Source organism: Rhopilema esculentum, chromosome 14, assembly GCF_057945365.1.
Source record: "Rhopilema esculentum isolate cy_ngs chromosome 14, ASM5794536v1, whole genome shotgun sequence".
Classification (NCBI taxonomy): Eukaryota; Metazoa; Cnidaria; class Scyphozoa; order Rhizostomeae; family Rhizostomatidae; genus Rhopilema; species Rhopilema esculentum.
Window position 1 is genome coordinate 1,626,117 of NC_142828.1, and position 112,442 is coordinate 1,738,558.

General features: G+C 36.7%; 10 protein-coding genes and 1 pseudogene across 18 annotated transcripts; 4 read left to right on the forward strand and 7 right to left on the reverse strand.

The window, feature by feature from the left end:
- Positions 1–2,453: 2,453 nt before the first annotated feature.
- On the reverse strand, positions 2,454–17,715 carry LOC135695918 (FHF complex subunit HOOK interacting protein 2A). Its single transcript, XM_065215142.2, has 20 exons — positions 17,516–17,715; positions 16,084–16,162; positions 15,524–15,618; positions 14,492–14,560; positions 13,998–14,102; positions 12,298–12,420; positions 11,871–11,996; positions 11,394–11,504; positions 9,815–9,897; positions 8,833–8,947; positions 7,445–7,521; positions 7,195–7,274; positions 6,589–6,701; positions 5,686–5,978; positions 5,499–5,589; positions 4,759–4,902; positions 4,133–4,273; positions 3,726–3,829; positions 3,369–3,423; positions 2,454–2,681 (listed from the first exon to the last, which is right to left on the reverse strand). The coding sequence occupies exons 1-20, from the start codon at positions 17,582–17,584 to the stop codon at positions 2,643–2,645; spliced, it is 2,112 nt and encodes a 703-aa protein (XP_065071214.2). The 5' UTR covers positions 17,585–17,715; the 3' UTR covers positions 2,454–2,642.
- Positions 17,716–17,771: 56 nt separating this feature from the next.
- Positions 17,772–25,848, forward strand: LOC135695919 (mini-chromosome maintenance complex-binding protein). The gene is made up of 19 exons (XM_065215143.2): positions 17,772–17,920; positions 18,104–18,183; positions 18,527–18,667; positions 18,957–18,998; positions 19,106–19,207; positions 19,810–19,951; positions 20,067–20,123; positions 20,272–20,354; positions 20,738–20,832; positions 21,238–21,407; positions 22,111–22,234; positions 22,459–22,591; positions 23,115–23,223; positions 23,607–23,663; positions 23,754–23,848; positions 23,995–24,033; positions 24,728–24,883; positions 25,127–25,215; positions 25,673–25,848. The coding sequence occupies exons 1-19, from the start codon at positions 17,791–17,793 to the stop codon at positions 25,767–25,769; spliced, it is 1,941 nt and encodes a 646-aa protein (XP_065071215.2). The 5' UTR covers positions 17,772–17,790; the 3' UTR covers positions 25,770–25,848.
- A 140-nt stretch (positions 25,849–25,988) lies between these two features.
- On the forward strand, positions 25,989–30,528 carry LOC135695926 (beta-1,4-N-acetylgalactosaminyltransferase bre-4). Its single transcript, XM_065215152.2, has 3 exons — positions 25,989–27,603; positions 28,304–28,491; positions 28,971–30,528. The coding sequence occupies exons 1-3, from the start codon at positions 27,220–27,222 to the stop codon at positions 29,329–29,331; spliced, it is 933 nt and encodes a 310-aa protein (XP_065071224.2). The 5' UTR covers positions 25,989–27,219; the 3' UTR covers positions 29,332–30,528.
- Positions 29,846–44,240, reverse strand: LOC135695917 (fibroblast growth factor receptor 4). Its single transcript, XM_065215141.2, has 13 exons — positions 43,701–44,240; positions 38,418–38,675; positions 37,817–38,104; positions 36,490–36,891; positions 35,742–36,125; positions 35,046–35,222; positions 34,450–34,560; positions 33,674–33,855; positions 32,934–33,056; positions 32,491–32,602; positions 32,006–32,102; positions 31,097–31,202; positions 29,846–30,948 (listed from the first exon to the last, which is right to left on the reverse strand). Exons 1-13 carry the CDS (start codon positions 43,774–43,776, stop codon positions 30,805–30,807), a joined length of 2,460 nt encoding a protein of 819 aa, XP_065071213.2. The 5' UTR covers positions 43,777–44,240; the 3' UTR covers positions 29,846–30,804.
- An 8,682-nt stretch (positions 44,241–52,922) lies between these two features.
- Positions 52,923–86,849, reverse strand: LOC135695923 (fibroblast growth factor receptor 1). 5 transcript variants are annotated; one of them, XM_065215146.2, is made up of 7 exons: positions 86,731–86,837; positions 73,036–73,220; positions 69,476–69,736; positions 68,701–68,985; positions 67,063–67,455; positions 65,343–65,588; positions 52,923–53,036 (listed from the first exon to the last, which is right to left on the reverse strand). In XM_065215146.2, the coding sequence occupies exons 2-7, from the start codon at positions 73,133–73,135 to the stop codon at positions 53,014–53,016; spliced, it is 1,308 nt and encodes a 435-aa protein (XP_065071218.2). In that variant the 5' UTR covers positions 73,136–73,220; positions 86,731–86,837; the 3' UTR covers positions 52,923–53,013. The 5 variants fall into 5 exon arrangements, with proteins under 5 accessions (XP_065071218.2, XP_088968612.1, XP_065071219.2 ...); XM_065215145.2 differs by lacking the exon at positions 52,923–53,036 and adding an exon at positions 61,239–64,582; XM_089112486.1 differs by lacking the exons at positions 52,923–53,036; positions 73,036–73,220; positions 86,731–86,837 and adding exons at positions 61,233–64,582; positions 71,539–71,701.
- On the reverse strand, positions 55,316–55,941 carry LOC148958509 (uncharacterized). The gene is made up of 2 exons (XM_089112487.1): positions 55,660–55,941; positions 55,316–55,525 (listed from the first exon to the last, which is right to left on the reverse strand). The coding sequence occupies exons 1-2, from the start codon at positions 55,820–55,822 to the stop codon at positions 55,377–55,379; spliced, it is 312 nt and encodes a 103-aa protein (XP_088968613.1). The 5' UTR covers positions 55,823–55,941; the 3' UTR covers positions 55,316–55,376.
- LOC148958510 (uncharacterized) lies at positions 55,947–57,605 on the reverse strand (annotated as a pseudogene).
- On the reverse strand, positions 75,982–77,962 carry LOC135695925 (uncharacterized). The gene has a single exon (XM_065215151.2). It carries the CDS (start codon positions 77,789–77,791, stop codon positions 76,496–76,498), a length of 1,296 nt encoding a protein of 431 aa, XP_065071223.2. The 5' UTR covers positions 77,792–77,962; the 3' UTR covers positions 75,982–76,495.
- On the forward strand, positions 78,736–103,354 carry LOC135695915 (uncharacterized). 4 transcript variants are annotated; one of them, XM_065215139.2, is made up of 19 exons: positions 78,736–81,978; positions 85,841–85,962; positions 86,746–86,849; positions 87,525–87,602; positions 88,145–88,232; positions 89,374–89,571; positions 89,854–89,977; positions 90,642–90,726; positions 91,093–91,151; positions 91,857–91,955; positions 92,200–92,314; positions 92,438–92,542; positions 94,568–94,627; positions 95,333–95,384; positions 95,518–95,663; positions 96,079–100,920; positions 101,205–101,262; positions 101,879–101,912; positions 102,309–103,354. In XM_065215139.2, the coding sequence occupies exons 2-19, from the start codon at positions 85,866–85,868 to the stop codon at positions 102,706–102,708; spliced, it is 6,744 nt and encodes a 2,247-aa protein (XP_065071211.2). In that variant the 5' UTR covers positions 78,736–81,978; positions 85,841–85,865; the 3' UTR covers positions 102,709–103,354. The 4 variants fall into 4 exon arrangements, with proteins under 4 accessions (XP_065071211.2, XP_065071209.2, XP_065071210.2 ...); XM_065215137.2 differs by lacking the exons at positions 78,736–81,978; positions 94,568–94,627 and adding exons at positions 82,004–84,749; positions 92,825–92,866; XM_065215135.2 differs by lacking the exon at positions 78,736–81,978 and adding an exon at positions 82,005–84,749.
- A 995-nt stretch (positions 103,355–104,349) lies between these two features.
- LOC135695920 (neuronal acetylcholine receptor subunit alpha-10) lies at positions 104,350–110,403 on the forward strand. Of its 2 annotated transcripts, none has more exons than XM_089112485.1 (8): positions 104,350–104,491; positions 105,227–105,323; positions 106,353–106,492; positions 107,338–107,382; positions 107,755–107,864; positions 108,498–108,642; positions 108,917–108,982; positions 109,393–110,403. In XM_089112485.1, exons 1-8 carry the CDS (start codon positions 104,429–104,431, stop codon positions 110,401–110,403), a joined length of 1,677 nt encoding a protein of 558 aa, XP_088968611.1. In that variant the 5' UTR covers positions 104,350–104,428. The 2 variants fall into 2 exon arrangements, with proteins under 2 accessions (XP_088968611.1, XP_065071216.2); XM_065215144.2 differs by lacking the exon at positions 104,350–104,491 and adding an exon at positions 104,920–105,041.
- A 348-nt stretch (positions 110,404–110,751) lies between these two features.
- On the reverse strand, positions 110,752–112,056 carry LOC135695924 (acid-sensing ion channel 4-B). The gene has a single exon (XM_065215150.2). It carries the CDS (start codon positions 112,054–112,056, stop codon positions 110,752–110,754), a length of 1,305 nt encoding a protein of 434 aa, XP_065071222.2.
- Positions 112,057–112,442: the final 386 nt, after the last annotated feature.

The window sequence follows — 112,442 nt, forward strand, 5'->3', positions numbered from 1 at the left end:
AATTCTTGGATGAAAGCAATATTTTTCGAGAAACAGTGATATGTCAGAAGGGTCAATTTTCGACAAAAAAGTAAGGCTATAGGCTTACAAAAATGGTCAGATATTTTTGGAAATTTTACCTTCCAAAAACAGCTGAAATGGCGTCTATAACATCGAAAATGACAATAATTTAACCTAATTCTTGGATGAAAGAAATATTTTTCGAAAAACAGTGATATGTCAGAAGGGTCAATTTTCGACAAAAAAGTAAGGCTATAGGCTTACAAAAATAGTCAGATATTTTTGGAAATTTTACCTTCCAAAAACAGCTGAAATGGCGTCTATAACATCGAAAATGACAATAATTTAACCTAATTCTTGGATGAAAGCAATATTTTTCGAAAAACAGTGATATGTCAGAAGGGTCAATTTTCGACAAAAAAGTAAGGCTATAGGCTTACAAAAATGGTCAGATATTTTTGGAAATTTCTTCTTCAAAAAACAGCTGAAATTGCTTCTATAACATCGAAAATGACAATAATTTACCTAATTCTTGGATGAAAGCAATATTTTTCAAACAGTGATATGTCAGAAGGGTCAATTTTCGACAAAAAAGCAAGGCTATAGGCTTACAAAAATGGTCAGATATTTTTGGAAATTTCTTCTTCAAAAAACAGCTGAAATGGCGTCTATAACATCGAAAACGACAATAATTGAATCTAATTCTTGGATGAAAGCAATACTTTTCGAAAAACAGTGAACTGTCAGAAAGGTCAATTTTCGACAAAAAAGTAAGGCTATAGGCTTACAAAAATAGTCAGATATTTTTGGAAATTTTACCTTCCAAAAACAGCTGAAATGGCGTCTATAACATCGAAAATGACAATCATTTAACCTAATTCTTGGATGAAAGCAATATTTTTCGAAAAACAGTGACATATAAGACGGTTCAATTTTCGACAAAAAAAGCAAGGCTATAGGCTTACAAAAATGGCCAAATATTTTTGGAATTTTTTTACCTTCCAAAAACAGCTCAAATTGCATCTATAACATCGAAAACGACAATAATTGAATCTAATTCTTGGATGAAAGCAATACTTTTCGAAAAACAGTGAACTGTCAGAAAGGTCAATTTTCGACAAAAAAGCAAGGCTACAGGCTTACAAAAATGGTCATATATTTTTGGAAATTTCTTCTTCCAAAAACAGCTGAAATTGCGTCTATAACATCGAAAACGACAATAATTTAATCTAATTCTTGGATGAAAGCAATACTTTTCGAAAAACAGTTACATGTCAGAAGGGTCAATTTTCGACAAAAAAGTAAGGCTATAGGCTTACAAAAATGGTTATTTATTTTTGGAAATTTTTTCTTCCAAAAACAGCTCAAATTGCGTCTATAACATCGAAAACGACAATAATTGAATCTAATTCTTGGATGAAAGCAATACTTTTCGAAAAACAGTGACATGTCAGAAGGGTCAATTTTCGACAAAAAAGTAAGGCTATAGGCTTACAAAAATGGTCATTTATTTTTGGAAATTTTTCTTCCAAAAACAGCTGAAATTGCGTCTATAACATCGAAAACGACAATAATTGAATCTAATTCTTGGATGAAAGCAATATTTTTCAAAAAACAGTAACATGTCAGAAGGGTCAATTCTCGATAAAAAAGTAAGGCTATTCTGGGCCTGCAAATATGGGCAATCTTCCAAAAACAGGTCAACTTGCAACTACATCACAAGAATGGACAAGAAATGAAATTAATTCTAGAATGAAAGTTATATTCTTTCAAACCTGCGATATTTAGAAAGGCCTTTTTTTGCTAACAAAAATTGTCAGTTTTTTTTAAAAATATTTCTTCTAAAAAAGATTTCATGAGAATAGTCGAGAAATGAACTTAGTTCTGGGATAAAAGTCATATTTTTGAAACAATGGCGATATTTTAGATGGTTCCATTGTAAACGAATGGAAAATGCGTAAAATTTTAAGTTTTTTAACAAGGCCAGGGTAAATCTGTTCATTCTCTATGTTATTAGGAGCTTGTTGCTGCATTAGTGTTGGTTTTGAAGGGAAATATATTAGTGCTAAACGATTATAAACCACATAAAAGCTAAATGTAGGGACATTTATTACAAAGTTGATTGGCACAGGCCGAGTAGGATACTTTTTCACAAAAAAGGGACAGTTCTACCCAGAAAACGAGACACTTTTCCAAAAGTAGTAAAGAAGACACTTCTTAGAAAGTGTTTTGCAAAACTTGCAAGGCAATTACCCCTTGTGCCCCCCATCTCGACGTCTCTGGTTAAATGTACCGATAAAATTCTTTCACTCCGCCTGTAGCGATGTATTAAATCAAAATGTCACAGAAGTATATATGATTTATAATGTCACCTGTAAAAGCGATTCGTGGTAAACCAAAGAGACCAGGCGCTTGAGCAATGAGGCACAAGAGAATATTTACAGAACACGTGCTTCTTTTAAAACGAAATGAGAACATCCTTTAGAATATATCATTTGCCAAACAATAATACTTTGAATACAATAATTAATCCAACCCAGATTTCTGTTTTACTTTCCTACAAAAGTGTTATTAAAAAACTATCTAAGTTGAGCCCAATGACATTTCGTCAAGAATTGATATTCCAGGTCCTAGTCGCCAGCCTAAGAGGTCTCCTTCACAAAGGCAATAGCAGCAAGTTCCTGAAAAGGAGTTGAATTAATGATTAAAATTATAATGAAGTGACGTAATTTCAAATGCTAGTACCCAGGACTTTTATATAATATGGGTCATTTTATAAAGCGTTATGTTAACAAGGTTCTGTTTATATTTGGTGAATGCTTTTTCCTTGTGTTTCATCACAAGGGCCGCCTGGATATTTTTGAGATCCTGGGGCAATAGCGGAAGATGAGAAAATTTTTGCGACCACACGCATTAGATTAGTTAAATTAATTCATTTGTTTAAAGCTTTTTAGTTGAATAAATTCCATTTGAAAATGGAATTCATTACTTTATGACCTCCAGACCCTGGGGCAATTAGCCCTCCTTGTCCCCTCTCTCAGCGGCCTTGCTCAACACATACATCATTAGGGCACATACTATACCTCAAAATATGAAATTACTGGAAACAAAAAATACACTGATTAACTTTCATGAGTGGTAATTTAATTAAGATAAGGAAAAAACACATTGTTACTTTCTTAGATAACTTATGTTCTGATTACTTTCAAATAAAACAATACTGAGAATGAGAATACAATATTCTGAATTCTGAAATGTACTTTGCCCTAAAATTTGAATCATTGGTTTCTGCTTGTAATATTTATGCGTGCAGTTGTAAAAATGAAAACTGAAAAAGCCTTGAAAAATCTCCCCCCAAGAAATCTTACCTTGCAAAATTCTTCCAGTATTACGGCTGATTGCATTACGTTTTCATTTACAATGCTGCAAAATAATTCACAAGGCAGTTACTCAATCTGGCGAAAAACAATTGACCACGAAAGTAATAATATGCTGTGGAAGTAATCATGCAAAATAAAAAGGAATACATAAGGGTGGAAACAAATCATACTAAAGTACGTTTTAGGGGATGATTTTGAAGAATGGCTTTCAGTGCGATTAAGTAGACTTTGGTATGATATGGTTCCGCTCTTTCGTTCAATTTTCAAATTTTGTGGTGCCGAAATAAAAAGCAACAACAAACTAGGCTACACAATAACAGATTACCGAAAATAAGGAAAACTCACTTTACATCTTGGGTTTTGATGCCCATTAACTTTTTCCTAATATTCAGCAGGTTAGTTTGAAAATAGGGAATCTTCTCTGATCTAGAAACTAAATCAGCAGAAACCTAAAATGGAAAAGGTTAGCCAATTGATAAACAAGTTACAAAGAGCTAATATCACTTTAGTTATTACTGAGTAGCTATCAATGACTGACTAATAATCTACAATAGAAATCAAGGATTCAAAGTTAATAATCAAACTTCTTTCCTTGCACGTTGATTGGTTGAGAACAAACAATACCCTCCTTCCTTGAGGCATGCTATTTGTATGAAAACATCTCATGAGCAAAAAGTAGTGGCATCAAGTTGAAATACGATGAACTGGAAAAAGAACTGCCTAACCATCAAAGGTATCAGTCGAATAAATACCTTTTTTAGTAGTCTATGGGGCGTTAAGTATTCCTCTTTAACTGGGCATGTGTGATCCAAAACAAATTCGCTAAGATTAGGATGCGGAAATTGGCACAGCGTTGACAGAATCGCCGTCATTATTAAATTGATATCATATGGCTGAAAGAAAAAAAAATATGTCAAATGGCGAAGTAGTGGAAATCCTACTATGTACATGAGCAACAATGCTCCTAGAAACTTGAAAAGGGAACAACTAACAATATCATTAGCAATACAGTGTATATCATAAAGGCAATGGATGAAATTGCTCCTGTCCCTCTTAAAGGGGAAGTAAAACCTCTTCCAAATATAATGTCCGGTGCAGAATTGGCTACCTGGATAGTAGCAGTGAAAAACGTACACAAATTGCTGCATTTTTTAACAGAGGGGTAATTTTTTACATGATTTAAATCCTTAAATTTTGAAAGACTTGAATAATCGATCTGGTGTTCAAAATGCAACGATTGTCCCGCAGTCAACCTTCCTGGGTTGCAGGAGTAAGCAACAATGGCTACAGGGACTAAGGAAACTGGCACAATGCTCAAGAAAAGAACAGGATAATGAGGAAAGCAATTACTTTGAACAAGTGTAAGGAAGTTACTTACTTGGTCTAAAAACCCTTGTAGCCTCTTGAATAAAGCACGAAGAAACGAGCCCTCGTAAAAATGTTGCCTTCTTTTTTCGTCAGAATGCGAAACGGGTGACTTAGGCCAGTTGAACTCCAGTGACTGAGTCGCTCTAAATGCACACTGTGCAAAGTAAAAACAAAAATATGAAACGAGTTGAATAACTCTGATGTACAGAGCTCGATGGGGCAATAATTCGGGTAAAGTCACAGACGTGTCGAAGGAAATAGACACTGAGGTTGAATGCGATAGAAACTGTGCCAAAAAAGTACAATGTTTAAACCTCGAGGAAATGAAAATCAGCGAGCACCGACGAAACTTTCAACGTAGTCTTGAAAATATTTAATTGTATACAGGCGCGGATCTAGCCAAAATTTTGACCGGTTTCGGGGTGCTTTACCCCGTTACAGCCCTGTTGAGTGTTATTGGTCCATAAATACTGCTACAATTTGCTAATGCGGTTAGTAAAATATGATTAATTTGCCTACGCTTTATCTAAAATGTCACAATTTTACTACGTTGGCCTTTGATTCTCTTCTTTCAACTTTGAAAGTAAAATTTACCGACGAAGACATATATTTAGGTGATATTACACCTGCCGACAGAAATTTACCGAACAACTAATGAAGTATTGAAGGGTATCACATCCCCCTCCATTCCCCGCTAGCTAGGCACCTGCTGGTATGTTTCAAAAACGACGCATACAAAAGGCAAACTACCTGTTTATGTGCATCCCTCAAGTACGTTTCGTAGCCGGATTCACCAGCCAGTTGAGATGTTTTTAGGTTGTCGGGCAGCAACATCAGAAAACTGCGAAGAAAAAGAAGCAATGTGTTACCGTGTTCATAACAAAATCAAAAATTGTGTCGACCCTTGGAGAAAATGAAATCAAACAACAATCCCTACCCATTGACAATTTTCTCTATCCTTTGTTTATCAAAGACTTTTTCTTTCGTTGATTCGTCGTTGTTTTCGGTTCTACCATTAACCGTCTGACTGTCTTCCACTTTCTTATCTTCTTCTACCAGGATTTTCTCTTCAGTTTCACAATCTTCATTGCACGAGGCTTCCCCATTCGTTTTGACTGGTTCAATAAAATACGATCTGTCTTCCAAGTTTCTGATGACCAGATTTCGTAGCACAGCTTCGTGTGGCAGGTTTAAAAGAGCTTCAAAGAGTCTGAGCGTTTCAAGTGATAACTGGAAAGAAGAGCCATAAACTGAGTTGAAAATACTCGAAACGATTATGTTGTATCTTCAGTGCTATTAACGGGCTTCGTAGCGCGTTGCAAAGTGGATGAAGTAAACACGATTGAAAACGAACACATTCATGTGTTTTTGGCGTGTTTACAAACACGGCCCTCATCTCTTTCAAATCTGATTTTTCACCAGTCTGCTGACTAAGCCATCATATTAAAAAGTACGATTCATTGTACATTAGGTACCGAAAATTTCCGTGGGATTTACTTTCGGTGAAGCAGGGCAACCGAAAGTAAACAAATCTAATAGGCTGACATCAAAATATTCGATTTTTTTAACTTCTATGATAACGTTCCAGATAATTTCATGTTGAAGGTAGAAATGACTTGAAGGTGAAAATTCCTCATTCACCGAAATGTCTTCTTTCCACGGAAATTCTTCAAGTTCTCACCGACCACCGAAATTTAAACGGAAATTTCAAAAAAATGACCGAAACTTTTCCTCATTCAAAATTAACCTACAGAAATTTTTGGAACCAGATTTTTTGTTAATAAATATTCTTAAAAATGGCGAAAATTACACGTTGAAATCTAATATCAAAAGTACTCACGAGATCAGACAAGTGATCGATTCTTTTGATCAACATATTGCGTAACCTATGGCCTCCATCCTGTCCCTCAACCTCGCAATCAGTATCATCGCCGAGTATAAAAGTGCAGAACTCTGGGGAAAATTGTGAACTTATTAAAGGTTCTACAGCAAACATGGTCAGAAGTTTTGTGGCGACAGTGAATGCTAAATAGATTCAAATGTCGTAAAAATCAACAAAGCAACGAGATAGAAAAATACTGAAAAAACAGAAAATTGAAAGAAATAAATTGATAACAGATGTATCTAAAGATTAGACGAAAATCAAATGAAGAAATGGCCGATTCAAGTATAATTGAATCAATGCTGCCTGCTTCCCATCAGGAATTTTACTCCACAGCGGATACAAACTTAATAACGTTTGAGCAAACACCCAAAGTTTTTGGCCTAAGAACGTCCGGGTGACAAGAAAAAGTCTGATTTTACTACAATGCAATCCGTATGAAGATTGGACTTGCATTCAACGAAGTTTGCTACTTGTAAGCAAAGAAAAAGAAAAATAAGGAACTGACGGGTAAACATTAAATAAATGCAATAATCAAATAAAAACCATATACTATAGACCCACCATTTAGCAGAATTGGCGCATCGATTATTTTTAAGCATCTGATGAGAATTGCAGTTGTAGAAATTATTCCTGATTCGGATCTTAAAAAACAAACAGAGATATATTAAAAGTTTAAATACAAAAGATACATTGAAAATATCACATTTCAAAGTGTGATGACTGAAGATGACATCAACATTAAAAACGAAAGAAAGATTTACAGAATTGTATGAAATGTACTGTATTTATTTAGCAGATGGGGAATACTTACGCTTGGAGAAGTTTTGACTGCATCAGGGACATCAGAAATCGATCTCGGATTGCTTCACCTAGACCTCTGGAAACCATCTAAATAAAAAAGGAAAATAATGGGCAATAAATTTATGGCGTCGTAAAGTAGAGAGAAGGGGGAAGGGGCAGGTCGAGTCTAAGATTGTTTTAGATGTGGTACTAGGCAAAGAGGGTTATTAAGAGCCTTTTTAGAGTCCCATGAAAAAGGTGATTCCCATAAGATAAAGTCGTAAAGGCGATTCCCATAAGATAAAGTTCTGACTTTGGCGACGAGGGGAAGAAGTTTCAAAGAAAGATTGTGATCTTTGATATTTGATTTGGTGAAAAATCCCTCCTTTTGAAACGATCACGAGCATTTAAATTTTTACATATTCTTAAAAATTATCGATGGCATCATTGGTCATGTGGATTTAACGGTCAGAAAGATTGGAATTCTAAAGTTTTGGATCGTACTTGACAAGGGAAGAGAGGAATAATAAAAATCTTGAAACTATGCACAAGTGGACAGGGCTCATTAATAAAATTTTGGGCCTGCCAACGCAAAGACGAGCAAAAAGGTGCCTGCATGTAAAATAGGGTGCAACTCATAGTCAGATAAATTCGGAGCCTCCCTGCTACGTTCAGTACTGTTATACCAACTTACGTTTGTCGAAAGCAGATACCATATCAATATTATCATGAACTACAAGTAACTACATGTAACTTCATGTAAGACTGAACAGATGACATAATAAATGCCACTAGCGTTACATTATGTACATAAAAAAGGGAATGTCAAGTAGCCCTATCGCTGTTATCGATTTCATCAAATAAAGACATCTTCAGTAAAAACGCTTTCCGATGTCTTAAAAGCTTTAATTTAAATGGAGCAGTTTTGTTTACAAAATCTTCTTTCAAGGTTTGTGAATTTTAGGATTTTGCTTTCGCTTCCTTGGCAAAGGTTGCAAGAATTTCTACATTACACTGGTTTTTTCTCATTTTAAAGATATTACAAATAGCCATGAAAGATTCTATTCCCATGTAAGATTCAATAATGGGAAATAAAATCGATTTAGAAATGTGCCTGCAGGAATTCCTGAGAATGAACTTTTGTGCCTGCTAGCGCCGCTCGCGCGCAGATTAATGAGGCCTGCAGGTGGATTGTTTAAGATGACAAAATTAAAGGTGTTCTCTGTCCATTCTACCTTTAAGCATTCAATTACAGTTAGCTTAAACCTTGTTGATCCAATTAAACACAGTTTCCTGCGTTTTTAGGCTAAGTCAATACTATTGTATAGGTAATTTGAGGACTGAACTAAAAAAGACTAAACTTCAATATTAGTTCTGGCACAGAATTCTATCACTTTTTCATATGAAGCTAAAACTTACCGGATGAGCCTCTTTGCACAGGGAGTTGATGTAATCCAACCAGGATAGAACTGAAATCAATTGGCGTTTACCAGGAAATGAAACTGAATTGTGATCATCGGAATAAATGTCCAGTCTGCAAAAAAACATTGGTATTAGCATAATAACTATCATTTATTAGAAATTTTAACAGGCAGGGATGGCAGTTGGGGAAGCATACAGCCAGCATTTTCATAAGCTCGGGACAAGGAAGATATTTTAATCCTGAAACTGAAAAGAAAGTCCCTTAATCGGAAATGTTATGGTGCCACCTCTGATTGCAAGATTGCTAATTAAATCTCACTTGCATATACGAGCCTTATCTAGGATAATCCAAGGGCTTAAATTCTGAGTTAGAAGCAACGATTTCAACAGTTAGAAGATGAGGTAAATTGACTTAAACTGAGCTCACATCCCCACTCAAATGAACTGCATTGTATTATGTTGGCTAAATAGCGTAGAAAAAGTCAACCAATGAAAAATGTTTTCAATAGCTAACAAGATAAGATGAACTTGGCAACAAAGAACTTCCACCAAAAAGTAAAATTAAGTATCAAAAACAAAAAAGATGTTAATCAAAGGAATTCTGCATTATTACAAAAACTCTAACAATCTTGCCTCATGAACTGAACAACTAACTGTTACCATAGATTAGTAATCTTCCACAAAATTAATTGTATTGCACTATACTTGCTAAATAACAGAAAGTGATAATGTAGTCTTTGCAAAAATGTTATCAATAGCTTACTTTTAAATTTAAGCTTTAACAAACTTTAAAATCAATACATCGTGAGCATGGTTAAATGAAACTACAAAAAGAATCCTGAAATCCGAATTATTACGAAAAACTTACATGTTTTTGTCTCATGAACGAGAAAAATGGGGTAAAACATTTTATCAGAGATGCAGGATACCTTTAAAAAAACAGGCCTATAATGCAACAAATCTGAAATAAATTACGTGCCCCCATTTTGCTGATATTAATGCAACATCTGCTGGGTCCATCGAGTCGGGCAAACTTTGAAACAATTTGCAAAGCCGGTCAGCCTATCAAGGAAAGAAAGGAATGCATGGTGAGTCGTTATGAAATCAACATGCATTTATGTCGTAATTAAATTACTAAATGTGTGAATATATCAAACTGAAGATAATAAAATTTTGAGCTTTGTAACAAAATTAATAAACTGGTATAGACTTTAAAGCTACACACTGGCGTGTGGTCGAGGAAAAATTTCGGAGTTTAACGCTTAAAGCGATCATAAGACTTGGCTGATGATCGCATAAATCATGAAACTCAGAGAAGCAAAACAGAGTTGCCCTGTTCTAAACATCAAGCATGCACAGCTCGGTCTACTTGGTTATTTAACATTAAACTAGAATATTGAAGTGTTCGAAATATCTTTTGCATGAATTAGATAAGAAATACTGAAAACAATAAATTCAACTTAACTAGAGCATGCATGTTGGCTTCAAATATTTTTTAAATAGACACAACTGGAGCACCCCTTTAACGTGTTGCCATTATGTAGTTCACAAGATAAAAGCCTTTTGGGTCCAATTAAATTTGAAAAACTGAGCTGAGAATCGACACATTAAACTTGGTATTAAATCTAAATTTATTCCAAAGTGTGTGCATTTAGCAATACTTAGTCCATTAAAAAAACATCCGAGATATCGATTCATGATATTTGTAAACAAGCAGAAACGTTCAGAAACCGCAAATATATTCAATTTATGAGGGTAGGGGCATAAGGCTAAACACAGAAGAACGTCATTCGTATTTGGTCGGTGTGAGCTATGCTGGTTATAAAAACATAACACAGTTGAGAAACTATGATTTCCCTATACATGCTACGCTATCTCATCACTTTGGTCTCGTTTGCAGCAGTGTAAATTAAGACTTTGGTTTACTATAGAATCATTCAGAAGACCCCTGTTGACTTACATACACCTGAACGTCAACTGAATTTAGAGAAAGGTTTGCGTAGCCACTACAGAACTTTCACCTACAGTTGTCAGTAGGATAACAGGGGGCTGATAAGTATCGAGAACGGACCTCGTGGAAGGTGAAAATCCTTTCTTGTACCAATCCAGTCAAAAGTCTGTGTTTTATCACATTCGAAATTTCTCTTATCAAATCAATTAATGTATTAAAAGGTTAAATAGCTCTGCTATCCAATGTATCACATAACTGACCAACAACAATCTCACTGTCAATAAAACGACAGTTGCTTATCAGAAAGCACATGTAAATATCCTTCATCAGTGCCATGGCTAGGTGTTGGTGATGGCAGGGAGAGGGGGTAGTTCTAGATTACTTAGACAGTACTAATTGGGGAGGCGGAGAGGGCGGGACATTTCTAGATGACTTAGAAATAGGCACAGTACTAATAATCGACATGTAATACAAAGCTTGGGCATTGTAATCATGTTGAAATACATGTAAACCATACCAAATTATTGGGGACACGAGCCCTCTATTGCCCCAAGTAATTGCACGCCAGCTTAATGCTATGCCTTTGAAACGAAACTCGTTATCTTACCATTCTCTCGCAAAGGGCTGTATACAGAACAATAACTGTGGCAGCATTATCTTCCCTAATCGACGAGCAAAGAAGCAAGCCTTCGCATGCTTTGATTGCCACTCGACTGTCCTGAAAAAGTTATCATTTGTATTATACACTGAAGAGAGAAGTAAAAATGTGGTGAAATTCAGAAGCAGCTAAACAAAACCCAGAAAGGATACAGCGGCAAACTAACAAGGCTTTCAAATCAAAGTAGCATTTTAGTAACGAAAAATACATCAAGCGTGAAACTAGTAGACGCAGCTTATAAACTTCCAGTGTTGCACACCAAAACAAACTGTTTTTAATGTATACATAAAATTGAATCGTAAGTAGGAGATTTGTTTTGTTTCAACAGTGTATGAATACAGTGTATCAACAGAAAAAGCTGCTACAATAACTTTATGCGAGAGTGGGAGACACTTCCACCATGTCTAATGAATAAGCTGTCATTACCTCACTCCTGTTCAATTCAAGAAGTGCATCAACCAGTGCATATTCAGGTCTTAAGCCTTCACCAGTAGCTTCCTCTACGGGCGCGTTGATTTCTTTCAGACCCTGATCAGCGCTCTCTACGGGGGCCTACATAAAAATGAGCAATTAGTGGGGTGATGATGATGAAATGAACAAGAAACAGCTTAATTTACAAAAAAGGGTTGGGGGTAAGGTTCAGGTACTGGGAGCGGCTGTCTATGTATACCAGTGAAGTTAGCTTTCAATATATGTCCATGCACCTTGACAAGGTTAGCAATTTACCACACTACTTGCAGTTATTTAGTGCATGTGCACTGGACGGTGAGATCACATGCTATTCCAGATGTAGCAAATTGCAAAACTTTGCAAGCTTGAATATGGTCGCAGACCTGAAAGGAAAATGACATACCTCTAGGAAAAAGTTAACCAAATATGGGTCTTGCTTCAGCTTTGAACATACTTGACACAAGAACTGCACTTCTTCATTCTCAGTTGGTGCTGCCTTTACTTCACCACAGCATCTTATTAATTTCTAGGACATCAAAAACATTGCTAACTGAGCTTGGAAAAAAAGTTTGGCAAATTTAACAACATCAAACAAACAGTTGATAGAATTCGTTCTAACATGAAGTGGAAGAACACAGAAGGAAGACTTGTAGCAAGTAAAAACAAAGGGATAAATCTGAAAGGACATTAACCATCATGGAAAAGGAAGGTCATACCAGTGGCGGATCCAGACTACCGCCATTACCGCTCGAGCGGTAGTCAGATTATTTAAAAAATTATAGAAACAAGGATCATTTTCATGTTTATCCTACTACTTTAATTGAACCATATTTAATTATTGAAAATATTTGATCGCGCTGCAAACCAAGCCTTTCTTCCTAGGAACATGCCTGAAATTTCCACAGAGACAGAAATATTTTTTAATGCTTATCGCTATGGAAATTGCGTGCCAATTGCCGAGCCACATGTTTGCCAATAGAAGGCTAGCATGGGGGGATGATGAAATCATAGCTTGCTAGCTAGGGGGGGTGAGTCGGTGTAGAGCGGATTCGAGCTGCACTGAGCGGTAGTCAGCCTGCCTAAACCAATCAAATCGTCAGAAATCACTGCCAACCTGGGGGGATGCATACAAATTTTGTTGACAACCAATGAACAACCGAGTTGACTACCGCTCAGATGGGGGGTTGAGTAGTACTGCCGCTCAAAGCGGCTCAAACGTTACAGAAAGATGGGGGGATGCCTAAATATTCTGCAAACTGTAACTTCAAAGCCGATGTGACCCATTATTTTGTACAATACACAACTAATCGTAGGAATATATTTTAAAAGAATATTAAGACTCATATTCTAAGATTTATTCTAAAATTCAGAAATATTCTAAAATTTAAGAAGGCATCAGGATTAAAAGTCAGGCCCACAATATTCGCCAAAAGTATGATTCTTTGTTTAACAAAAGTTGCTCTCAATAATTTCAAATTTTATCTAGCTTTTTAAACTTGTAATTTCCAACAGGTCTGATTTTCATAAGTAATTGTCCGACTAAATGCGAGTTTTAGGCGACACTTCAAAATTTATCTTTTTTTCTAATTCTATGGTGTTCCTCGTCTGAATGCCGTAATTTTTATAGAATATCCATCCTCAGAATATTGAATAAGATTATTTATTTCTTCTCAAGCTTGTTGTAAGGATACATGAAATTTCAGTAAAGCACAGCTTGTCTCTTGACAATGGTCTACATAAGAAATTATAGAAAGCAATAATCATTTTAGAAAACCGGGTGTGACCAAGAAATGGGTGTGGTCTAAAGGGTGTGGTCAACCCTCTATCTCATTTCGGCGGTAGTCAGATTTTTGGCTGGATCCGCCACTGCATACTCCATTTAATAATGAATTATCTGCTGGGAGGAGTCAAGCCTTACTGATGTAGATGTGAGAGGAAGGCCTTCTGTCTTAAACAAGGAAATGTCTTTGGAGCTGAATGGGCAACAGCCCTCTTGTTGCTATTTTAACAAGGCCCTATTCATCTAGCTTTGGGTATCTGTTATTTTCGATAGAACAAATGTCAAACTTTATGAAAATAAGTAAATGAAAAAATAAAACTCACATGAACTGGTTTGTACACATTGACATGAGGTAAGAGGGGTTGGGCCATTTTGCCAAGCAAATTGGTGAAAAATATCAAAACTTGCTGTTTCATTCCTGGTGGACACTGTTTGAAACAAAGTATAATTTAAAAGATAAACAAATTACTTATAAAAGATATGTAAATTGAAGATCAAAATACAGAACAAGTTCAATGACTCCTAAGCTCATAAATTCTTAACCTGGAAGAAAAATCCAGAAAACTATTATTGAGATTAGATTGAGAGCAAAAAACCAAATTTTAAGGGTGACATCATAAAAATACTTTCATCTTATTCTTTTTATCATTTGCTAAATTCATCACCATCATCTTTATTGGTTAATTGACATTTATGCTTTTTTTAAATATCCATACTCGTGACTTAAGTCCCTTGCTTGTAGTGAAATCCTTGTTTAGCATTTCTCATCTTTTATGGATCTGACAAAATACAAAATGAAGATATCAAAATTATTTACATCAGCTCTTCCCAATGTTTGCATGGTATCTAGTAACTTGTGTTGCAGCATATACTCCATGCATGGACCCTAGATATAAAACAAGATATCAAACAATCTGCAAAAATATCAAGACAAGTGCTTGATAGGCATTATGCTATCTGGCGTATTGTATTTCCTTGATTTACCCCTTTTGGATTAAGTGCCTCCCTCGAATAGGTGTCTCCACTTTCCAGATCAATAACAATAATAGCCCAAGGGTGTTTAATTAAGGAAACACTGTACTGTAAGATTATTACAGAGAATAGCATGAAACTTCATCAAACTTCAGCCTAAATATTAGAAAAGCGGTAGATATATTCTAGGTATATCCATTGGAATAAAGGTGAATCATTTGTTACAGATGATTTGAAAAATGCATTCTAATTTACAAGGGAAAAACAATAAATAAAAAAATCTACTATGATTGATCAGAATCCATCCAAAAAATATCCAATTAACACTTTTGCTTTGAGTGGAACCTCTTAAACCCTGATGAAATCAGTACAGCTTGTATAAACTTGTAGCCAAAACAAAGGCACTGGGTCTTAAACATGTAGAGCTAAAAATGGGAAAGCATAGTTGCACCTCCAGACAAACTCTCATATATGGTGGATCACTTTAGATCAGACAAAAAAATCTGGCTAATGTGAAGCCTGACTTATACATATAAAATTGTATCAAGCACCTGAGAGTACATAGCCTAATACTATCAGATGAAGCATTGATAGAATGAATACATAATCTTATAAGCAGATGTTAATAATATTTAGTCTGTGGTAAAGGGTTCCTACTTTTGCAAATATCTGAATCTGAAATATGCATTGATAACTAGAAACCTATTACACAAAATCGGCTCCAAATAACGCTCTTTCTTATTTGATTTTGTAACTTATGCGAGGCTGACTTATGTTGTCTGACTTTGGCAAATCCAACTTATCACAGTCTGAGTTACAAGAGTTTGACTGTCCTATAATCAATTAGTGATGTGTTAAAATGATAAAGATGCCATACAGTAGCCCCATGCTCCTGTTCTTCCTGCTCAAGAATTTCAATCATTTGTTCCATATGCATTGGTATATTGGTTGCTGATACAGCAATTCTGTCATCTGAAATTAAAACCACTGGGTCATTGAAAGTGTAAAAAGGTAAAATACCAGGTCCAAGATGTGCATTTTCATTGATTTTTAGAATTTCGTTTCAACGAACAGAATGAGGCTTAAGTTTTATCTTATTTTAGTTTGCTTCCAAGATGTTGAAAACTAAAAAACCTCCTGTACAAAAACACAAATGAAAAAGAACTATGTAACTTTTTTGTTTTAATTACTTTTAAATGTGTACAGTTCTTTATTGAGGTTGTATCTTAAATACCTGATGTTTTATGAATGCCTTCTTGATAGTCTCAAGTTACACAACTTTGCAGAATATTTTTTAATGAATTGACCTTTGCAAAGACATGCAACATTGCCTGTTATTCAACTGTCTACAACATCCTAATTTTGGGGCAATGAGTAGTATAGCATTGACATATAACAATTTGGAGGAAAAAGAAAAAGATTTTGCATCAAGATTACCAGTTGTTTCCAAAAAGAAAGATGTAACACTTTTCCAGTGGTACTGAAATCTTTCCAGCCTTGGAAGATCTGGTGCAAGCTGAAAATAAAATATCAATACTTGGATACTATTCAGGAAACTAAATATGTTTTATTTTAGCTATGTTTTATGTTCCATGTATACCACACTGACAACCATTTATTTCCTAGTTGTGAGAATCAATATTGTATTGAAATTCTTATAATAAAATTAATATGGAAACTTTTACCAACTTCTACTTCCAAAGTACACATGACCAAATGCAATTCTAGTGAAGGCTAATTAGAATTAATCATGAATGAATCATTGTGGTTTTATACCAAAATACAAAAAATTATGGAAAAGTGCCCTTACAATATAACAAGCCATCAGAAAAGAAACATTTTTTCAATGCAGAACACATATTTAGGGTACATAAAGGCCTGCTCAAAATCACAGAATTGCAGCAAAAAGGATACTTTTCAAAAATATCACCTCTCACTTAACATTATTCATTAAAATCAGATGAAATAGAAAATCCACCCAAGAATTGGAGGACATGCCGCCTCCCAATGGGCCGCGCAAGACTTTAAAGTTTGTTCTTCACAGAGAATGCTTTCCCCATGCAATAATTATCATCCTACATTCTGCCCGTGCATTATTTAGAGCCATGTTCTCATGGAACATTCCATATTCAAGCTTCAGAGTTCTGATTTCAAGAAAAGAGAAAGAATACAAGATCTCCTCCAAAGCCTTTGCTACAAATTCCATGTATGCTTTCTTGCGATATATTTGTTATTTGCAACTTTGATTTTTATTGTTCTGAGTTCCTTGTGCAAAAACAACTTTACCATCTGGGCGCCACCATTGATTTGACCTTACACAAATGAGAATGTTCTGTCGGGCTGGATGTGATACAAACTTTTTTTTTCTTTAGCACAATGCAGTGACTCTCATCTCAACATACCCCTAATACACACAAAGAAATTTTGCCAGACAAGAAGCACTTTTGGTGTAGTGTGATCAATTAGTCGTATGGCAAGACAATTGATCATTTTATATTTTCCTCAAGTGATCAATTGGCTTTATCTACCGTAATATACTCTGACCCATATGCAAAACTGGCTGAAATGTCGCAAATAATCAAAGCTTAAACAACAAGAAGGAACATTAATATGTGCAATTGTTTGTCGGTATTTTTATTTGTTGCATTTTATGTAAAAGTTTTGAATTAGCAGGTAACAAACTATCAAAAAAACTTTATTCTCAAAGAACAATTTCAATTAGATGGCGGATTGATGTATCTTTTTTCTAAATGCCTATTTTCACCTAACAAAAGAACTTGCAAAATACTAAATGCGTGAGATCGGCAAAGAGCAATCGTTAAAATAAAAACAAGAAAACGAGGGACTGACAAGTGCAATTTGTACATACCGCTTCGACTGCATTATGAAGAAAAGACTGTAGTTTTGTGAACATCCTCTTTTTGATTTGCCGTTTCATCTATCTGCTTTGTGCACAGCACCGAAAACAACCCAATTAAGCAACCTTTTTTGCTGGTTTCTGCTCATTGCCCACGTAAACACTTCGCCATTTTCAACTTAAAATTTACCATCGAAATGCGCATGTCACTTTTCATGTTCCTTCGCAGCGTCAGTTCTCGGAAAACCGCCCGAAGCTTTTCCCGCGTAATTTACTTGTTGTTGTTGATGCCACTCACTTTCCGCTCGACTCGTGTATTGCAGGTTAAACTCGTGTATTGCAACATTGCCCGCATCAAAATGCCAATCCTTGATAACTGGATCGATTCACCACTTTCATTTGTTGAAAGCTGTGTTGGTAAGATTGTTTGAAAAATTTGAATGCATAAGGCTGCCAGTCTTCTTTCATCTACGGACATGAAAATGTGTTGCTGTTTGTTGTCAACTAAACAACCAAATATGTGATTTATCTTTTAATTTGTTTCAAATATTTGTTTATTTTACAATTTGTTTTTATTTCTGCTAATTATTCTTATTCCAGGGGCTTCTGGAAAAGTCGAGGTGTCAAGTGTAAAAGCATATTTCCAAAGTCGAATAGAGGAATTAAAAGATTTAAGTGTTGTAAGGCTTCATTATTTCTACTTTCTACTTGATTTTTTATCGAAAAGTGTGTGCAGCACAATTGTTTTATACTGGCATATTTCAGTATTTATGCTACCCTACAACCAGATATTACAAAATTTATATCGGGTTTTGCTAGTCAGTATGTAGATTTCCGTGTTATCAGAAATTTTTGTGAAAATAAAATAGGAAAAGCTATTTAAGGCAAAACTAATTATATAGGCATAAACATATTATATCTACATGTAAAAATTGGTGTATTGAAGAATAGTAAAGAAGCATTAAATTGGTTCGTAGAAGACTTGACAATCAACAATAACATGTCATTTTTTTTTATTGCTAGATACCATCGATTAGTGATTACTCACCAGAGCAAATCAAACCAAATTCACTTGTGAGATGTCGTTGCATGGTGCAAGACCAATTTGACCCGGAGTACTACCTTGGACATTATGAGACATTCAATAAGGATACTAAAGAAAAGGTTTTTATACAAGATACCTTAGTTATTTATGTTGGTTGATTTAGCTATGCTTCAGGAATTTCAAGAAGTATAGTAAATAATAAAAAAAATTTAGCCTTACATAAACAGTAAGTGACTATATTCTTCAAACTTTGAGTTTAAAATAGGTTTTTTTGTAATGCACATTAAGCCTCTAATGCACAATTTTATCCCTTGTTTGTTTTAGTTGATATTATGCTTTTCTATTTTTAATTGCACTATTTTCGACTACCATTTTGTTTCAACTTTTTTCTCATTTCTAATATTCTAGAAAATCAGAATTGGGATGTTCAGAGATACAAATGATTGTGAGGTCTGTGATTTTTTCACCTGGTGTTTGTTTTTATTGGTACATTGATCTATCTACTTGTATATGTGAGAATCCTATGCAATTTATGATTTTTTTTCATTTTACTCTAGAAAGGAGAGACAATTTTATATGATTCAGAGTCAAATAAAACAATGGAGAGACAAAGTTTATATTGTGTACCTGTACCTGGTGAAAACGAATGGGTCAAAAATGTATCCTTTCAATACAGCATGAATTCATGGAAATAAACCAAGCAGCATTTAAGAAGAAACAAAATGATGTAAACTTTATGATGTTGAAAATGAGTGACAAACACTGATAATGTGTATCTGATTAAAAGCTATTAGTGTTTAAATAAAGGAAATGTCACAATAGCAGGCTGCTTGACAGAGTCCGATTGATGGAATTCTTGCAGCAAAAAATATCATTGCAGTTTTTGAGGATGAGAAATTGCATTCCGAATAATCAAATATTGTAACATACTGTACTTGGCTACTTACGATACTTAGCTAGCCCCATGAATTTGATCCACATTTTCCTGTCTTGCATCATATTCTTGCATCATAATTTTTTGCTATTGTCAATTTACTCTTTTCCCATTTCCCAGAAATCACGACTTTCAATCAGTGTTGTCAAGACATTCTTTTTTAAGTATAGCAGATTTTTTGTTTAGTATAGCCTTATGAATTTGCTCAGCATCTTCCCGATGCATGTGACGTTGGCCTCTTCTATCTGGTTAGTTTCCTCCTCAAGCTTGTTAGTGTAAGTTCTTGCAATAACAAGATCAGTTATGATTTTCCTTAACTGTTCTAAGGAGTTCAAATTCAGAAATTGTAACAAAAAAGAAATTAACAAAACTGGGCCGACGAGAGGAAAGAGGCAAAGAGATGAAGAAATGATCCAAGATGCAGAGGATGATGAAAATATGCATGAAATAGGAGCAGGAATGCAAAATGGTAAACTTTTTCATTTTTTATAATCTAAAATTATTGTAGGAGTTGATCAACTTGTTATTTTCCAATTTCAAAATTTAATCATATATTGAAAATAACAAATGCTATTATCATTTAGGCCAAAATAATCCAAAGCGACACCAGCTATTGAATAGTAGCTCAGCAGCAACTTCAGGCAAGTAATTTTCAGAATATGCCAATTTACCTTCTATTTTTTGTTTTTATAGTAAGAATGATCAACTTAATTGTTGGAATAAAATGATATGTTTCTTTCAATACATGCTGGCTGCCTGAAATTAAATGTGATATCTTAAAACCCAAAGGTGATGCTGGCCATTCAATGCAGTCTGGTTTTGATCCAAATTTTCCTTTGCCAGAAGAGAACAGGTCACCATTTATTGTCATCGTAAGTTGGAAAATGTACCTTCATTGTTATACAGCTAAAATCTTAATTTTTATTGTCATTGATTTGGTGTCAATGATAAGATTTCATTGTAAGGGTTTGTTGTATAATGCTCAATGTGTTTAGAAATGCTGCAAGTTTCAGGCTAAGTTTTAACATCAGGGAACAGCTGCTTGCTTAGGTTCTTAAGTTCTTTATCATCAAACTGTGTTAAATTGGTGTCAGAAGAAACCTTCTTCGTCTCCCTTGCAATGGTTGACAAGCTCCCAGGAAATCAAATCATCAAATCAAATCAGTCATCAAATCAGCTGATGCAACTCTGTAAAAAAATTACCTACTTGAAAATGTTGATATTTAGTTAAAATTTGTAATTCTCATTGTTACAGATGTATGATAATGAAGACACACCAAAGCTGAATGAGGTCTTTGAATTCATTGGCATAATGTCATGTGACCCTATACTTGCTACTCTAACTATGAGGTTAGTACTATCACCATCTATGTAACTGCTATATGTATTGATATGATAAGAGTAAATGTCAAGTACTCTTTTCTTTATTGGTGGATGTTAATAGAAATCATAAACTTTTTGCTTTTTATTGAAGTTCTACATTTGCCACATACTTTTTACAAGTTAGATAATGCCCCAACCCCCTTCTCCACCCCCAATGTCCAACTTGCACCTGGGCCCTTGCTCTTCTAATGCTTGTAGTGTTCAACCCTCCTAGAAGATCATCTTTATCGTGACTTGTTGTTTGTTCATTTTTAAATCTTGCTTCAGGCATGGTATTTTGCTTCAGGCATGCAGATAATTTGACCTTCAGCCATCTGTTTTCCCACATCATTTAGAATATTTTTTTGCAAACAATGCTTTGACTTTTTTCAGTGATGATGACATGAAAGAAGATGAATTCTCATCCATTTCTGCAGAGGAGAGATCTGCTCACTGTCCACCATCCTCTCTTGTCCCACGAATTCACTGCATTCTTGCTAACAAGCTTATTCACAACAGTCCTTTGATTCCACAGTCTCCCCTGTTATTGCAGAATAGCATTGGTATGTATTTGCAAACATTGTACCTATAATTTTTGAATTTGCTTTAGTTCCTTAAATCCTTGCATCTTTGTTTTCTACTTTTTATACAAAAAGTACTGTTAAGTGCTGTCTCACCTTGCACATATCATGAAGTTTGTCTGAAAAGAAATAAATTTAGATCTTAATATATAAGCTAGAGTGAAACTCATTTATGGACAGAGAAATATTTCATTATAAATGGAAATGATAAGTTGAAAGCAGGAAATGCTGAATTGTTCAAATCTCTTGGTAGTTTACCCATTTTCTTCATATGCCTCAAGTGGATGGCTGATATAAGGAGGTGTCCATTGTTTCGAGGTGTGCGTTGTTTCAAGGTGTCCCTTGCAGGGAGGTATCACTGCATGGAGCCATCGGTTGTTCAGAGTTGTCCGTTGTTTGAAAGTGTCGGTTGTACGGGAGATGTCCATTGCAGGGAGGTGTCAGTTTTTGAGTGTCCGTTTTGAAAGTGCCCATTTTTTTAATGAAGTTTCCGTTGTTTAGAGATGTTAATTGTCGTGATGACGTATCTGTACAAGGCCTTCACCAAAAAGAAGACGCTTTTGAGTATTCGTGGTGTTTATTTTTCATTCATGCCCTTATGAAACGTTTCACTGTTTTTCGTTTACTTGAGAAAATCAAGCCCGAAGGAGCTACCGTTTATAAGGGTTTTCATTTGACTTTTCAGACGTTGCTGCTGTTCGAAACGAATTAGGAGCAGTAAGAGAGACTCTGATTCAGTCTCTGTCAAAGATGCTATTTGGTGACAGGCTGGCTGCAGAATATGTTCTTTTGAACGCAATTTCCAGAGTGTGAGAAGCTATGCTAATTTATTTTCTCAAAGTCCTTCTTCTGGAGCACATTGTATCCACTTGCTTCGAAATATATAAACAATGATTATATTTGTTTCTATGAAGTCTTATCCGCAAAAATACAAATTGTAAAATATGTTCCTCAAATGTATAAAGTAGTTTTTAAAATGTGATTTATATTCTACCGTTAGTACGTGTTGTGAATTACTTTTTTCCATGAACAGATATGGCCGAGTAGAACCAATGTCCCTCGGAAAGTTTGCGGTAAATATCACAAAATGTCCCTCTGCCGGAGAACCAACATCGCTTGCGATCCCAAATGAAATTGCCAAGTTTTTTGAACTTGTCACAACCAAGGTTTGTTGACCTACACAAATGACCACTTGAGGATTCTAAACTCGTCGTTTCCATGGTTATTCGGGCCCTGCTTTCCCCCTTGTTTCTTACAATAGTCCCGATTGCTGCTTATCTCTCTTCTGGTTCAATTTTTAAATTGAAAATCATATACAGGCTTGAAACCATATATTTGGGTTGATAGTACTTAACATGGAGCTTATCTTGTCTTTTATCAAGACGGAGTTAAATTTCAAGCATTAACGGCATTAAGGAAAAAGCTTTCGGAAAGTTCGTGAGGTACTGAAAACTGGTACGTTTGGAACGAAGACAAAGAATGAGGAATGTTTTACGATTTAACCTGTTTGTAAATTCTATCGAATTTGTCTAACAATAAAGCTTAAACTTAGAAAATTGTCCCTCCAGAAATGAATTCAAATTTTTAAGTTTCACATGAGCGAAAGGGCATGTATCATGGCATACACTGCGCTTTAGAATTTGATAATGGAGATGTCAAATGACAATTTCTTTTTTCCCTTTTATATAGAGCCACTTTATACCACTGACAATATCCAAGCTGAATAAAAGTAAATTTATTCCAAGTAAAGATTACACTGCAAACCGATTGACTTCAGGCATTCTGCAGCTAAGTGACGGTAACTGCGTTCGATGTTTAATTTAGTCTCATTTTGATCGTTAAAACAATTTTACTGCCTCAGTTTGAAATGATGTCAACATTAAATGTCAACAAGTTCGAACCTTCATGTCTCATTTTCAAGTAGAGTTTGAGAGGTCCGCCCTATGTAAATGAATATTAGCTTTTACAACATCTAATAAATAGGCCCATTGTGACTCTCAGCTGAAATTATATTAATAATCAGGTATAACCTTGATTTGATGCCCTATAAAATTCATTGCCATCACTTTGTTTCAATGGCACAAGCTAACGTTTCAGCTTTTGATTTAAAATTTAAATCAATATTTGAATTTATGGTGGTCGAATTGCTGACAAGTAAATTCTTGTATTTTCTTTATGCAGGAACGCATCTAATTCTAGATGAGACAGTTTTGGAGCCAGGACAGCTAGACAAAAATGGTACGCCTTGCAAACCTTTTTTTCTTAATTTGGCCTTTCTACGTATCTTTCAGAAACGTTTGTCTAAAGTTTCTCATTTCTTTATCGTAGGAGTTCAAAACATTACGGCAATTGGAAATGTTATTCAGTGGCAGAAAGTGGAATACGATTTCAAGTTTCATAAATGTGATATGAAAACCGATATTGTGAGTTCATAGTGATTGTATTGCCGATACCATATGAATTTATCTTACAGTTATACAAAGAAGCCTTAAATGAACACAGTTTTGACTCACGTACTTTAGCTCAAATCATGATTTAATATACCTTCTGATCATTTTTTTCTTTATAGACTGTTCTTATACTTTCTGAAGGAAGATCTTTATTGCAAGTAAGAATGTTTTACTCTTTAACACCTTCTCAAATTGATTTGTAAACAAACAGTAAGCTCCTATGTATATGTATAAAGTATATATGAATATTTCCATAAAAAAATAACAATTTAAAATTTAGAAAAAGAAACTGATGTAATTACAGATATATAAAATGTGCAGGTAAAAGCTAAAATGTAGTCTAAAAACACCCCAGGTTAAAAATAGCAGGGATAGTATTAAAAGGTCCATACAACTTTGTGTCCATAATGGTCCCTCCTGTAATTTACAGACAGTCCTTGCCAACTGTCCCGAAACACTAACATCAGTTTTCAGAGTAAATTCAGCCATCTCTCTTCTTAATGTGAAACGAACTATGATATCAGGATATTTGTTTTTTCTTGTGACTAGCATGATTTTTTCCGAAACTATCAACATTGTTTTAGGGGTAAGGGGACAAAGTAAATGCTATTTAGTGAAGGAAATGGAAAATATGGAAATATAGTCCAATTGGGCAAAGAACTTGCCAGAAAAGTCTGTTGTAATCCACATGTCACTTTTTTTGCGGATCGAGTATAAATTTGCATGGCAGTCGGAAACAAGCACTTTAGTTAGAAAAGTAGACCGCAATGAACCCTTTGTTGGAACTTTTTTTAATCATGTTTAAAAATATCTGAAAGTGAACCCCTTTTTACAACGTTTTTCTTTTGTTAGTGTGACTGTATTGTTCCGCTTGCCAAAGAAGATACATCCCTGCAAAGTGCCGCGTCGATTTTTGCATCAATGGATCCAGATATGCTTAGAAAGATCAGGATTTACCTCGAAATAACTCGTTATATGGACTTTGATTTATCAGATGAAATGCAGGAGGTTCGTCCTTTCAACTTTAAACGTTTATTTTAAGTCACCAATTATTCTTCGCTTTCTAAAGTTGATTTTGAAACTTGACATAGTCATGATAAGTCAGATGAATGAAATCTTGATCTGGATCAGACTTCTTAATGACTATCTTTGTGGTTTGGTTTATCAAGAGATCAATATCAGCTCATCCTTAACTTATTTTTAGTATAACGTTTCAACATGCTAATCTCTTGTTATTTGCCTTGGATTTAGGTAATCAAGGATGACTATGTCGGATTGAGAGAGGCAGACCATAACAAGATGAACCCAGAAGCTTTTCACTTGCTGCTTGTCATGGCAAGGTAGTTTGCATCCAAAAGCTATTGCCATCTGTGCATTTTCGTTTCAACTTGCGATAATGTCCGCTCCAGCCGTGCGGAATTCTGGCAACCGTGCGGAATTCTGGCAACCGTGCGGAACATTGTTTGAGACATAGGAATTTCACGATTTTCACAAACCCGTTCTATTAATAAATCTGTGTTGAACATTTCCCCCAAAACTGTAAGGAAAGTGAAGAATTTATTGGATTTATTATCTACCGAGTTTAGATAAATTTTCTAAACAAACAAGACAAAAAATAAGCAATTTCCAAATTTCATCTATTTTTATTCTCATAAAAGGAAATATGCTGTTTTTACACCTTACTTTTTTCAGTTTATTTTTAGTTCTTTGCGTCTTGTTGTTTTTTGCTTTTAGTAAGACCAACGCAACCCACAATAACGTTTCAAAGTCATTATGTCTACGATCCCTTCTTTTTAGGCTTGTGGCACTTAGTTTTGGCAAAGGCGAACTGACCCGAGAGCTTTGGACGAAGACGAAAGAAATTGAAATCCAAAGACATGCCAGACTTTCTTAGATTCATGTTTCGAGTTAAAATGTGTTGTGTCTCTTTACATGCTATTTATAAAGTGATTAATAGTTCGGTTACCTGCCGACTCTTTTGTTTCCAATTTAACTCTCGATCCTTCTACTTTTACATCAGCTGCTCGTTCGTGTCTATACATGGTTAGCGAAACTTAAACAAAGCATTTCACCTTACCTAGGCGAATGCATCTTTCGCAATTCCCGAAATACGACTTACTTAAACGATCTCCCCATATGCCACGGTGAAACGTTTAAGCAAGCCGATTCGAGCAAGGCTTGGGATTACGATCGACTCGTTGATAGAGCGCCAGTTATATTTTTCTACTGATAATGAAAACGTCATAAATGCTAACAGATTTAAACATTGCTATAATTACAATTCTCACCTTCTTATTTACGCTCTTTAAACCAGATATGTAACCATTAAACCAGAGGTTTCGCTAAATCCTGCAAACAGAACAGAGAAAGTTAACTTTCAAGCTGTTTGAGTACTTGAAAATATGTACGAAAAGCTATGACACCCCTTAGGGTTTTTATAATTTTCATATCTCTATTATATTCATTTTAAAGAGTAATCTGTCTTTAATTTCAGGCCTTGCTGATGGTCTTAATTTACACACAGCTCCATTAACTTAGATTTATGTTTTGTTTAGTTAGCGAGTTGTTGTTGAGGCAAACGAAACGATCTGATTTTCATTTATCACAAAGCGTGCATGCTACAGTTGTTGTTAGCCGTAAAAGTTTTAAAGCCAAAATTTTTAACTAAATCATTAAGATTAAATTTTTATGGATAATAAATCCCAATTAGTGACAAATCCTCAAAAGTAATAAATCCTATTAAATAGCCCACCAGTCAAGACAGAAGCCTGATTAAAAATTAATTGGCCCCTAACTTCAATTTCATCTTTCACAGCGATTTCTACATGTAAGTTTGCCAGAAAAACATTTCCAAAATTGCGCATTTCTGGAAAATAATTTTAATTGCGCATTACAAATTTTTCCTTAAAGCTAAAACTAAAAGTTGAAGCTAAAAGAGAAGAAAGTAATGAAGATGAGGGAGTATCGTACATAAACATGTTTTGGTAATGAACTGTGTTAGGTGTTGATAAACCCCGTGTGAAAAACAAAATAAGTACCAGAGATCCTATTGAGTCCTTTGTTTGCTATAAATGTTGCAAGACCAAATGATAATTACAAAACATTTGGTTTCTCTTCAGCAGCCGACTGAATCAAGCTGTTTTTTTGTTAAAGGTTTCAAGACGCGATATCCCCTGTTAATTGGGTGCATCTATGGTACCATGAATGAGATTCATGCATAGACAAACAGCGAAAACCTCATTAGCCATCTTTGTTTTTCTCGCTATAATCAAAGCTGCTTTTGAATTATACGTTCAGATAACTTAGCAGCATACCTGAGCACTAAGATACTCGAGAATGCTGGCATGAAGATCGCAACAAGCTGCCTAAGAATTTCGTGTTTATGTCTCTTTTTCGCCGGCCCCTGCTTCCTGATCATTGACACCCTTCTTTCAGAATATAATGGCTTATTGACGTGGATATACCTTTGTCCAAAAGTTCCGCCAAACCTCTTAGGTCCAATATCAGTAGCGTTTAACGGCGATGATGCCTTGTCGAACCTCTCTTCGTTGTATGGAGGCACCGTTCGATTCGGAGGTTGGTGGAAGCCGAATTGCATTGCCAGGAAGACTGTTGCCGTTTTAATCCCCTTCAGAAAACGTGCAGAGCAGCTCAAAGTGTTCTTGAACCACATGCACCCGATTCTACAAAGGCAGCTGTTATCTTATCGGATATTTGTGGTTGAACAGGTAAGAAGTTCTTTTGAAACAAAGAAAGTTTTTAAATGAAAGTATACGTCAAATAAACTTTTTAACACTACTGCTCCTTTTAATAACCACCCATTCATTTTACCCCATGTTTGTTTGCGTAAGTGGAATAAGTATCCCCTCTTTTAAAGCCCCCTTATGTTAGGAAATCCCGGGATTTAATTGTTTGGAAAAGTAGTGTTGAATACAACAAAAGACTAAAAAATAAAAACTTGTTAAACCTTTTTCGTTTAATTTTTTTACATTGGCATGATAACAGGAAATTTCCAATAAAATCTTTCCGATGAATAGTGATAAGCAATGAGTTTGAGTGCCTTGATTGTTTACCACCCCACTTTTTACACCCTCCATCTTCCACGCTATTGCGTCCCGGTAGAATCACACGAAGACTCGATAACATTTTATGTAAATAACTTGACAAGTGTGTTCCCCATAGAAAGAGCACACGATATCGATGATATGACAGTTAAAAGGATTTAGATAACGGAAAGAAAGGTTTGAAAAAACTTCTTTTGACTGAATAAAGTGAAAGCAGGCATCATTGATCTTACTGTGTCAAATGTCTTTGCACTGCCACAATCCCAAGCAATCCTGCAGATCACAAGAAGATTTTAAGCAATCTGACCTTTTTTATTCGTTGCCAAAGTAGATGTATTGCATCTTCGATGTTTCTTCTTCACAGGCTGGAAACACGAGCTTCAACAAAGGCGCGATATACAACATTGGTTTCAATATCTCGATGCAGTTTGGTGATTTTCAGTGCTACATATTTCATGACATCGACTTGCTGTCTGAAAATGATCATAATTATTATGGCTGCCCGAGATCACCAATGCATATGTCGCCAGCCATTGACAAATTCCATTACATGTGAGTTTTTATTTATCATACTGTACCTTGAATGTAAAAGGTGAGAACTGAAGCTATGTGTTCTTGTTTAATTCTTCCGAAGTAAAAACACCAGAGAGATGAATTTCACTCTTAATAAAGTTACATAAAACGTGGAAAATAACATTGCAGTGTTCAAGAAATTGTTCTCTATTTCTCTATTTTCCTTCAAGCGCCCGTGGCTGGGGAATCTGTAGTTTTTCAGGACTCCGAATGGTTTGCATAGAATAAATCGTGCATAGATTTTTCAGTTGACAAAATAGTCTAGTCAGCATAGAGCTGCTACGGGAAGTCGATATTTCTTCCTTGCACAAGCCACATAATGACTAAGTGCTTTTCATTGGGCTTTGGTAAATTACCACCCTGCAAACCATTTGGTAGATTATCCTCATTCCTTCCCCCACCCCCCCCCCCCCTCTAGGCTACTAAGTTCTGAATAGAGACTTATTCATATTTTTTAGGCTACCCTACTCGTCGCTTGTTGGAGGAGTGCAGGCCATCTCCAAGACAGATTATATCAAAATTAATGGATATTCGAACAAATTTTATGGCTGGGGTGGGGAGGATGATAATTTGTATCAAAGATTTGTTGCCAAAAGATTGAGAGTGACTAGGCCAAATATGGCCGTTGGCCGATACAAGATGAACAAAGGCCATCATTTTCGCAGCGATCGCAGAAACCCTAAAAATGAAATATTACTGAAAAAACGAAAACCCAGAATTTCACTGGATGGACTACGAAGCATCGGCAATCTTCATTATGTTGTAAAATTTCATTTAAGGCCTCTTTATACACACATATCTATTGATCTGTTGAGCTGATATTGTTGGACCCCTTATCAATAATTCTTTATATATATATATATATATATATATAAGATGATTTATATATAAGAAGTCCGGCAAGAGGAATGAGATGATCTTCGATCAAATGCGCTGGCGTTCAAACAAGGAGGAGCACAACACGTTGGAGCGTCTTGACCACGCCCGTTTGCGTTGAGGGGTTGAATGACAACCAACGTTTTCCCACCAGAAGCTCCTTCAACTCATGATTGACAAATGATCGAATATCGTCGGACTGGGCATTTGTTGGGCTGCCCACAAGTTTATTTCTAGAACATAGAACCATTAATCGTGACCCTATGAAAACGAAAAATCCTTTAGAAAATTAAAAATGGTATACTTAGATGTGTATTTGTTTATGTTCTCTAAAACGCTGTGAGGCAAATGGACCGGGTGCCCCTCCTCCCAGCTGTCTAAATCGGACATAATTGAGCGCAGCTTACGACCCCGGACTAAAAATTTCATGATTTTGTCGGTTAAAAACAACAGGACATTCAATATCCATTATTTATAAACATATTGCTAAATTCTTTATATACGCTACTTTGAACACCGATGACATTGATAATTCTGTAACAAATTCTTTCATGACATAAATTCTTTCACCGATGACTATCGATATTTCAATGACGATATCTAATTCATAAAACATTTAATTATAATTCAAAACACATCTCTCGACTATTTTGAGGTTGATATAAAGGTTCGTTAGGCAACCAAATGTGTTTCTGCATTTTTTCTAACTTACATAATTGGCTGCCAGCTTGTCTTCATTGCAAATTTGTAAAACGGTTAAGTTACTCAGTGTTAAAATATTTGGTTTACTAATCATTATGCAGTCACTAAAATCTGTCATAAATCTGTTTAACCATTTACTGACGTGTTGGCTAATATTTAGTCACACATTTATTGTCTGTTGAAATAGCAGTTAGGAATTCACTATTTTTAATGGTGGGAGAGTGGTGATATGCGTTCTCCAAACGTGTGGCTGACGGCATAATCAAGTGTAACTTTGACGTAAGTGTGTCCAAATTGGAGACAATTCTGCATCTACGATGCCCAAAGGAGACATTAAGAATAGACGTTTAAAATCGATCTCGATAGGTTTAAGGTGCGTATAGTTCAGGCTTTGAGATGCTTTTGTTAACCTTCTTCTTACGCAAGTTGATTGCAAGACCTCTGCGAAAAAAGTGAAACTGGCAATCGCATCGAAGGGTCCAATTAACTGTACCATCTTCTAACAAAATGTCAGGTTACCATTGTCAAGGACTCCTGTCTATTTCCACTGTAAACGCATGGGGAAACTCATGACAGCCACCTTCGGCCTTCCAATAACTTATCCGGCAATATCTTGCAACCAAGGGCCAATTACTTGCAGTATGACTGGGTACACGGGATCACCCAGCCATGAAAATTTGATCACCCTCTTGCGGTATTCTGCTGTACAATATATCACAACGTTGACTCTTCAAGCATGTCAAAGGGTGTCTCCTCGTCAGCGGATTGCTCGCTTGACAGCTCCGCAGCGTCTGATTCGTGGGGCTCTTCTTCTTCAGGGATGCAGTCCGTTGAGTCAGCCACAACCTCGATGTAATCCTAAAAGGATAAAAAACATTCAATTAGATTTGACATTGATTATTGTATAATATGATTTGGCCGACGGTGCATAATCACACTAAGGCAGATTTTACATAAAAATCTATCCCTAATGGCATTAATCTAATTGGATAACGTCGATACCCACCATCGATGCGAAGCTCTCTAGGAATTTCTCGAATTGGTTGACGAGGCTGGTAAACGTCGGGCGGCTGTTTGCATTCTCATACCAGCACTTCAACATCACTTCGTATCTTCAAAAGAAGCAGTTGACATTTCAAGATTTAGGTGGAACAGATAAGAGTTCATAAAAAAGTTGCCCGACGAAAACAGAGAGAACTGCCCAAATGCTATATATCTATATTTTCATCAATTTAAATTAATTTGTATACCATACATATTTCTTCAATGGAGAGATTCATTTGCAACAACGTCTAGGCATAGGAAACACAACCTACTTCGATTAAATGGTGATATTAATCCTCGAATAAGCGCTCAGGCGGTTAGTTTTGTGCCACAAGGGGGAGGCACTTAGCGCTTATTCGAGGGGGCGTATATTCGAGCATTAAGGGTATTTGGTATAAGAAGCATCCAGCGATCAAATAAATAAGAAGTTGCCACATTATAGTAAAAATGTTTGATGACAATGTCGCTTAAGAAGAGCAATAGAATCTAAATATAATTTTCTTGAAGTGAACACAAAAATGGATGCAAAATTCATAAATATTTTAGAGTCAAAGTAAATAGACAGACAGCATGAAATGCAAACAAAATGCAAATAAAAAGGAAAATAAATTTTGAGGTATCAATTTTGATAAAATAAACCATGGTCACAAGTTCTTGGACTGATTTTTCGCATGGCCTTGATGTTGGGGCATCATTTTTAAAAGAAAAGTAATATGTTTGCATTTACTTGATTGAGTTGTTTGCATTTCATAATGTATCTAAATTTCGGCTTTTTGGAAATCTATGAACTTTTCTTCATATTTAAAAACGGCTAACCCCCTCCTCTGCCTATTGAAGCTACCCCTCCCCCCTGATTAATCCATATGCTTACATCTCTGAAGGACACCCTTGAGGCTTTTGCATTCGATATCCTGACTTTAACAAGCTGAACAACTTTCCAACAGGAATGCTTGGGTAAGGAGAGCCACCTGCAAAAAAGCACTTTGGTTGAGAAAAAAACGTAACCTGCGAGATCACACATTTGCTTATCGAAGAAATTCACACACCCTGAAACAATTCCAAACATATTCATTTCCCATAAAATAAAAATTCTAAAAATATATCTAAATTGCTTCCCTTTTCAAAGCGGCGTGTTTTTATATAGAAATAGCTAAACTAACTTGTTTTGAGTCAGTTTGAATACGAACACACGCAATATCGTGGAAATGGATCGATAGAACCTTGTTTAATCTGAGGCGGGAAGAATCCCTCAAAGTTACTTGTGAATTGGGAAGCCGGCATTGAGACTTTGCAACTTGGCAACTGCAATAAGGAGAATCATAAAGAATTTATGATCGGCATCGCTTTATGACCTACCTAAGGTGAATATCTCCCATAAGAGAACACCATACGCCCATACGTCACTTTGCGTGGTATAAACTCGATCGAACAATGCTTCTATAGACAACCATTTTATTGGCAATCGACCCTGGCAATCAAACACAATATTATCAACCAAAAATATTTTGCTTTCTGCAACAAAAACAGAATTATAAACAGGAAACCAACAGTCATAAAAACAAAGATTAAACAGAAAGTTGCATGGAAGGAAAACGTCATGTTTTATTTTGACCAATTCTAAAATAGCAAAAAGAATTGAAAAACCGTTGCATTGAAATCCAGAAAGAACAAATAAAAGTTTATCTATTACACTGATGTTTGCAAAGTGACAACCCTAGTAAGAAAGAAAATTCTAGTTCTTCTACATCAAATTAAGGCGTTGTTAACTGTCCTCCAGTATGGTGGTATGGTATACGTACGTCTGTTGTTTTTCTATAGTAATCTGATTCACGGACATTCCTGGCCAACCCAAAGTCTGCGATTTTCATGACGAAATCTTTACCAACCAAGACATTTCTAGCTGCCAGATCTCTATGTATGCACTGTGTGGAAAATCAGAAGGGTTATTTTTATAATGGAGAACACGAGAGGAGTTTATAGAAAATCATTCGCTATTAGCATGAACGTATAAAAGATGAACGTATATAAGACAGGCATATGATAATAACATATTAGAAGTGGACAACAATTTGTAATTTCAAGGGTGATGATTCATTAGAATCAATGATCATGTTGCTGATGATGCTTAATGATTGAGAGTGATTTATGATCACTGAATACGAAGGTAATGAACAATAATGACAATAATGTTGATGAAGACTGATGGTGATAATCATTATCGATTGATAAAGACTAAAAATAGAAATAATAAATGTTGATGATTAATGACTGTTGGAGATGATTAATGATCATAATGATTCCAATTGTGAACAATGAAAAAAACTGTCATTCCAATGGTGATAAATGATAACAAATACGGTGATTAATTGAAGTAATTGTTGATGATGATGTCGTCAATGAAAACTGATATGAAGGCAAATAATTACTATTTATTACTCTCTGCTATTTTAACGACGGATTCTGCTATTTTAACGACAGATTCTGCTATTTTAACGATTAATTCTGATATTTTAACAAGAATTTGCGATGACATCCTCACCTTGCGGTCTGCTAGGAATTGCATGCCCTTAGAAACTTGCAATGAGAATGAAACGAGACTCGGCAAGGTGATTTCTGATTCGATACTCTCATCTGAAGAAGCATTTAAAGGCGGCCGTCTGCTCCGTAAATATTGTCTTAAGTTCCCATATGGGGCAAATTCAACGACGACGTACACCGAACCTGGAACAGCATGATTCATTTAACAGCAAGTCTTGCACATCAAAATTTGCCGAATATTTAACGAGTTAATAGAATATTCAATGTCCAAATAGCTAGTTCTGCAAAGGAAACCTACTTTTATCCTACTACTCTGGAATATCTAATAGAAATGGGAGTTGGAAGAATAAAAAGGGGGTTGAAAATAAGCTGTAGCCTTAGAATTAGCAGGAGGTTGCAATGAGCGGGGGAGATTATCAGCAGAGTGGGTGTAAGAAGTCAGAAAGCAACATTGAACAAGTACCCTCTTACATCATGTATGTGTCTACAGAATCAAACCAGCTTTGGTGTTTCCTGTATTCTCTCTTTAATAACGTTCATTCATTTTTTCATGCGGAAAACAAACACTCGTGGTGAGGCAGAACAGAACACTTTTTCTCGTGGCTGTCTGTGATTCACTGTAGAGTTACTTAAACTCTTTTGTATTTTATCATTGCTTCATCGTTGCACATATGACAGGCAAATACAGCATACAAATTGCTAATGAATAACTTAAAATTCACATTTAAATTCATAATAAAAAAATTCAAGACAAGATGCAAAATGCTGACATCGTACCATTCTGTGTGCAACAGCCTAGGAAATTAATGATGTTTCTATGTTGGCCAATTCGTTTCATTGTCTCCATTTCGGACAACAAATCGTGCAGCTCGTGTTCCGTTGCATCCGCTGTAAAAAATAGTCCATGGTACATCTCAGTTTTAGTTGTTACTTATCTACATCATGGGATTAAGGTATTATAGTATACTTTTTGTTGCTTATATGACATTCACCGGGAACTAGCCTTCACAGAGGTAAGTTTAAAATTACGCCAAATCTAGTACACTGTATTTATATTTAAAAAGTCGGTTTGGTAAGCAACAAAAACTATCGGTATCTAAGAGGTCATCAAATACGAAATAGAACAGCATAAGCAAAGTACACAAAATTTATTTGCAAATAAACAATAGCCAAAGCTACTGAAATCAAGAATAGGAATTCAGCAGTGGAATAGGTTAATCGATTCTTTTTTATTTTAAAGACATAAAAATAGTTGCCAATGTTATATCCAATGGAAGATGCCATAGAAAGAGACGCACAAAGTTTATCTCTAAAAGATCGCGTCACACGACCTTTTCTACACGGTATTAAATACAAGCACTTAGGAAAAGTACCTTTGAGCATTTTTACTGCTACAGTTGACACACTTCCAGATTTTGGTATCAAACAGAGTGCTTCTGCCTTAACCACCACACCAAATGCGCCTTCTCCTAAAGTCTCTCCAAGGATCAAACTCTCTCTGTCTATTTCCCATTCTCGATCCAAAGGAATTTCTAATGTCTCACGATAAGCTAAAAACAACACCCAACAGGTCACTTGGTTAAGCAAAGGTTAAAACATGAATGTAATTCATGGGACATCTTACTTGAGACCTTGCAAAATAATAAGATAAATGGAACTACTTGATCAAAAGTCGCACTTCGCCATCAAATAGCAGACGCAATTATGTGAAAGGTACAAAAAGACATTGTGGAATGGATTGAATATGAGTAGCAAATATTGTGAAGAAAACTTTATAGTTCGATTCATTCAGAAGTCTTTTTTAGCTCTGGAGTCAGTAGGCAAGCAAAATAAAAACATTAAAAACTATGGCTATAGACAAAAGACCAAATCTTGTTCACGTGCTTGCTGGTATAAAAACTGCAAAATAAACAAAGTTATGAACATATAATAACTTCTCTACATGCAAACTAACAAATTATATGTATCATGAACTGATATTCATATAAAATGCTCCCCTTGACTATGGCTGATGTTAGATAAACTCAAATAGAAGAACTGTCTAGACAAAAGGGTATTGGTGGACATACTTTCTGCATTAAGAGCCATTGGTAACTGCAGTGACCTCCGTTGGAAACTTGCTGACCACTGCGACTCAAAGCTGCTTCTTAAGCTTGACTTGTGAATCAAGGGTGTCGTTGATGACGTCATCGAGATTACTTTGCTACCGTTAGAGTCGTTGTATTTTACAATATAATTCTTTTTATTTAAGTTAGCGTCCGTGGTCATATCCTCTGCGCACAATTCTCGTTTTTTATCACGATTCCGTAACATTTTCCAGCAAACAATAAATATAACAACAACAACCACAATAGCAGCGCAACCAGACGCGATTACAATCGTGTAAGTGATTTTATTCTCATTCGGAGAAACGCGATTTCCGCTGACGATTGGCAACGAAGTGGTAACAAGCTCTGCAAAAAAAGAATACACTTAAATCTAAGGAAAGAATACTGAAAATAAAAAACTGAAATAAAGTCAAAATGAGCTATCACTCAACGTTACATACATATAAAATGATTTATGATTGATGATCGATGATAGATCCTTGATGATCAATCCCGATTGATAATGATCTTGACGATGATGGTTTTGATGAGGAAGACACGACCACTGAATTAACCAGAGGATTGCGACGAAAGATGAACCCAGTCTTGTCTTCAAAGATTAACGTCTGTTTACGTCAGATGCAAATCTTGAGTATCGCATTTCCTCTGTTAATTGTTTGTTCAAGAGTATTGAAGAAAATGTGGAGTCGAGTTGAAATAGCATACATACCAGTGTCTTGAACTACAGTCAAATTGGCTGTTGTGAAGGCGCATCCCAAGTGGCTGCAGGCAACACAACTGTAATAGCCTTGATCCTTAATAGTCACATTGTAAAGATTCAAGCGAACTCCATACAAGTATTTGTTATTTATATTCTTTCTCATTGTCTCGTAATACAATGAACTGATTAATCTAAAGTTGTGTGTAGAATTTGCATGCGAAACTAGCTTGTGAAGGTCCTGTTCCAAGGTGGCGTTTGGTTTAATAAGCCATAAGAACCATCGAAAGTCAACCATTGTACCCATTTTGTAGCTAAACAGCTCATAACATTCCATTGAAGCATTTTCGCCAACATGTGCAGTCGCACTTCTCGGAAAATCTGGTTGAAGGAACGGCTTTGAACGCACAATCTCTGAAAATAAAGCAAATGAAACAAATTGTCGGAAAAATCTCTAAATAAACAGAGTAAAGCGATCAATGTTCATTTTAGGAAAAGACCGGACAGGAGGAGGAAAAGGGTTTTGCAGAAACGAACCCAGGGTGAAAATTTTTTTTTTCTAAAAGCCTTCAGAGTGAGATAAAGTGAGGGAGAACATATACTGTTCAGTGTGTTTTTCTAGGCCTTTTTCTAGACACATACCGACACGTTTTTAGAAAAATTCTAGAGAAGGGCGACGAATAAGGATGTTTATTTCATAAAAAATTAAACTTGCTAGACGTTAAAAATAGAAGCTTACATCTATACTTTTCTCAAGCTTGCATGACAAGTTTTCCAGAAAAAAACCATATGACGCCATGCCAGGGCCGAAATGGGTCATGAGCCATCCAGCATTTAAGGGTGCCTAAAAACTCCATTTAAAACGGGGTTTTGAGTTCAACATGCAAACGATGCTCCATACAAATCCTATTGCAAAAGCAGATCCATAAAGTGAGTCTAGGTTACCAAGCTTGAAAGCAAACACGATTAACTGAATAGGTCTATCGCAATCTAGAGTAAGTAATTCGATATCCAGAATTCGAATAGGCCCTAACTCCTCATTTACCCGATTGACATCGATGGCGAGACAAAAAAATCTCCAGAATATTTATTGGATATGTTTCAAGTTGATCCAAGAGACGTCTAGCGTTTCAAATCATACTATTTGGTGTCTGTAACCTTAAATATAATAGGACCAATGCCCTCTTGAGCAATTATTCCTAAGGAACCCCAGCTACTCCATTAAACAACCATCCTAATGATAAGATGCACGATGAGAACAAAAGAACAAACTATCGGGTGAACTGCCGACCTCACACTAACCACAACCAAGCACCAATAATGAAACATAAAAAGTTACCTGTAACATGTAATGTATAATTGCACACGCTGGAGCCAAAAACATTCGAGGCAATGCACGTGTATGTGCCTTCATCTGACAGGTCGACACTATCAATCTTCAGAGAAAACTCGCTAACTGTGAACTTGGGTTGCACGAGCGGTCGGCCCTCCTTCGACCAGCGATACGAAATGGGCTGGGTTCCTTCTGCCTTGCATTCGATCTTGACGTCACCGTTCACTAGGGCCACTTTTGTTCCTCTTATTTCGTGGCCTTGTCCATGACGAAACTTTGGTCTGCCTACAATTTCTGAATGGTATAAACAGATAAAACGCTTGCTCTAAGTAGGGTCCTGAATATAATAAGATAAGGACCGTGTGTACGTGTGTGTTAAAGGAGTAATAGACTACATGGTGACCCTTTTATGACCATAAGTCGATAAACAAATGATACAAATCATTTTGCCGCAACTTTTTTTAAAATTATACTGAATACTTTGACAGCCTGCCCAAGAGAAAAATTCTAAAAAGTTTCGATGATATGACGTGGTACTTTTCAGACGAAACAAAATTTCTATAAATTCCAACGATGATCAATACAGTAATTAAAAGATATAGCTAACCTCTGTATTGTAGAATAGTCCTTCGTATGACTCTGCCATTTTTTAATTTGCAAACATATAGCCCTTCGTCATTCCTTTCAAATTTTCTGATCATCAAGATTCCTTTTTTGTTGATTTTTCTCTTTTTACCCATCTCAATCCTTTTTGCGTCTTTTAGCCAGATCCGCTTAAATTTTACCAGTGGTGGCAAGGCGCAAGGCAGTTTTGCAACACTCCCTGGCGTTATCTCTAACACTGTGGCATTAGGTTCACTCCTCCCTGTGAAAAATAAAAAGGTAGTTAAATGGACAGAAGACATGATAAATAGAAGGCAATTTTTATTACCTGATCTTAGCTACAAGCAGAAAATCAGAAAGGAGCATTTCGGAGTGAAAACATGATAGATGGCAAGCTGGTGTTGGGTCATCACAATTAACCTTGATGCGAGACCTGACAAACATTTTCGTAACCAAGTTGCTGTCATTGCATTTAGAGACTCTTCTCTTTTAAAAGTTTAATAACTATTGGTCTTTAAAAATATCTCTGAATGATGACGACGATTGTTGCTAATGAGATGATCATGATTATGATTATGACCATGCAAGAACAGCATTATGATGAAGGGGATGAATGTTGATGGTTGATGATGGGTGATGATGGTTGATAATAACGATGAACATTGAGACTTTAGAAACCTTCTACAATTGGAGATAAAAGGGTGACGTTGAGAAACAGGAGATCCGAAGCATGTATAATTGTAGCCAGCTTGAAGAAAACTGACCCGCGCTGAGGTCAGGCTTAATTCAAAACAAACTAGAATGTGTATAAAATAATGAACTTTGTTCGAAATTTGATAACACACTGTAACTGAGATTTTGTTAAAACAGTGGATCAACGTAGTTTTTAAACTCGTGAGGATTCAAATTTCAAATTTGTTTCTAATTTCATCTGCAGGTTAGCAAGTCGAAGCTTGCAAGACATAATGGGATTTGAATTAAGTAAGCTTGGCAGCTGTTAAAAGTCACGTAAAGGCCAGTTCTCAAAATTCACTGTTTAGGATTTTCAATCTGAGAAGGGTCAAAACGAGAAGCTGAGTACAACACGCTAAAAGAAGTTAAATAAAGAATAAAATAAAGCCACTGGTTGAAATGCGAGCAGTTGAATGACAGTAAAAGCGGCTAACACAATGGTATCTTGTAATAAACACCTAGGCCACCCTATATTATTATAAAATTGGCTTTTACAAGAAAATTCACAGATGAAACATTTCTGATATTTCTTTATACGATGACCTAAAACTGGCTAAAGCGCCAACTGGCAATTTCAAAAATGAGTTTTAAAAACAGGTTAGCTACAGTGAATACGAACACATGGGAGCTTACGTAGCCAATTCGGATAAGATTCGTGTAGATGCGGAACTTTTTGAATCCGCCAAAAAGACGCAGATTGAATAATATACCGGATACGTGTGCAGGGGTGGGCCGATGAGTTCTTGGGCCTTCGGCCTATGAGCTGTGAGAATAACAAAGGACTAGAAACCTTAAAAAAGTCCCCACCCTGTAACAACCAGCCCCACCGGTCAGTCCGCCTCTGTAGGTGTTTATGTGTTCTTGACTTTAGGCTCAAGCGTAAGAGATAAAAAAATGTCCAATATTCAACTGGTTCTCGCGTGATGGCTATCAATTAAAAACCCAATTCTTGTCATCCAAAGCCAGTGTATAGACTTTAGCCACATAGTAACGTCTGCACGTAGGCATTGTTCTGAAATCGAAACTTTTTTGGAGAACGTTGCGATAGAAGTTTCTAATACGCGACATTAAAAACAAACTGCGGTTTAGGTGAAAGTCGAGTATTTTTTCCTGCTTTTAGTCTGAGATTCAATTCAGTTCTTTTCTGAAACAAATATGGGGAAACGTTTATGTATACTGGATTAGCCAGGCACCATTCTAAAAAAGTAGAAAAATTCAAAAGAAATAATTGTTCGACCTTGGTAGACCCTGACAATGATTTGATGTCTGAAACTAAGTATATAATTGAAAATGATATTTAATGCAATGTATCAGAAATCGGAAACCATCTTGATAACAAAAAGTGACTCTCCCCATTATCCACCTTTAAACCCCCTAGAACCAAAAGACTGGGGAACCAGTAAAGAGGTCAGATGGTAAATTAAATGTTGGCATCGGTCTTTACTGCATTACCACAGTAACCTAATATCAGTTCGGGCCTAAGTAGGATGATGGCTGAGAACTTCGATGTCGGGTTAATGAAAAGGAAAAAATAAAATAAGCGACCAAAAATAAACACATAGCGTCGGCTGTTGTATCACCAAGAGGGAAACTTTAAGACAATTTTATGGAAGAAACAGTCTATATTGAATTAAACTAACTGGACATCCTAACAATTCTTGATAAAAAGGTTAACATTTACATTGATCTTGTGAAGTAAAAAGCCACCGGTTCACCATCATTTCATTATAAAAAAATATTTCTAGCTTTTTATAATCTTAAACCGCTTGGAGGAACCTTATATATTTAAGCCCACTGTCTCCGCACTAAAGACAGGAAGAGTCCTTAATTTGGCTTTAGAATACCCGATGTTTTATAAATTTAGCATTTCGTTGATTTTCACGTGTTCCTGTCCACGGAATCTCGTTTCTTCCTTCACAGGACATACCAACGGAATAACCTCGCCTAGCAATGACACTCGAAATGGGATGCCAAGCAGTGAACAGGAATAAACGGCTTGGGGGGGGGGGGGGTTGGTTGAGGACTCAACATGCAAAAGGCCAATGGCAAGATTATTTGTGTATGGATTTAAGTACAGTTTTGACAACTATTTGGGAGCTCAAGCCCCTATCCCTCCGGCTTCACAGTTCTTTATGTCAATATGGGACTTGTTGGAAATGAGACGGATACAGTAACGGAAACAAAAGGGAAGGCTTTCTGGTAGAAAGTATAAAGTTTCGAAGGGACCGGGTATATTTTTGGCGAATAATCTTAGAGAAAATTAAGAAAACAAAGTGAAGAATTGTTCCCAGTGATTGCAGTTTCCAGCTGCAGGGTAAGTTCTAATCTCCAAGGACCACTTATTGTCTTCAAAGCTTAAAGACAAAGGTGTTCAAGTGTGTTTTAAGTTTAAAGTTCATGACACAGCTAAACCGAAAAAAGCATCGAAAGCCGCAAGCAAAAGACAGAACATTAAATAACCAAAATTTTCATTTTTCTATCGTAATTAGGGAGTCATTGTGAAGAACAGGTCTTGGAACCTAAAATAGCCCTAAAAAAGCCCTAGAAATCAACCTGAATAAATCGCCATTCTGGAAAGGACAATTAGAGATATGCCAGGTAAAACCATTGTAAATACCTTTAGGTGGTTTGGATCATATGCTTATCTTTCTATAAGTCAAAAATATATGCTACTCTTCTGTGGATTATCACGGGAGGAACTATTTCAACAATGTCATAGTGTCAATTAGCACAACACTGCTTTTTTAAACGTTTTAAATCTCTGTTAATATACAATGATTTTCTACGAATACGTTTCTATAATTTGGTTATATTTATAAGTTAGGTTTATTATTGTTCACAAAAGGGACTGGAGATTAATTTGATAATGTGCCAGGTCAATGTGCCAGGTTAATGTGCCATTGGTCTCGGAGTTTCTTACGTTTGATCGGAGCAAATGTTTAGCGTGGAAAATTGAGAAAATAGCATTTATGATAAATTTTATCTAAAAGATTACGTGTTTAATTTTGCTTCACATCCATTATTTCATGTTAACATCAATGCATTTTCTTTTTAACTGGGAGCAACAGCGATACAAAGTGATATTCTTGTTAAAACCCCATTAAAAGGGCCTAAAACGAGAAAAAAATCGAAACAATGTTTGCGTTTCAGACAAAATTTGCGTGATATTAACTGAACATGTCCCAAATGATTGTTCTTAATATTCATTTGTTTTAAAACTGGGCACAAGCTTCCGTATTAATTATAATATGTTGCATTTCATTGAGCAACAGAGGAGTACACCAGTCTTGGGGGTGGGGAAAGGGGGTGTTTGCTTCAGTTTATCAAAAATCAACGTACAACACGCTTTGATTGAAAACAGCTGTAAAGGAATCGACCTTTTTCTTGTCTTAAACAACACAGCAGTCAGTAATTAGGCTTCACAGCTACTTACAACTGTGGCCATGCTGGTTAGGTGTCCAAGACTAGAGCAGAATAACAATTTTCTGATTTTTGTTTTGCTCAGTGTTAACTTTTCCACTACTTTTTGTACATTCTTTTTTATAAAAACACCATAAAGATTTTCCAGCCTCGATATTCTTAAGAAATGTTCGTTTTGAGCCCAAATATCTAAAGTATTCTTATTTTTTTTAAAATCTGTTTTGGTTGTAGGAGAATATCGACCGTTCTTGAATGTAAACCACGCTTTTTGAAAAGATGAGTTATGTCAGTTCTGCGATTCAACTGCTGAAAAAAGAGACACGAACATGTCTGCTGAGGTTGAGAAATTCTTTTACAATATTCTTCATACTGGTATGATTCTAAACCTTAGAATTCTTATAAACGTGTATGCTCCATTTACAGTTTTTTATCATAAAAATTGATAAAAAGAACCAATAAGGTGAGCGAAACATCAAAGTTCACAACCTTTACCACCAAATCAACAATATAAACATAACAATCAAAGAATATTCCCTTCATCTTTAAATGAAAGAAAGGCACTCTAAAACTATTTCAATATGCGTCTTTAATATCTGCACTTTCATCACTAGTGTCAAAAGGGAATTTTTATACCATTCGATAAGAACATATCGTACTTTCGATACGCAGACTAATATTATTTGATTATCATCACTTTATTGTTGTGCCTTGCTTGATGCTTGAATCCCACTGTTTATTCAGTCAAGAGGAAACAAGGCAGTGGGAACAGATCAGTATTTTGTACGCAGAGGTAATGCGTACGACACAGGAACTGCCACCCTACCAGGCAAAAACTTAAAGCCGTGCTACCGGATGCCATGCATAAAATCCACAGTTCAGGAAATCATGCAAGGAAACCGTGGTGCGACAAACCAACTACTTGATTCGAGAAACGAAATCCTTAGCCAAAAGCTACTTTTTCTCGAAAACCTGACGTTGACCTTAGACTTGAAAGTAAATGTCTTTCATCCTCAGCTTATCCACAATCTTTTTATCACGCTTTTATAATAGGCTTAATGCAAGTAATTCATTATGGTCTTTTATCTTTTGAACATAAATAGGTCAAACTAACCAAAGTAGCAGCCTTTGAACTCACCTGCTTGTCCCAATATTGCAACAGCAGCGATTACAAGAAACAATTCAAGTCGACTGCTAACGAAATAGCCAGTCATGTTGCGTATCCTTGGTTCATGACGACCATTTGCGCAAAATTCAAGGCCCCTTTCCTGTCCTTCATCACAAACAACGTGCCCAACCAATCCTAGAACCCCATGTTGTCAAAGTCGTCTTAGATTTTGAGCATGCAAAATGTGCGAAAACGATACTGAAGTGTAAATGTTTCCAATGAAATGTAAAGTCAGCAGGCAAACATCGTGTTTGCCGCGTAATTCACTCCCTACGTGTTCGTACAGCTGTTTGTTGAAAATATCGTCTGAGATGTGTTAGATTCAATCAAACTAGACTTCACACAGCACTTCAGTTCACTGCAGGAACGCCACTTTACAATGATCAACTACCGATGAGGACAATAACGGACAGACAAAACATGTTGATGCTGTGATTAAGGACAGTCATTTGTTCATGTGATTCATTCGCATCGTATTTTGACACGTCCTATTGTTGTTCTTGCAGCGCCTACCATGAAATAGAATCGATAAAATGGAGCTCCAAAACACTGGAACAATACTTTATTGTTTAATTAAGTTTCCGGATCATTGTCCACATTTCCTTGTGCTCTCCCCATAGGTTTCCTAGCGAACAAAGTAGATTGATGGCTACAAAGCACAGTCGGAAACGAAATTAGGCGATCTCATTTGCGGCGCCTTCATACGAATAAATACAATTGATCGGCTTAACGTGGCAAATGAGTAATAAAACTTGCAACAAACAGAAACTATTTTGCATATGAAATTTTACAAAACGACCAATGGTTATACTTTCAAAAAAGGACAGACCAACTTAATTAATTAATTCAGAGACCTGAAAAGGAGGCTAATGGAATAAATTTTATATATTCTCCACATGGATTCTGGCACAAGTTGGAAAGGGGGGAGGCCAGGGACAATTAAACAACCATAACAAAAGATTTTGAAAAAAAGCTCTATTTTTTTGTAAAAACGCGGGGGCCATGGCCCCTCGACCCCCCTTCGTCAGAGGCCCTGCAAAGCAACAAGTTTTGCAAATACTTGGCTGGGCTGTGCTTTCATACACTTTATAACAATTTGACAAATTTAGGACAGCTCTAATTAACCGCAGAAAAATGGCAGGAACATATAAGTGGGGGGGTTAGGCTTTGCATTTTGATTTATCGTTAGATCGTTTGAGGTAGTATTTCACACTTTTTCCAGAGGTGCACTAATTCTTATATCTCCTCATAAGTTGAAAGGTTTTACAGATAAAGTATTGAAAATTTCAAAGTAAATTGATTAACTCATGATTTTTCCGAAAAATTGAGTTTTAAATTAAGAAATATTAAAGTATACTAATTTATGCAAATATTTCTCCTGGGTGGCTTTTTTCTTGGGCAGGGTGTAAATCCCACAAGATAAGGGCCATTTATCTCAGACTTTCAGAGAATCATTGTATCATGATACTTTGTGTTATCAAAAGAAACAATTTTGAAATCATTTTCTTAACATGTAAAAATTAGAAAAAACACTGTATCCATGGAAGCTGCTAGCAACAATGAAATTTTGAAAATTTGTCTATTTATTGCATATGTCTATTTCTCTGTCAGCTTTACCGAAAAATTCAAATGGAAAACTGAAGTTATACAAAATATATCTTTTACCTAAATTAAGTATGTCTGGGAAACACAGCTTTGCGAAAATTGCATTCAAAGTTTCAATTGACGTTTTCTTAAAATAAGCAATCTCGAAAACCCCAATAATTACTAAATCTTTAAAGGGTTCTTGCAAACGCACGAGGCACTTTTATGATTAGTTTCTACAGTGTTTTTTCTATTATACTGGTCTTATATATGCCAGAGGTTATGCTATCTCAATTGAAACATCAGTTGTTACTTGAATAATTGAAAATGAAGGTTGTTCAGGGTTTTGTTCCAACTTCGGTTTGGTATCTTTGCCCATAGCTGGCTTTTCATTTCTCTTTAAACAGGCGCGCAACCAGGAATTTCAGAGGGCAGGGGTCCAAAACACAAAAAGGGCACTAAGAAAAAACTTTATTCAGTTATAGCCTGCTTTATATTTTCACATTTAGAAACAGACGATACGCCAGGGTGCACTTCATGCACGCCGAAGGTCCACCGGGGCATTTGTTTGGATACGCAGAAAATATGAGCTGTTAGCAAACCTGTAAATATTGTACGCCAGACAAAGAAAACTGATCAATAGAGAAATATTGTGGTGCATGAGTCTATATTTCATTCCTTCTTTTGTTAACTATCTACATGGCTTCGTCTAGTTTCTCCAATCTCAGCGGACTTTCCCTTTCTGTCTGCCATCCAGGGCCGCCGAGAGGTTTTGGAGGCCCGAGGGGCGAACTGAAAAGACGAGGCCTCTTGCGAGCGAAGCGAGCAAAAAAATTGTGATCAAGCCCTTACGAAGAGCTTAAATTTATTTATTCGTTCAAAACGATTTACTTTTTTAAGTGTATTTTTTTACTTCTATAATTAATTCCATGTTAAAACGGAGTTCATTGCTTTATGATGCCCCCTAAACCTCAAGCCCCGAGAGGGGCAATTTACCCCCTCTCGGCCACCCTGCTGCCATCTCCTTTTCCCAGGGCCAGCTCACTTTTGAAAAGCAGCCCGTCATCTTCCATATCCGAAGTCAATTTGCTCTTTGAAATTTTGAGTTCAGCTGGTTTCTGTCTGTAAGTCGCGACTTCAGCTCAGTTGTTATACTGACAAGGAATGGAACAGTTGAACATCAACTTATTGTGCCGTCTTCACTGCTTGCTAATACCAGTCCGCGAAAGTTCCTCTACAATCGCTCGTTCCATGCAAAAGTCCTCTATGACCCTGTAAATTTTATGGACCATGGGACAGGCTTGAAAGATATGTTGGTTTCTTTCTTGTAGCTTTTTTGCAAGTGGTCGTAGAGGTTTTTGAGTCCCAGAACCATTCTTCTTCAAACCAATGATAACGTTCGACCCAACAAATATGTGAAAGTCTGACTGAATCATTTACTTGTATTTCTGCGAGGTCCATTACATCGCCGGAATGTGTCATTTATGACCATTCTTTTTAGCGTGATAACAAAAATATTCAAGCAATTTTCCAAGAAAAAGGGCACTTTCCCCTTTTGAGAAATAGGGCAGGGGTCTAGACCCCCAGGACCCCCCCCGTAGTTGCGCGCCTGTTAAACCTTTCTCCCATGCTATCAAATGCTCCAGGATCATAGTTTTAGACAAGTAAAAATATCTACCGAAACAAATTGGACATGCCTAATGCAGGCACTGTGAATGCTTTTAAAATATATACCGATATAAACTCTGCCATGAGATACGAAGCTTTAGAAAAGGCCTTAGTAAAATGCCCTTTAATACACATTAGGTGATACAAATTCTTAAATATACACATACTTATATAAAAATGCTGACCCACACCCTGCTGATGCTCACAATTATCTTTCAAGCTTTACTGTATTCAGTATTAAAACGACTTATCTTATTTTCTAATAATTTGCTATTGGAAAACAACAAATTTTATAGAGAAAGCAAAACTGTGCACGTTGAAAGATAAAGTCAAAACATCATGATTACGTAGCTACATTTTTTTATATGAATTATTCTGCAAGAAGTTTTGAGCTTCTTGAAAAAATTTCATCTAAAAACGAGGAGTTTTAATGCTGTATTTTTAAACCTGTCGGCAAATAAAGGGTTCAGTAATTTTGAGCACTCCCCGTGAGCAAAAACGCAAACGATTGCACTGCTTACAATCTGATATTATAAGAAAAAATAGAAAACAATCCAGCCTCAAAATTTTAGAAATATCAAGAACAGCCAGCCTGAAATTCAATTTACTGGTTCTTAGAGAAAATGTGTGCGTGTGTGAATGTTTACTGAGGTCAATTGCTAGCTCGCTGGGCGGCAGACGTTTTTCAGTGTGTGGCAAAAATGGTCTGCACTTGCGTCTTGAATTTTCGAATATCACGATATAATTTGTAAATACCAACTTTTGTAGAAAGTTGCTCGGACCAAGAAGAAGGCTTTAACAAGTGCCAAATGCAAATCAAAATTCATGATACTGTTCATAAGACAATATTTTACATTTAGATGCTTCATGTTAGCGTTAAGTAGTTGTATAACTATTATCGAGATAAAGTTTGGCTATTGTCTAGTTAGCTATACACGAGATTGATGATGTTGATTATGAAATCCAGATAATTTCTTCCAGTTTTTGTAATAAAGTTGAGTAATGTTAACAGTGCCTGAAAGACCAATGCAGAACAGCGAAGGTAAAATGTAGATACACGTCACGGAACTGTGATAAAATTCATGCCTCGGTTGGGATTGATCACAGCCTTCATTGTCTACAGAGAGGCTGGCTTCGAAGCACGAGTGCCCAATGCTCTCAACATTGGGGAATCTAAAATGTGCTTATTCAAAGGAAAATGTGATAAAATTCTGATGTCATTTTTGCCGGTAATTAGTTGCAAAAAGCATGTTCTGCATCACATTCCTGGTGGTCCTATTGCAGTAAATCTATTTGCAAAGTGTTAATGACACTGAAAGCTGTCATTGATTACGAAGTTTTGTCCAAATGTCACGACTCAATACAAACCTTTGCTTCAATACCTACTTTCAACAAAGCATTGAACATCGAGACAAGAAGCATTTCTATCATAGATGCTGTATCAAAGCAGGCACTTATAAATGTTGAATTCATGAAAGTCCAGGGCCCACACCACCGTGAAGGGGAAGTCTGGGGGCCGAGGTGGCAATGCCCCCCAAATTTTTTGCGAAGCAAGTAGTTATAAAGCTACAGTAAAAGAAGGAAGAGGCCTTGGTCCCCTACTTTTGCTAGCCTTGCCCCCCTCAACTTTAAAATTCGTTACATGGGCCCTGAACGCGGCATAGACTTTTATAATTTTAAGATGATTATGATTACACCCTTCTATTTTAGAGCCAGCAAATCTGTCGAGGCTCGATGCCCTTCTTCGGTTAATTTATGGCTCGAGTGTTGTTAACGTTCTTCTTATCTGAACATTATCTTCTTAATATGACATTTGTTTGGAGCGATGAATTAATGTTTTGAGTGAAATTTTGAGTAGCACGGCTGTTTAGCTGATAAATTATGATCTGTTTTGTTAAGATGGGTTAAATTTTCAAGAGAACATTGTTTTTTCCCAAATTTTGCCTAAGGCTGGGCGGGTTATTAAATCATTCTTTCTTATTGGCAATTTAAGTGCGGTGCCAGTATAAAGTTATCAAGTTGAAATGAAAAAATCTCGACAACTTAATTGAAATTTTCACTACTTTTTAACGCTAATCTGCGCAAATTTAAGTAATTTGATTGTCAGCGCAATATTAAAAAAATCATCATTTTTTTCAAAATGAGTTTTAAATTTTGCGATTTGTCCCAAGTCAATTGTTGGAAGACACTCGATGTGTCATGCCATAGATTTCCAATCGTTTTTTAAGAGTTACTATAGGAAATACTTTATGCAACAAACTACCTTGGAATCAACTATCGTTTTTAGGAATCAACGAATGTAAACAAAATGATTATATTGTACTACACTCTCTTTAAAAGAACTTAAAAATAATTTAAAAAGATAATTTAGCCAACCTTGATTATCTTAAGAAATTTTTTTGAGTCTGAATATACTATATATATTTAAAATATAAATATCTCCTCGAATCTGACATGGCTTCAAAGAGACATAGCAAAAAAACCCCACCATGAAGAAATGGTTGAAACAAAAAAAACAAGAAACTTTAATAATAAGAATGTCCTTGATAACATCATTAATAACACCATAACGATTTAAACATCATTAAATGTGCAACCTGAAGCTGAGCATGTTCTTACAAATCTCCTTTTACCAATTTCTTTTTTCATGTGAAATTGCATAAAACTAGTTCTAGATGGCTCAAAGGACGACTCGATGGTATTTCGCCTTCCAGACCTTCAAAAGTTTTCCCTCTTCCCTTGCGCAGGCTTGGGTGCTTTCCCGCTACCCTTTCCCCATTTTTTGACAAGCCGCTTTCGTTTTGCACTAAATTTATGGGATTACCCCCAACCTTGCCTTGCCTTGCAAATTTATGGGACAGCCTCCATTGGAATATTAGCTAACCTGAAGTTGATATAGAACCAAGTTTTATCAACTTCAAAAACACGGAAACGCAATCGATTAAATTTTGTAAAAGAACAAAAGCTTTTTCTTTTAAACAAAATTAGAGCTGAAAGTAAGAGTTTGGAGCTTTCGAGCGTGGATTCCTGGCAGAGATATTGTAAAACAACTTAAAGGGGGTTTTCAAACGTGAGTTCGCTGTAGAGCTGAGACAGAAAAATAACTTTTAGTATGGTCGGTAATCTCCTTATTTCGGCTTTCTCCACGACAGACCATGGCTTATAGACTGAAATTCAGTTCAACAGTAAACGGCACGTCTGCAACAGACACGACAAAACTAGCGCCAGAGGCAGCGTTCACACGATACTTGAGCCTTCCGTTTGAACATGAATCGACGGAACCGTTCCAATTGGAACTGCTAGCCGTGCCCAAATGGGATTGCTTAGAAAAAAGTTATATTTCAAACCGTTTCAAAAATTTCTCATGTAAACGAGGCTTACAAAATCACTTTATGAGGCTGTTTCATAATTGTTTCTAGGCGCCAAAGTTTGTTTCTGTACTTTGCACTTCTGTTAGCGTTGCTTTCTCGTACCCTATCATCATGGATAACTTAAACTCAAATATTTCCATAATCTACCAGCTTTGTAACATTCGTAATGAAGGACAACATTCTTTCTGAGAGCTTTGAAGGCTAATACCAACAGACAAAGAAAAAGTTCAAGATCGGTTATGTTCGACTTGCTATAGCTGTATGCGCTAATATGAAGTTAAGGAAGCTAGGCCAAGATTATTTAAACTCTAACTGGAATGCAAAGTAAAATGAAACTGAACTGAATGAAACAGAACTCGAACTTAAAGTAAAATTTGCACGCTGCAATATTGTGCGTCTGTTCCAACTGCCGAGCAATTTCGAAAGTGAACAGTACCAAATAGAACCGACCCTGTGTAAAAGCGTACGTGAGCTCATATCTTGGCAATAGATAGGAACGGTTCAAAAGAAAATTTCTCGTATAAATGCAGCTAGAGCTTCTTACAGCACGGCAAAAGTCTCGACAAGACTGAATTACACAACGAAGTTATCTATATTTACCTAAAGCTCCACCCATGCAAATATTTACATCATATGTTTAAATGAGTTTTAATTTGAGATACAATGTGATATGATTTAATCTCAAAACATCGTGTTAAATCTAAACGACATGGAATTTGTTGCTCTACAATATCACCAATAAAAATGTTAACCTTTTCATCTTGGAGTCCAGTGGAATGCAGATATTCCAGTGTACTGCATAATGGTAAGCATTCCTAGAGAGACTAGCTCTGAGGTTGCAATGCCAGACCAAGACAGAAGCGGAGCAAAAATTGCAGTTGATGCAATTGCTGCCAAAATCATCGAGATTTGTAAATTCATCTGTAGCTTAACAAGGTCTATTGTTAACCAAAATTCAGATTTTCATTCTAAAAGTATTTTTCTCTATTCTAAAGAAGCTTCACAGCCAAAGAAAAAATAAAAGAGCGGCCTCTTTTTTCTCCACCATGAATGTTTGGCTGGTTTGCCCCACCTGACGGATTGGAACTTGCGATCAAACAATAGAATTCCATCATGACTTCGCGAAGTTCAAGATGGTCTTTCTAACGAGAGCTGTACTTCTAACGAGATTATAGTTGGCCTTAATTAGCTTCGTTATAGCTATCAGCCGTTCATTTAGTACGCCAACTTTAAACAAATTATTTATTATTATTATTATTATTATTATTATTATTATTATTATTATTATTATTATTATTATTATTATTATTATTATTATTATTATTATTATTATTATTATTATTATTATTATTATATTATTATTATTATTATATTATTATTCTGCGTCCTGCTTATCAATTTCCAGTACAAACATTATTTAAGCAATTCCGTTGAAAATTGTCATAAGTTTGGTCAACCTGGAATAAATAACAATATAATTCATTTTGCTCCCTTTAGCATCTCTAAGTAGTCAAAAACAAGTGTCAAATTATTCCAAAATCTACGCAAAAATTGATGGCATCACTGATTATTTGTTTCTATGACGTCATATGTCTATTTTTTGTATCATCAAGATATGATTAATTCAGTTTTACCCGGATCAATACCAGCTTTTGTAAAGGAGTACATTTCATGTAGAAGTCAAAAAGCATATTAAGCGTCATTCTAAACATCGGCACATTAAACAACAGTTTTGAACAACATTATCAATTTGCAAATCAATGACAATTTCCCCAGAACATTGCCAGTTTTTACAGGAAACTCCACGACATTCGCCACACATGCTTGAGCACTTAAATCCATTCTTGTACATCTGGAATTTCTACACCCTTCTTAGTAATTGCACATGAAAAGATTTAGCAAATTAGATGGTGCAGGAAGCTTTGATATATAAAGTAGAACGAGTCTTCCTTATTTTGCTACCCAGCCCAAGTCTTCTGGATCGATATCGTCTCTTTCTCGCCATACTCGAACTTGGTAATAGACATGCATGAAATGGAATGTCGTGGCTGCTTATGATTGAGATAGGCTTTCTGGTAATACCATTTTCATACTTGTCGGAGATCTGTGGCAAATTTTCACAAAACCTTGTGAGACGAAGCTTTTCGAGTGTCATGCTTTCTCTTTCACCATATACAATGGTTATTTATTCCCATTTTTCTTCATTCATTTGGAAATATTTTTTCTATTCTATCGTCATAAAATAGTTTGCTTTTTTTAGTTTTGCTCCCCTTTTTTCTTAAGGAATAAACCTTAGACTCAAATTCAAAACTCAAAAACATTTTCACAGCATCAGCAGGCTAATCAAATTTTACTGAAATATGAAAAGGAAAATATTTTGTATCAATAAAATTGTAAAGAAAACCTTTTAAAGACGATATATCGTAAACTTGCTGGCAGAAGATTACATGGAAAAAATCAAAGAGAGCTATCGAGGCAATGTATCCTATAATATTAATAATACAAAATTATACTAATACAGAAGTAACGATATAAAGTAATACCGACTGATGGTAAATCTACTGCTTTTGGAGTTACAAAATATTCTAGCGTTCCAGCTTTTGATATGAAATCGTCATTTTGACACGAGCTTGCAGTGTACCCACCGAATAGCTGAGACTTCACATCGTTTGTCGAAGAAAAGCTGGAAGAACAGTTAAACAATGAAATTTTTTCTGCCGTGGATGATGTAGCTTCAGAGACTAACTCTAGTGAACTCAGCTGTGCAATTTGCAAAAAGCACTACAAAAAGAAAGGTTGCCTAAAGCAACAAACGAAAAAGGAAGATAACAAAGGTGTTGCCAGTGCAGCTTGCCTATTTACCTGTTGGATATGTCAGAAAATATGAAGTTGGTAAAATCTTCAAAAACTGATATGCATCAAAAAAGTTGCCAAAAAGAAGCGGATTGGCCAAATAGGAAAACCGGGAAATTTTCTGGTGCGCCCTCTGCCCCATACTATTTTTTTCAAAAATTTGAAAACTTTCAAAAGGCAACTGATCTTCGCACAGAACTAAAATTGATTACAATCATCAATTGACCTTCTGTCCAAATTCTGTCCCAATTGACCTTTGCATAAAACGTTTGGCTTCATCTTTAAATTAATTGCGAAGTTTCCGAATCCTGTTATTGAAAAGTCTTTGAAAACTATAGTTTGATCAACAAATTTTGCAAGATTTTCTGAAATCCTTGAAAAGAACATAATTCTTTTGAAAGCTGCTTTTGAGAAGCAAATATTTTACACCTTACTTAAAGTACCACCGAACTACTTTTGACAAAAATTACTGTTCCTCTTTAAATACGCTTATTTTATGAAACAGTTACCGCTGAATCGATTGACAGCATGTTTTTGCATTTTGATAACGGGAAAAGCATTTTTGGGGGATTTATTTGCCCCATGGTTTTGTGAAAAAGGCTTGGGGCGAGTGACGCATTCTGATTTATACAATCCGCAATTGATATTCCAAACCAATTCACAACAACGTATTTCGAAGATTAGCGAGGCAGAAGGAACGTATCGTTGCAGAAATGGAGAATTCAGATGTCTCTTTTGCAACAACAAGTGACGAAGAGACTATTCTTGATCACGATAAAATAGCAACTGTGTCATGTGGCTTCTAGTTTTGAGCCCTATCAGGATGAGCCTCTTGCTTCGTCACCGGTAGCGAAGGACTGGCCGACGATGACCCTGACATCGATGGAATTCTGTTTCAGGCTCTGGAAGCAAGGTACGAAAGAAGGGTGCTAATAGAAGAAGGCGAAGGTGAAGAATCCGGTTAGGATAATACGATTAACCTCCTGTCATACACGTCGAGGAGTTTTTTGACTGCATCGACGAATCACAGGTCGCCTAGGGTTAGGGAATGCTCTCCGACAAATATGACATCTAGCAGAACATGGTACCTCTCCGGATTGTTCATGTCCGCCGCCTAGTCGCTTCTAGGGAATGCAGATGCTGTTTGGAGGAACAACAGGCTATTGGACAGTTGATATTTCAGGGAACAGCAGAAGAACTAAGACGTGTTACTAATCATCCAGATTTCTCTGCTTTATCAAACAAAACTGTCCTAAAACTTACTGGATCTCTTTTCAAAACTAGGGATGGAAAATGCTACAAGCGTCAAGCAAATCAAACAGAAAATGAGTAGGTTTGTAAAGTTTTTTATCCAGGAGAGAGGAATTTCCTTTAAAGAAAATGGAGGCCCAAACTTGACACAATTGCCACACAGTCTTTATGCTATATTTATTGCAATACACAGATGCTGGAAAACATTCTTTAGATAGTTTGGCGTTCCACAGTAAAATCATTCTAAAAATGGCTTTGAAAAATTGGAATAAGACATGCGATCATTAACTATCATGTACATAAGTTAGTTATATATGCAATAATAAAGTTATAGCAATTAGAGAATACAGTAAAAGACAATATTACAACTGAAATCTTTAATGCATTGTACATAAAGCAATTTTCCTTGATTAAACTAAATGTTAGGTCAAGAAACCTTTTGATAATTCTTCAAATCATCTGTCTTTTTTTACAGATTTTTAAGAGCCGTTGCAAATAGATAGCTCATTCGCTGGATGTTTGGCTTTCTTGGATACGATAATGCCCAAACTCTCCCAGCCTGCATATATAAATTCATAAGAAAAAGATTCCTGAAAGGAACAAAAAAGAGATACAAATCAAGTCAAAACGAGATCTTCTAGACTGAAGCAGGTTTTGAGTTGTATTATGATAACACGAAACTGCTGCTTGTATATTTTCGTAATATTTGCATGTAAATGTTTATAAAAGTGTACATATTCCTCCTATCCCAACATTATTTTCCGGGAATACTCAACCAATTTTCGAAAATTGATTCTTGAATATTTTGTCAATGTCTTTTGAAAATTTCTGAAAATTTTGTCAATGTATGAATATCTTTTTTGCATTATTAGGAGAAAGTTCCCTGCAATGGAAGAATATCCCATCTTTTTAACTATAACTATGTGTTAGAGCTGCAAGTATGTCCCTTTCTTGGTTGTCCACACTTTCTACAATGAGGTACTGGTATTTTCTTCTTTTGTGAAGCTGGGGCGCTCGCTGACACATCTTCAGCTTCTTGTTGCTCTGCTAGAAGATTCTGTTTTTCAGCTAAAATATAACATTTTTGTTAATAGGCTTATTTGCCACCAAATCATGCTTGATCTAACAGCATTTCTATAGATGTTGAAGAACATTGTTTTTTAAATAATGGTCCCTCGGTAATAGTAACTTTATTGTATTACCTGGTGGAAACAAGTTTGTAATGGCCTTCTGCCTAGCCTTCCAGGAGTCTATAGCTTCTTGCCTGTTCGCCTTGTCCCTGAACTGGCTTGTAAGGTTTTCTGAAACCAATGCTGTCTCCCTTTCCATTAGGAAACTCATTGTGTCATCAGGAAGTGAGAACATCGAATCTTTGAGTTTGCTTATATAACCAGTAACAAGGCAAAAACTTTGCACCTAATTCTTTAGGAGTTTTTCAAATAATCTTGATTCAATGAATAGAAGACACACAAGTTGAAAATAAAACTCTCCAAGATATTCGGAACATACCATAAGTGGGATTGCTGGCTATTTCACGAACAACTTCGTCACCAAATTTGTACTTAGGATATGTCGGTATCTACTAAAACATGTCGGTAAGTACGTCCAAACTAAGCAATCTGACATTAACATGTTTTAAGATCTTTCTTTACTCTTGGTTACAAAACTCGTAATACTCTTGCAAAACACCTTTTCTTTTGCTGCTCTTGTCAAAATAATATAACAAATCAATGCAAAAATCCTCCACATCGAATCCAGTAGCACGGGTAAATGCAGCAGCACCTTCACGAGTAGTGTTGTGAATAATATGACACGGACAGCCCATGAAGTAGCAGGTAGGACTCTTTTTTAGCACTCGAGTTAGAATAGAGTTGTGCGCTCCCGAACTCACACTGGTGTTATCAACGGAAAAACCTACACAGTTTTTCCATGGCACATCAAATTCAGCCACTTTTTTTCATCAATCTTATTGAATATCGTTATAGCTTTGCCACAGTCCTTCCCTGATGTACAGCACATATCCAAAAATTGTGTTACAACACAATTTCTGTTAATGTCAAAAAGACGCACAGTAACTGGATTCATCTTTTCGATATCTGTGTCATTTGAACCGTCAGTGGAAAATGAAATGAAATCTTTATTCATTGTCTCAACAGTATTCTTGAGAAAGTGTGGAGCCAATGCTTCATTCAAGATGCAAGTCGTTTTGGTCCTTTTTGATCCATATTCTTTGGCTATTTTGCTGTCTGTGAAAATATCTTTAAAAATATCTGTGAGCTTATCTGCAAAAGCCATCTGGATGTTATTTTCGGCAAGAAGCAATGCAATCTTTGTTCCTGCACGTGTTACCTAAAAAAATGTTTTTTAGGAAATAATGCAAGAAGTCGCAGCTGAAATTGGGGCAGTAAAACACTGTCACATATCCATGGGGAAATGTCCCGGAGGGGGGGGGGGGTGGTTGGGGCTGAACTGGACCGTGCCGCCATATTGGTGTGCTGGTAGTCTAAAAAATTCCTAAATATGGTTCTCCGAAATGCATTGATTCCCATAGACATGTGTTAGCACCGTCATTAGCACCATAGACATGTTGTCGAAAAACCTCAATTTTGTGTAGAATTTCAGTGGTGGTTCGTCGTTTTTTAAGTCTCTTCCATGCTACTGACAGTTGATTTCATAAAACGTGAAACTGGGTATTTTTTCTCCAAAACCCTTAACGTAGGTAATTTTGCCATATTTTGGGAGGCACGCCCTTGTCATTCTCTGGCTGAAATTACCCGGGGGGAAATGTCTGCAAGAATTAAGCTACCTGCTCTTGAACTGGGTCTGTTTCAGTTCTGAAGCCAAAGCTTGAGAGTTTCATAGATGATGATGCTGTAACGATCAGGGTTCTTGTTTGAACAGTGAATAGGCCGATGGTTTCCAATTTCTTAACAGCATCTTTGAAATAAAAAGTCAAATCGAAGGATTCCGCGGCCTTTCTGCTGCAACCCTCTATGACCAGCACACGCTCAACTATATACATGAAAACAGCATCCTTTAGGATCGCCAGAAATTCATCGTCACGTTTTTCTTCTTTTATAAGATGGTATCAGCATAGTTGGTATGGTATCAGCAACAATCAGCATAAATCAGCATACATCAGTAACAATCAAATCAGCATCAATCAGCAACAAAAGCAAAAATATCAATTCAAAACTAAAGTCCTTACAATAACTCTCACGTCGATATTCGTTAAATGTTTTACGCCAACGACAAAATCTTCTCCCTCCAACCCACTTTTCTCTTCACCGCCATCCCACCCCTGTCACCAAATGTAACGATCAGGGTTTTTGCTATAACGGTGAATAGCTCGTTAACACTTTTCTGTACCGTTAATAACCAGCTCGTTGATGGAGCGATCGGCTAGGACAAAGGCCTAAGCCCCGAACAAGTAACGCACAAAAAAACTCCTTCTTTGATCTTAACTCTATTCATTAATGATTCAACAGAAAGACTAACTTATATCGTGATCAACACATACTATTAACATAAACGGAAGCTAATTAATAGGACAAAATGAGCGTCACACTACATGTTGAAAGACAAACACATTTCCATAAAAAGGACTTAACAGAACATGTGACTTTAACACGCAACGGGAACATAACTAAATATAAATTCCAAACCGTTACATGCACTTTTCACTCGTTCCTTGTGCTTCACACCATCTGAGTGCTTGGAAACATCTGCTTCGCCTTGATGTGAACAGCTAAAAATTTTGCAACATACAGTGCACCTAAATTCATGCTCTGATCCAGTGATACCAACTATGCAGGGCCATTTCTTTGTCCAATTTGGATTGAACTTACTTTTGAAGTTAGCAGCACCAGCAAATTTTTGTTTATTGAATGGTTCATTCCTTTCTGAATCGAGTGAATCGCTTCTTTTTTCCATCATGGGTTTCAACTGGTCTTAATCAAAAGAATGGCAAATGAAGTGGTTTTGCCGGTGTCAAATGCATTTCGGTAACCTTATGCATTTTGGTCCGGGTACACAAACGCATGACAATTTTGGTTATGCAAAAACGTACCCATGCACTTAAACAATAGGGTACCAAAACGAATGGTGGAACTTAGCATGCAAAACGGTCCGGGTACACAAACGTATGTGGATAATTCTCCAAATTGGCCGAAGTAAAACAAAGAAAGTGAGGTGTCAAAAAAAATTCAATCCAATGGTGTTCTTTGTTGCAGTTTGAATCGCTTTTGATAGTGCCATAAGATCAATTGATCATTTGTGCATATCGTCTAGATTTAGAAGGTCAAAGACATTAGATTTAAAAGGCCTTACAATTTTTGATAACAAAAATAAATTTTTAATAAGCATTATAGTTGCCATTTTGCATTCTATCTTTGCGCATTGTTGAGTTCCTCGTTTTTTTCTTAAAATCTACTTGCTGAAAGTGTGTATTTGTTTGTCGTCCGTGAAGCTGCTCTGCTGCTGTGGGCTCTTCATTTCATTGGAATTTGTTAAGCTTTTATGTATGGATGTATAAAATTCTTTAACGTGAATAACAGGGCTAAGTTAAAAAATTGTGTACATGTTTTTGTCACGACCTGCGCTGCAAAAATACATTGAAGCTGTCCCAATCAACAATAGACAGGAACAACGTCAAACGGCAAGGAGCAATCAAACGTAAAAGAATGTGATATGATAAGCTAAAAGTTTCAAAATATTGTCTAATTCGCCCGGAGAGGCTGGCAGGGTCAGCATCTTCACCTCTTTCTTTAGCCTTCCGGTCCTTTTCTGGCATGTAACTAGCTTAGCTGACAAAACTGGACATTTAAGGCAGCTAGCTTCTTTTGATGTGGTTAGGGTGTCTACAATTTCGTCTGAATGAGCCTCACTTGAGCATGGAATGGAACTGATTCAAGGATGAAGGGCAGGGGCGAAACTACCGGGGGGGTGTGGGGGGGGGGGGTGTGACACCCCCCCCAATCCAAAAAATAGTTGATTTCGCAGGGCAATCGAAGATTTCGCAGGGCGCCAAGAAGAGCTTTATTGCCACGCAGAAATGCCACCCCTGAAGTTCTTAAAGAGCCGTTTAGGAATTTTGAAACGGAAATATCGTATTTGTTATGAACCTCCCTTCCTGACATTGCATTTTAGAGAACGGAACAGGTATGTAAGGAAAAGCTCCGTTATTTGCAAAGCGAAAGCATTTCTTACCGAAAGTCATAGCCAATGGATGCAATAATTGATTCATATGTTTATGAGGGCAAGGTTGAGTCATGCAAATTAATTTAAGTTGTAAATTATTTTCATGACATGCACGGCGTCACTGGGGGGAATAAGGGGCTGAAGTCCCTCACTTTGGTCAAGATAGGAATTTTTTTATCATTTTTTCTATTACTTTTTAACAGTGCATGAACTAAAAAACATAATAAATCGTTAAGATACCGATTTTGTTTCAACTAATTGCTAATTTTTTCACGTATATTTTTATTATTTTTCTTTTATTTGCATTAATTCAGTAAATCATTTTATGTATCATTGCAATGTTTTAATTTTGGATGTGTAAACATGGCCTTCTTGATACAAGAAACTGCACATTTCTGTTCAGGAAAAAAAATTCTCCCAATCAAAACAACATCTTTCTCTGTCAATCACAACTGCGTGCAATCTGAAACGAAAGGTTGCCGTTTCTTTCCTTCCCCAACGTCTAACTCTAGAGTTTTAGCATGACATCCCCCTCCCTATTTTTCCCAATAAACAATAATATTTTCAATAAACAATCAGTTCTTTTAGCACAATAGTATTTTGCTAAATTTTTGTCTGAAAGATGCTTTTTAGCCCTTTTACAAGGTATAATTTCAAAAAATTTCTTCACGTCGGACCCAACCATGGTGGGTCCTCCTACCTCACTAAACTCGTCTCTTAGCCCCATTGGGCTAAATCTCGTTGTGCTGTCTACATCATGTACCCCCCCTCCCCCAATTAGCTGTTTATTAGCTTAATTTTGCAAACCAACATTAAATGAAGTGAATATAAAAAAACAATTTACGCTCACGTAGAGAAATAGAAATTTCATAGGCAATGAAGTTTCAAGTTTGTTTTTATTGCTTAGAAGTTTGTCCTTGGTAAAGACCAGTGTACACTGGTAAAGCTTTCACTAGTAACCTATAGACAAACCGTTGCTACGAGGTCTGCAGGGCACCACTCAGTTTTGCAGGGCAGAAACCCTTTTCACCCCCCAAAACTATTGGCCTAGTTACGCCCCTGATGAAGGGGTCGGCCCTGTCTTTGGTTTTAGGGTCAATGCTACGCGACTTCGCTTCGTTATCGCTTTTTTTAAGCCTAAGTAATTTTGGGAGTAGGCATTGAAGAAACATTGAACAGCTACAAGGACATAAGAAATGCCATAAGAAAGACCATGTACATTTTGTATAAATGAAGGCCTAAACCTAATTTGGAGCTCTTAAGCCTTTCTTGTGCATATGTAAGTTTATAATTAAAACTTGATACATCTGCAAAAGAAAAGATCCATTGTGAAAAAATTAGGCCCTACCAACCTTTCTCGCATTCCGTTTTATCCCTTTCGCTTTCCGGTGTTCTTGAAAAGGTACTAGCTGCATCGATTGTTGGAATCGCTCCGATACAAGCCTTCTTGATTCGCTCTGGTCGTGCGACTTTGCGAAATCAAATCAACAAGTCAGCGAATCGGCGAACGCGACCAATCGCCTAGTAGTTCAACTGAGATTAACTACTCAGCGAATGGTCGCGCATTCGCAGCGAATGAGGAAATTCAATTTGCGCATGTCCCAATGTGCAGTCGCTCAGTCGCGCGACCAGGGCGAATCAAGTGGAAACCCGCCTTTATGACACGTTATGAGTAAAAAGTTGAACACACTGCTTGGCGAGTTTAAAATTTAACACTTGTGAATCAAGCAAACTTTGGAGTCGCTATTAATGTACCCGGACCGGTTCACATGCTAGAACCCACCATTCGTTTCGGTCCCCTATTTTTCAAAGGCTTGGGTACCTTTTTGCACAACCAAAATTGTCATGCGTTTGTGTACACGACATGTTCTCGCGTTTTTGCGATTGGCCTATTTCAATCCCTAATTGGGTATATGTTTTCTTCCTTGACTTTTTCGACCTTTATTCTGACGTTTTATGCTCTGAATAATGTCAGTCAAAAAGCTACAACATGTTGTGGAATGTTTGCTTTGTCAAAGCAGTTTTCAAGTTCCGTCTATAGGCTTTTGTGTTGATTGTCATGCAAAACTTTAATGCCCAACGAGCCTTCTATTTAAGATATTTTTCGGTAATAATCTTCAAAATGATCTTCATCCATACCAATACATTGAATTCCATACAAATGAAAAACAATTTGCTGTGTGAACTATAGTACTTTATAGTACTATTGCATTTATTTAACAAGCTAGGGGCCCTGATAAGCGTTTTTGTTTGTAACCGAGGTGAATATTAATGAAATTTTGGCACCTTTCTGTAGTTACCAAGAAAAAATCATTCTTGACAATCATTTATATTCTTTATTTGTTATATATTATCACGAAGATACACATTCTTGGGGTGAGATGCGCAGGGTGAGCCCAAACCAAGATTCTCTGCATCCCATTGAAATCCCTTTTCGCTCTGGAACCCAATGCAGGGAGATACCAATACTATCTCAGTATACCTTGGCAATCTACTATTGCTTATCGGAATTCTATGATTTGAAATTCTGTGTAACAGAATGATTTCCCTGATCTCATGGAGGTTGGATAGAAGACATAACTACTATGGAAAAATCTTACAAATAAACTTTACAAAGCTATTAGCCTTTTATTTTTAAAGTATAGTTTTCCTTTTGAAATTCTAATGTTCATGCATTATTGTTAATGATGTAAGATCAGTATACCTTGATATATCGAAAGCATTTGATAGAGTTTGGCACGAAGGTCTCATTTTTAAACTACGTCGTTGTGGTTTATCTGGTCAATTACTATCTTTGATTCGAAATTTTCTCGCAGACCGAAAACAACGTGCAGTGTTGAACGGAAAAGCATCTGATTAGGGAAAAATCTCTGCTGGTGTCCCTCAGGGATCCATATTAGGTCCTCTTTTCTTCCTAGAAATATATATCAATGACCTAACAGACAATTTAATATGTAACGTGAAACTGCTTGCAGATGATACATCACTTTTCACCGTTGTACGTGACCCTCTGTCCGCTGCGAGCGACCTGAATCACGATTTGAATTTTATTAGACAATGGGCAAATACATGGCAAATGTCGTCTAATCCAGATCCAACCAAACAAGCGGTCTAAATAACATTTTCAAGGAAAAAGAGACCGCTAGACCATCCACCAATCATATTCAATGATACCCCAGTGTTAAAGGTTGAAGAACACAAACATCTAGGTCTTGTACTTGATTAGAAGTTATCCTTCAGTAGCCATATCAAGTCAGCTGTCTCTAAATCCAGACAAGGAATAGGGTTGATCAAATATCTTTCAAACTATTTACCTCGACATACCCTCAACGAGCTTTATAAACTATACGTAAGAACACATTTAGACTACGGTGACGTTATTTATCACATACCGGCCACGAAGTGCGCATATTGTGAAAGTCTGAAATGGAATCATTAGATGGAAAAACTTTGATCCGTTCAATACTCTGCAGCACTAGCAGTAACTGGTGCATGGAAAGGTACATCTCGGGATAAACTGTACGAGGAGCTTGGGTGGAAATCGCTTAACCTAAGACGTTGGAGCAGGAGTCTTGTCTAATTTTTCAAGTTTGTTAACAACCTAGCACCAGAGTGTACGAGGCAACCTATTCCACCCCTTCCACAATCCAACTATGGCCTTCGTAAACCAGTTATAATTGGGCAAATACGTGCAAGAACGAAGAGCTTTGGCGCAAGTTTTTACCCTAACTGTTATGTCTTTCGGAATAGAATAAACTTGACCCGGAGTTGAGACGATCTTCAACTCTGGGAATTTTCAAAAAGAAACCCCACCCCACCCAGTCTACAGCATCCACGATCCGAAAGGCTTAGCAATTCTAAAACAACTTCGTGTGGGTTTTAGTAAAATTCGTGTGGTCTAAATCTTCACAAATTTGTGCATAACTTTAAAGACACAGTAAATCCAATGTGCCCGACCAACGATGGAGTTGAGGATACGGAACACTTTTTGCTGCTCTGCCATAACTACGATGTGCAAAGAAAAGATCTTTTCGATACTGCTAACAATATATTACAACCTCAGGGCTTATTAAACCTTTCAAATCAAGCGCTTCTAAAAATCCTTCTCTATGGTGACGAAAGGTTGCCACCTATGTCAAACACTATGATCCTTGAGGCTATATTAAAATATAAATATGCCACTGAACGCTTTGATTGAGCCTTGGCCATCTCTACGTCATCATAAACGAACTGTGAGCTCTCCGCGCATCGAATCCTCTGCAGACCCTTGTTTGTTTAAGGACCAATACTCCAAGACAACCTCAGGTAGACAAATTCTTGGTACAAGATTCCCCTTGTTTAACGAGATCCTGGCTCATTCAAGGTCCCACTCTGGGTTCCTTGCGTGGACGGCTCACGGTGACATTCTCCGTCTTTTTCTTATGCAATTTTTGTGATTTTTTGTAAATTAATTTTTTTATAGTATTAATAGTATTATTAGTTTAAGTATATATAGTATTATTATATGTAATAGGTGCAGGGTTGCAATGTATTTTCATGCTCTTGTGTTGTGGCAGACACATGTCTCTTCCTTCTTTCGCAAGTCAAAGAGTCACTGTTGGCAAGTCCTTGAAAAAAGTAATAGGTTTGTTCATGTTTTTTCGCGGCTAGGAGCTGAGTGGAGTATTGATGACGATCTGCTTTCAAAATTGAAGGAGTATGTCTGTAACATTTTTGGAAAGGAAAAGAAAGACCTAAATGCAGTTCGTTACGAGATCTTCAAAGAATGTTTATGAAAAAAAGGAAAGATTCAAGATTTGTCTTTGCTGCTTCCATGTCGACAATCATTGCATTTGCATTGCCAGCGATCAAACTACATCGCAGAAGTGTGGAGGTCCAGCCTACAAGCGCATATTAACTTTGCAGATCTTGGGCAAGATGGATGGTCTGCAGACGGAAAAATAGTCTGGATAAATGCTGCTTTCCCTGAAGAGGTAGAGCAAATTTTCGCTGGAGAAGAGAGCAATGATGAGAGCAGCGATGAAAGCGAGGATGAAGAATCTAAGATTGTGACCCCGTCTTCACACTCTTAGCCCCCCCCCCCCCACGATTCCTTTAACTTCCTGCTACTTGGTAGAATTAACAAAAGGGGCATCAAAGCAGTGTTAAAAATGGTATAAATGATGTTCAACACCGAGAAAGATATGTTTCTGCGAAATAATTGATTACCACACCCCCGGTTCGAAAAATGCCCATATATGGTAAACGCAGCGGGTACCGTAAGTTTACCAAAGATTTTCTTATTCAGCACAAAATTCTACCCCGGCAAAACATTATCTAATAAAGTTCGGCCCCAGGTTACCCCTACCTCATTCTCCGTCTAGTCTAGTAAATACATAAGCGAAGATGAAATATTGGAGTTACTAACTGTTGGTGAAGAGATCAACAAACGTTAGTATACAGGAAATTAAACTTTTAAAAGCTATCAATTTCATGTTTCTAAAACTATAATTATAATGGAACAGTTAATAGTTATATAATGTAGGCACAGACTGTACAAAAATAAATTTTCATACATTATACCAATAGATTTGAATCATGATATACACTTGCAGATAAAAATATATTTTCTGTGTTCAAATCTAAATCAAATATGTCCTAGTTATATACTTTCCTTTGTCGAAATAAGATCGAAATTGGAGCTAACCTTTGTACTGCAGAATTGTCTTATGGATGATTCTTCCACTATGTGATTTACAGACATACAGTCCTACATCGCTTCTTTCAAAGCTTTTAATAACCAATAACTTTTTCCGGTTGATTTTCCTTTTCCAGCCCATCTCAACTCTCTTACCATCTTTCAGCCAGTTGGGTTCAAAGTGCTTCAGGCCATTCATTATACAAGGCATCTTTGCTGTTTTACCTGGCTTAATCTTCATGACTGTGGTTGTCCCTGCAAACAGCAAAATGTAAAAGGTGCGTGTTATTTTTCACAGGCACGTATTGAAGAAGAGAAAAGTATCGCCGATAAAAAGTGTTGAAAAAAAACAATTACTAAAAAAAATTATAATTATTTCAAAAGACAATGAATCTTGAAGCAAAGCAAGTATCTGGAGAAAACTAAGTTAATATCAAGGATTATCTCAAATCTCTGACAATTATTTGCTACTATCCCACACCTTCATTCCCTCAAACACTCTGGTGTCATCTTGAATGAAACGTCTTAGTATTGCGTCTAAAATTTTTGACGAGAATGGAAATTTCTCATATTTTAAGATAAAATGAAGGAATGCTCGCGGGAAACTGGATAGCTTGGCCCAATCATTTTATCTCGGGACATAAATACAATAGAAAACGGAAAAATTTTGCAAACAAAACAATCAAAAATAGTAAATTTCGGAATCTTAGACCCCGTTTACATTACTCTTGGTTCCGTTCTTGTTTGGGCACGATACCACTTTTTTCATCGCGTTTACACTGAAGAAAAAAGCAACGGAACTTTCCTGTGAAGCATGCGCAGTGGCACGGCAATGACGTCTGACATTTTTTTAAAGCCTCACCCCAACCCTAGATTAAGCCCCGTTTTCAATCGTAACCAAAAAGTTCCGTTCCTGGACAGAACCAGAACGGAAAGAGTTTTGCATTTTAGTGAAACTAAAGAAGAACGGAACTGTTCCCAAACTAGCACGGAACCAAGATGCTTAGTGTAAACGCAAGGCCTATCGTCGCTTTTTCAGGCACGGAACCAAAGAGTTTTGCATTTTAGCAAAACCAAAGAAGAACGAAACCATTCCCAAACAAGCACGGAACCAAGATGCTTAGTGTAAACGCAAGGCCTATCGTCGCTTTTCAGGCACGGAACCAAAGAGTTTCGCATTTTAGCAAAACCAAAGAAGAACGGAACCATTCCCAAACTAGCACGGAACCAAGATGTTCAGTGTAAACGCAAGGCCTATCGTCGCTTTTCAGGCATGGAACCAAAGAGTTCCGTTCTTTTTTCTGTCGTGTAAACGTGTAAACGGGGTCTTAGTCATTTGAAGCCAAACTTCAAAGCTGACTTGTTTGAAAATGCAGCCATTGGCGCATCAGAGTGTGCACCTGCAGAGCCCGACAGTTCCCTGCAAGATGACGCACTTGCATAATCCTTCAAGCCACAAGCGCTGCATTGCAACCTCTTCTCTGATGAAATAGCATGCAAAAACCATACTCTTACATACAACTACAACTGTCAAATCTGATTGCAGTCTTAACATTTCGGCGGGCAGCGCTAACTGGTCTCGAGTGTGCATTTGCATAACTCTGCAGCTTTTCTCTGTGTGGAAGACGGTTAGATAGCGTAAAGGCTTTGGAGACGCAGAATTTTGTAAACAGTATCAGCCAGGAAAGGCTCTGAGGTACCTTAAGATAGAACTGAAACAAATACATACCGTTGTATTGAAACACAGTCAAATTGGCTGTGTTAACAGCACACCCCCCTCGATGGCACATGACGCAGCTGTAATAGCCTTGGTTCTTTTTAGTCACGTTGTACAGATTCATGCGAACTCCAGACAAGAAACGATTCCCTACATCTTTTCTCAATGATTCGTAATGTGAAGGGTTGACCAACTCAAAGTAACGTGTATAATTATTGTTGGAAATTAGCTTGTATACGTCCTTCTCCAGGGTCTTGTTTGGTTTAGTAAGCCACATCAACCATCGAAAATGAACCATTTGGCTGCTAAACAGGTCGAAACATTCCATCGAAGCGTTTTCACCAACATTTGTAGGTGTATTTTTCGGGAATCCGGGTTGAAGAGAAGGCTTGATAACCGGATTTTCTAAATATGAAGCAAATTATCAAAATTAAATAACGTCTTAGCGATGCAATTATTTGACAATCATGAAAACGAGCTGCATAGTCATCAAGGATGGTGTGTAACTAGCAGAGGTGTGTAACTAAATAATGTCCTAGCGATGCAATTGTTACTAAAAGATAGTTACTAGTTGAAGGTCATAGGAATAGGAGACGTAGGGCCAAACTTATCGCATTTCAGGTTTGGGCAGTACTATCTCGATGAAGCAATACTGATCGGGCACGATCCACAATAAGCTCCCCAAAACATTGTACGCACAATGTCCATGCTGCAGGCTGTCTCCATATGATTTCCCAAATTATTGTTGCTCATTGGTGATTGTCTATAAAGGTGCAGGGGTGTAACACTTTAAAACCTATTCGAACTCCGCTGCATCCAAAAAATTACGTGGGAAGGGATTCCATAAGGGCCTAGAATCAGCATGTTGACATCAAAGCATAAAATCTAAATTCACTACAGAATATCTGACATAATATAGTATTTCATGCATTTGTTTGTCTTGTAGATTAAAAGAAGAGATAGGTAGCGAAACAATATCAGACGAGGTAAATTGCATTGCTTGTGTTTTCAATTACCAATTATAATCAATTTACCTAGCCGACGTGCAACAACAACAGCAGCATTTTTAAAATCAGGTTTGAATGGGAGAAGGGATAATTGCATGTTTTTGCGAGAGTCGCGACCCAAGTATTTGATACAATTCTGAAGTACTGGAATCTTTTAGCATGGAGAAGGGAACTGCAAAGGGTAAGGGGGAGTCTCTGAGAAGGTTAGGTCTCGCCCTTATGGACATAGCCAATTTCATCTCGTGTTACATGAGAGCTTCCGCAAAGCATGCCAGTTGGTCAAGAGCCCTTAAGAATCAAATCAAATCATAATTCCACCCTGCCTGTACAATTGTAACTTCCCTAACACCCTGGTTACCAGAGCCTCATGGATCCGGGGATAAAGTGTTGTAGACGGCTGCGGTGGCAAAGACAATCCTCGCTTAAAAATATTTCTGTGACTGACTTCGAACTATAGTTTTGAGACTAAATGATGGAGACCTATGCACCTAAGGTACCCCCCCCCCAAGCTTGCGAAGAATTGCTACAGCGAAATAACAGGACACTTGATTTGTTGTGAAAGTTTTGAGAGACTAAAATCGAAGATAGATTTAGATCGTGGGCCAGAACGTCAGACAAAATTGAAAATAAATTACATACTTACTGACAACCAATAGTCTATAACTGCACAGACTGTTGCCATAAACATTCGAAGCAATACACGTGTATGTGCCCGCATCTGATTCCACGAGGTTCTTAATCCTTAACTTACACAGGTCAGCCTTGTACTTGCGCCCACTTAATGGCTTGCCGTCTTTCAGCCAATGGTATGATAGGGGATCGGTCCCTTCGGCTTTGCATTCGAATTTCACGCGCTTGTTAACTACAGAGACTCTCACCCTAATTACTTCGCTTTGGAAACGACGAAACAGTGGTCTTCCTTTTATTCCTAAATCATACGAAAGCAGAAGAATCGTTTATTCTGTTGGGGGAGGGGGGCTGGGGGTTGTAGGAATGCAATCCATCTCTATTCGAAGAACATTTAGTCAAAGGTCCTGAACAGAAAGGGTAGAGGCAGGATGTGTGATAGGTAAAGAGGTGTTCGGTTATCATTTCAAATACAATGTTTCTAACTGCTCGAGACAAGACTAAACCGCAAGCAAGGTCAAGAGTAACAAGGTTAAAGAAAGGGTATGAGGTGGGGGGTTTGTTAAAATTATCTGAAAGTCTTCAAATAAACAACTCTTTTTAAAGCAATTTTATTCACTTTACAATTTTATCTTCACCATAGACTTGAGTATATTATATCTTGAGTATAGTATAGTATATTATAACAAAAATGTTTACATAGAGGGTAGGAGCTGAACAAAATATAAAACATAATTTTTAAATGCAAAACATAAACATGCACGGTACAGGATAAGGACATTACAACTAACCTTTGTAATATCGTAAAAGAATCCGTTGAATGATTCTTCCCTTATTTGTCTTGCAGACATATATTCCTTTGTCATTTCTGTCAAAACTTCTGATAACCAAGCTTCCTTTCTTGTTGATTTTCCTGTGTCTATCCAACTTAACTCTAATACCATTTTTCAGCCAGATCCGGTTAAAGTACATACCTCCTTCCAAAGTGCAAGGCAGCTTTGCAACACCCCCTGGCATGATCGTCATAACTGTGACATTACTTTTTGCTGTCCCTGTGAACAGTGAAATCTCCAATTATAACCAAGTTGATACACAGCAATCGGCCAGCAAAGCAAAAATATAAGCAAAAAGTTATTGAATCTGAATTGCGAAAAAAAGGTCAGCTAACAGTCATTGAATAGGGCCATTGCCCAAAATATCCTAGCCTCCCGGGCCCCTTCAGAAACCTGAAAAGCGGGCCCCTCATAAGGAGAAATTTCAAAATTTATGCTTCAATCTATAACCTTTCTTTTTTTTGCTGATTCGAGACAGTGGCCGTCATATAAATTTTTAGGAAGAATAACGAAAAGCTAGAAAAACAAAACAGCGTTTCATCAGTTCTTTTTAGAAAAGGATCATATTTTGTGCCTTTTTGAGACATCTCTGCATTGAATATTCAGCTGCTTGGGTTGTACTTCATGTACCTCTCATCTTAGTGATATATGTGCTGTTCTGCAGACAATCTCTTCGTCCCTTTGTAAGTCTTTCGCATCCACTTTATTGAAAGTGGTATCCACTCAGTGATCTTGCTTGTCCATTTTTTGTTTCCATCCGGGCGACATGGCTTCCCCATTTGCCACTCATATTTTCCCGAGTCCCCTACAACATCAAAACTGTTAGTGTGTAATCCTAAACTTTCATTTATCCCTTTGTTTCGGCATCTGATGTTAAGCATTCTCTTCCCATCAAAACTTTTAGTGTGTAATCCTAAACTTTCATTTATCCCTTTGTTTCGGCATCTGATGTTAAGCATTCTCTTCCCATGCCTCTCTGTGCCACTGCCAATTTATGCCAGTCTCCATGTTTTTAACACCGTATGTTATTTTTAGTATTATGGCACCATCCATTACACTTTTCCTTTCAAATTAAAAGCATTGGGGTTTTTTCATGAATCGACATATTGCCCAAATCTTGGCCTGTAGGCCCTGTAGCTATTTTTCTTTAAATTTTCTTATTTGTTTCGTTTTCGGATATCATTAGCTGACTTAGGTAGTATTCATTTACTTTTTCTATAATTTGGCTCTCTATTTTGACCAATGAACATTATGTTTCCTAAGTACTGCGTACAATCACGAGCAAAAGAACCCTCGAACTACGCATGCCCAGTTTACATAAGCAAATGTCTAAAAATGCAATCGCGATATCTTCATGTGCCTTTAATCACTTTAATCATCTTCTCGTCGTGTCCATGAAAAGTTTCAACAGACAACAGAGCTGGTTACTGATATTTTAGAAGCATAACTCTGCTGCTTGTTTGGGTAGGTATTATAACGCTCAAACATTTTAGAAAGCATAACGGCGTTACAGCTCCATTACACTACTGATCACATCCAATTTATCTTGGGCCCCACCGAATGAACAGCTCTTCACGTTCAGTCATTGAAATCGATTCAATTAAAACTGTGCAATGCACATCATCGACAATACAAAAAGTAACAAAAGACATTTGGATTCATAGAACACTGTTCTTTATTAGATAGATATAAGAATAGATATAAGCCAGATCAGATATAAGAATAGCAATCATCATCATCAGGTACCATCTTCTATCAGAAGGTTGGCTACCATGACCCTCCAACTATCCCAAAATCTGAGTTTGGTTTGTTGTCATGGTCATAGATAAAACATAGATCATAGATAGATCAGATATAAGAATAGCAATATTTGCGTGCAAAAGTATGTGCCTGAATAGAATGAAAGCGACAAAAATAGGCAATTAAAAAGGGTGTAGTTAGCAGTGGAGTGTAGGAGGAATGTTAGCCCCCAAATGCCTAATGAGATCCTAAGTCGTTAATTCTTCAGTTGGTCCACAAACCTTTCTAATGGTCAGTAAAATTATATCGGTAGGTAGAATAGCACCTAAAGCTTTTTCATCTATGTCTTCAATGGAAATCTCTGTGTCTGGTATTCTACGACGGCGATCTCTAGAATTCATGATGGTAAATTTTCACGATGCCGAACTCTACCATGACTGCTTTTGACTCCGATGCCGCATGGTAACAGGTCAGTAGGTAAATGGCGCGTCCAGGGCCGTCGCAAGGCAAGCCTTGTGGGGGGGGGGGGGGGAGTTGGACTACGAATTTACCTGATTAGAAAATAATTACCTGAAATTCTTTAGTTGCTGACAAAATCCTCTGCGATACATTTTGTCAACCTAATTATGATAAGGAACTTTCCTTTCCTAAGACTCTTTATCAAATCTGTATTTCGGGACGGGCAAAGGATGTAGTTACAACCCGAGGCGGCACCACGGTTGTCGCTGAAGGAGCAGAAAATTTTCGAATTTTGATAATTCTAGCTCCCTGGAAAATGCACTCTTTTAAGCAAATTTTACCAAAGCTATCCTCCTTTTCCTATTGAATTGAATTGAACAGCAGATGAAAACAACTGGTACTATTTCACCGTGGTCTTGAAAATACCCACGTTGTTGCGTTACTTCTAAAGCCAGGTAACAAACAACACTTGTTGTCAATTTTTATCCCCCTCTCCATCTTGGCATTCCTTTAGAATGTAAAAACGATCTAGAGCTCATTGTGAATTGCAGTTGACACTTCTACCGAAAAAACTTTAGGGAAAATGGACACAAAGCACACTTTTACCTGAGCAAGGCCTGGTTTTTTTTATTTAGTGCCAACAAGAAATCTTGAAGTCACTTACGCTTTTTTACTTTCATCAAGGAACAGGCACTGCGCAGCCACTGGGCTAGCAGAGGCTATAGACCACCCCCAAACCTTTTGCAATAATAGGCTAGAAATTTTTTTGCAAGTTTACTCTAACGCAATTTTGGATAGTTAACCAATTTGGATAGCGAATTTGAATGATATAGTAGCAGTTCTTCTTGACTGGGAACCTTTTTTGTCCATTTTCTAGGTGTTTTATTTTGTTTAATGATATGATGAATATCAATGTAGATTTTGACAATGATGTTGATGTGAGAAAGCAAACTCCACGAAACCAACAGTCGCGTACCAATCGAGTGTAGTTGACTTTCTTTTTTACAAACAACACTAGAGCAGAGCATTCAGAAGACGAAGGGCGATTATCCTAACTTTTGGGATTATTTGAAAACCACACAATAACAACTTTGGTTATGTAGCAAATCGAAAGATATTCTAGTTGACCCCTTATCTTATCTAAAATAAATTTTCGAGAAAAATCTACTAGGCCCCACCCCCCTACTAGGTTTGCTATTGCTATACGTGGTTTCATCACAAAACAAAACAATGTATTGTATTTCCTAAGATAGTTTGTATCAAGATAAAAATATATCTTGTTTGTAAAAGCTGCTATACTCTACAATTGGTGAACTCACCTGCTTGTGTAATTGTTGCAACAGCAGCGATTACAAGTAAAAACCAAAGCTGCTTTGAAACGAGAAAGCTGCTCATATTCTGAATCCTTGGTTGTAACATAGACTATGGTTGTAATAGCGCTGAAGTCAAGGTGCCTTGCCAGTGAACCACTTCCGTTCTCTCCGGACGAGAGCGTGGATCCTATCTGAGCGCGTGAATAAAATAAAAAACCTGACAGATCGAAATGAATGAAATTTGCTTCCGGTATGTTAGGTAGGATACAAACCAAGAATTTCTTTCTGAAAGTTCACATTTCTGTACAACATAAAGCTCGAATTTTTCACACAAATATAGGGTTGCTTTAGGGTATTGTTGAAACCAATATTAGTTGTCTGCAGGGGCAGGGAAAGGGGGCAGGAAGGGAAGAGGGAAGGGGAAGGGGAAGGGGAAGGGGAAGGGAATGGGGAGGGAAGTGGGAATGGGAAGGGGGATGGGAAGGGTGAAGGGAAGGGTGAAGGGAAGGGGGAAGGGAAGGAGGTTGGGGCTTAGCCTCTCGATAATTTCTGAATTTGTACTAAACCTTACAAAAAATCACCTGCTCTTGCTTTTTAGCATGTTTAGCCCCTCCCCCAAAAACGTTTTAGCCCCCGCAATCAGTGATATACTCCGCGGTCCTGCTTTTGTATATATATGTCCATATGAGGTCAGAAGGGCATTCATTGTTCCATAAATAAGAAATGCAAGGGGAAAAGCTCAATTGTAAAAAAGGCCAATAAAAAAAGTCAAAAATAAGAAATGGGTCAAGCGGAAGTTTTTGTAAAGGCCAAACCAAAGAAACAAGTCAAGGACCGTCAAAGCTCCATTAAGCAATGTTTTTTGAGAATATTTGTATGACATTTTTAATAACAAAAATTGACATGGGAATTTTTAAAACATATTTTACTTCGAATTTTTAACGAGTCCTCTTCTTTAATAAGCCTCCCTCTCTTTAAAGCCGCTCCCCTCTGGGACTGAAAAAATTAATAAGCTTTTCCTTGGGGCTTAATAGAGCTTTGATGGTATACCAAATTTGATTTGAAAAACCATTATGGCAACCCTGGGTCAGATGAGAACTTTCTTCAATTATACACGGTTTTTAATTGTGCAAACCACAACTTGATGTCAGGCCTAACTTTGGCTGGACAAACCATATTATATAATACCCCTCCACTTTTGAGAAACAGAGGTAAAGTACATATTTGTACGAGGGGTGAATCACTCCCAAAAAAGCGTACGAGAAAGATTTAGAAATTTTGAAAATTTCATGCTGAGGCAGGAGATTTTTGGATTTCTCAGTAGATTACGGGATGATCAGAAGATTCTGGCCTTTTAACTGAAAATTCTACGAATTAGGAAGTTGATTACTAAAACTAAGATTTTCAGGTGACACTTTGTTACCGAACAGTGCACAGTAAAAAGTTTGTTTTTTATGCAATAGTTTTTTTAGGAACGTGTGCACCAAACAAAAACGAATTTCTAGCAAGGATGAAATTGCTGCTTTAAAGTGGTTGTAGCAAATATGAAACACCGCAATACGCCGAGAATAAACAACAATAAATACACGTAAATCAGTAAAGGCTAATATTTTGCCCAGGCATACGGGGCTTCAGAGCAAAAAGTTACCGTCAAAATTTGATTAAGATGATTCAAAACTTGATGTTAAAATGGAACTTTTTTATGTTGGTGTTTGAAGTTTTGTTGCTGACATGAAAAATCTATTTTTAGAACTTCCTAGTTTAAAACGGCATAAATACCTCTCAACATTGTTATTCTGGCCTGGTTCATTAAGTTATGAACCAAGACCAAATTACAGAGGTTTGATAGGAAAATAGCCTGTGCTTATGTGGCTATATCTCGGCCAATTTCTAACAAATTCAACTGATTTTGTACATTAAGAGGTATTTTGTAATGCTCTTTTGGAAGATATGGTCAAAATTCAAAAATTTAAAAAAGATTTTTGTGACGTCACCACCTTTGTGACGTCACATCGAGTTTCAGAGTCAGATCGAGGCTAGTTATTTCTGGGCAGGTGAGCAGAGGCAGGGGTGCTTGATGTGAACACTTTTCTCATAATAAGATATTGTTTTATAAACTGCATTTATAAAGATTTTCGAACGTTCCGGGATTTGACAAATCTTTCAGCCACTGCCAAAAAGTTTTGAGATTTCAAGATTTCTTTTCAAGATTTTAGGATTTCTTTTCAAGATTTCAAGATTTTTTAGCTATTTAAGTTTTTTTGTGAGATTTCTTAGATTTCATGAATTATCTCAAAGAGTTTGTGATTTAAGAATTTTTTAAAGAGATTTTAGAGATCTTTTTTGGTAATTTGTGAAAGGTGTACAAGATTTTTAGTGCTGATTCAACCCTCATATTTGTAACTAATGAAGGTACTTTGTGCTCCGCCCACTTTTGAATTGCTTTCTATGTCTATGCTTCATCTTCTCTAGATCCATGTCAATATGATGCAATGTCAATAAGTAGCAAATTCTTTTTGCTGAAATTAACATTCACTAATTAACCCGCTGATAAATAAAAATGATTAGTAAATGATACACATTATAAATAATTAGCATAGAGTACTGACATTTACTTAATCCGATGTGTATTTATAGCCCTACCTTAATAAATCGGTCATTTGTTATTGAAGAATCCCCTACAACTTGATCCTGACATGAAAAACAATTTCAAAAGCATTTCTTGGCAGCATCATAAAGATCCAGCAATGGCATGAAATTAGTTTCAATTTTCTTTCCAGTAGTATGTAAGTAATTAAGCGAGTAAGTCCATATACTAGTCATGGCATCAAATATTGCAACTTAGAAAACCATAAAGTATAAAGTATTATATACAATAACAGACAGTTCTCTGATGATTCAGGCATTCAGGTAAAAGGAAAATTGTGTGAAAATGACCAGACAGAACCAAACTTCATGGTACAACATCTAAAACTGATATGTAATTTGTGCAATACAAAGTGACAATAAATTACAAAGATTTCTTTCCTTTTAACATCATTAGTCAATGATTGGCTTAGTTCAATCTCATTGCTTTTACTGCCACTTGTGGACATGGACATGTGGATCTTAACCATGATACCAATAATATTTATGATAATTATAGACAAAAAATGTCCTTTCTTTTGTTCATAGTGACTGTGATGCCAATCATTACAATAATTATGAAAATAAATTACAAGGAAAATACTCCATATAATGGCCAATTCGAGGATTTACGGCATTCCATTTTGAATTTAACACCTAACTGAAAGATATTAGTCAATCTATGTGTCATTAAATTCAATTAAATCACTCTGTAGTCAAATCAGTTACTGAGAAGTTTTATATTTTGTAAGAATAGGACAGAGACTTTGACCACTAAATGTTCAATTTCTCAGAAATTCTAAACGTGTAACAGTGATTCCAGCATGGCACTAGGCAAAAGCTATGTCTTCTTCAATTTGATAAGCAGTGCTATACTAAAAACTTGATTCCCTGGTGAGATTGCCCAGTACTCTAATCTGCTCGGCTTTGAAACTCCTTTAACAACATCATTAACTGCAGACTTTGATGTGTATGATCCAGGTTCAACACCAACTTCCAGTACGGTGCAAACCAAATTATTTTCTGTTTCATGTGATTCCATTAGTAATATGTTTTCCATTGAAGGCAAGACAACCAGCTCATCTGATTTCAGTCTCTGGTAGAATGACCCTGATGACAATGCATCAAGGGTTTCTTTAATCTTGCCTGGAAAAACTGAGAAATATGCTGGCTTGAGTTTCTTGACTAGCTCTCTTGGGCTTCTCACCAATGCAAACTTACACCAGTTTTGTAGAAACTTGGTTTCTCCAGTATTCTGGTGATCATCACAGTAGCAAATGTTAAGAGGACTCAACTTATCAAAATAGTTCAGTGGTACTTGCGAGTTTAGAAATTTGAAACACTCTTTTTCATAATTACATGGCAATTTATCATTTGGAGACCTTTGTGGCAATTTGGATTTAGATACCTCTCTTGGATCTGGCAAAGACACTCTTTTTCTTTTTTCCTTGTCAACAGTAGGCGATTGAGCTGTAGATAGCTTCTGGCCAAGCACAACCTTTTCACATGCATCAGTTACAGAGGATCTGCAATGCTTGTGAATTCCAATTCCACAGTCTTCACATTTCAGCCCTTGAGACCACAGACCCCAAATAAAACCCCCACAAATACCACACCACTTAGGGTGCACGTATGTATGATTTTCAAATTCATGTTGTTTGTGGTATGGTTTCTTTTTACTTCCTTCCATTTTTTTCATACGTTCTCCAAGCCTGAGAACATATACCATAAGTTCATGAACAGTTTTATATTCTGAAGAATCCGCCATATCAGTTTTGTAGCCATTGTCAGTTAAAATAAGGCTCTGGTGTTTAATATCTCCGTCAAAATTAAACGACAGCGTGTAACTACCAGATGTTGTGCTATCCCTGACTAAGTATCTTCCTGATTTTCCATCCAATAATCTTATCATTTCATCTTTTGAAATTCTGCCGTGGTATTCTTCAATATCCAGCTTTCTGTTCTCCGGTGGTCTCAAACAAGCAACTTTTATTGGTTCAGGCGGAAGTTTCTCTTGCAAACGGCTTAATACGTAATTTTGCCACTGTTGGCCATCAGCAGGGCCGAGCCCCGCTCTGACTTCCTCCTGTAGTGGAGGACTCGAAACAGCTCTTGTGCGAGAACTATTTTGCGACATATTTATGATAGTAAAAGGCTAACAAAATACATCTGAACATTTATCTGCTTCCTGAAACGCACAGAAGATACGCCCAGTCCTGTTCTCCATGCACAAAGCTTCTTAGGCCCGCAGCGCCAAAACAAAACAAATGTATCTTGTTTGTAGAGATGATCTCGTCCCAGGCCTCTATGTCGCCAATAAATCCGAACACTCCGAACACCTGGCAAGAAATCCGAACACCCGGACGCCCATGTGGTCTTTGGTCCTTAAATTAGTTTCATGAAGTAGAAGAAATGAGCCCCTAAGTAGCTTGACAATTAAAGCTATGTTCAGGATATGAATGTATAAATAGAAAAAATAAATAGACAGAAAAAGAACAGTAGATAGAAAGAAATGGTAAAACTGCCAGGATCCTACAAAAGGATAAAGGAAGCATATGTTTGTGTGTATGCAGTGCCGTTGGAACGAAATTCATATTGGGGGCTGCCCTTTGTGACCCCCATTGTATTGTTTCCATTCATTACACTATTATAAAGGAAATATCGATCCTGGTATGCGTATGTATGTATGTATATGATTTTTTAATGTTCGTGTTAGTTGTCACAAAAGTGAAAAGAACACTGATTCAGACTAACATTAAGCAATTTCAAGGATTGCACAAGACAGTTTATTTACTGCCAAAAGAACACATGCATAAGATTTTTAATTCTTTTGATTTTCGGGCTGTCTCAGATGGAAGTGTAATGATAATAATAATAATAATAATAATATCAGATCTATACAGGTTAACTTTGGTCAGCAACAACATGCTGTCATCAGCAAAAGGACCTGTCTAAAATAAATATGGATTACCGATTACCGAAATGAAAAATATATGCATGATGAAGAGGAAGTCTTAAAATTCAAAGTTTAAATTTTTACAAAAAGTCTTAAATCTTAAAATTGAAGTTTCACACTTTATTTCATCTGTTAATTTATTTAAAATATTTGCTTTTTGAAAGTAAAAGACCTTCTTGCCTGCTTCGGATTGTACTTTGGGAAAAACAATATTTTTTGCGTCGGCACGAGTAAACTTTGTGTTTTACTCTAGTGAAGTAGTTTCGAAAGGCGTGTATAAGTGTATTTCTTTAAATATGAAATGGGGAGCTTTAAGAAAACGGGAGAACATGTTCAGGGCCGCCAAGAGGTTCTGGAAACCTGGAAAAAACCAAAAAAGGAGTCATCAAGGATTGAAACTCGATTTTATGATATATAAGGACTTAATTTCATACAAATCCAAGTTGCAAAAACCCAGCAAAAGGAAAAGTATATTGAAAAACCGTCTTTTGCAAATACCGCATGTCCTAAGTGGCCTTAATATGGCTTAGTGATGCAAATTTAGCCATAAGAACATTCGCAAGCCTTTGGTTTGTTCGGCTATCTTCCTTTGAACTGTTCATCCTACAACTTAAGTCGGGTTTTTTATATGCTTTATAATTTGAGACGTGTTTACGGGAATTTGGAGCAGCAATGAGAAAACCATGGTACCAGATCCTCTTAAGACCAAACACAGCAGCATTCAACAGGAAACGAATTCGAGTCGGGCTAATCAGGAAGAAAATGTTGAAATTCAAGTTTTTTTAAATGTTTTGGTGGCACATAGATTGTCTCATCAACTTCCAATTCATGTATGCTTGCATGTGATTATCCAGTAATTTCCCATCTAAAACCATTTAAACCCTTTTATTTTTTAAAGTTTTCATTCGATACACATATTTTCCATCCTATTTTGATCTAACAGAAAGTTTTCTTGCATTTCAACCCCATTAAGAGTTAGTAGCAGAGAAATCTGCAGCAATATGCGTCTGCTTTAGTCTGTGTAACTGGCTAAATACATATTGCCATTCAGTAGAAAGATCCCAACATAGAGCCTTGTTGCACACCTACACACATTACAAACATGTAGCTTCAATCAGTGCTAGAACAAATAAAACAATGAATCCTATTTTCACGCTCGAATTTCCTATCATTCTTCTTGAAGTAATATTCATTTACAACATAACAACTTATGTTTACTAAAGTTATAATGGTAAACTTAATTTTTGGAGAGAAAAGAGCCTAACTGCTGTTACTCTACTATCAAAAATGAAGAAGAATTAAGCGAAGCAGTTGGGTGTTCCATTGATATTATAAGGAACTGACCTCGTGTAGAAAAGATCAATTCATTTTCGTCTCAATAGACGACCTTAATTCACCTTTAACTTGTAAATTACACAACTTGAAAGTGAAAGCAAGAAAGTTCTCAGGATATGTTGTTACATCGCAACAGTCCTGTCTACGTCGTACAGTTGAACAAACAGATGTTTCTTAGAAGGAGACGACATACTTCTAAGAAATGTGGGAGTAAGTATCCGTGGAAAAAGTTTGGAATACCTATTCACCTCTTTGATTTATCATAACTTTGGTGTAATACACAACTTCATTTTAGACTGGAAATTTATAAGGAAAATGTACGAAAATGTATCAAAGCCTGGAGCTGTACATACAGACAGACAGGAAATTGGCCCATCATTTAAAGCAGATTTTCACTCTGAGAATAGCCTTTGGTTTGCTACGGCAATGACAGAAATAAGTATTTAAATTCACATTTGGTCACCGTCGCAACACAATGGCTGCACGTTTATACGTCTCCGTTTAAAGTTGACGATTGAGAAGGTATAATATGATCTTGTAATTGATTCTTTTGGAGGATCAAAATTCATTCCTAATTTACCAAGAGGTGTTGACCTAAGGACGGGTGCCACTTCCACAACAATCTTCGCTCTGTATGCCCTACAAACTTTCATTCATAGAATTGTGAGCTAGAAATCTAATTTTCAATTTTTCTAAGAAAATCAGACGATAATTTATAGCTGCAATATGACATAATTCATCATTTGGGTTTTTATCGGGAGAACAAGAGAGAAGTTATGCCTATTAGAAGTACGGGGATCGGAGCCTTGTGGTTCACTTACATTTGTTGGAAATTATCAAGAGGAAAAATCCCCTCATATGCAGTATTAAATCCATTGGGTATTGTAAAAGCATGATGTGTCGGGAATCCTATATTTTTAAAAAGTTTCAAAGAACCTATAAATTCAATGAGTGAAAGCATCTCTTGTTATAGAGCAGGGGCGGATCCAGAGCAAATTTGAAGGAGGGACAGTTGGTAGTGCGGGCGCTGAAAAATATTCACGAGTGTACGCTATATACAACAACTTCAGACCCTAACTACTGACAGAAGGCTCTTTATTCACTTTGCAGGGAAATTTTCACAGCAATTGTTGTATACTTTGAGGTAATCCTTGAAGCAAATTAACCTATAAGTCTTAAAAAGGGGCGCACAATTTACAAAAAAGGGGCGCCAGACTTGCTTCAACTCGGTGAGAGAGGGGCAACTGCTCCTTCTTGCCCCCCTTAAATCCGCCACTGATATAGAGCCTGTATAATTAACTGAATCTTGCTTATGTTTTTGAATAATGGTATCATTCAATGGATTCTCTGTAGGAGTTGTTGTTTTCGAGGGCTGTTTAGGCCTTTTTGATGGCTGGTAATGCACTTTCGGATTTATCATATCATGTCAGCAAACTTAGTCATCGTAATGAAATTTTATAAAAGACAGGTTACAATAGTCAACGCTATAAATCTTTAAAATCTATAGCTGGTATATCATTACCCATACTTAAACCTTTTAAATATTAGTTGCAACTTGCGCAAGAGAGCAGAAAGGTTCAAGGGGTCGCTTTTGGGCTAACCGACTCAACCTTGGCTTTAACAGCGAGGACAAAGACTTATATTTAAGTACTCAAGCCTTTAATTTTATTGTCTCAAGCTGAGTCTGGGATGGAAGTTGTAAATAATTAATAGTAATATTCTCGAGAAATAGCCTAGAGTGGTCTGTGTTTCCTTCTCCGCACAAAACAACAGGTACGTTTCGATCATGCAAGATAAAACACTGTCAAACATTGAAATGATATTTTGACTTGGCCGGGTTTCAAAGTATTACCTGTCGCAGAGCATTTCCAGACTGGAATAGCACAGAAAAGTCGTATATTGTCAACTCGCCTTCATTAATGCCCGAGTACAGTGCTTATGGCTTGGTAACCGGGCTGTATTAATGTGATGTCGCCTAACTACCTTGAAGAGTTTCAAGGCATTCCATCACATTGACGAAATATTTGCCAAAGGTAAGAAATACTCCAGTTTTGTGCACATTGCAATGTTAGTTTGTGACAGCTGCTATACCTGCGTAAATATTTTCTTGATTTAGTTAAATTGCAAGCATTTATGGAAGTATTTAGTGGTTAGGACGTCGAAACATATTTGTATTTCAATCGTTCGATTACACTGCAAATTTCCAACAAACAAATCTTGTTGGCTTGAAAGCAATTAGAGCCACAATTCATGACCCGGGTCTCTTCAGCAAGGCTTAATTGTTCACTAGTTTCTTAGTTTTTGCTTGCTTTTTACGACGGGGTTATCTTTATTGAAAAGTCAACTCGGAAATGATTCATAGAATTTATTGATTCTCAAGAAAACTGAAAACCCATTTTGTGTGTATATATCGTTTCATATATTGCGTTTGCAAATGATATTTTATGATAAAGGCAGTGTTGAAATAATGCAGTTTCCAAAGTCAACATGAAATTAGGATAACAGTTGTTCCATTCTTGCATGTATTACAATTTCGAACATATGCTTTAGGTGCTCTTAAATGCATAAAAGGCTGTTACAAGAATGAAAATGGCCTAATCGAAAGCTCTGACCCTAAGGTGAAGGGAAAACCTTTGTACATATATTGCTTCGATGATCTTGATTGCGCTAAATATGGCGTTGTGAAATTTCAAAAGATATGAGATTTGTACAGCTGCACGAAACTTAGTATTAGAAACACAAGAAAGTTTACCAAAACAGTTTTCGACATTTGTAAACATATTTGGAGAACTCTGATGATGACTTGATAAAAATTCACGGCTGTGGAGGTGCACCAGCAATTGATTACAGCACAATGAGGTTGCGAAAGGGCCTAATTTACTTTTGATTGAGCTTCCCTGAATCGGCGGTTAGAGTACTCGCCTATTTAATATTTTACGCATGTTGAATGACGCTGAGAATGCGAGATCACTGTTTACCACGCCCCTTTGCGCTGACCTGTTGCAAGCCCAGCATGATAGTTGTTGCAGTTGCTTTGGGAAAACATGTTTTGAGCAACAAGGGTACAACTGCATTCATAAGATAATGTTAAACAAAAATTTCGGGAAATTCCTGTGATGAATGGATTTTAAAATTTTGTTTTAAATTTAATTATGGAAATATGCTCAAACTTAGGACGATAGGTTTAGTCCATGCCTAGAAAGTTGGTGTTGGAAACAATTATGCAAAGAACGGTAAAGGATTATTAGCAACATGATTATTGTGGCCGGGCCTTCTTCTGAAAGACCAGCTACAGTTTCCCAAGCAACAGTAATTAGACTTTGGTCTTCAGTAACCGAACTGAAACGTTGATTGTGGAATTGCAAAACTTGAACGCTGAGGTTTAGCTACTACTTGTTTTTAAAGTACAGTAATCACCTGCTTTCCTGCAACACCTGCCCTCTCTTTCATTTGAATGTTATCAGCAAAAGTTGAGGTAAAACATTGTTTTCAACCCTTACAAATTAATACATTCAATGATTAATCAAATTTTCGTTAAAATCTCCCATCAATCACAATTAGCAAAATCCACTTTTTGGCTGTTTGCGGCTATAGTCTCGTCACATGTCCTTGTTAAAACAATTAGCGAATTTTATCCTTTAACAAGTTCTTTTAGGATATCTTTATCTTTAATCATCTCATCCTCTAGGTTAACAGGAAAAAGTAAGGCAAAGAAACATCGATGGGAGTCTGGTGCATCGCCTTATCACGCTTTAGCATAAAGTAGCCCTTTGCAAAACATAGAGCTGAGAGATGATGTTTAAGGGTAGATCGATACTGACCTAAAATGGAATTTAAACTTTTGCTCAGGGTGTTTTTATGACTGATACATGTTGAATTATCATCAGCCATTACGACCAGGCATAAAAAAGTGTTGTTAGAGCTCTGTTCAATTACTTTTACAAAAAAACAACAGGATGACGATTTATCTTTGGACATTGGTTTAATAAACCCGCGTGTTGCCCGAAAAATAAGAATACTTCTCTACCTGTTACACAAAAACTAAAAGATGTTGATACCGTGCAGTACAAATTGCATGAACGAACTCTATCCGACGAACAGCTTCTCCTCCAATCTCGATCCAGTCCCCTTTGAGAATCTCGTCAAAAAGATGTAATATATATTGGGCTCACAGCAAGTTAAATCTTACAAGAATCATAAAACGAATTCTGTGAAGTATTTTCAGTCGTTGAAAACTATTAATTTATAGTAGCAACCTCAAAGTTTTATTACAACTTGAGAAAACAAATTTCAACCAATAAGGTCGATCTATGAGAAAGTTTTGATTAATATAAATGAGAGGCTAACAATAAATCTTTATGAAAAAGGTGTTTTGTAAGATGATTAGCTTCAATTTAAAACAAATCTAATGAAAATTTTATAATTTAGTACAACGAGTGCGCCGAATATACTAAGATCTTTAAATGTAAACAATAACAAATTATGTTATTCCGATGTTCATGCAAATCTTTTAACACGGGGATTTTTGTTTTGTGAATATGGAAAAGCCTCCCACAAAATTAGCATAATACACGATTTAAGTTGTCTGAGCCTTAGGCCGGCGAATCAGATATTTCGCAGGAAAAACACGGGCCTGCGTCTGTCTTATGGTTGATTGAATATCTGCAAGCACTAGACACTAAAAAGCTACAACTGTCAAGGAATGAGATGAACTAAATTCTTAAGTTCTACAAGCTGTTGAAAAGGTTCCGAGACATAGCAAGATGTGGTTTGAATTACAAGACAGAAATGGAGAGACACTAAGGTACAACCAGGAATCAATATATCGACATTAAACATCGTTCATTTAATGTTTATCGTAACAGAAAATTCGATTTTCATTAAGGCGCTTAAGCTTTCGTTTCTTTATGTAATCAAGGTTACTGAAGGCTTGCTATGGAAATAAAGAAAACATTTCTTTGGACTTTAAAAAGCAACACACTACCTAAAGACGTACCAAGATATTACTTGTATTTTAGTCTATAGGATTTTTATTTTTGCAAAATGCCTTCCCATGTGGTTTGTATTTTCTTACGTTTCAATAGTTAGAAAGTGAACACAAAAATACCCTTGAAATGCATTGCTTGCTTCATTATCATATTACTACTATACCTGGTAATCAAAAGAGCAGCGTACTCAAGATGCGAGAGGAACATTTTTAAGAATCAATGTAAGACATTTTCTAGCCCACTTGAGGGACAAAGCTAGAACCATCATCAAAACATGTGTTAGGCACAAATAATCTCTTAATTTCTTCCATATCGTTTCAGACATATCGATGAGCTTTATTCTGTGTTTGGTTTTGATATAAATAACAACTTGCAAAATATGAGTTCTATTAAGCAGGGATCCTTTAAATGGCATTTTCTCGTTAAAAGTAACTTTTTGATAGGCACTAGAATAAAAAGTAGGCCAAGGTTTGGGAACGTAAATTATTCAGGGGGCCTTCAAACATCAAGTGATGACATCAACAAATCTATTTACGAGATTTCCTGCATCAAACTTCTGTAACTTCGTCTCTGTTTGTAACTTTATTAGCTTTGTGGTCTTTAAAACGACTTATAGTGAATAAAGGTAGAAAAATCAAAGCTTGAATACAAACATTAAAGAAACCCCAGCCTCAATTTATCCAAAATACGAGAACATCGAGCCTCGCCAAAAATGAGCTGGTTCTTATGAAAAAAGAGTGTAGTGGACATTAACTCTTGTCAGGTGTTGCTAACAGAGGGTTCCGCTATATTGAGGTAAATGAAATGCTAATATGGCTGTTTACGCAATGATGTTTCGCTATATAACTTCATACCATATCACATACCATATATCACAGGAATTTGCACTTTGTGCATCGTATTCTAGGCTAGAGATTCCTGAAGACGAAGAGATGAATTCAAATTCGACGTCAAGATCCGGAACTCCAAAGTCACGACGTCGTTCCAGGTCGAATTCGGTCAGCTCAAGCCAGTCATCCGTCAGACCAGGTATACGGTTAAAACTATTGTCACTAGCTTTTATTTGTCTATGTTTCTGCCTAGCATCCCAAAAGTAGTTTTGAAACAATGAGAATATTTTCTATCGAACAGTTTCATACCCACATCGTGTGACTCCTGTCCCTTGAATTAGAGAGGGTTGGCGACTCTCCTCAAGCGGCTCGAGCCCTGACCCCTTGGACCTATATTCTGTGTCCCTGTCTCTATAAACGAATATTCATGTATTCCCCGCAAGCGCAAACAGTATTGATATCAAATGATTCTAGTGACGGATTATTTAAAAATTTCCAAACTCAAACCAAAAATTTTGTTGATTCATTGTAATCTCTGTTTAGGTTTCAGGCCTCCTTGGCACGCCAAAAGGGTTCACCAAACTGCTATCTAGGGTCTTACTTGTTATTGTGCCGACGCCTTGATATTCAATGTAAGAGATACAGCTCAATAATGAAAATGACATCAAAAGTGCTTAGAAATAGCTGCTTTAAAGTGTAATATTGGGTAAAGTTTCGAAAATGAATCGAATGACATTGAGATGTATCCAGTTTTGTATAGGATTTATGATGCAAAACTTTGGAGTAACGTCTGATTATAAATATAAAGATATGGGTTAATATTGGGGCAGTATTTGCGATTTTATACAACATCAATTGCTGATAGATAAAGATTAGTTTATAATTTCAATCATTGATCGATATTTTTAATAAATTTTATTAATATCTAATTTCATAATATTGATACAAATAATGTTGATGAACATACCATTATCACACCTAGACACAAGGGTGCAAGTATTCGTGAGAGCGAGGCCGTCAGAGACATCATTTGCAACAGAACCAAGCGAATCAGCGTCACCACTTGAATTCCCTTCGGACAGAGAGGTAAAATGTTAGAATTCCAGAACAAGTAGCATCTGTTAGAAGCTGTTCCTATAGTAACATTATCTTGAAGAGCTAATTACATAGACACTATGATTGATCAGGGATGATTGTATGATGTATAAAGTTTAGAGCTTAAAATGCTCTTATTTCATTTTATTTAAATAAGTATTTGTCTGGAAAAATAAGATTACTATTGAATTCGTGGCAGCCAAAGAAGATGGGAATTTACCTTCATTTCGAGTGCTCTTTTACTGACTGCAATGGCAGCCCAAGTAGATTTTAGCTTATTTTTCTCCCCAATAGAAACAAACTCCTTTTATGAAATCTTTGCGATATCCAACTAGCTGGTGGCGTTTAACATGAAGTAACGCCTGCGAAATTCTACAATGCTCGCAACAAAAAAGGAAGTGAAACTTCTAAGAAATGCATACCTTACATCAATACTCATACACCAAAAAGACTACACGTTTGCTTAGTTTAAATTTTAACGATAGATGTCTTATTGCAGGGCCATTTACCGCAGCAATAAAAAAGCAAGACAGTTTACAGCGAGTGGTCACGTGGTCACATACAACAAGCTTATTTTGAAAGAGATCACTGAACAAATTTGAATTCTCATTTTGAAATATTTCTTTACACTAGACTAGAACTTAATTTGAAAGTTTTCTTTTGCAGATAAAATTGATTGATCCAAAACAAGAAACGACTTACAGATTTGATTACGTGTTCCCACCTTCTACAACAAACAAGGAGGTGAAAATTTCGCTAAGATAAAATAGTCGTGTTTTTTCTTATTTTGATAATTATGATAATAATTATTATGCTTTTTTCTTAGAAATTTTTAAAATTTTTTTAGATATGATATTTATGAGCATTATTATTTTCAAAACTTGACTCTGAAGTTGCAATTCAATACACAATATACTATAGCTGCTTGTTTTATAATAAACCCCGAGAAAAAATTAAAGACAGATACACGGTGCTTGCTCTTAATGTGTCGAGAAGACAGTTTTACGATGGAACAACATAGCAAAATAGAGTTTGTAAGATAGAATGTTTTGAAATATTGTTTCAACAACACTCTTAGCTACTGCATGATACGGATCACTTTACAAATGATTGTGAAATTCTTAAGCAGTAATTCATATATCAAACAAATTTATTTGCTTAAACATGATATTGAAGACATAGTTAAGCATATCGTATTTTGATAAGAACATAACAGTTTCTAATATGCTAGGAGTACTTTGCAATGTTTTCAAACTGAGTTGACCCAGACTGTTGTTTCATTGAAGGTGTGTCGTGTGATTTCAACGCCTTTAATCGAGTCTGTTCTGCAAGGGTACAATGGTAGTTTCATGGTGTACGGTCAAACAGGCACTGGTAAGCAATCATCTGGTCTCAAATTCTTTTTGTCTGAGCTTCAAACATGTTCTTTCATCAATCCAAATGCTTTAAAGAATAGTAAAAGCTTAATATTATGATAAGAGATCTCCAAGTAAGCCTATGGAACCAACAAATTTGAAAGAAAGCACGGAAAATGGACCCTTTGCATACTGAATTACTTTTCATTCGACGTTTCTCTGATGTGAAATGTTGGACAATGATTAAAGGTAAGCAGATATTAACACTAAGGTGTGGATCGAAAGGAACGTAAAAAGAAGGATGAGCCTCACACTGAATCTCTCTACATCAAAACAAAAGATTAAAATATGTGCAGACCATAGAAATAGTTCGTATTTCCTTTTGGACGCTTCACCTAAGTGATTGGTCAAAAACAAGAAACCAATCAATGCCGGTTTAATATGCGTTTTGGTACCCTATGCAAAAGTGTAACACTGTGAAACGCAAAGTGTTTCATATCATGTGATTTCATCGTAGTGCGATATTATAACACATTATAATTAACAAATTGAACACAATGCTTTTTGAGTTTAAATTTCACACTTTTCAATCAAGAAAACTTTTGAGTTGCCATTAATGTTGTACTTTTTGCATACTCTTAACAAGGAAAGTCACAGCACCGCTTCTTGTTAGTACCCCGTTGTTAGAATAGTTTTATTGTTCTTTACATTCTGAGCAATATGAACCAGAACATTTGTGTTCCCAGACCGGTTCGCATGCTAAATCCCACTATTCGTTTCGGCTCCCTGTTTTTTAAAAGCTTGGGTACGTTTTGGTAAAAGCAAAATTGTCATGCGTTTGTGTACCGGGACCTACCTACCAAAATGCATATCTCTCTTATGTTATTTTTCATCGGCTCCAGGACATAAAGTTCTGATTACTTTTAGCTTCTAGTTTGATAGGCTCCTGTGTTTATACTTTGAGGAGTGTTGGACGAAAATAAATCAGTACTGTTTCAGCTTTTCCGTGCTATCTTCAGATTAAAGAGCTATTATAGTTACTCGCAACTTGAGTTCCCGTTATTTTTAGAATTACTTTATGTCTGATCAAATTCAAATAATCTTATTATTGATGAAATCATATCTTCTATTTCTGTTTGATTGATTCCTAAACTTTCCAGGTAAGACATTTACAGTGCAAGCTGAAGACGGGTTAATTCATACCACGATTGCCAGCTTGTTTGAGCGCATCCACGCGGACAAGGATTTCGAGTTCTCTGTAAATCTGTCGTATCTACAGATTTATCATGAAAGAATCTACGATCTTCTTGATTCTGCGAAAGACACTGACCTGCACTTGAGAGAACACCCGGAAGAAGGTAGGTACCTCAAAGATATTTACAATTCCACCTTCATCACACGAGCCTTATACATTTATACCAGTCTTTGTTTTGACCATTGTTCAGCATCCACAGGTTTTTGCTAACAATGAAACAATTTTAAAGTAGCATCCATTTAGAGATTCTTTTCTGTCAAGTTTAGCAATATCAATCAAGTGTGGTTGAATGCATCTTCTCTCTATCGACTTCTTTCAACTTCTATTGGCCATATTTATAAAGTGGATAATGATTAACTTTGTTTACACATTGCCTTTTTGCAAGGTATTATGATTGAAGGCCTATCTGAGTGTATCATAACATCGACGAAAGATGCCGAGTCTCTACTGGAGTACGGGCGAAGGCAGCTATATGTGGCCGAGACAAAGATGGTTCGATCGTCCAGCAGGTACGAACAAAGAATTTGCAACCATTTTTGTAGCCTTACGAGACACATGCAGTAGCTGCACAATGTGATATATGGATGAATGAAGCTGTGCCGTAGTAATATACTTAAAAAATAATATTGCTAGATTTTAACTGAGACCTTGAATTAATGGTTCAATTCCAGCGATCCAGTAAAAATAATTAAATATTTTATGTCATTGAAGTTTTTATCAATGTAGAACTAGAATAGAGAGTCTCAGTAGCACTGTACAATACAAATTTGTGTTCGCAAAAAATCTAAGAATAACATCAAAGCATGCGGTACATGAGATCACAAAAATGATATTACTGTAAAAGTATAGGCATCGTGTGCTACGGTACGAATCTAGGGTAGCTGAGAAGAAGAAAAGCTGAGAAGGAGGAAAGCTGAGAAGGAGGAAAGCTGAGAAGGAGGAAAGCTGAGAAGGAGGAAAGCTAAAAAGGAGGAAAGTTGAGAAGGAGATATTTTTAGATTCTTAGAATGATAATCAAGTCATTTGTTTTTAAATTCGTTATTTCATAACTGTTTTAAAAACTTGTTAAACTGGTACCCCCATCATTTTTTACCTCTTGCTTCCCTGTTGCATTTAATGATGTTGCAGCTGGCTGTTACAACCGAAATTAACGCCATTAATTTTGTTATTTAGGTCACACTCTATGTGCATCCTTAGAGTGCAGAAAAAGAAGAGCAGAGAAGCAATTCAGAGACAACTGTCAACAGAAACTGCGATTGTAAGAGATGTAATTGCTAAATAGCTATTTATATTATGTGGCGGCACAGGATTTATGAACAATAAAAAACTATAGTTTATTTATGTCGTTAGAAAAAATAAATGAAAATAGATATAAAAATTATTGTTTAAATGTCTTCAAAGCAATTCTAGGCTGCATGTGTATAATTTGCATGTTCTCTTTTGCACAGTAAAGAAAGTTGATTTTGTTATATCTTAAGGTACCAGTAAATTATCTCTTGATTGTTGTGGCAATAAAAGTTGCTGTAGCAATCACACTAGACCACACAATCAACATTTTGGTATTTCTTAATGTGTACAGCTGGTCATATCAATTTTGGTATTCTGATGATCATATCGTGTTTAGGAAATCGACCCAGATGCTCTCAGTGTTGGAGAATCCTTCTTAAAAGGGAAACTTTACTTGTAAGTATGAAAAACTTCAATTGATTGTGGGAAACTTTAATTCCAGAAAGATTCATACATGAAGTACCAAAAAATCCGGTGCCAAATATTTCGATGGATTAATTTTGGGTAGAAAACATTTTGATCATATTTTTGAAATTTGGGTGAGAATTTGAAAAATTTCGGTGGGAAGGAAATGTTTTGTTGAGTATAGAAGTTTAAAAGAAATATAATTGAGAGAAATTATAAACAGCCAGTAGAAGCATCGGTCTAACCCATAGAGGGCTCGAGTTTCTTGAATGTATAGGACGAAAGAGAAGATGTTCTGAACGTCTTATTATTTGTTGATGACGAAGGAGAACCAGAAGCCGAAATTGATATTTATTGAATGCATAGATAATATCAAGGGAATTTTTTGTCAGTTCAAAAGTCCATCGGTGTATAATGAGTTTTTTATAGCGTTTTAAAATTTCGGTAAGAGAAATATTTCAGTTACGAAAAATTTCGGTGGAATTAATTTTTGGTTACCCTGTTTCACCAAAAAAAATCACACCGACTTTTTTGGCACTTAATGTATCATCTTCTACAAGATACCATATGTTACAATATAATCGCATGTTACAATGTGTTAATTTTGAAAGCACTAGGGTCCGTGTTACTTCTTGTTTCTTCTTCAAACTATTAATTGAAAAGAGGAATTGTGAGAACTATTTCTCTTTGGACTAGATGTGATTTGGCTGGATCAGAGAGACTGAAGAAAAGTGGTGTTTCAGGTGAACGATGGAAAGAAGCAAGATACATCAATACATCGTTATTAGAACTAGGGTGAGTAAACCCCAACACCTCGATTTGTTATATTTCGGTTTTGGGCTGGAGGTGGTGTCATTTTCGATAGAAGCACCAAGAAAATCGACGTTGCTTACAATTTGGACCAAGTACTCAGCATTAAAAAGCTCCCTTTAAGGCAAAGAGATAAAAACTTACACTAATTCGAACATCTTTTTCACTTAAAAGCATAAGCGAATTTCTTTAGAGGTTATTCATTTGATGTTATTTACGCTCATTTTAGAAATGTTATCCATGCTCTCTCAACGGCTGGAACTCATCATGTACCTTTTCGCAACTCCACCTTGACAAGAATTCTGAAAGAAAGTCTAGGAGGAAACAGCAGGGCTAGTTTGATGGTGAGGATTTATAGCCTTTGATTTAATTCTAGGCTTAGAAACATTTCTTTAACAAGATTATTACCACAATGAACAATTGTGTGACATCGCCCTGTTTTTGAAAAGCGTCTGTCTTTTTTGTAGATATGTGTTTCATCTTCGATACGTTTTATCAGCGAAACGAAATGTTCCTTGAACTTTGGACAACGCGCCCTAAGGGTGACAAAAACATCGTCTCCGAATATAGAGGTACCCAGCTTGATTTTGCAATTTTGATATGGTGGAAAAGTTCTCTGTCTTTTCTTTCTTGATTATACACATTAAGTTTCAGCAAATAGGAAATGGAATGAAAATTCAGCTGACAGACATGCTTTATTGATATGAATAATCTAAACAAATAAATAAATAGATAAAATAGATAAAAACAAAACCATTAAGATAATATAAAAAAGTAAACTTAAACACACAGTGAATAAAATTAGATGTATTGATAAATATTATTTTACTTCTAATTGATATGTTTTATTACAGCCATCTGAAGAGGCGAGTGATGAAAAAACAGATTTAGAAACGGTAAAAATAAAACTTTCAAAGAGGCAGAAATTAAATATCAATTCTAAATTAAAATCAATAGCAATAATTCTCAAAAGGAGGATATTCCTTTTACCTTCATATCTAGTGTTAAAAATAATGAATAAAACTATGATGAGCATCAACTTGACTTTCACAAGCCAATAAAAGGAATCCATGAGCATCATGACAAGACGATTTATGTTGCAAAGTAGGAGTTGTAAACAATTAACAAAAAGCTGTTGAACTACATGGGAAAAGGGTATAAAATAGATTGGAGGAATGTGGCTAAAATTTTAGGCCACTTCTAAGCTGGCTGTGTAACCCGCAGGGGGTAGCATTAATGAATCTGTCCGCACCAATCACCGGGGTAGCTTTCTGCAAAGATTCGAACGTGATAAACAAACTTTTCAATCATGAATGTGAAATACGGTTCGAACTAAAATCAAGATTTAAATGACTTTATTACATACATGATGGAAATAAGAAAAAGAAATGAAGGAAGAGAATACATGAACTTCAAAAGCGACACAGCAAAGTTATTATAAACACGTTAAAACGAAATAGCTAGATGCAAATGACTTACTCTGACACTTGAACAAAGACTTACGGATGACGAATTGGCAGCAAATGGCGAACGAGAAAATCAATTATTGCAACCTTCTGACAGCCAACGAAAGGACAGCGTGGTCACATAACGTCAGAAAGAACGAATTGAACGAGCGATAAAACAGATCCAGCGTAAACAATAACCCCGCACTGAAAAACAAACAAAAAACAAATGTCCCAGAGGATTTATGGAAACCATTGCCAGTATTGTTTGTCACTTTTCAGTTGCATACTGAAGAAAAATATGATGTCTTGCAATCCAGACTGAAAATTGAGCTTAATTATTATAATGTCTTGCTACTAGTATTCATAAACTCATATTTAGCAAGAGGAAGCAATAAACAGCATAACGATAGGCATTTTACATGTAAAATGAAAATTACAAGAACGACTTTCATAAAATGAAAATAAATAAAATGATGATAAATAAATTAAACCTAGAGCGCAAATTTCGAGATTCCGTCATTTTTTCAAACCTTTAAATTACAACAAAATCTCACATGGCCTTTAAACGCTACAATAAATTTTACTTTTATTTATCACATCAGTGGTTGTTTCTTGTCAAATTCATTACCTTCCTCGTCCATCAAATTCACCGACGAAGTCTTACGGTTAAGGTCACTATAGAAAATGCAAGATAACACAATAGCAATAGCCTTGAGAAATTTTATAAAATAACGATCACTGTAATGACAAATATGCTTGCTTGATTTAAACATAATGAAAGATGACATCAGGTTTTTTATTGACAGCGTGCTTGCCTACCAACTGATCGACTTGATATTCACTTATATCACGTGATATTCATTCACGTGAATCCATACCTTCCTGCACATATTGATTGCATACTTCTTTTTATTATATGATTTCATACTCTTTAACTAATAATGATACTAAATGACTGCATACTTTTTTGCAAATAGGTTCTGCACCTATCAATTGTTTATTTCCTGACACTGAGTGATTACATACCTCTTTGCACGCATTTTTCACATGCTTTGCACCCAGCAATAGATTGCATATCTGTAGATACTGATTGCATACCTATTTGCATCGGATGATTGCAATTTTACTTGCACTGTGTGTTGTTTCTAGCACCTTGCACACGTCTATAACATTACGAAGCCGAGACACGGTAGTGGCCTGTATCCAAAGGTATCTCTCGCAATATTCGTACCACCTTTATGTCACCAAATCTAACAGTAACCTTCTAAACTAACTTGAGTTGCTACTATTAATCTGCATACCGTAATGCCTCGAACAAACGCCCCCCTCAAATAAGCGCCCAGCCCTCGAATAAGCGCCTATCCTTCAACCTTCAGAAACGGGCGCTTATTCGAATTTTTGACGACAACATAATTGGAAGGATTGAATGACCAATACACCAAGAAAGATTGAATGACCAATACAGTTTGTTTTAGTTTTCATTCTCATTTTTTGCCTTTCCATCATAATAGCGTGCTTCAATTGAAAACACATTTATTTTTTTAGTCACTTCCAAATCTATTTGTAAATAAGCGCCCCCTTCGATTAAGCGCCCCCTCGAATAAGCGCCCATCCTGGAGCCTTAAAAATTAAATAAGCGCCCGGGCGCTTATTCGAGGCATTACGGTATATCTGTAATGAATGTCACTGAATGAACAATAATGGGTGTTAGCATGGCACTGCCTTCTATTGGTTAATATTTGGTATACATATTTTCGATTGAAAATAAAAATATGAGAAAATTGGTATACATAGATATTATTTAGAAAATATGCACAAATATAAGCAACTCCTATAACACAATAATCAGGAACCACTTTCTAATAATCTAATTGTAAACAAAATGTGTCACATTGCCTTGTTATTGCTTTTCAGATTGATTACAAAGCATTGTCTGAGTACCTTGCAAAGAAGCTGAAAGAATTAGGTACACTTTTTTCTCTAACTTTTGCATATGAAAAACAATACTTTTTTAATCACTACCTTTTCAAACAGGTCCTAAAATATTCTCACTATTTTCTATAAAAGTTTCTATACAATACTAATTCTCTTTCTTGAAGAACTCGCTTATCACAGTGAAAAACAGCACTTCAAAAAGATGCAAGATGAACTAAAAAAGGGGAGGAAAGGGCCGTCAAAGATCCCAGTGCTGGCGGCAAGAAGCCGAACTCCAACACCAAGACATGACTCATTTCAACTGATGGAGGTAAAATACAAATCTCTGAATCTTTTAATACTGAAGCTGAAGATTTTTAGCCTGACTGTTGTCTGTAAAGTGCAAATAATTCTATTAGATTATAAATCTACCTACATATTTCGTGGCTTATGTCAAATCGGTGAGAAATCAGAGGCAAGTCCGAAATTATAGCCGAAATCCGAGTCAGTTTATTATGCTATATGCCATATTATGCTCACCAGGTTTGTATGGCTAGATGCTGCTATTATCTAAATTACCATCATTGCATAAAGCAGAGAGGATGACCTAAGACAACATTTTTTGGTTTTAATTGCTCACACCAGTGTAATTTCATACTAACACATATTTGTATCCCATCTGCATATATTTTATTCGATTTAATAAGGAAATATAGCAGTAAAATGAATTTTCTCTTAATTTTCAGGATATTTTTCTGGCAGAATGCGATGAACTTGAGGAAATTGAAAGGTACGAGCAGCTTTCTGCTGAAGCACAAGAGAAATATACAATGACTCCTGGTTTGGAAGAGGAGAGCAGGGCAGATGCTATATCTAAGCAAACCATAGCATCGCATGGATTTATTGAAAAAGATGGCACCGTCGATAGAAAAATTGCGGGAGGGGCAGTAGAAACAAACAAACATGAAACACTTAATGATTCAGCGAGAGAGGATAAAGAAAAGATTATAGATGGTAATTTGTTGGCAGATAGCTACTGTCAGACTGATGAAAATTCCAACTACTTAGCTTCAAGTGAAGATGCAAATATGCATAAGGAAAAAGAGCTTGGATCTAATGATGCAGTCACTTCGACACGAAATTCAAGGAAACATGACGACATCGTCAAAAAACATCCAACTAGTCTAGACAAAGACAAAGAACACGTTGCAGAAAATAAAGATACTGGTTCCGTGACCTTTGATAAAAAGAGAAATTCTTGGGAAACAAAACAGACAGATGGAGCTTTGAACTTACAGGAGGAAATAGATCATGTCAACAAAGAAGTTTATCTTGAATTTGGTAATAGTGAAACTCAGATCAATAAATATGCTTTGGAAACGGATCGAAAACTAGACAGCAAAAGCGAACTTGGTCTTCAGTCTACGAAAGACGATAATGACAACCAGATTGCACGTAGAATCTCTACTCATGAAGTTGATTCGGTGACCGATGATAAACTAACTAATCCAGCAAAGACTGCAGAAATAGTTACACATGTAGATGGTTTAGGTATAAAGAGATCTACGGGAAAAGAAGAAAATGATAAAAGAACTATTGAGAATATTAGTATGGAAAAAATAGACTGGAATGAAAAACAGATAACAAAAATTGATGGTGACGGGAAATTAGAAAAGGAAACAATTCATTTAGAAAAAGAGCACCATACCTTAAATATACATGATGAAAGTAGTATTACAAAGGAAGAGGCCAGTACAATTGAATTCAAAAGCAAAGATAGCAAAGTTTTGGCTGAAAATAAAGCGGTGGAAAGTAACGCTGAACAAATTTATGCTTCAAATATGCAGCTAACTGAAAAACCCTTACTTACACAAGGAAATATGTCAAAGGAAGATGAATTGTCGTCACATTCTGAAGATATCGCACCGGAGAGCTTTGGTATAGGGGCATCCAAGCAAGATCTTTCATATAGTCATGTTGACAGTTCAAAATTGGGTGATAGGGGTATCAAATCTGACGCAGATGATCTATTCTCGCATACGGACCGTGTAAAATCCAATCTAGAAGGAATTCCCACGGAAAAAGGAATGCTACAACCTAATGATAATGGTTTAACAACGCATACTGAGAAATTAACCTCTCATTCTGAAGGTCCACCAATGCAAAATCAAAGTTTGGAATCACAGATTCAGAGCTTTTCTTCGAACGTTGATTGCTTAAGAGCGCATTCTGAGAGTTTACCAACAGAAAACGAGAGTGTAAAATCACAACAAGTGTTTTTGCCATCTCCAGGTAGAGACTTACCATCTGATGCTGCCGGTGACAAAAGTTCAGCACATGATCCTCGCAGCCTACCAATACAGGCTTTGGGGTCAGAACTACATTCTGGGAGTTTACCATCGAATAAAAATGGGTTACGACCAGACTGTGAGGGATTACCAGCTCTTGACAAGGTTTTGATACCGCAGACCGAGACCTTACCATCGGGTGACCAGGGATTACCATCATATTCTCCGGATATACCAAAAGCAGTTAAAGTTCTACGATCATGTAATGAGAATTTACTATCACGTGATCAGGATTTACCAATGTCAGTTAATTTTCTACAATCCAGCCACGAGGGTTTTCCTTCAGTGGATAACAGAAGTGCTATAATAACAAAAAATACTCCAATGGTAACAGAGCGCTTTGATGAACGGCCTTTTCATCCACAGGAGTCAATCAAAAAGCAGACTGGGCCTAGCCCAAGGTTAACATCTTTAGATGACAGCGGCTTCCAATCCTTTGAACCGACATCTGAAGGCAAGACTGAGACAGAGATTGACAAGCAGAGCCTAAAAAGGGAAAGGAGGAATTCGGGGAGAGTTGGGGAAGAGAAAGAGAGTGGTTTGTTTGAAAAAGTTTCCCAAAAAGGTGACATTTTAGAGACACAGAGACTGGAAACGCCTAAATCAATGGATATTGTAGCAAGGAATGAAGGACAAAAGGGCGACTTGGACGAAATTGATTCCGGAAAGGGGGGAATAGCAAAGAAAGAGAGACGAAAGGTTGACTTGGACGAAATTGATTCCGGAAAGGGGGGAGTAGCAAAGAAAGAGAGACGAAAGGGTGACTTGGACGAAATTGATTCCGGAAAGGGGGGAATAGCAAAGAAAGAGAGACGAAAGGGTGACTTGGACGAAATTGATTCCGGAAAGGGGGGAGTAGCAAAGAAAGAGAGACGAAAGGGTGACTTGGACGAAATTGATTCTGGAAATGGGGAACGAACGGGTGACTTGCATGAAGTTTATTCTGGAAAAGGGGAATTAGCAGTTCAAGGTAGAAATGTTAACGAACAAACAATTGAAACTGACTTTGCTTTGATAAGAAAAGGAGAAGGTGATGGAGATGGTGCAGCTATTCATTCGAATATTGCTACTGAGACAAAAATATTTTCGAAAAAAGAACCAAGCGATGAAGAATTTGAAATTTTACAAAGTCACAGTGAAGTTTTAGAAGGCAAGCAAAAATCTACCGTAATAAAAGTAATAAACTATGAAAATACAACGCGGTATGAAGTTAAGGGGAGTTATGACTTGAAAATAAGCGCACAGCAAGGAGAAGTTATCGAGTTGAAAGATGTTGTTGCTAACGATGGAAATGGGCCTTCCACGACAATAGATGAGCCTAACTCAAAGTATTCTGACAGTCGAGTTGATTTAAGAACGAAACAACCACATGAAGGAAGAGGTGTAACATCGGAGGAGGAAAATGCACAGAATATAGCCTCACCCAGCACTCCATCTTCAGGTAAAGTGGAACAGGTACCCGGTAACGAGGCAAACCAAAGAAACAAAATTAGTAATTACGAAGATTTCCATCAAAATGCCGAAAGTATAAGAAAGTTAGTTGACACAAGCAAGGAAACTGGCATCCCTATGGTAAAGGAAACCAATAGCGGCCAGTTGGTGCATTCGTATACCAGTGAAAAACCCTCTAGAGAAAGGAATAGAGACTCTGTTGAAGAGGAAGCGAGGTATTTCAGCGACGAAGGAATCAAAGAAGAAGAAAGCGATTCAACAAAAACAGAAAGAAAGCCTGCTAGCAAAAGCTCAGAGCGAACGTATAAAGTTGAGGAAAGCTCTGATGATCGGAAAAGGAGACATTATGCCGGCGGCGCTTCTGGGATAACGAATGAGGATGTTAGAGTTGCGCAATCTTTAGACAATAGCAGCGGCTCCAATGGAGAGTATAAAGTCTTGGACAGTTTGATATGCAGTGACAACATTGATGACGTAAAAGAAGCATTAATTGTCAAGAACAATGAAGAAACAAAGTACCGACCAATTTCCATCGGAGAACCGAGAATAATATCGCCCAAAAGGGAGCAAGCTTTAGATTTCCTCAGTGGAGGAGAAAGTTTTGCTAGTGTTGGCAAACAAGTGGCACTACATAGAAGGAAGGCGGACGGTGGTCAAAGCCAGCCCGGACGGGAAAGACAAATGTCACGGGAAGAATTAAGGCTTTCGCTTGGAGATGCTTTATCTCCAAGGCAGCTGTCAATCTCTCCAACTCCATCGTCTACAAGCATGGAATCTGATTTCAGTTTAGCATTAAAGGAAAAAGACAAACTGCAAAAAGCTTTGTCTACAGTCAAGGGTCAGTATGAGGACATGTTGCAGGAATTCGACAAAATCATCGCAAACAACACAACAGAAAGTGGTGATGACAATGTGCAGATCTCGAAAGAAAGTTACAAAGTTGCTCTTAAATGCAAGGAGGAGTTAGAATTGGAGATCCGAAAAGCGAGAGAGCAATTGGCAATGGTGCAAGCTGTCCACGAAGAACAATCGGAAAGCCTGTTGTGGCACGCAAGTGATTTCGAATACTCTGAGGATGGCGACTCATTCTGCGCGGATACGACAGATGATGGAATGACTTGCCCGCTGGAGACATCGACCCCCGTTCCATACATCGACACTAAGGTCATTGCTACTGGGACTTCACCGGCCTACAGGGTTGAATATAAAAGCAATGCAGTACAGACTGATGATGAAAGCGTGTCTGATTATAACACAGGGGAAAGGACAATGCCGGTCCTCAAAGAAATCGGAACGAATACATCACCAGAAAGTGATGCCGATTCAGTTTTTAGGCGTGATCACTCGAGGACCGCAGAAACGAATACCTTTGAAGATGAGGAAGAAAACAGCCTCGCAATGAGGCAGTCGGAGCTAGAAAGGCTACCAGCAACACTGCCTAGAAGACGGGGGTCTAAGAGAAGGTCGAAAGGTTTAGAAGAATGGAATATCGGAGGAGCCAAATGGTTGTCGAGGCGAAGTCTGGTGTCAAAAGAGCAGGCAAAGAAGACGGAAAAACTAACACTGCAGGCAATTGAAAATGCTGAACTGAAGAAAGAGTTGCTGCTTACAAAGCTGGAGAAAATTCGTCTGGAAGCAATGTTGTCTTGTGTCATGATGAGATTATCTCCAACCGAAGTTGAGCGTGACTTCAGGAAGATATCGCTGAACTCGATAACATCTTCAGCATCAACTCTGCGGTCTACTTCGAGTCTAACAAACATCGCTCAAGGAGACCAAACAAGTCCAGTGAGTTTTCATTCTTTTAAACGGCTGAAATTTTGCCAGTCATTCAGCGCCTTAGCATTGTAACATAAAGGGAAAACAATCTTTTGTGGTGCAGAATTTAATAACGGCTTTGTAAAAAAGAAATATTTTGAAATATGCTAAAGCTTTTCGTCTGACACTCTTCAGAGTATGAAACGTCAGAACATATCTAAGGAAAAATTTAAATCGAGATTCAGATTCACGTGATCGGTCTAAACCATGATTAATCGTATACATGATTGATATGATTCCTATTCTTCTTCTAGTTTCAGCCGACATCTCCATTTCGAAGACTGAACCCTAGACTTGGCACATCTATGATCGGTATGTTTTGCATGAAAACTTCAATTCACCTCGATTCCAAAAACAAACTACTATTAATTCAAAATGTTATTGTGAAAGAAATGTGTAATCCATTATATATGCAAAGTCCGTATAATGGCGAAAATAAGATCAAAATCCTAAGATATCCCATCAAGCCTGGCTCTCATTTAAAATGACTAGTTTGTTAGGGTTGCCTGGAAGTCAGAACCAACAATCGTTCGCGCATTTGCACAATAAGATGATCATATGACATTGGTCATAAGCTAGCTTTAAGCAACTTTAGCCTTAAAGCAACTTACTGAATGTCGTTGAAATAATTATGTTTTAATAAAGCAGTTTAAGTCAATTTGATAAAAAGGCAGGGACGAGTAGGCAATCATCAGATTGATGATCATAAGAGAGAATGTTATCACAGAAAATAAACAAAACAATGCAATATGGAATAGAAATAATTGAGAGTCGAGTAATGGAAATGTATTAAAGCCAGTCGAACTTTCAGACTTCATATAATCAATGTTGATTAGCTGATTATAACAATGATTAGCTGATTATAACAATGTTAATTAGCTCTTAAATACATATATGTATTTGTTTTTGATTTTTTCTTATTTAACAGGTGATGATGCAAAATCGTCTCAGCAAAGAGTAAGGTATGATAACTGCCTCTTACAAGTCACTTTAATTTGAATGTAAATAAATGGCAAAATTACTATGGCCTCTCTTGGCCGATATGACGTCATCATATATGGCTGAAGGAAATGCCTATGACGACTGCCATTCGATTCACACACTATTGAGTATCAGATATGAGATTAGAATTGAGTTTTAATAAATATTTATCACATTAAAGTTCTTATAAAAATATAAGGTGAGCTTAAAGGCAATCGACAGACATAAAAGTGGCTTGACCCGGTTGTCAATCAAGAATTGCCAATTCAGTGAGCATGATACAGGACACTCGCTTACTGATCAGCGAATTTGCATTTAATGTTACCATGAAAGGCTTTGACTATTCCATATCATCCTTAATAGTTTTCTATTTTCAGATTTGAGGATTCCAGAAAAACTCCCTCCTCGACAGTCAGTGCACGATCTTCCTCTTTGTTCGGGCATTCTTCACTCTTGACCCAGTCATCCATGTCACCATCATCGATGGACTTTGACCTCTCCAGTTATGTTTCAACTGATTTCGGTTCAACACCTGTGCCAATGGAGCGGGTATCACCTTGTGGGCAAGATGGAGACGATAAATACCAAAGCCCATCATCAACGAAGGGCAAAGAGAAAAAGTCAAGCAAGGACAGTGAGATGGTTGTAGCGTATAGTGGAAAGAACAAGTTGCTTTTGTCTGCCTGTCTCCCATTCCGAAAAAAGAAGAAAGGTGGTAAGGATGGAAAGAGATCAAGTCAAGAAAGCAAAGACGAAAGTTATGGCTCGAACTGCTAACTTACTGCCAATGTGTTGATTGCATTTAAATTTTCAATGAGAGAATAAGTATATATTCGATGAGCAAATTTTGTATGAGCATTGGCAAGTCAATACCAAGCTTATTCCAAACTAAAATTGGTTAGATAAGGTTAATATGAAATGTTGGTTTCTAATTCTAGAGACATCTGCTTGAGTAAGTGCTTCCAATAAGCAAAAAAACGTAGATAGATGATAAAAGTTCTACAATGAGAAACTATTCTCTGTAACAGGGAAAATTTCTTTAAATCATTTAAAACTTTATGCATCGATTCAAAAATCGTTTTCATCAAAGAAGGAAGCATACATAATTAAGTTAGACAAGCGAGTTTTCGAAGTAGCTAACATAGGCGATATTCATAGCATTCCTGTTTTCTATTGAATAAATACTTGATAGAATGTCAAATGTTGAACACGATAGAGTTCAACAATAACTTACGAAGTATTTCTTTGCTAGGTAAAGCAACCTATCAAAAGACTTGTACATTTCCGTAGAATTAATTTATTGAAAGTATTAGTGATTTCTCCGATGAGCTTTGATCAAATTTATAGATAATCATTGCTGATGTTTTTATACAAAACCTCTCGTCCCTTTGTATGTTAATGAAATTTATAGAAATAATTAAAATTTATTCTGTTTATTAAAAATGCCTTAAGGCGGTCAATGACGTCATCTTCAAGCAAAAAGATTTTCCCAAACCATATTCCATTGCACTAATTATCAATTCGTTGTTTGAACAAACTGTCTTTGAACATAGCCGGTGTTCAAGGGCATTTATTGAGAATCATTCGTCAAGGTCTTTCCAAAAATTCAAAGAAGTTTATCAAACTTAATAGAAATGTTCATAACTTTCAATTTTTTCCTTTTAAACACACTCTTGAGATGCAGGTGGCTTTCCGGCAGGAGGCGGGGGTAAGGTGATCCAACCCGATGACGTCAGAAATTATGAACAAAACCCTAATCAATACTAATCGACATTTACAAAAAATTCTTGATGTAGCAAAGCCTAGAAAAAGGATTCTTTGATATGAAGTTTAAAGCCGAGTAAGTGTTTGGTAGTATGAAGTTCCCAATATCCAAAGATACCTCTGGTGCCATCGCTAGCTATTGTCCTCTTGGGAATGTACAGGTAAAATCTGCTGACAAAGAGGGTGAGCCAGTCCCTTATTTGCTGAAAAATTTGAAAATTTGTCCAATAAGCACCCAAAGATGACAAAACAACTCGCTCTTCAAAGGGAATTTTATTTGAAGGGGGCATCACACTCTTAAACCTCCTCCGTAGCAATGATCCTCCGTAACATACAGTGTTCATTCTGATGGTTGGTCTTTCCCGCAAATTAGTTACAGAATTGCTCGCAGGCAAAAAAGCACAAGGCGAGTATCAAAAGTTTTCAAAAATTATAATTCGGTAAGAAACGATTCAAACAGGTAGGAAATTTTGGAAAATGCTTACACTTAATTAAATAAGAATAAATTAAGAATTCATTACACAAAGATTAACAAAAGGATGATCAAACAGGTGCGCACCTCCGGCAAGGGCAAGCCGCGACTGACCAATTCTTGTACAATGCAACAATAAAACTATAGCAAAACGATTGAAAACATTTCTGCTTCGGAATTATTGAGCCTTGAGAAGTGAAAACCGCGCGTAAATATTCCTGCAACAGGTTTCTGCCAAGTTGTGTGAAAATTGCGTTGAAAATGAGAACCAAATTGAAGTTCAACAACATCAACGATCGCTTGCCAAGATTCTTGACAGAAAAGGTAAGTGTTGCTACAAATATATCACTGTATTTTGTTGCTATGAAGATATCTCTGCATCATCATCTTCTTCATCTTCTTCATATCATCTTCATAGATTTTATCCTTACATATACTGACTTAAAGAAAGGCTTGAGTGAAATAGAGACTACAGAACATTATTTAGAGAATCTAAATACAAGTGCTTGAGATTTGCTAAATGTTTTTTGCGTCATCATATTTACCAATTTTTAATGCGCCATATTAATATAGGATAACTGAAACCGCGACATGTCAAATCTGTGAAGGGAATGAGCGTTCTTCTCCATGTTTTTGCTTAATTATTCATCAACGCTCGCTTGGCTGTAGTCAGTGCTCTTTCCTCTCCTTCAAATTCAGGACTAAGACATTTTCTTCATCGCGTTTGAATAAAGCACGGTTTTTCCCGCAGGAAAACCGCGACTGAAGTGAAACGGTGGCAGACCTTACACTTAATGGTGGCCGCTAAAGGTAGCAACTAAGGTTGAGCGGCAACAACTAACGGAGAATGTTCTCCTTGACATGGTGGAATGAGGTAATGATTAATGTTAACATGTGCAAACAAAATAACAGTTTCGTCGACATAGCTTGGCTAGGCCACGAATAACTTGTCGCTAATAGCAAACTATTCCTTTCGTCACTAAATTGGTTAACAACAGTTGACTTTGTTTTAATCGAAATCCTAAACAACTTTTCGAAGAGAATTCGATTTCATTTCAGCACATCACCAGCCTGTTGATATCAATTGCGTTGTTGGCAATGGCTGTCAATGCTGATGCCCCGACCGAATGCACCAATGCAAGATTCAAAAACAAAGGTTTGTATAAAGTTTTCATTGTTTTACATCATATCATCAGTGTTTTACTATTATAATCACAGATTTGAGCGAGAATTCACCACAGAATTTAACATGTAATTGAATCATTTAGAAAATCAAGTAGCAATCTGTCTAAGAGTAGGTATCACTTATTTGAAAGATAAGAACAAATCACTTTATCAAATATTTCTATCCTCCAAGTACACTACCTGTCAAATAAACAATGATTGCTTCTTTAATAGAAAAATCAATGATATTTTTTCATATCTATCAACTACAATCACTGCCAAAAGTACTTGGAACACCAAGCAATACGCGTTGTGTTTTTATATTTTTCAATTCTTTTCCCGGACACTTCTATTTCTGCACCCCTTTCCCTCCGAAACAATCTTGATAATTTAGAAAAATATTACAAAAGAAGCGCAAAAGAAAGTGCTTCCTAAAATCCTAATCCGTTTTATAGTAAACCAACATTATTCCGTGGGGGAGACAGGGATGATTGATTTCAACCATGGAAACTGACGTCAGTGTACCAAGACTTCTTGCAGGGACTGTACTTCACTTCTCCTTGTTCCCCCAAAAAGCTTGTATGATAGGCAAACCTCATTCAAAAAGATCATTCAAGGTAAATCACAAGACAAAACTATCATAATAATCGTTCGTTGCTTTGAACATTACGTCAGGCTTATGGGAAGAGAAAAAAGGCGTTTAATGGAGCATTGAGTGTTTTTGTAAAGGAAAGGGAGATGCTCGTAGTATTCAAGGACTACTTGCAAGGATGGAAGGAAAAATGAACGGCACATGTCAGAAGGGACACAGGCCTCTTGCAAAGATTTCATTGTTGTCTTAAATTCATTGCCACTGTTCCGCTATTCTGGGTATTGTACTTATCGACAATGCTACATGATACTTAATTATGCAAAGGCTTTTCATACTTTTACACAACCGCATGGATAGATCGTCTGTTTTTGATTCCCTGCTCCTAAAAGAACCAGAAACAGCACAAAAGTCTTCGATTTTTTTTCACAGGAACGAAAGCAAGGACTGAAGAGCAAAGACTGCTGAAAGACCTTTTGTGCAATTATGACAAAGAAGCAAGGCCGGTCCTTGAGTACAATGACAGTGTCATTGTCACATTCGAAATGAAGTTGATTCAAGTCGTTCTGGTGGTGTGTTTGTCTTTATTATTGTATCAATTTTCACAACAATCGCTACTGTATCAACCACCACTATTAGACAAACATGTCCTCATTTTCATTATGGCAAAACCGGCTTAAGTCACGTACTCCTTGTTGAGAATCATCTAATGAGCTGCCGGTTGTTACGCTTTAAACTTATTTTCTTTATAAGAATACATTAAATTTTGTCCAGCCGAAATATTCTAAAAAAATTTTCATCGAGCCTGAATAAATTCTTGAAGTATTCTTACTTTCTTGGAAACTGATGTGGTATCAAGGGAATATCGCCCCTTCTCGAACAGAAACCACGTTATGTGAAAAGACGAGATATTTGAGTCAAGCGTTTCTCCGTCATGACCATGACTAAATTGGAAGCTGCTGAGCACTAGATGCACATATGGAAGCCGAGGCTGAGCAAAATTCTTGTAATATTCTTAAAAAACGGTCAATTCTGAGCCTGAATATTCTTATAAACAATATTTTTTATAAAAGATAGTGTATATATATAGGAAAATTGCTGCTTTTTCCATTTTCAGCCAATTAAGTCGAAGTTTGGTGACAAATGCTTGGAGACGATTAAAATCTCACGATCCCAAAAAGTTCAGAGTGTCGCATTAATATGTTTTGCTTATGCTGCAAAAGCTGAAAGTGGAAAACTGTTGTACCCTTTTACCAAACATAGAGGAGGGTGGCCATTGAGGAGGGTGGGTTTTACCAAACGTAGGGGAGGGTGGCCATTGAGGAGGGTGGGTTCTACCAAACGTAGGGGAGGGTGGCCATTGAGTTCATAGCCTAAGACTTGCAGTGTTCACCGTCGACTTTTCTTTAAATTTCAGAGTGAAAAGGACCAGAAAATGCAGACAAATGTGTGGATAACGCAGGTGAGCTTTCACAAATGTTTGCATAACAATGTACATTAAAAGATAATTTGATATTTAGGCCCAAATAGAGACCATACTTAATGTCAAGCGAGAACTTGAACCGGTGTAAGTTTTTGCGTGTTAAGGTGGATGAGTTTTTCTGCATAAGTGAGTGTTTCTGAATTGGCTTACACGCAGGTGTCTTGCGAGAGTTTAAGTGTAATGGCGGACAGGCAAGGCCTTACTGTGAATAGACACAGGTGCAAAAAGCCAATGCAAGAACATATGGTCAGGCAGAAGCGCACTGACCAACAAGATGCTAAGAATTGATGGCAGACGCCTGTTTGCAAGGCAGGTAATAACTGAAATATCACCAGTACTCATTTTTTGCAGACTTGGGAGAATCCACTGCTCGCATGGAACGAATCTGAGTACAATGGCATTTCGCAAATCAACCTGGATGCAGATGCCGTTTGGGTGCCGACCATAATCCTCTACAACAAGTAGGCCTTATTCCTTCAAATTCCTCCGCTGACTCTCTTCGACTCTCATCTTAAACCGAATTACCTTTTTCGTCATATCATCTAAAATTTCATTAAGAACTGTTGTAAACAGCATTTAGCATGTAAACAACAAACTCGCGCTTTGCCCTTGTACAATATTGAATTTGGTAGAGATTGTCACAGCATTCTTCGCAAGTTGTAGCAGGGCCGCTAGATGTACCAAAGTGTCTAGGCTCGCAGGGCCTGCCCCACATGGAACACATTAAATTGGCCAAAACTTTTAGCTAGATTAACCTGCAGATTACAACCAAAAACAATTTACCAATCGCAACTTGTCCTTACAATTTACCAATCGCAACTTTGTCCTATTTTCAACAGCAAAAATCACCAAAACGGAAGGGGAATCTACTGCCTTAAAAGGTCCTGACCTTGCTCCAACTCTAAACCTTACAATACCCGAAAGATTATTTTGAAATTTGTCAGTGCAGTTTTGCCGTAGATATTCCAGTGGATACTGATGGTTACATTTTGTATTCGAACATTATGCGCAATCTTTCTGGATTGCGTTGTTATTGAGAGGTACCTAATTTCAACATGCCATTAGGATTCTTGCTCAATGCATTTTGTTCATAGCGCCGAGGACACATTTTCTGGTGGACGAATGAAATACAAAACAAAGGTGATTTTGGAGGCGAACGGCAAAAACACTTGGTTTGCGGCTGTCTCTTTTAAAAGTTCCTGCAAATTCGACGTGAGAAATTTCCCCTTTGACGAGCAAGTGAGTGGACCCATTCTAGATATTCCAGTCTTTGTAGCATAGTTACACCATGCAAAACAAAGCTCAAACTTAGCATGCCTAAGAAAATTATTCTCCATTTCCCTATTAGCCTGTCTTGTAATTCGCTATATCTGTAATTCTCCTTAAACCATCAAACCATTATTGCTGACAAGGCCTAAAAAGTGAGGCAAAAATTTCAACACACATTATGATACGTTGGATTAAATGATGTTCAAAAGGCTAATTGAGGCAACATATCGGTTCTCCTCTACAGGAATGCCGTTTGACATTTGGATCGTGGGCCTACACTTCTGACAAACTGAAATTGCGGCCAGCAAAGGTTTGTTTCTTTTTTCGTTACATAATATTACACGCTGAACAAAGACTCATTAATAGTTAATAATTCTTACATTTTTTATTGATCAACATATATATAATTGATAAATATAGACTTTAATTATATTCTTCTCCACGAAAGGCTGCCCACGAAAGGCTGTCAATTAAAGGAATACTTACATGAAAAACTTTCATACATATTCGTGCAATCAAACTGTGACATAATAAGTTCTGATAAGATTAAGAAGGTTCCTCAACACACCTATATCGTTGCGTCTAACACTAACAATTGGAAATCATAATTCTGCTTCTTTTACATCGAGATCCAATAAAGTAAAGTTGATAATCACACTGATACTAATGAAAAGATAGGTTAAAATACATTTGGCTTACTTGAGAATCCTCTTTATCTAGATGAAAGGAGACATGAGTGATTATATTCAAAATGGAGAGTGGGAGATTGTGGACATTCCAGTTGAGGGAAGGGACAGGAAGTATGCCTGCTGCCAAAAGGCCTTCTCAGAAGTAATTTACAAGTTTCAAATGAGACGCAAAGTACTCTACTACCTTTTCAATTTAATTTTGCCTTGTTCAATAATAGCAACGCTGGCCGTGTTGGCATTCTGCATCAACCCGAGGTCGGGCCAAAGGATCACTTTGAGCATAACAGTGATGCTGGCGATGAGCGTTTTCTTGAATTTCGCATGGACGCGGTTGCCTGTGACATCAGAATCCGTGCCGCTTCTCGCCAAGTATTATATGATAACAATGTCCGAAATCGGACTGTCACTTTTCGCCAACTGCGTCAGTCTAAATTACTTCTATAGAGACGATGCTTTGAATTACTTGCCAAGATTCTGCCGCGTCAATTTCATTGCTTGGTTAGCAAAGGTTATCGCTCCAATATTCTGCATGGAGCATCCTAGGGCAGGCAGTCACCTGTCCAAAATCGTAAAGGAGTACACCGAAGATGACACAGTTTCGCGGGATTATGTCCCTCATGGAGTTGTAAATGAGGAAGGCGAAATACGAGGCTCACATCATTACGAGACAGTGGTAACTATTGCTGATAGTCATGATAATTCCCGCGTTAAGGTGTCACAGTTAGTTAAAAGACAGCGGCTGCAGAAACCTTTCAAGAGGATATTTATGCACGATGTCCTTGCTAACACTAGCACGCATGCGTTAACTGCTGAGCCACAAGAGCATTACAAGGCGTTCAGAGAGTATCGCAAATGCAGGGAAGAAGACGATTTGGACGTACTTATCGGAAACAAAGTTGAGCTAGCTCTTCTGCAAGAACTGGAAGATCATAAGCAATTCGCAGCAGCAATAATGGATCGCTTCTTTTTGCTCATATTTTTACTGACCATCGCGTTGTCAGTGACAGCGCTTATGTCTGGAGACACAGCCAAATACGCGTGATTGATTTGTTTATATGTTGACGACATCTTACCTGATATGTAGATAATGTTTTAACTGACACAAATTGTTATAATCAGCAATGCATAGTGAGAGAAAGTCATTTAATCAACAATTATGTGCAAATTACGATCCCATTATTTTTGTGAGATGTTCCTATCAACGTAAGAAAACACGATATTTCAATGACAGCTTTAAAACCTTTATCACAGCTCGCTATGAAAGTAATGACACCTTTTATGTGAGATCAATTTCACAAAAAAATTAGCAAACAATCTTGTTTGAACCAAATCGAAAGCTTTTCAAACGATTCAAGTCAATTATTTTCACTTGCATTTCAAACAATTCACTTCAACTGATATCCATTACCCTGGTTTTCTTGCGGATTAGATTTGAGATCGAGGCAGCTAAAACCCATAGAATTTCAATTAGCGAAATCGTAGATGCTCCAATCAAAAGCCCCATCAATCCCCCAAAATCACCAAGCAAGCTCTCAACATCGTAAAGCGGTTGCTCCCGTATTGTTTCGACCATAAAATTTTTGTAAAATAAATTCAAACGAACAATATTCTTCTTATAAAATTCCAACGAGATTTCTTCTTCAGAAAGATTCAAAGCTCTTGCAAGGTTCTTGTTCATTCTTGGTGTTGTGGAAGTTATTCTCAATGGCGTTTGTTGAACTTCCGTGACAAACTCTTCTTCGTAACACGGCAGGGGGCATTCACAATCGAGTTGTCCTGAAGTCTGGTAGATCTCGAAGAGACATTTATCTAAGTTTGCGGTTTTCGGTATCTTTGGAAACTTTTCTTTTGGCAAGAAAACTCTTCCAGGTGGCAGAACATCCCCACATTTCTCATACATATTCATTGTAAAGCAAGAGGCAAGACAGCCTATAACAGTGTAGTTACCTTCAAAAATAGTACGGACGTCGCTCTTAGATGAGCATGTTGACGAATAGGGAGCTTTCAATCTCTTTCTGACTACCTTTTTCACTGCGACCTCGGTATAATAGCCGGGCGACAGATGTATTATATCCACAGAGTTGAATCCGATTGCATAAAGTGGCGAGTGTACAAACAACACAAGACCGCGCTTTAATTGACTATGGCGCAGGGGCGGCATAGAAGGTCCGTCTTGGGACCGGAGACCGGATTCATTCTTCAACATCATCACTTCGAATCCGTATTGCTTATCCTCCACCGTTTGTTGAAATGAACCGTTTTTATTGAAAGTGTAACAAAAATTCCAGTGTGGCGCCGCAATATAGTGGCTCGGGAAGCTACAAGCGTGGCCTGAATCAAAAATACAGCCTTCCCGAAAACCGGATAGGAACAACGTGCAGCCATGCTTGAAACGTTCACTCTTATTGGCAAAATCATTTGTAGAGCAGGTAGTTGGGAACTTTTCTTTCTTAAAAGGTTCGTAGATAGATCGGTCACTGTCACATATAGTTACAGACGGAAACGGCAAGGTGGAATGACGTTTGTACTCAACTGTGGTCGTGTAAGGATATTTCCAGAACTTCAACAAGGACATCCAGAGCATCAACACGAGAACTCCGCAACAAGTGGTGAACATCAAGGCCCAAAAAAGTTTACCAAACCATCTCTTTTGCGAAGGAATTCGAGGTAATCCGTGGATTGTCAATTCGTCCATTATTTAAATCAGAGATCGCCTGACTTCGGACAGAACTGAGTTTGAGCACTTAAACGCCAATTAGTTATAAGCAAACTAGGAAAAACTAAAAGGTCAGGTGGATTTAGGCTTCATTAAAGATTATAATGGATTTTTTTGCAAGACCATCTGGTTGTAAATAGCATAGATAGGCGGTCTTTCTCAATAAAACAAAAACAATCAATCCTGTGAATTCAAATAACATCCAACCAGTCAATTTCTTTAAAATGCCCGCTAACCAACTGGATTGCACATTAATAATCATAATTTGCACACGACAATTCGAATGCAATGAAATCTCCCGCTAAAACAAATATTGAAGGGTGACAGCACGTAATATCACGGCTTTTGCACTTTAATTAAACAAC

Bases quoted from the DNA above. Each gene is read 5' to 3' on its own strand.
- LOC135695915 (XM_065215135.2), top strand. From the start codon at position 84,709: ATGTGGTTTGAATTACAAGACAGAAATGGAGAGACACTAAG. The intron at 94,628-95,332 runs GTATCTCTCGCA...ATTGCTTTTCAG, and splicing joins GTAGTGGCCTGTATCCAAAG to ATTGATTACAAAGCATTGTC. The intron at 95,664-96,078 runs GTAAAATACAAA...CTTAATTTTCAG, and splicing joins ACTCATTTCAACTGATGGAG to GATATTTTTCTGGCAGAATG.
- LOC135695923 (XM_065215145.2), bottom strand. From the start codon at position 73,135: ATGTTACAACCAAGGATTCAGAATATGAGCAGCTTTCTCGTTTCAAAG. The intron at 68,986-69,475 runs GTTAGTTGTAAT...CGTATGATTTAG, and splicing joins TCTTTTACGATATTACAAAG to GAATAAAAGGAAGACCACTG. The intron at 65,589-67,062 runs GTATGTATTTGT...TGCTGTTTGCAG, and splicing joins GACTGTGTTTCAATACAACG to GGACAACCACAGTCATGAAG.
- LOC135695917 (XM_065215141.2), bottom strand. From the start codon at position 43,776: ATGACTGGCTATTTCGTTAGCAGTCGACTTGAATTGTTTCTTGTAATC. The intron at 38,676-43,700 runs GTGAGTTCAAAG...TATTTTTCACAG, and splicing joins TGCAATATTGGGACAAGCAG to GGAGGAGTGAACCTAATGCC. The intron at 36,126-36,489 runs GTATGTATGCTA...CTTTTTTTGCAG, and splicing joins GACTGTAGTTCAAGACACTG to AGCTTGTTACCACTTCGTTG.
- LOC148958509 (XM_089112487.1), bottom strand. From the start codon at position 55,822: ATGTTCTCACTTCCTGATGACACAATGAGTTTCCTAATGGAAAGGGAG. The intron at 55,526-55,659 runs GTAATACAATAA...GTTATATTTTAG, and splicing joins TACAAACTTGTTTCCACCAG to CTGAAAAACAGAATCTTCTA.
- LOC135695926 (XM_065215152.2), top strand. From the start codon at position 27,220: ATGAAGATCGCAACAAGCTGCCTAAGAATTTCGTGTTTATGTCTCTTT. The intron at 27,604-28,303 runs GTAAGAAGTTCT...TCTTCTTCACAG, and splicing joins GGATATTTGTGGTTGAACAG to GCTGGAAACACGAGCTTCAA. The intron at 28,492-28,970 runs GTGAGTTTTTAT...CATATTTTTTAG, and splicing joins ATTGACAAATTCCATTACAT to GCTACCCTACTCGTCGCTTG.
- LOC135695925 (XM_065215151.2), bottom strand. From the start codon at position 77,791: ATGTCGCAAAATAGTTCTCGCACAAGAGCTGTTTCGAGTCCTCCACTA.
- LOC135695919 (XM_065215143.2), top strand. From the start codon at position 17,791: ATGCCACTCACTTTCCGCTCGACTCGTGTATTGCAGGTTAAACTCGTG. The intron at 20,124-20,271 runs GCAAGTAATTTT...TAAAACCCAAAG, and splicing joins TAGCTCAGCAGCAACTTCAG to GTGATGCTGGCCATTCAATG. The intron at 20,833-21,237 runs GTTAGTACTATC...GACTTTTTTCAG, and splicing joins CTTGCTACTCTAACTATGAG to TGATGATGACATGAAAGAAG.
- LOC135695918 (XM_065215142.2), bottom strand. From the start codon at position 17,584: ATGAAACGGCAAATCAAAAAGAGGATGTTCACAAAACTACAGTCTTTT. The intron at 7,522-8,832 runs GTAAGTTTTAGC...TTTTTTATTTAG, and splicing joins TGTGCAAAGAGGCTCATCCG to ATGGTTTCCAGAGGTCTAGG. The intron at 4,274-4,758 runs GTAAGTAACTTC...TTTTTCTTTCAG, and splicing joins TACAAGGGTTTTTAGACCAA to CCATATGATATCAATTTAAT.
- LOC135695920 (XM_089112485.1), top strand. From the start codon at position 104,429: ATGAGAACCAAATTGAAGTTCAACAACATCAACGATCGCTTGCCAAGA. The intron at 107,383-107,754 runs GTGAGCTTTCAC...CATTTTTTGCAG, and splicing joins CAAATGTGTGGATAACGCAG to ACTTGGGAGAATCCACTGCT. The intron at 108,983-109,392 runs GTTTGTTTCTTT...CTCTTTATCTAG, and splicing joins TGAAATTGCGGCCAGCAAAG to ATGAAAGGAGACATGAGTGA.
- LOC135695924 (XM_065215150.2), bottom strand. From the start codon at position 112,056: ATGGACGAATTGACAATCCACGGATTACCTCGAATTCCTTCGCAAAAG.